The following is a 144,179-nucleotide window of genomic DNA, read 5'->3' on the forward strand; positions in this document are numbered from 1 at the left end:
CAGGGAACCACGGCTGAGCCCTCCAGAGAGGGGCAATCAGAATCAATTCCGCCTGAAAGCGCGTCACGTAGGCCAGAACCCTCGGGAGCATCATAAATGGGGGAAACGCATAACAGAGGGATGTCGGCCACGTCTGAAGGAAAGCATCGGTGGCAAGAGCCTCCGGATCCGGTCGCCAGCTGAAGAACTGGGGAAGTTGGGCGTTGAGCCGGGACGCAAAGAGGTCGATCAGACACGGACCCCAGTTGCGAAGCAGTTGGCGAAACACCCTGGGGTGGAGTCTCCAGTCGCTGAAGTCCCTCAGATGTCTGGAGTTCCAGTCCGCCACTATATTGCGAGACCCGGGAAGGTACTCTGCAATAACAGTGATCTTGTGTTGGAGGCAATAATGCCAGAACTCCTTGGCAATCTCTGCCAACAATCGCGACCGAGTTCCCCCCAGCTTGTTGATGTAACGCACTGCGGAGACATTGTCCATCCGGAGAAGGATGCAACAATGGGATTGAAGAGGCGACAGGCATTTGATCGCAAATGACCCCGCCAGCAACTCCAAACAGTTGATGTGGAGCGAAAGTTCCCGCGGAGACCACCGTCCCCCCGTCGAGACCGGACCGCAACGGGCTCCCCAGCCCCAACGACTGGCATCCGATTCGATCACAATCTCCGGGGAGGAGCCGAAGAGGGCTCTGCCGTTCCAGGCCTCCATGTGATCCAACCACCATTGCATCTCCAGCTTGGCCTCCTCCGAGAGAGGTATCAAATCGGAATACCGGAGGCCCCGCTGCAGATGCTGGATCTTCAGGCGCTGAAGGGCCCGATAATGTAGCGGCGCTGGAAATATTGCTTGCAGAGAAGACGCCAGAAGCCCGACTACTCGTGCTAACAACCTCAATGACACAGTCGGACTCGAGATAATGGAATTCAATTCTTTCTTGATATAGCGAATCTTCTGCTGGGGCAGCAGCAGCTGACAAGTGATGGAGTTGACTCTGAACCCCAAGAAATCGATGACCTGAGAAGGATGAAGCACAGATTTGGGAACATTCACCAGAAATCCGAGGGACTGGAGAAGGTCTATGGTCCAGTCCAGATGAGTCATTAGTCGGACCGGACAATCCGCCAGAAGGAGGATGTCGTCCAAATAAATGATCAAACGAACCCCACGACTGCGGAGCGATTCCACTACAGGACGTAACAGCTTCGTGAAGCACCACGGTGCCGACGAAAGGCCGAAGGGAAGGACTTGGTATTGATACCAAGTCCCCTGCCACTGAAACTGCAGAAAACGGCGATGTGGATGGAAGATCGGGACCGAAAGATAAGCATCTTTGAGGTCCAAACGAACCATCCAATCCCGTTCCCTCAAGAGGTCTCTCAACAGATGGATACCCTCCATCTTGAAGTGTCTGTAAACTACCCCCGCATTGAAGTCCTTCAGATTGAGGACCAACCGAGAACCTCCTCCCTTCTTGTCCACCAGAAAGATCGAGCTGGCAAAGCCCTGCGGATGACGGACTGTCGGCACAATGGCCCCCTTCAATACCAGAGACTTGAGTTCCTCTGTGATGAACTCCTGACTTTCCTTTGAGAAGTGAAGAGGGAAGGGAGGACGAGATTGGTGAATGGGATGATAGAATTCGATTTTGAATCCCTGAACTGTTTCCAGCACCCAAGCATCGCCTGAGATTGCGCGCCAATTGGCTAGAAAATGGCGGATCCTGCCCCCCAGAACAACACTGCATGCAGGAAGAAGCCTCACCTGAAGCGGCGGAATCTTGACGTCCGCCGGAGTAGCCACCTGAACCTCCTTTCTTGAACTGCCCACGTCCTTTTTTGGAAGGGTAGAAGTGAGACCGCTGGGCATAACCGGAATCCTGATGGCCTCCCTTTTGGGACTGGTTCCCACGTTGAGTGGAGTGGTATTGACCACGGCCGGACGAACGTCCCCAGTTTCGTCCGGCCTTGTTAAAAACCGGACGCATGGCCCGTTTTAAAGTGGCCTGTGCCTTGTCAATACTACTAAAAGTGCTGACAAAATGGGTGAGCTCTTTCAAAAAGGATTGACCAAAAAGAAGACCCTGAGCAGCAGCACCTGCCTCAGATGAAGAAAGTTCAGACAATTTCGGGTCCAGTTTCAAAAGAATAGAACGCCGGCGTTCACTTGACAGGGCACAGTTGGCGTTCCCTAAAAAACAGACGGCTCGCTGTGCCCACTGAATGAGCTCGTCAGGGTCGACAGTGGAGGAGGCTTCTTTGGCCCGGAAGCCTAGATCTAACATTTTTGTGATAGGACCTAAGAGGTCCAAAACCTTATCCTGACAAGCGCGCCAGGAACGGTCTAGACCTTTTTTGGGGTCCTTGGAAAATTTGGTCATGTACGTAAGAATGGTAGGGTCGACCTCCGGCGTGTCCGCCAGGTTGTCCGCCAAATCTGGCCGCGGACACTCTGAGCGAAGACGCGCTCGTACATCTTTATCAAAAGGGTGCCTGATATACTGCTGAACATACTCAGCCACAGCCGGGGAAGGAAGCCAGGCGGAAGAATTCGGGTGCACAATATCCTCGGGCTCAAAAGTTAAAACAGGAGGCCGAGAGGAGGCGTCCACAAAATGTTCTTTGCATTTTCGTTTTTTGGGAGGAGGAGGCAAAACCTCCGACGAGGAGGAGGAAGCATCATGGTCGTCGCTCTCCACCAGTACAGGGACAGCCTTGGATGTAGAGGACAATGACCGAGCCAACTTCCGAAAGTCCGAAGAATGGGGGTTACCAGGAGATGAGGACTTTCTGGAGGGAAGCCAACCTTGCTGTTGCGCATATTGCGTCAAATGGCGCTTCAGGGGTGTAATGGCGCGAGCCATTGCCCTATTCATAGAGTTGTACCCCTTTGTCCAGTGCCTCAACCAGGTCCTGCTCAAAAAAGTCAGACCCCTCCTCCTCAAAGTCACCTTCCTCCTCAAAGTGATAGGAGCCACTCATGATACACGGGGAGTGTAGTAAATCAGCCCACCAGGTGACAAGGAATCTGGAATGTCAGTGACACAGTCTGAGGGAGTGAAAAACCTCACGGTCAGCAAGAGAAGCAGAAAAAACTGCGTATAACACAAGAAATAAAGCGTGGAGGGAGGCTTGCCGACCAAAAAATCACCACTCTAGGCAAAGCCTATGCAATTGTACAACCGGGACTCTTTTCCCAAGCTCCGGCGTCGAACGGGACAAGCTGACAGGCAGTGGGCGTATACGTCAACAGACGCGTTCAGGAGCCGGCGCTGTGTTGACAAAACACAGCTGCGCGAGGAAAAGCCCTCAGGGGACAAAGGTCGCGCATGCGCAGACACACGGCTCGCCCGACAGCCAAGGAGTCTGCTCGCGCTGAACGCGCGCGAGGCAGGACAGTCCCTAACTCCCTCCACCGAAATACGGGACAAACGGCAGCAAGTGCCCGACCCCGGGAGGTGACACACGCTCCCACCGACGCGCCGGCCGAGGAAATGATAAACGACCCAGACGGCAGCAAGAGCGCGAAATAAACGCTAAAGCAATAGCACACAGCGCGCACAAAGCGGTAAGAATTTAACCAACAAAACCAGTTAAACAGTAATAGAATAACAAGTTTGCACTTAACTGGCTGCGGAGCAGCAAAGAAAGAGGAAGTGGTTACCTCTGAGACTGTTTATATACTATGGGTGTACTCTATGGTTGCCCTGAGTTCATACGTGACGTATTGTTCTGTTTTTTCTTTACTGTAATGTGATTGGCTGCTATGTGTCAGTAAAGAAATGAGACTAAGCATAATCGGAGCCTCCTGTCCTGAAATAGAATTAGTATTCCCACTCCATAGAAAGGGGGATTGTAAACTCTGCTCAGTAGGAGACTGCTGAATGATGGTGCGTCTGCCTCGTGGGAGCCAATGGCCGCCATTTTGGATTGGGACGTGTGCGCCATTGGCAGTATGTGGAGAATTTTTAGAGGGGAACGTGTGTGTCCTCCTGCAAGGGCTTCGGAATCACAAACCATAAACTAATGGCCGGTGTTTAGAAGAAGAATATAATGCAGTGGTGTCCAGGACATGATTTCTGTATTTTGCGAATACTAAGACCTCTGACCGACACCACTGGTGGCCACCCGCATCTATTTCTGTCTACGACGAGGTATACTGCTGTAAGAACGCAACTCGAGTGGGCACGGAATGCAGAAGTAAAGTGGTCAGGGCCTTCCAAAGAGAAACTACCACTTCGACTTGGGAAGTTGGCGTGGGGGCGCCTTAGGTAGCAGCAGCATTCACCATTGTTTATATCTTAAAATCGCCATGTCTTGGGTCACACTTATATTCAATCCAGCAAACTTTGCTATAGTTGTGTTTTCTTTATTAGAATAGAAGTTGTGCACCTTTTATTTGCACTCAACAGCTCCGAATAATATATATGTTTCCCACGATGGAACCCCAAACTCAGTAGTGGGAAAGGCATTATTTGCTTTTAAATTATTTGCCGCCTTAGTGCTATGCAACAAGGGTTACCTCAATCGGCGCCTTGAAGTCTTTCTTAGGAGCTTGAATTTGAAATATTATTACAGTCATTGTCATGTCTCTTTCTGTAGATTTCTGTAGATTTCGCTTGAACACATTTTCATTCACTAGAGGCGGAAGCAGAGGACTGGTTTTGTTAAAACCAAACCACACTTTTACAAGAAGTTTGTTTTCCAGAACACAAACTTCATTTGAATGAATTATGTTAGTCTTTATAGCGCTTTGATCCCACAGATAGGTGGGCTAGCAGTCTTAGCAAATGACAACAGTCTTCTTCTCTGCAAAAACAAACAAGTATGCTGTATCTATGAGTCGGAAAAGGGAGGAAGGGAAATGGGAAGAGGGAAGTGTTATCAACCAGGTGCTGGAATAAGAGGGCGCACTAGCACTGGGATAGCTCCGATACGGAGCAAGGGCCCTCACACACCCCGAGGGGTGTCACGCTTCATCATAGTACAGCACCTCGTTGGGCTGGTGCTGCAATGCCCAAAGGGCCCCACAGGGGGCCTCTTTGCAGGAGTTCTTTTCTGGTTGCCGGTGTGAAGCTAAGGGTGTTATGAGAGGGCTTATGTGCAGTGAGTAGTACTGGGGTGAAGTGAGTGTAGCTATAAGTCTCCAAAGGTAAGTTTACTCACTGAGTTCTTGTTCGATACGTTAAAATATCGATTGGCGAGTCGTGGACTGAAGGGGGGTTTCCCGCCGATTCTCTCGCCCAAAGTGGGGGTCAGAACCAGTGGGGACAAGTTGCTGAAAGCAGCAAAAGGCTGGGGAAGCTCGCAAAGGCGGCAAGCCTTCGTGGACCCTGCCCATCCTGGGGGAGGAGGCTTGGTACCTCGTCCCAGGATGTGCATTGTTTCAGGCCCCCTGAGAGCAGCAGGCTCTCGACCCAGGGGTCCAGAAACATGTCTGGTGGTGGCAGCTGATAGGTTAGTTTTCAGGGGGTATCTCTAAGATGCCCTCTGAGTGCATTTTTCATTAAATCCCGCACTGGCATCAGTGTGAGTTTAATGTGATGAGAAGTTTGACACCAAACGTCTCACTTTTCAGTGTAGCCATTATGGGGCTGTGGAGTTCATAATGACAAACTCCCAGCACCATATACTCTTAATGGCAGCACGGCGCTTACAATGTCTAAGAATGGACATAGACACTGTAGGGGTACAGGGCTCATGCACCTGTACCCTCACTGCTGGTATAGTGCACCCAGCTAGAGGGGTGACTGCTCTATGCCAGAACAGGGTGGTTGTAGGCATGGCACACAGGGATGTGTGCCATGTTGTCTCTTCACTTTGTTCTGCACCAAGGCATGCAGCCTGAAAAGGCAGTGTTTGCGTGTAAAGGTAAAGGGCCTTGAAGGGTGGCACAATAAGTGCTGCAGCCCTTAAAGGCCTTCTCTGGTCACAGGGCCCTGGGTACCTGTCCAGGGACTGGCCTGTGGCCAGAGATGCCAATTGGGTTTTGTTTTCAATGCAGTTTTAGGGAAAGAACATAGGCCCTGCGTACCTGATTGGCAGGAACCCTGGGCACACTCAGTCAAAGCACATCAGCAGTTCAGGAAAAAGACAAGGCAACCATGCAAGAAAGAGGGCACTTTCTTACAGTCGTCTGCTGACAGAGGGGAGATTATAGGGGAGCAGAAGCCAGTGCGGCACCTGTGGATAGCGTAACCACTCAGTCTCTGGCAGATTATATTGTTGGTGCAATTTGTGAAGGGGGTGATTCCCTTTTCATCAAATATATGGCCTGCTGTGTGGCACGGTGTCCGATGCCAAGCTGTGGCACCTCTCTCTGTAGGCCTGGGGTGAAATCTCCATTCTCAAACAGAGATGTCATGAGAGAAAGGAATGTGGTGAGCCCCCTTCGAGTGGACACATAATCCCACACCTACATAACCGACTTTGTGATGGGAGGCTTTTGGAGGCTTCGGGTCCTATCGGCTCTTTTAAGAAACGGTACTTTCCACAAGGGAAGTTTCGCAATCGCCATGTCCTGAAATAACCAGTGCTTTTCAGATTCCTCTCAACTCCACTCCACTGGATATCTCATCTGTGTCGCTTGAAAGTAACTCTGCAAATTGGGAATTCCTAGTCCCTTCTCGCCTGGAACCAAGTAGCTCAATTCCCTACTCATACGTGGCTGGGCCCCCAACCAAAGAAACTGGTGTATTTCCCTCTGCATTGTGGTAAACATCTCTCTGGGGGGGCAGACCAGTAGCATCTGAAAAACATATAGGATCTTCGGTAGGGTAGACATTTTGATGGCGGCCATGCATCCAAGTAGAGAGAGATGGTGTTGTTTCCAACTACTTAGGTCCTCTTTTATTTGGCGAAGTAGGTTGATATAATTTATCTTGGTGGTTTGTGGGATCGAAGGGGCGAGAAGGATGCCCAAATAGGACAGCACCACTGCCGCCCACTGCACTGGGAAACGATCTTTTAACATGGGTAAGCCCCCACGCATGGTGGACAATGCGAGGGCTGGGATTTGCCGACATTTATTTGAAACCCAGAGGCTAAATCAAATGTGGAGAGCTCCTCAAGGAAAGCTGGCACAGAGGTGCCCGGGCCGTCCAGTAAGGCCAGGACATTGTCTGCATGAATAATAATGATAATACAGCCATTTATAGAGCGTGAACAGCTACCTCCTAAGAGGTGTCCCGGCGCTATAGCAACAGGTGGTGCATGAGGATCACTCATCCGGGCTTTCTTAACTCCCGGGGTGCAAAGCAGTTTCTGAGAATTTGACCTCAATGAGTGAATCTGCTTATCGGCGCCAAATCTCTGTTTCAAGTAGCTTGGACACATTCCATGAATTGAGGGAAAAGCTAGTGTTAAGGCCTTAAACCTAAAGGCCTAAAGGCTAACTGTGTGTCTCTCCCCACCGAAAAAGATGCTGGAGATCTTTGGATTGTCTCCAATCCTTTGGGGCCAGAGGCCCCACATATAAAGTGAAAGGGAAAGGAAACAGGGGGCAATCCTGCCTGGTGCCTCTGCTTTAGGGACGGGAGATGATGAGACGCCGTTCACCCTATCAGTGGCCATGGGGGAGCTATAGCAGCTCGCCACCCAGGCTTTAAAGCGGCCGCCCAATCCAAAATGGGAAAGGGTCCGTTCCATGTACTGCCAATGCCCGGCATGATGGGGCCCAACCTCGTCGCCAGAATGCTCGTAAAGAGTTTAACGTCCACATTTAACAGTGATATGGGGCTATAGAAGCTGCATATGGGCCTATCTTTCCCTGATTTAGGGATGACTGTGATGGATGCTGCCAGGCCCGGACTGGCCATTGCGGGCATCGGGCAATTGCCCGGTGGGCCGCAAGGGTGGGGGCCGGTTTTTTGGCCCCTGTGGGCCGTTTTTGTTACAGGGCCATTTTTGCAGCAAAAACGGCCCTGTAACAAAATCGGCCGAAAACCGGCCCTGGCAAAGTGCGCAGTCGCACCCCCATTCCCCTCTGGGGGTGGGTGGGCCGGCCGAGCACTTTGCCAGGGCTGGTTTTGGTTCCCATTCCGGCCCTGGTTGCCGCTAGCATATTTGGAGGGATTGATTCCGGACCCACAAATGAATTAAACAGTCTACTTAGGACAGGGCCAGGATCTGGCAAAAATGATTTATAGAAGCTTGCTGGGTATCCATCAGGGCATGGGGATTTAAATGGCTTCTGGCGGGAGATTGCTGAGATGACTTCTTCAGCTCTGATGGGAGCGTCTAGGGAGGCTGCCTGGGCTGCAGCGAGACGGGAGGTATTCGCCCCTTCTAAATATGAGGTGATATTCTGAGGTTCCAAATCTTGTCTCATGTACGGCTCCGCATAGAAGTCCCGGAATTCCTGCGGTACCTGTTCGTCATCCTTCAGATCTTTGCCCTCCCCGGGCACCTAAGAGAGTGGACCTTCGTCTGCTGTCTTTGAGCCCTAATAACCGCCCTGGTTTGTAAATGTAAATCCAGTATTTGTAAAGCGCACAGCTACCCGGAGGCATCCCGGCGCTGGGGGCCGTTGGGAAGATTAAGCGAGCTATTGCCCAGAGTCACCCGGTGCTGGGCAGACCCCTGCCGCCGGGGATCGAACCGTGATCCCCAGCGTCCGGTGTCAGTCGCCCAGGCCGCGGCGCCACACCTCTTCCTATTCCCTCCAACATAAAAAGAGTGTTTCAACCTAAGAACAGCGTATTCGGCTCTGTCTAAGTCGAGGCCTGCCAGCCGGGCTCGTGACGCGAGGAGCTGGCGGCAAACTTCTGCGGCCCCCGTGCGGCTATGCACCTGATCAAGTTCCCTGAGCTGTCAGCTTTGTTGTCGGCAGCAGATATTGCTATTAACCCCTTGTATGCTGGTGACGAACCCCAGCCGTCACGCTCTGCGGTGCTCGTGTGCTGATGACGGCTGGGGTTCGTCACGGCCCCGCCCTGTTCGTTTGTTTACCGCACAGCGGCGGAAACGGGCCAGCAGCGAAGGGGTTAATTCCCCTCACTACAGCTTTCAGTGCATCCCAAAGTGTGGAGATAGAGACATCGGAAGAATCATTAAGTAAAGCGCTTTAAAACTTACACAGGACACAGCGCTATGTAAATCACTAAATACATGAATAGGTTTTTTGTTCATTCCCCACATTGGGAAGAGCCAATAATAACAATGTCTGCCCTGATTATAGATCTCCCTCCAGGAACAGTTAGAGGGACCAGAGAGGCGGATCGTGACATGGGTTCTGGATGGTTCGGACGAAATTTGCAGGTAAGGAACCTCAGACGATGAAAGATGGTTGTGTGTCCAACATACATAACATAAACATAAGGTGTATTTATGAAGCACATGTTCATTCAACAGTATCTTGGCACTGGAAAACAGATCTTGTTATTTTATCGACCTCGGAAGGATGAAAGGCTGAATGGACCCCTAGGATTTGAATCTGTGACCATGAGGTCGAACACAGGCCCATATTATGGACACATTAGTCCACTGAGCCACCAGACCTGGCACTCCGGCCTCTCACGCGCCCCCTTTTGGAATAGGTAGGCAGTGCAGTGCTCTGAGATCATTTAATACAGATGTCCGTCTCTGCATCCCAGATTTCATCGAGATGCCACATTTTGGAGTATTTGAGGGTGGACAGCGAGACAAAGTGCAGTCTGTGAACAGCCCCCAGGGTGCCAGGAGTAGGGCAGACTCTTCAAGGCCCTGTGTATTTCTAGCAGAGAGGCCTCTTCCAGGCCCTGGGGTGTGTCTCACCTACTCACATGCAGGGTACCAGCCGACCCGGAGCAGGCACTGCCACCCTTCTAATGCTCTTCCGGACGGAGTGCGCCTGCACCTCAGAGGCGTAAGAGGGGACAAGCCCTCGGGTGGAATTTGAGTAAAGCAGCTTGGAAATGTAAAGGCTATGGCACTGATGACGTCTGACGAGTGGAAATCACATCTGCAATACCACCCCTGGATCTACCAGCACCAAGGTTGCAGTAATTCAGAATTTTAATTCACACTAATCCAGGCCCCAAATGCTATAGGAATGGCTTGGAGGGCAGGAATTAATAATATTTTATGTAGATTAAATTACTAAACAACTATTGTTGTGCTCAAGACTAATTCAGACAAACAGCGCCACCGTGTGGCAGACTATTATAAGTGCCGGTGTTTGCAATTGAGTGCCAGTGCCAGCACCGGAAACCACCGGCTTAAATTAAGCACTGGAATAAACGCACAAATCAGTATTTATGAATCAGTTGTCTAATTTGTGTCCTTGCATACTTCCAGTTTCACAAAGCGCTCCGCTGCCGGTGGTGCGTGGGTGCCTCACGAAAAGTCACAAATGTGTTCAAATCTTCCAATCCACCAGTAATAGCCCCAAAACATCACATTTTTGTTAAAGGTTTGATTATTTAACATAAATGTATAGATTGAACATCCAAAGTTTTCACCGAGGACTCTCCGATCCTCCAACCATCTGCAGAGGTGTTTCCCTGCTCCGCCTTCAGTTGTAGTGTATATTTATCAGGCGCTTGTTAATCCTACTTTGCTGCTAGTTTTTGCTTGCATTTTTCAGTGCTTGCGTTATTACTCTAATATGTTTTTGTAATAAAACTGCAATGCAAAAATATAAAGATTTAACAGAACCAAAAAAAGGCCTCTCCCCCGTATCTGATTTCAAAAGAAAACGCCCAATTCTATTTAATTTTGAATAGTTGTAATCGGGTTCTTATTTTTAGATTTTTTGTAAGTATGAAAGGGCGGGAGATATTTCTATCGGTGACGCCTGAAGTCCGGGATTGGGACTCCGGGTTCTAGGGCCCAGGAAGGAACCGCCAGACACACAGCCTCGTCGCCAAGGCGGTGTCCAGGAAAGGGCCGAGCAGGGACACGTGTGATCCTTCGGAGCTGCTGATGCCAACCCGCACCCAGCGGAGGTCTGACGTCAGCTCCGTGCCAGGGCCCCGGGGACCCTCAGCCGGGGCCCGTCATGTAACTAGAGCCAGGGGTTGCATCAGCCGTAAACAGCGCCCCTCCCCGGGGGGCGCCCGCAGCGCCGCCCACTGCTGAGCGCCCTCGGGCCCTAGCGCCAAGACGCCCGGAGACTGGCGCTAGGGCTCCAGTGCTTTGTGCAGACTGGGGTTTTTAAGAACAATGAAGTTGAAATAAACCTGGAAAGTGCCCTGCTCGTATTCCTTCAAAGTGGAGGGAGGCGCGAGGGTCTTCTCGTGTTGTCTATTTGTGTGGTTACATGTGGCACACCGCTGGCCAAATTCCAGCCCCCCACCCCTCAGACCGGATAAGCGAATCCAGTCCTGGTTTTATTGTTTACATTTTGGTATCTGTTCTTGTTACAAGTGCAGAACCGGCGCAGAATCTGGAACTAAGCGGGGCGCGTGTTCACAGCACTTCTGTCAGGAGAAGCGTAACGCTGGCCCCTGAGGTTCGGGGGAGGGGGAGCGGGGGCATTCCTTCAGGGGCCCCTCAACAGTACTAGGGGGCCCATTAAGTCCAAGGCCAATGTATACTCCGGGACCTCTGACCACATTCCGCAGGGGGTCACATAATAATTCAGGGCTCGAGTCGGGGGTACACGCAGGTACACGGCGTCCCCTCACTTTTTGCACAGGGTGGACGCCGTCCCCTCTTCCAGGAAACTGGGCCCCACAGAAATTTGCTAAACGTGTCCTGGTGTCATTTTCAGACACCGGGACACGTTCAGCACATGACGTCATGAAGTCATTTGCATATTGTCAGTCCCCCCACTTCTTTTTATAGGACTTGTGCCCTGCATAATATGGAGTTTCGCTACTGGGGGCAACTAGAGGTCAGCGCAGACCCCAGAAACCGAGGACCCTCCCCCGGAGAGGAAGGAGAGAGGGACTCACCCTGCAGGAGGGCTGCGGTGAAAACTGACAATTTAGCGCTTCCCATCACATCTTTTTTAAAATTTTATTTAATGCGATTTTATATAGCGCGAACTTTACCCGAAGGTGTCAGAGCGCTTCACATAAGAACCAGTTGCAAAACATAAGGACTAAGGATTACATGAGTTACAGACAAGGAGCTCAGGTGGGGAGCGGACACCAAGGCACACACCTGAGGTGTGGAACTGAGACCAGAGCTCACCACATCACCCCCACATCGTGGTATCTTCCACCCGTAGCACACTCATCTCTCGGCGCGGCCTCGCGCCTGCACCGTGCTGTCAGTCCAGCTCATTTCTGTTCCAGCGGTTTGTGTTGAGATGAGTCATTCCGACCAGGGAGGCATTGGGCGTGTGTTTCATTAGGTAAACAGGTGTTAAAGGGCCCTGGAGGCACTGTTTAGAGGGGGAGGGGGGGGGGGGGGGTTACTCACACGCATGGATGCATTTTAAATTGTGTATAGCAGGAAGTTGTGAACTTACTGTACTGTTCATAGCAGGCAGGTGTGAACTAACTGTCTTGTAATAGGCCGGTGTGAACTAACTGTACTGTGTATAGCAGGCAGGTATGAACAAACAGTACTGTGTATAGCAGGCAGGTGTGAACTAACTGCAGTGTATATAGCAGGCAGGTGAGAAAGAACTTCACTGTATAAAGCAGGCAGGTGTGAAGTAACTGCAGTGTACATAGCAGGCAGGCGAGAAAGAACTTCACTGTATAAAGCAGGCAGGTGTGAAGTAACTGTCCTGTACATAGCAGGCAGATGTGAACTAACTGTTGTGTACATAGCAGGCAGGTGAGAACGAACTGCACTGTATAAAGCAGGGAGGTGTGAACTAACTGTCCTGTACATAGCAGGCAGGTGTGAACTAACTGTCCTGTACACAGCAGGCAGGTGTAAAGTAACTGTCCTGTACAAAGGAGGCATGTGTGAACTAACTGTCCTGTACATAGCAGGCAGGTGTGAACTAACTGTACTGCACATAGCAGGCAGGTGTGATGAACTAACTGTACTGCACATAGCAGGCAGGTGTGAACTAACTATACTGTATATAGCAGGCAGGTGTGAACTTACGTGTAATGTACATAGCAGGCAGGTGTGACTAACTGCACTGTATATAGCAAGCAGGTGTGAACTAACTATACTGTATATAGCAGGCAGGTGTCAACTTACGTGTAATGTACATAGCAGGCAGGTGTGACTAACTGCAGTGTATATAGCAGGCAGGTGTGAAAGAACTGTACAGTACACAGCAGGCAGGAGTGAAAGAACTGTACAGTACACAGCAGGCAGGTGTGAAAGAGCTGTACAGTACACAGCAGGCAGGAGTGAAAGAACTGTACAGTACACAGCAGGCAGGTGTGAAAGAGCTGAACAGTACACAGCAGGCAGGAGTGAAAGAACTGTACAGTACACAGCAGGCAGGTGTGAAAGAGCTGTACAGTACACAGCAGGCAGGAGTGAAAGAACTGTACAGTACACAGCAGGCAGGTGTGAAAGAGCTGTACAGTACACAGCAGGCAGGTGTGAAAGAACTGTACAGTACACAGCAGGCAGGTGTGAACTTACTGTACTGTACACAGCAGGCAGGTGTGAACTTACTGTACTGTACACAGCAGGCAGGTGTGAAAGAGCTGAACAGTACACAGCAGGCAGGAGTGAAAGAACTGTACAGTACACAGCAGGCAGGTGTGAAAGAGCTGTACAGTACACAGCAGGCAGGAGTGAAAGAACTGTACAGTACACAGCAGGCAGGTGTGAAAGAGCTGAACAGTACACAGCAGGCAGGAGTGAAAGAACTGTACAGTACACAGCAGGCAGGTGTGAAAGAGCTGTACAGTACACAGCAGACAGGAGTGAAAGAACTGTACAGTACACAGCAGGCAGGTGTGAAAGAGCTGTACAGTACACAGCAGGCAGGTGTGAAAGAACTGTACAGTACACAGCAGGCAGGTGTGAACTTACTGTACTGTACACAGCAGGCAGGTGTGAACTTACTGTACTGTACACAGCAGGCAGGTGTGAAAGAGCTGAACAGTACACAGCAGGCAGGAGTGAAAGAACTGTACAGTACACAGCAGGCAGGTGTGAAAGAGCTGTACAGTACACAGCAGGCAGGAGTGAAAGAACTGTACAGTACACAGCAGGCAGGTGTGAAAGAGCTGTACAGTACACAGCAGGCAGGTGTGAAAGAACTGTACAGTACACAGCAGGCAGGTGTGAAAGAACTGTACAGTACACAGCAGGCAGGTGTGAACTTACTGTACTGTACACAGCAGGCAGGTGTGAACTTACTGTACTGTACACAGCAGGCAGGTGTGAAAGAACTGTAGTGTGCATCGCAGCAGGTGTTACAGGCCCCGTGAAGCTCTGCTCATGGGCGGTCATTCACACACATTTATTCCTTCTGCACTGCACAGAGAAGGCAGAAGTTTAATGTAGTGTATACAGCAGCAGGCAGGTGCTTGCATGGCCTTCGATGCACTCATCACACTGAATATATGCACATATATTCACTCCTGTACTATATATATATCAGGCTGGCATCCCAGCGTCAGACGCGCCTAAAGCGCGCTGCTCCTCTTTCATCTGCTGGTGGCGGTAAAGAGGTAACACGTGTACAGATGTGATGTAAACATCTGCAGCTGATGAACCTCAGGCATGGGTTCCCGCCCTCTTGCCCTTTCCGTGACTGGCTGGCTCTTCGCCTGATCTCCTGTGCACCTCCGCCTCGAAACAAGTCACATTCATCGCCCGTCCTTTACCGCGCTGTTTTCTTCCAGTTCTATATTCTTTTTAACTTCTTCTAGTCGCCCTTATGTCTTTAAACAACGCGTTCCGTTTGTACTGATTCAGAGCCTGTAGTATCATTTCTTTGCTTCAATAAAAAGAAAATAGAATTTTCCTTTGATATTCTTTAGAATACCAAAGTATTACTACACCTGTTCTAAGTACACCTTGCTGGTAGAAAAATACCCTTCGAGTTCTATTAAAATTATATGCAAAGAGTAAAATTACATTTAAATGTGACTTTTTTAGTGGAAGTATTTTTCTGCGTGTTTATTTTTGTGCCATATTCCTACAATAGAAAATGAAAAATAACAAGCGAAGCATCTTCCCAAGGCAGACCAATTGGCTTTTTCTATTTTTTGCTTAGCATTTAAGACATTACTAATACAACAGTGACACCCAGTGGTAGCATGGTGTACTTGTTAAAGAAGAGGAAAAAAAGGCAAAGCCATATCCCAAATTTCACTTTAACTCTAAGCACAGCGCGTCCTATGAACACACCCACCACAACAGCAGTTTAAAGGCAGCATAGCATGAACGTAGATTCTATGTCAGGACGGAGGCTCCGATTATGCTGTCTCATTTCTTTACTACCAAAAATACAGCAGCCAATCACAATAGTAAAGAAAAAACAATAAACTACTGTTAGAGACCTGGCACCTTGGCGTGAGTCTCCCTTCCACTTTTTGCTGATGTGCCTCCGATGTTTTGCTGGTTTTCCGATACTCAGGGCACTGCGCCACGGCTGACCCGTGCCGCAGTGCAAGTGCTCCCTACTGTAAAACTGTATATACGATTGGTATCCATGATTGGTGCATTGGATTTACTGTCAGTCCCTAGTAAAGCGCACTAGAGAGTGCCGGGGCTTGTAGATGCCAATACTGCTGGTGGGCCTGCAGCGCTGGTTGCGCCACCCACCGAAGCAGCCGTAAAGATGTGTCTGGGAACTGCGACCGCAGAACCCGCGTGCAGTCCCGTACTGTCACGCCAGCTGGGCAAGTGCACCCACTTGCCAGCCTCGACCCTTCCCTTGACTACATATTAGTCACCCCTATGGTAGGCCTACGGGCAGGGTGCATTGTAGGTATAAGGTAGGACAAGCCCTGATGTGTGTGGCATGTCCTAGTAGTGACTTACAACCGAGACCGTATTTCACTATTGAAGGCTACCTGCTCCATTAGGCCAGACTGAGCTGCTGGAATTATTACACCATATAATTCCCGCAGGCTCAAGGAGCATGGTAGCGAGTCATGTTTAGTATGCCTGAACTCAGGATGATAAGATATTTCTTGTAGTCAAGGTTATTTTAGTATCCTGGGTTTGCAAATGCTACTTTTAGAAAGTTAGCATTTGCTTGCTTAACCGTTTCAGCCCGCCTCTGCTGGTATGTGTATCTGACTGTCTGGGATGTGTGAGTGACAGGGCTGGAGGGATGACAGGTGGTGAATGCGCAGATTACACCTTAGTGGGAGGTAGGAGTGCCTCTTGACTCGAACTGTAGCTGTGCTCGGCCACCACAATGCTGGCTCCACCCTCCTGGGGAGCGGCGGATGACTCTGCCGGCACCTGGCCCAGGAAGGGCGAAGCCTCCATCAACAAGGTACTCTGGCCGCCCCTGTCCGCACAATGCTGGCTCCACCCCCTGTGGGGCGTCTGATGCGCCTGCCCCTCACACTGAAAGCAGAAGCCGGAGTACACCCGCCGGGGTACTCAAGGACTGAGAGTGGCTATGCAAAGGCCCCCCTGGTCTGCGAGAACAAAAGAATTGGCCTATAAAAGAAGGAGCCCTGCTCCTTGAAAATTAGATCCGGTTTGGGCCACAGAAGGACTCTGCCCGACGAGAAGGACCGTGAGAGACAAGGAAGGGTGCTGACTCTTGCCTGTGTCTGGTGCCTTGCTGCCGAAGGAGAGGAAGGAGAAAAGACTACGAGAAGACTTTTGCTTTACTTTGTGCCAAACTCTGCTAAAGAGATCTCCAAGGGCTTGCAACTGAACTTGCCCCCTGACCAGCGTCCCAGGACCAGTGGACGCTACCCCCTTGGAAGAAAGCGACTGCGGGTGCTGACCATCGCCGCAGTACCGACAGAGGAATCTCCTCTAAGGCATCGACGTCCTCCCGACCACCGTGACCGGGGCCCAAAGCAACAGCGAGAGCAAAGTAAGGACCAGCCGCCGCTGGCCCGAACACCGTGACCGCAACTGCACCGGGAGCCCGAGAGCAAAGCGAAGGAGGACCCGTCCGGTCCGAGCTCTCGAGGTGACTGCATAACGAGCAGTCACTCACCTGCAAAGACGGACAGTTGCCCTACGAGAATCCGCAAGGTCGGTAGCCTGCCCGACAGCCCAGCTGTGAGCCCACAGCTGCACCGGCATTTGGCTGGGTACGTCCTGCACTTGGGGACCGTACTGCCACTTGTCACCGCCGCACAGCCGCCGCCTCCAGGGTCGGAGCGGACGACGAGGAGAGGACCCTGCCGCCACAGAACACCGCTGCCCCGGATGACCAGTGACCTGCTCGGCTGAAGAGCCGCAACGATCAGCGACCCCGGGAAGGCAACGCGACGTGGGACAGATCCCCTGGAAGCCGCCGGCTCCACAAGAACTTTGGTTAACACCGGCCTACGGGCCTCAAGAGAACTGCATAAGAACTGTGGTAACCTGAACTGAGTAACTTGCAACCGTTATCATAAAGTACGTTGACTGTATTCACAAGCTTGCTTAAAATCTATATAAAGATATATATTTTTACAGAATACAGTCTGGTCTCGTTGTGTGGTGGGTTGGTTGTAAAGGTGTACTATTGCAAGTGTTTAACCTATATGCCCCAAAGATTAGCCTGTGACTGCTTAAGCCACACTACCTAGAGGGTAAGCAGAGGTTGTCTGGAAGGTAACCCTCAGCCCTGACGAGGAAGAGAGAGTCCCTGCTTGTCGCTAGTGTTGCACTGCGCCAACTAGAGACTCCCCCTTCCTACATTGGACGCAGCGGTGAGGATTTTCGAATTTACACTTGCGATATCTATACCTGAGCTTCTAACCACTACACAAGGATTACGGTCCAGTTGCTTAGCCACAGACTTTGCTTTTTGAATTTTGCCGAAAGAAGATTCCGAGTGCAGAAGCCATGCCGGGCACAAAGAGCCTGGATGGAGCAGAGTCCACGACCTCCGAGGTGTTGGAGGTAGAGTGGGACCCCGCCAAAGTGGATAAATATTCCAGGGACGAACTGAAGTTCTTTTGCAAGAAACTCAAGGTCCCGCACGCTGGCTGCAAAAACAAGACGCAGCTCTCCAAGGCCCTGAAAGCCTGGATAGAGTCCCGAAAGACCCCGGAGGAGCAAGACGTCCTCGCCGAGCAGAATGCAACGGAGGAGCAGAATGCACTTGGGGATCTGATCGATCTCGAGAGGCAAGACAGCGAGCACAGCTTTGGTAAAGGCCTGTCGCTAGAGGAGCTGGCGGACAGGAAGGAAACGAGGAATCACGAAAGAAAGTTGGCAGAATTGAAAATCCAGCTGGAGCTTGAAACGAAAAGAATGGCGCTGGAAGAGCGAAAGCACCAGATGGATTATGAAGTAAAAATGAGGGAGATAAGTCTCAAGGAGAGAGACTTGGATCGTCCTCCCTCTGGTGGCAGCACATCGCCAGTGCAGGTAGAGTCAAGAGTGCACATCCCGAAAGACGTAGTTAAGGAGTTCTTTAAGGGGGATGACATAGGACAGTGGTTTAGGGCATACGAGGTAGCCATGTCCTCCCACCGGGTCCCTGACAAGGATTGGGGAGCGGGGTTGTGGGGAAGGTTCCTTAGCGAAGGGAGAGATACCTTGCTAGATTTGCCCGTTGAAAATCAGAGATCCTATTCCCACAAGAAAGAAGCTTTAATGAACAGGTATGGGCTTACCCCTGAAATGTATAGACAGAAGTTTAGGGGATGTACTAAGCGGCCTGGGAATACGTATGTGGAGTATGTGACTTACTTTTGCAGAGCACTGGATGGTTGGGTGAAAGGTAACAAAGTTAATGATTTTCAAGGTCTCTTTGATTTAATTGCATGGGAGCACTTGTCTGATCACTGTTTTCCTGAGTTACGCCAACACCTGATCGATAGCAAGCTGTCCAACCCGAGGAAGCTTGCTGAGGAGGCGGACCGCTGGCTCAGCACCAGGGTCCACAAGGGTCCCGTGGGAGACTCTGCCAAGAGTGGGCAGGGTCCCCAGCAGAAGAGTGGGGGGGACAAGGGGGGAAAACAGAAAGGGTTCCAAAAATGCCCCCAAAGTAGTTCCCAAGGGAGCCCGCAGCAGGGTTCTCAGCCTCCCCCACCACGCGATTCCGGGAGTGAGCTGCAGCCACTCCAATCTTCTGGTAGACGGTTGGCTTTAAAAAACCTGCACTACATTACCGACTAGTGAATGGGAGTAAAATACCACCACATTGTCTCTTCAACTTCGAATTTGGAATAATGTACACAGGATCAACGACCATGGTACAAGTGTGAGGAATTAAAACAGAGTTGTACATAACAGCTGCCAGATTGATTTCTGGACTAGGACCAATTGCCTCGTGGTCACAAGAAATTTACCTGGAAACATTTACCATTCTGATTCATTATACAGGTTCTGGCAACTGTACATAGAATAGGAGCGATCGGACCGCATGAAACAACCCGACTTAAGCAGATAATGACTACTGCTTCACTCACAGAGGTCATCAAGATAACCCTGTGCAGCCCCGTTTAATATGTCCTGATGAAGACTCGCATGGCCCAGGCACAACTAACCGCAAGGCCGCAAGACGAGTCGAAACGTCGACACTCTATCTGATACCAGGACCACTACCTATATCCCCTCTCTTTTTGTGATATAGTGCAGATAACTGTTACATCTTATGTCTGACAAAATGAATAATAAGTCCTCTTGGACTAATTGAAAGTGGTCAGGTACTTTGTGTCCAGCACCTTTTGGCTGGTACCCTTTCGGAATAGAAAAAACTGTTGTTTTATATAGATTTTGTGTGATTTCTTCCTTCTTTTCACCCTATCACTTGCACTCCCTTTGACACCCTTTTTCCTTCTGCACGTTATGTACGGGGCATTTACAATTCATGATTCTACATGTATATAAAATATTATAAAAATTTGTAAATTGCAATATTAGTGCTATATATGACAATAGATTAAAATATTGCATATATTCGTGGACCTCTTTGTTGTTGCCGTTTCTTATGTTTTCCATTGGTTGGTTTGAGCAGTGCCAAATTACTTATGCTCTGAAATCAAATAAGTTTTGATTAATTTCTTCTGTACTAAGTCATAGGTCTCGGACCATTGTTTGTTAATATCAATCCCCCACCTCCGAAGCAGAATGGGGCCCGACAGGTAAACCTGTTCCAAAGGGGCCCTTCAATTGTTTCAAATGTGGCGAGCCTGGGCACATATCCAGTGACCCCAAGTGTCGCCTGTTTGGAAAACCCGCACCCACTGGTGCTCCGCCCCGACAAGTGACTAGCGTTCACCTGGGAGAAGAAATGATGGTCCCGGGGGGTGGAGATCCCGTTCACATGACCCTAGTCTCACTAGGAGACAGCGAGATGATCCCTACGAACTACCTGCCCTCTAACACTAAGAAATATGGGCAGGTGGTGATCATCAATGGCAAGGAAGCTGAGGCTCTTAGAGACACAGGAGCCAGTGTGACTGCAGTGAGGCAGCACCTGGTGTCTCAAGAGCAGGTTGTACCCCATGCCTACTGTAGGGTTATCAACGCTGATAATTCTGAGAGTCAGTGTCCGATGGCTCAAGTTCCCTTCGAGTGGGGGGGGGTCTCTGGTACTCTGCAGGTCTGTGTGAGAAAAACCATGCCTGTTGACTGTTTGCTAGGGAACGACTTGGAGCACTCCCCTTGGGAAAAGGTGGAGAAGACGACTCACCTGCGGATGGTGGGTCTGCCTGACTGGGCGTGCGTGACCACCCGGTCAATGGCAGCCAGTAGGGGTGATCGAGAGGTCCTGGGGCCTGAGGGAGAGGCCCAGGAACCGGCCTTAGGGAGAAGGCGCAGGGGGCGCGGGAAACCGGCTCCTGAAGTTCCCACGGTCCAGGAGGAAGCAGACCTTGAGGGGGATGCCCTGGAGCCTACAGGGGAACAGATCGCCGAACTGGGGGACCTGCCTGAGCTGACCCATTGGCAGCAAGAAGGAGGACCCTCCAGGGAGGAATTCTGCAAGGAGCAGAAAGAATGCCCTTCTCTCATGGGTATGCGGCAGCAGGCTGCAGACCAGGCCAATGGTGTTCAGGCCAAAACACATTACGTGTACTGGGAGAACGACCTCCTGTATTCGGAGCCTAAGGCTGCTGAACCTGGGTCAGCCCGTGTGCTGGTGGTACCCCAGAAGTTCAGAGCCTTCCTACTGGGTCTGGCTCATGATGTGCCTTTAGCAGGGCATTTGGGGATGGACAAGACCTATGACAGGCTTGTCACCCACTTCTACTGGCCCCAAATGCATAAGAGTTCAGATGCTTATTGCAGAACCTGTCCAACTTGCCAGGCAAGTGGGAAGACGGGAGGGAAGAACAAGGCTCCCCTCCAACCCTTCCCTGTGGTCGGTACGCCATTCCAGCGAGTGGGTATTAACATCGTTGGGCCTCTGGACCCCAAGACAGCCATGGGCAACAGGTTCATCCTGGTCTTGGTGGACCATGCCACCCGGTACCCTGAAGCCATCCCTCTGAGGACAGTGACGGCTCCCGTGGTGGGGCGTGCACTGATGGGAATTTTCTCACGAGTAGGATTCCCTCTAGAGGTGGTGAGCGACAGGGGGACCAACTTCATATCGAAGTATATGAAGTCCCTTTGGCAGGAGTGTGGCGTAACGTACAAGTTCACCACGCCCTACCATCCCCAAGGTAACGGGTTGGTTGAAAGATTCAACCGAACCCTAAAAGGCATGATCATGGGCCTGGAAGGTCCGATGAGGCGTAAGTGGGACGTCCTCTTACCATGCCTGCTCTTTGCATATCGCGAGGTGCCACAGAAGTCCCTAGGGTTCAGCCCCTTTGAACTGCTGTACGGTCACCCCGTGAGAGGACCACTGAGTTTGGTAAAGGAAGGCTGGGAGCAATCTCCCAGGAAACCTCCCCAGAATGTATATAGCTACATGCTGGCCTCCAGAAACCAGACCAGACGCTTCAGACAACTTGCTGAGGCAAATCTGGAAGCGAGCCAGGAGGAGATGAAGCGGTGGTACGATCAGAATGCCACTCTGGTCGAGCTTCAGCCTGGACAAGAGGTGTATGTCCTGGCCCCAGTGGAGCCCTGTGCCCTTCAGGATAAGTGGACAGGACCATTTGAGGTTGTGGAGCGCAAGAGCCCCATGACATACTTGGTGGACATGAAGACGCCCAGGAACCCTTTGCGGGTCCTACATGTCAACCGCCTCAAGCCCCACTTGCGAAGGTCCGAAGTGGGCATGTTGTTGGCCACCGATGACGGAATGGAGGAGGAGTCGGAGCCTCTTCCTGACCTCTTGGTGGCCTGTGAGAAGGATGGGTCAGTGGATGGAGTTAACCTCTCACCCACCCTGACCGCCGAACAACAGGAGGACTGCCGCCAGTTGCTGGGGCAGTTTCCCGACCTGTTCTCCCTGGTTCCGAGTGTCACAGATTGGTGCGTCCATGATGTGGACTCTGGAGACTGCTTACCTGTGAAGCATAAGGCTTACAGGGTAACTGACAGGGTCCGGGCCTGCATCAAGGAGGAGGTCTCCAAGATGCTTGCCCTCGGGGTGGTTGAGTCTTCCAGCAGTCCTTGGTCCAGCCCCGTGGTCTTGGTTCCGAAGGCTGCTGCGCCGGGAGCCACACCCGAACTCCGGTTCTGTGTGGACTACAGAGGACTCAATTCAGTCACGAAGACTGACGCGCACCCCATCCCCAGAGCTGACGAGCTCATTGATCGGCTAGGGGCTGCCCGGTTCCTCAGCACGTTTGATTTAACATCTGGGTACTGGCAGATCGCCTTGACCGATGGGGCAAAGGAGAGGTCAGCATTCTCGACACCAGATGGGCATTTCCAGTTCCGGGTTATGCCATTTGGGATGAAGAATGCCCCTGCCACCTTTCAGAGATTGGTCAACCAGGTGTTGGCTGGACTGGACGAGTTCAGTGCCGCCTACCTGGATGACATCGCAGTGTTCAGCGGTACCTGGCCCGAACACCTGCGACACCTCTGGGAAGTGTTGATGGCCCTGCGCAGAGCAGGCCTCACAATCAAGGCAAGCAAGTGCCAGATTGGGCAGGGTTCCGTGGTGTACTTGGGACACCAAGTTGGGAGTGGCAAGGTAGCCCCCTTGCAGCCCAAAATCGAGACCATCCTGGCTTGGGAACCCCCCAAGACCCAGACTGCAGTGAGAGCCTTCCTGGGGCTCACTGGGTATTACAGGAGGTTTGTCAAGGGCTATGGCACGATCGTGACCCCCTTGACAGAGCTGACTTCGAAGAAGCAGCCCAGGAATGTGATTTGGACTGACACCTGTCAGAAGGCTTTTGACACCCTGAAGACTGCCATGTGCACGGCGCCCGTGCTCCTGGCCCCCGATTACTCCAAGGAGTTCATTGTGCAAACAGACGCTTCAGAGCATGGTGTAGGGGCTGTTCTTTCACAGATGACTGAGGAGGGCTTTGACCAACCCGTAGCCTTCATAAGTAGGAGGTTACTTCCACGGGAAAGTAGGTGGAGTGCAATAGAGCGTGAAGCATTTGCTGTGGTCTGGGCGCTGAAGAAGCTAAGACCCTACTTGTTTGGGTCTCACTTCCGAGTTCAGACGGACCACAGGCCCCTCAGATGGTTGATGCAAATGAGGGGTGAGAACCCGAAACTGTTGAGGTGGTCCATTTCTCTACAGAGTATGGACTTTACGGTGGAACACCGCCCTGGCACCGATCACGCCAACGCTGACGGTCTGTCCAGATTTTTCCGCCTTAGTGATGTGGAACTCCCTGGGGAAGGGTAGTTCCCCCCACATTTCAGCTGGAGGGGACACATGTTAGACCTGGCACCTTGGCGTGAGTCTCCCTTCCACTTTTTGCTGATGTGCCTCCGATGTTTTGCTGGTTTTCCGATACTCAGGGCACTGCGCCACGGCTGATCCGTGCCGCAGTGCAAGTGCTCCCTACTGTAAAACTGTATATATACGATTGGTATCCATGATTGGTGCATTGGATTTACTGTCAGTCCCTAGTAAAGCGCACTAGAGAGTGCCGGGGCTTGTAGATGCCAATACTGCTGGTGGGCCTGCAGCGCTGGTTGCGCCACCCACCGAAGCAGCCGTAAAGATGTGTCTGGGAACTGCGACCGCAGAACCCGCGTGCAGTCCCGTACTGTCACGCCAGCTGGGCAAGTGCACCCACTTGCCAGCCTCGACCCTTCCCTTGACTACATATTAGTCACCCCTATGGTAGGCCTACGGTCAGGGTGCATTGTAGGTATAAGGTAGGACAAGCCCTGATGTGTGTGGCATGTCCTAGTAGTGACTTACAACCGAGACCGTATTTCACTATTGAAGGCTACCTGCTCCATTAGGCCAGACTGAGCTGCTGGAATTATTACACCATATAATTCCCGCAGGCTCAAGGAGCATGGTAGCGAGTCATGTTTAGTATGCCTGAACTCAGGATGATAAGATATTTCTTGTAGTCAAGGTTATTTTAGTATCCTGGGTTTGCAAATGCTACTTTTAGAAAGTTAGCATTTGCTTGCTTAACCGTTTCAGCCCGCCTCTGCTGGTATGTGTATCTGACTGTCTGGGATGTGTGAGTGACAGGGCTGGAGGGATGACAGGTGGTGAATGCCCAGATTACACCTTAGTGGGAGGTAGGAGTGCCTCTTGACTCGAACTGTAGCTGTGCTCGGCCACCACAATGCTGGCTCCACCCTCCTGGGGAGCGGCGGATGACTCTGCCGGCACCTGGCCCAGGAAGGGCGAAGCCTCCATCAACAAGGTACTCTGGCCGCCCCTGTCCGCACAATGCTGGCTCCACCCCCTGTGGGGCGTCTGATGCGCCTGCCCCTCACACTGAAAGCAGAAGCCGGAGTACACCCGCCGGGGTACTCAAGGACTGAGAGTGGCTATGCAAAGGCCCCCCTGGTCTGCGAGAACAAAAGAATTGGCCTATAAAAGAAGGAGCCCTGCTCCTTGAAAATTAGATCCGGTTTGGGCCACAGAAGGACTCTGCCCGACGAGAAGGACCGTGAGAGACAAGGAAGGGTGCTGACTCTTGCCTGTGTCTGGTGCCTTGCTGCCGAAGGAGAGGAAGGAGAAAAGACTACGAGAAGACTTTTGCTTTACTTTGTGCCAAACTCTGCTAAAGAGATCTCCAAGGGCTTGCAACTGAACTTGCCCCCTGACCAGCGTCCCAGGACCAGTGGACGCTACCCCCTTGGAAGAAAGCGACTGCGGGTGCTGACCATCGCCGCAGTACCGACAGAGGAATCTCCTCTAAGGCATCGACGTCCTCCCGACCACCGTGACCGGGGCCCAAAGCAACAGCGAGAGCAAAGTAAGGACCAGCCGCCGCTGGCCCGAACACCGTGACCGCAACTGCACCGGGAGCCCGAGAGCAAAGCGAAGGAGGACCCGTCCGGTCCGAGCTCTCGAGGTGACTGCATAACGAGCAGTCACTCACCTGCAAAGACGAACAGTTGCCCTACGAGAATCCGCAAGGTCGGTAGCCTGCCCGACAGCCCAGCTGTGAGCCCACAGCTGCACCGGCATTTGGCTGGGTACGTCCTGCACTTGGGGACCGTACTGCCACTTGTCACCGCCGCACAGCCGCCGCCTCCAGGGTCGGAGCGGACGACGAGGAGAGGACCCTGCCGCCACAGAACACCGCTGCCCCGGATGACCAGTGACCTGCTCGGCTGAAGAGCCGCAACGATCAGCGACCCCGGGAAGGCAACGCGACGTGGGACAGATCCCCTGGAAGCCGCCGGCTCCACAAGAACTTTGGTTAACACCGGCCTACGGGCCTCAAGAGAACTGCATAAGAACTGTGGTAACCTGAACTGAGTAACTTGCAACCGTTATCATAAAGTACGTTGACTGTATTCACAAGCTTGCTTAAAATCTATATAAAGATATATATTTTTACAGAATACAGTCTGGTCTCGTTGTGTGGTGGGTTGGTTGTAAAGGTGTACTATTGCAAGTGTTTAACCCTATGTGCCCCAAAGATTAGCCTACGACTGCTTAAGCCACACTACCTAGAGGGTAAGCAGAGGTTGTCTGGAAGGTAACCCTCAGCCCTGACGAGGAAGAGGAGAGTCCCTGCTTGTCGCTAGTGTTGCACTGCGCCAACTAGAGACTCCCCCTTCCTACAACTACATATGATGCCATAGAGTAGGTGTAGTATATAAAAGGTTAAAAAAAAAACACTACGGTGGGGGAGGACTTCGGGGGAATTTTAGAGACCTAGCTCTGGGTACAGTCCCCAGCAAGCCACACAATTACAACAAGTACCAGAGGGTCTTAAGAAACGAAAAGAGTTCATAGGTAATAGACACCCAACTGACAGTCCACAGACGTTTAACTGACTAGAAGGCAGCGTAGTGTACACAAAACATTTCAAGTGGATGGAGAAAAATACCCATCAGTCACCACTCGGATCCGCCCTTCATCATTTGGGATTTGTCCGGACCACCTGTATGAGAATGTTTGTATTACAGTCAAAGAGAGACCAGGTGGTTGAAAAGTCTCCCTTGCTATACCAACTACAGTGTGGTCTGCCACTCAATATTAAGGAGTGGAGAAATCATGGGACTGGGGTGTGCAGTGCAAATAACAGTGAGTGAAAAACAAAAAAACTTGAAAAGTGTGCTAAAATTGGTTAAGAGAGCACAGAACAACCTTTATTCAATGGATGCTCACTATACCTAGATTAAAAACATGTTCTCTAAGGCAGTCAGGTTAGGTAGACTGTCTAGGGTAAAGTCAGGTCGACATGTTTCAGCAATGTGGGACTGCTACGTCCTTGCTTTCATCAGGACCAAATAAACAAAACGAGTGCTACTGCACGAAAGTGAGTAAATAAAGAAGTGACAACAGAAAATGTGGGTAGAACAAGTGCAAAAAGTCACCTGAGAGTTCCAAATACCATTACAGCTAGTGTTGTTCACTGTGGAATATAGAGAGAAAAAGGATAAATGAGTGTCAGATAAGGCTGTCTGCACCATTTGAACTCTTGTAATCAATAAGTCCATCGTATATGGATCTACAGTAATGTCACAACTAACTGATGTTGACATGCGCTCCATTTATGATAGAGAGTCTGTTGCATTACATTTGGAAATACATCTTACAATCCAAACATTATGAAGATCTTACCTTAATCTGTAAGGTAGGACAGCCTCACCCCACCTGGCAGTGGCTCAGGGAGAGAGTGAAGCATCGCTCTAAAAAACATGTAAAAACATGTTTACATAGTGTGCATACAACTTCCATACACTTTCCCTCACAAGTTGACCGAAGAGGGGCGAATTTTATTCAGATAGGTAACATCCCCGTTTGTAAGCGTTGAGAGACTGAATCTAAAAAAGCGAAGATAGTGCTCTGGCCCCTCTGGAAAAGATTATAACAGTCGGCGTGGAAAGACAAAAGATAAACCGTCTCTAACTCGAAGAAACAAAGCCCCTCTTACCTGTCCGTCGGTACTTCGTAGCCGGCATCTGAACCAACTGGGGAGGTACCGAACGGCAGAAACAGGCATCGTTATCTAGCGTAACCCGATAGGCAGGAGGGTCACGTGGTGTTAGCGGTTCAGTCATGCTGTTGGTTACTCGCGCGCTAGCTATCTTACCGCCTTTCCCATAGGTGCTTCATCTCTTAAACGTGTTCTAATAGGCAGGCTGGTCACATGGTGGTTGAAGTGTCAGTGACGCCGCCTGTCTATTACGCACTGACCATGAATCCACGCTTCCTATTGGTGTTGTCTAGGCTACTGTATGCAAGTACTAGTTTTGTTGACACAAGGTATGGGAACGAGAGCACAGTAACAACTATCGTCCAAACTTTGACCAAGTAACGAGCAACCCATTTAGACACTTCGGTGCTTAAAAACAATGCATATACTTGGTAGAGCACAGAAGTGTTCTCGAGTAGACAAAAACCCACGTAACGCTATGTAGGGGTAGAGTCACCAACTAAGCAGGATGGGCATTTCTAACAGCCGATTGGGGAAAAAACTGTCTATTTGGAAAATCTGTTTGCCACATATCATAGTAAAGGCTCAGCAGCTATACATGGACAGATTTTCTGAGTTGGTGGAAAAAACACAGAATCAAGACTCCTTGAGGGTAAAGACACTTACAAAGTGGACCAAGGGATGTCATCGTTTAGCCCCTAACGATGTGTATTGAGCTTAAGTACCCATTTTTGTTCTTTTATCAATAGGTATTTCGCAACGTCTACTGTGTGTGAAGGGATAAAAGGTTGTTCTAATACAGTCCATTGGAACTCTGTGGAAAGATGTTTGGCTTCCAAAAAATGGGTGGTTAATTTGGTAGCCTGTCTCGCACATCGAATAGTGCTTTTGTGTTCCGATATCCTTAAACAGACTTTCCGTGTGGTCATGCCCACATACTTATAACCACAGGGACAAGTAATCAGGTAGACCAGGCGATCACTGTTGCAATTGGTGAACTTCACTTGCTTCCAAGGTCTCGATGTTCCAATGTCAATCTCAACTGGTTTAGTCGTCTGCGCACAAGCTTGACAGTTACCGCAGGGATGGTGTCCTGTGACCGGAGGAAGATTCCACAGTGACCTGACAGCTCTTGGTTGCTCTTCAAGTGGTCTGGTGTGTACCAGTCTGTCCTTCAGATTAGGCCCTCTTTTGAATGAGAACAAGGGACGTGGAAGGGTTTGATGCCCCGAGTTCAAAATTGACCAGTGTTTCCTGACCATGCTTTGGATTCTGTTGGATAGGGTGCCAAAAGTATGGACAAATGTAGGTTGTTCCAATGGGGCCTTTGGTGTTCTAGGTTCCAAAAGAGCTAGCCGGTTGTTATTCATAGCTCTTTCATGGACTGTTTCACTAGCCTAGGGGGGTACTTACGGGCAACCAACTGTTGACTCAAAATGCTGGAATGTTTTTTATAGGCTGCAGTTGTGGAGCAGTTCCTTTGAACCCGTAAGAACTGTCCGAAGGGAAGGTTTTCCTTCAGTGATTTCGGATGGTGGCTGTCAAACAATAGAAGTGAATTTCTAGAGGTGGGTTTTCTATATAGCTCTGAATTAGAAAACCCACCTCTAGAAATTCACTTCTATTGTTTGACAACCACCATCCGAAATCACTGAAGGAAAACCTTCCCTTCGGACAGTTCTTACGGGTTCAAAGGAACTGCTCCACAACTGCAGCCTATAAAAAACATTCCAGCATTTTGAGTCAACAGTTGGTTGCCCGTAAGTACCCCCCTAGGCTAGTGAAACAGTCCATGAAACGAGCTATGAATAACAACCGGCTAGCTCTTTTGGAACCTAAACCACCAAAGGCCCCATTGGAACAACTTACATTTGTCCATACTTTTGGCACCCTATCCAACAGAATCCAAAGCATGGTCAGGAAACACTGGTCAATTTTGAACTCGGGGCATCTAACCCTTCCACGTCCCTTGTTCTCATTCAAAAGAGGGCCTAATCTGAAGGACAAACTGGTACACACCAGACCACTTGAAGAGCAACCAAGAGCTGTCAGGTCACTGTGGAATCTTCCTCCGGTCACAGGACACCATCCCTGCGGTAACTGTCAAGCTTGTGCGCAGACGACTAAATCAGTTGAGATTGACATTGGAACATCGAGACCTTGGAAGCAAGTGAAGTTCACCAATTGTAACAGTGATCGCCTGGTCTACCTGATTACTTGTCCCTGTGGTTATAAGTATGTGGGCATGACCACACGGAAAGTCTGTTTAAGGATATCGGAACACAAAAGCACTATTCGATGTGCGAGACAGGCTACCAAATTAACCACCCATTTTTTGGAAGCCAAACATCTTTCCACAGAGTTCCAATGGACTGTATTAGAACAACCTTTTATCCCTTCACACACAGTAGACGTTGCGAAATACCTATTGATAAAAGAACAAAAATGGGTACTTAAGCTCAATACACATCGTGAGGGGCTAAACGATGACATCCCTTGGTCCACTTTGTAAGTGTCTTTACCCTCAAGGAGTCTTGATTCTGTGTTTTTTTCCACCAACTCAGAAAATCTGTCCATGTATAGCTGCTGAGCCTTTACTATGATATGTGGCAAACAGATTTTCCAAATAGACAGTTTTTTCCCCAATCGGCTGTTAGAAATGCCCATCCTGCTTAGTTGGTGACTCTACCCCTACATAGCGTTACGTGGGTTTTTGTCTACTCGAGAACACCTCTGTGCTCTACCAAGTATATGCATTGTTTTTAAGCACCGAAGTGTCTAAATGGGTTGCTCGTTACTTGGTCAAAGTTTGGACGATAGTTGTTACTGTGCTCTCGTTCCCATACCTTGTGTCAACAAAACTAGTACTTGCATACAGTAGCCTAGACAACACCAATAGGAAGCGTGGATTCATGGTCAGCGCGTAATAGACAGGCGGCGTCACTGACACTTCAACCACCATGTGACCAGCCTGCCTATTAGAACACGTTTAAGAGATGAAGCACCTATGGGAAAGGCGGTAAGATAGCTAGCGCGCGAGTAACCAACAGCATGACTGAACCGCTAACACCACGTGACCCTCCTGCCTATCGGGTTACGCTAGATAACGATGCCTGTTTCTGCCGTTCGGTACCTCCCCAGTTGGTTCAGATGCCGGCTACGAAGTACCGACGGACAGGTAAGAGGGGCTTTGTTTCTTCGAGTTAGAGACGGTTTATCTTTTGTCTTTCCACGCCGACTGTTATAATCTTTTCCAGAGGGGCCAGAGCACTATCTTCGCTTTTTTAGATTCAGTCTCTCAACGCTTACAAACGGGGATGTTACCTATCTGAATAAAATTCGCCCCTCTTCGGTCAACTTGTGAGGGAAAGTGTATGGAAGTTGTATGCACACTATGTAAACATGTTTTTACATGTTTTTTAGAGCGATGCTTCACTCTCTCCCTGAGCCACTGCCAGGTGGGGTGAGGCTGTCCTACCTTACAGATTAAGGTAAGATCTTCATAATGTTTGGATTGTAAGATGTATTTCCAAATGTAATGCAACAGACTCTCTATCATAAATGGAGCGCATGTCAACATCAGTTAGTTGTGACATTACTGTAGATCCATATACGATGGACTTATTGATTACAAGAGTTCAAATGGTGCAGACAGCCTTATCTGACACTCATTTATCCTTTTTCTCTCTATATTCCACAGTGAACAACACTAGCTGTAATGGTATTTGGAACTCTCAGGTGACTTTTTGCACTTGTTCTACCCACATTTTCTGTTGTCACTTCTTTATTTACTCACTTTCGTGCAGTAGCACTAGTTTTGTTTATTTGGTCCTGATGAAAGCAAGGACGTAGCAGTCCCACATTGCTGAAACATGTCGACCTGACTTTACCCTAGACAGTCTACCTAACCTGACTACCTTAGAGAACATGTTTTTAATCTTGGTATAGTGAGCATCCATTGAATAAAGGTTGTTCTGTGCTCTCTTAACCAATTTTAGCACTCTTTTCAAGTTTTTTTGTTTTTCACTCACTGTTATTTGCACTGCACACCCCAGTCCCATGATTTCTCCACTCCTTAATATTGAGTGGCAGACCACACTGTAGTTGGTATAGCAAGGGAGACTTTTCAACCACCTGGTCTCTCTTTGACTGTAATACAAACATTCTCATACAGGTGGTCCGGACAAATCCCAAATGATGAAGGGCGGATCCGAGTGGTGACTGATGGGTATTTTTCCTCATCCACTTGAAATGTTTTGTGTACACTACGCTGCCTTCTAGTCAGTTAAAGGTCTGTGGACTGTCAGTTGGGTGTCTATTACCTATGAACTCTTTTCGTTTCTTAAGACCCTCTGGTACTTGTTGTAATTGTGTAGTATAAAAGGTATCCAAGAGGACAGTCCTTCCTCTTTCTTTGCTGCTCCGCAGCCAGTTAAGTGTGTTTTTTACTTTATTCCTTGCGCTTTGTGCATTACTCTTTGCGCTTTGGGTAATTTTGGCTAAAGTTATTGCGTGCTTGCTCCGCTTACCTTACTGTATATGTTATAGCCGATTGCTATTGTCGCTTGTGTTGTAGCGATTGCCTTCGCGCTGGTTTTGCCTTGGGGGCGTGTGGTCACCCCCCTTCATGCGGGCTTGCTCTTCTGCGCCTGTTTTTCCAATTGTGGAGTGGGAGTGGGAGCTGAGAGACGCGCGTTCCTCGCACGTCTCTCATTTTCCGCCGGCGTTTGTCTTTCTGTGTCGCGCATGCGCAGTACCTTCGTCTCGCGCTTCAGGCGACCGTCGGTACTGCGCATTTCATGCATTCCTGGCGTTTGAGGGGAGGAATAGCAGCGAGTCTTCGAGCATCTGTCAGAAGACATTGTAATCGGCTTTCTAAGCCTCTGCCCACCTGCCGGCTGTCAGGCTCCAGACGCCTTTTTGTCAGTGAGGACTGAGGGTTGTAAAATTTAAAACAGGCTTTGCCTAGAGTGCTACAAGCCCTCCCTCCACATTCAAATTGTTCATTCAGGTCAGTTTTCTTGCCTGAGGCTTGTTATTGGGGTCGCACTCCCCCTGAATACCCTAAGGGTGTGAATTTTCAGTCCTTTCCTCTGTGGGCTATTTACTATTCTTTGTTTACCAAAGATGGGAGATTATTATGAAGAGGAGGGCTTCTACCGTGGTGAAGAGGAACCTTCTGGTTCCATGGATATGGAGTATGAGGGACAAGTTTTCCATTCCAATCTTGTTCCTTTCCAGTTACACCTCGCAGAATATGCATCTAAGCAGGGGTGGTTGCCGCCTTCTGGGCGTTCCACTAGATCTCCCAAGAATCCGCATGTGGCGGACTTTGTTAAACTGGCGCATTCTCTGGCTACACCCAAATCCTCTAAGAAGGGTAAGCGCTCTAAAAAGTCTTGCAATCCTTCCCCTTCCACTTCTGACTCCTCTGACTCTACATCTTCTGAATCCAAGGCGCCCCCTCCTAAGAAGAAAGCTCGTAAAGAGCACTTTGTTGATGCCCCATCTAAGCCTCCGGTGCTAGATTTTGAGCCCACAGAAATTGTGCATCCTAATTCTTCAGCCTGGTTGCCTTCCCCTGAGGTGGCTGCTTATGTTCAGACTAATAGCAGGCGATCTTTTGACAGTACCGTACGAGCACGTTTAAGATCTGAGTGTCCCCGTCCTGATCTGTCCGACAAGTTGGCGGAGACTCCTGAGGTGAACCCTACAATGGTAACTTATTTACGGAAGTATTCCAAGGATCCTAAAAAGGGTCTCGACAGGTCATGGAGATCCTGTCAGGATAAGATGCTTGATCTTCTTGGCCCTCTCACGAAAATTTTGGATTTGGCATTTCGAGCGAAAGACTCTGACGCCCTGATTGATCCGGAGGAGATGGTAGGATGGGCTCAGCGGGCTATATGCATGCTTGGTAATGCTAACTGCGCCCTAAATAGTGAACGCCGTCGATCAATACTCATGAAGCTTGATCCTAAGCTCACTGATCTGGCTCCTTCGGAGTCTGGGCCTCTAGCTCAAAGTTTTGCTCTTTGGTCAGCCGTTTTTAAAAGAACTCTCCAGTTTTGTGGCCACCTTCAGCGGCTTGGACAGGGCGCAGGCCAACCTGCGTAGAGCTTTCCGTCCGGTTTTCGGTCGGGCTGGACGAAGGGGGCGTTCGTCCGGCCGTGAAACTTCCCAACCTAATCAGAGAGGAGGTCAGTCCCAAAGAGGAGGTGGACAGGAGTCCTACAGTTCTGGAAAATCGAAGTTCTACCCTTCAAGGAAAGGTCGGGGTCAGTACTCCAAAGGTGGATACGGAGGTGCCCAAGGTGGTCGCCCGGATTCCTCAGGTGAGATTAATTCTGTCTTCAGAAGTTATTTTGGGGGGCAGGTTGAGATATTTCCTTCCAAATTGGCAGTTAATCTCCAGCGATGCTTGGGTGTTGGAGACGGTCCAGGGCTACAAACTCGAGTTTTATGCTCACCCTCTCCAACACCATCCTCCTACTCCCCATGTTTTTTCCCTAAGAGATCAGGAATTCATCTCCACAGAGATAGAGTCTCTTCTGGCGAAAGGGGCCATAGTCCTTTCTTCCCCTCATCCAGACGGCTTTGTCAGCAATGTCTTTCTGGTGGAAAAGAAAGGAGGGGGTTCTCGTCTAGTCCTCAACCTCAAGGACTTCAACGGCGGAGTGGTGTACCGTCACTTCAAAATGGAGGGTATTCACCTTCTAAGGGACCTCTTGCGGGAAGGAGACTGGATGGTTCGTCTGGACTTGAAGGATGCGTATCTTTCAGTTCCAATCTATGCTCCACATCGTCGCTTTCTCCAGTTTCAGTGGCTGGGAAAGTGGTACGAGTACACGGTCCTTCCGTTTGGTCTGTCTTCCGCTCTGTGGTGCTTCACGAAGCTATTGCGTCCAGTTGTAGAGTCCTTGCGGGCCCGTGGGGTCAGATTGATTGTTTACCTGGACGATTTTCTTTTGATGGCCCAGTGTCCTCTCCTTTTACAACGACATCTGCATTGGTCCATCGATCTTTTGCAATCTCTGGGATTTCTTGTGAATCCTCAGAAGTCGGACTTTCGTCCTTCTCAAACCATAGATTTTCTGGGGTTCAAAATCGACTCAGTTGCTTGTCAACTTCTGCTCCCGGGACAGAAGATCAGAGCGATCAAACGGGAATTGCATTTGGTTTTGTCCAAACAGATGGTTTCCTTGCGATCAGTAGCTCGAATTGTGGGTCTGTTGTCCTCATCAATTCAAGCAATCTTTCCAGGTCCTCTACACTATCAGGCCCTTCAGCGTCTCAAAATTCGTCATCTTCAGAAGGGCTTGCGATATTCCGATATGGTTCCTCTTTCAGAGGACGCCAAGTAGGAGATGCTGTGGTGGTTAGACCACATGGAGTCCTGGAACGGACGTGCTCTTTTCGGTCAGACTCCAGAGGTTGTGATCGAGTCAGATGCGAGTTTTTGGGGATGGGGAGCTCGGTGCGGCTCTCTGACGACAGGGGGGCGTTGGTCTCCAGAGGAGTTGTCCATCCATATCAATTGCTTAGAGCTTCATGCGGGCTCTTTTGCGATTCGTTGTCTAACCCCCCATGCAACGAACTGTTGCATTCTTCTACGCATGGACAACATTTCGGCTGTGAGGTATGTCAACAAGCTCGGAGGTACGAAGTCCATGCTCCTGGCAGAAATTACCAAGGACTTTTGGCACCTGTGTCTGCAACGTCAGATCACAGTTATTGCCGAATACCTTCCAGGTCGCCAGAATCAAGTGGCGGATTGGAATTCTTGCCATCTGAGGGATGCCAGCGATTGGAGGCTTCACCCTCGGGTGTTTCAGCTCCTGTCCCGAACTTGGGGTCCATGTCATCTGGATCTCTTTGCTTCTCGGCTGAACACGCAGGTTCCTCAATTTTACAGTTGGAGACCGGATCCCGAGGTTCTGGCCACGGATGCGTTCCTTCAGACCTGGCCTCCTCTTCTATGCTATGCCTTCCCTCCCTTCATAATGATTCCGAGGGTTCTGGCCCGCGTGAGGCACTTTCTGTTGGAATTGATTCTGGTCACTCCTCTGTGGAGGGCCCAACCGTGGTTTCCGATTCTTCTGGAGATGAGTTGCTCTCCTCCCATTCTGCTTCCCAACCTACAGAATCTGTTGCTGGACCCTCTGAGAAATCCCCACCCTCTCATTCTGTCGGGTCAGCTTCGGTTAGTGGCATGGCGGATTTCGGGGGATGTTGGCAAGTCCCTGGGCTTTCTTCGGAGGCTGCCCGATTTATCGGGGAAGCTTGGGCTCCCAACACACACAAGCGTTATGCTTCATCTTGGAAACGATGGTGTGATTGGTGTGCACAACGGTCAGTGGATCCCTCTTCTGCAGATGTCACTTTAGTTTCCAATTTCCTGGCTTCTCAGGCTTCTTCGGGTTCGGCCTACAGGACGATTAACAACTTTCGGTCTGCGATTTCAGCTGGTCATGTCCCTGTTGATAGTAAACCTATTGGTGAGCATCCTATTATTTGCAAATTACTCAGAGGTATTCGGATGGTAAAACCTTCTTGCCCAAAGTATGTCGCCTTATGGGAAGTTTCAGTGGTTTTACGTTTCTTGGATTCATGGCCTTCTAATTCTTTGCTCTCTCGCAAACAGTTATCTGCCAAACTGACCATGTTGTTATGTTTGCTTTCTTGCAAACGTGTATCTGATGTTCGTGCCTTAGATCTGGCTGCACATCTTTTCACCCCAGAAGGGGTTTCTTTTACTATTTCTCGCCGTACTAAGTCTAACACTTCTTGTGTCTCATATCCTTCTTTTCCTCACAATCCCAAACTCTGTGTGGTTCAATGCATCAGAGATTATGAGGTGAGTACTGCTCCTTTTCGAAGCAATCTTCAAGGTCAACTGCTTATAGCTTTGCAGAGACCGTTTAAGCCTGTATGTCCTGCCACTTTAGCAAGATGGGTTTGTTGGCTCATGAAGGAGGCGGGCATTGATGTCTCTGTTTTTGGTGCCCACTCGGCTAGAGGAGCTATGGCCTCTAAGGCTTTTTCCTTGGGTGCCGGCCTCCAAAACATCTTGAAGGCTGCTGATTGGTCTTCAGAGTCAGTGTTCAAAACATTTTATTTTAAATCTATTATGCATGTTGCTTCTGTTGTGGTGGATCAGCTTTAAACAAGCATAATCGGAGCCTCCGTCCTGACATAGAATTTAAAATTTGCTAACATTCGTGCCAAGAATTTTCAATTCTATTAAGGACAGGAGGCGAGGATTATCCCACCCTTATTTATATGTATGCATTGTATTTATCATTGCTTTTACACTTGTATTCTATGCATAAGTTGTATTTTTTCCCTCCCTTATCCTTTATCCATGCTTCCTTCATCTGGTAGTTTTTGGATATTACGGATTTGTTTTTTCATTTCAGGTTCTGATCCTAAATGATTGCATTTGGTCGTGTCCCACGGGCCAGTGGTGGCTGTTCTTTGGACGGTTTCTCCAGTTGCAGCATTCTGTTTAGGACGTCCTGGACCCTTGGCCATCCGTCTTTCTTCTGGTTCATTGTTCTGCTCCCCGGAGGATGGGTTTCGTGTTTATCTTCATTTTATCTTGTTGGATTCCTGGAACTTTTACTTGTATGACTTTACTTATGACTGAACTGTTCTACACAAAGAAAGAGGAAGGACTGTCCTCTTGGATACCTTTTATACTACACCTACTCTATGGTATCCTAAGGGTTCATGGGATATGTAGTTTATTGTTTTTTCTTTACTATTGTGATTGGCTGCTGTATTTTTGGTAGTAAAGAAATGAGACAGCATAATCCTCGTCTCCTGTCCTTAATAGAATTGAAAATTCTTGGCACGAATGTTAGCAAATTTTAAATTCACCAAAAGGCATGGGGTAGCGGAAGTGACATCACATGACATGTGACCTTTATACTCGCGCACGCACACACGCTTATACGTACACACACAATCACACAAACTCTCTCTATTACATAAACACACTCACTTGCAAGCAGGAAAACCACAAACATTTAAAAGCATTTTGTACTTCCCTAAGCTGCCGAGGAAGGTCAAACTGCAGCTGATTGTAATCCATTTTTTAATACGCTAATAGTGAATGAACTAATATTACACAACATTGGTGTAATAAAACAAGTGGCAAAAAACAAGGAGAGAGGACCCCCAACCGATGTCCATAAGGATGAGCAGCCCCAGGGTTCCTGGCACTGATTTTGCTGCCTCTGAGGCCAGGGGTCGCACATGCAGTGCAAGGGTATCAAGGAGCTAGCCAGTGGTTCAAGGAGCTAGCCTGTGGTCGCAGCAGCGACCGAGCTTGATCCCTAAATGATGTCCAAGCAGCGAAGCACCCAAGGAACAATGTTGAATGCACCTCATATTAATATTTTTGTCTAAATGTGTTTGCTCTTGCAATGGATTCTAGGTATAGGCTGCTTTGAGTGTAACTGGAGCTCAGTTTTCCAAATTTCTTACCAAAGTTTGCAATTCACTGAGATACAGTTGGCTCCTCCTCTTTGATTCCCAGAGTATTTGTTGCTGGTCTCAGCAGGCACCAATGCAGTTGTAGGCATCAAATGGATCCCTGTAAGTGACCCCCCTCCCCCCCCCGGGCTCCTGCAGACACCGATGCAGCAGTTGGTATAACAGGGGTCACTGTCAGTGACCTTCCGGAGCTCCTGCAGACACAGATGTAGTTGTAGGTATAACACGGGTCACTGTCAGGGACCTCACTGGGCTCCTGCAGGTATTGATGCAGCTGAGGGAATAACACAGGTCACTATCAGGGGCCACCCGGAGATCCTGGAGGCACCAATGCAGCTGTAGGTATAACACAGGTCACTATCAGGGGCCACCCGGAGCTCCTGCGGGCACCGATGCAGCTGTAGGTATAACACAGGTCACTATCAGGGGCCACCCGGAGCTCCTGCGGGCACCGATGCAGCTGAGGGAATAACACAGGTCACTATCAGGGGCCACCCGGAGATCCTGGAGGCACCAATGCAGCTGTAGGTATAACACAGGTCACTATCAGGGGCCACCCGTAGCTCCTGCGGGCACCGATGCAGCTGTAGGTATAACACGGGTCACTGTCAGGGACCTCCTGGAGCTCCTACGGGCATCAATGCAGCTGTAGGTATAACACAGGTCACTGTCACAGGCCTCCCGGAGCTCCTGCAGGCACCGATGCAGCTGTAGGTATAACACGGGTCACTATCTGGGGCCTCCCGGAGCTCCTGCTGGCACCGATGCAGCTGTAGGTATAACACGGGTCACTATCTGGGGCCTCCCGGAGCTCTTGCTGGCACCGATGCAGCTGTAGGTATAACACGGGTCACTATCTGGGGCCTCCCGGAGCTCCTGCTGGCACCGATGCAGCTGTAGATACAACACAGGTCACTGTCAGGGACCTTGCTGGGCTCCTGCGAGCACCGATGCAGCAGTTGGTATAACACGGGTCACTGTCAGGCACCTCACCGGGCTCCTGCAGGCATCGATGCAGCTGTAGGTATAACACGGGTCACTGTCAGGGACCTCTCTGAGCTCCTGCAGGCACCAATGCAGCTGTAGGTATAACACGGGTCACTGTCAGGGACCTCCGGGAGCTCCTATGGGCATCGATGCAGCTGTAGGTATAACACAGGTCACTGTCAGGGGCCTCCCGGAGCTCCTGTAGGCACCGATGCAGCTGAGGGGATAACATGGATCACTGTCAGGAGCCTCCCGGAGCTCGTGCAGGCATCGATGGAGTTGTAGGTTTAACACGGGCCACTGTCAGGCACCTCGCCGGGCTCCTGCAGGCACTATGCACAGCGGCTGATGACCCTACACTGAGCTTGACCCTGCACTGAGCTTGACCCTGCACTGAGCTCCTGCTGGCACCCTACATAGGTCACATGCTCTTGTAGGTACAGTTTAACTTTGGCAAATAACTGGTGTTAATGAACTGGAATTTGAAGGATTGATAACAGAAAGGATTCAAGATGGCGGCTAGCACGAACAGAGATACGTCATAAGTGGCGATAACGGAAACGCTTATAACAAAGTTACTTTTATTTTGATTAAAAGATAGAACCTAACAACGGACAGGGAGCCCAAAAGGCATGAGTTTAAAGAACAAATGTCGGATACCTTGAAAATGTGAATGTTACAGAATTATGAATACAAGTAAAATCTAATAAAAGCCCAGGTGTTTAATGAGCTAAGAAATATTTGAATAAATTAGAAACAAAATGTTTATAAAAAAAAAAAGAGTGCAGTTCTGACGCAGGGACTTCCTGGGGGAGTTGATTCCCATGTGCATGTCTTTGATTCGTGGAACAACAATGCACACCTTCAATTTGAAATAACAAGGATTAATAGTGTTTTTAGTCAGGCACCTCCTCCCCCTTCGTGCCACTGGTGGCCGCACACCTGGGACCACCGCTGGTTCCAGCGGATGCAGCAACAAATCTTGGCATCAAGTGGGAAATGGATCTATCTTTCACGGCACAAGTATGGCAGATTTCTTCAGCGTGTTTCGGGTAGCTTAGAATCATAAGGAAATTCCTCCATTTGCTCCCGAGGAGAGCCGCAGGATCAAAGTGCATGCGCTAGTGACCTCACCATTGGATTACGCCAACAGTTTATACCTGGGGCTACTAGCCTACCTGATTCATAGACTACAGATGGTTCAGAATGCTGCGGCAAGGCTAATTCCCCGGGTCCCCTTCCGTCTTCATATCTCCCCCATCTGAGACAGTTACATTGGCTCCCAGTGGCGAAGAGGATAGAATTTAAGGTGTTGACCTTTGCCTTCTGAGCCATGGGTGACATGGGCCCAGGCTATTTTAAGGAATGTATGATCTAATCCAGCAGCCTTTTTCTCCGCGGGGAATCACAACGCAGTCGTTATCACGACCGCGTTGTGATTCTGCATTCCTTTACTCCACAAGTCGGAACAACGACTTGCGGAGGGGGGTGGGGCGCTGGAATTTGGAATAGTATAATTTACTATTCCAACTCCAGTCTATGCGGACACTAGGGAAGGTGTTGGATTTTAAATTCAACAACCCCCCCCCTCCTCCGCAAGTCATTGTTCCGATTTGCAGAGTAATGGTATGAGGAATCACAACGCGGTCATGATAACGACCGCGTACTGATTCCCCGCGGAGATACGTTTCGGTATAAACGTTGTTTACCATCTTAAGCTAAGGCTCAGCCCATATCAGAAGGAACGGACTGTAAGATCGAACTGCCAGCATCTGATCTGCTTCCCTCGATATGCCAAGACCCGACAAGGGGGCAGGTCCTTTTCGGTCAGGACCGCAAGATTGTGGAACTCTCTGCCATCTCATTTGCGCCAATTAGAATCGGAACATTAGTGTAGGAAGAACATATAAACCTGACACTTTAGGCAGGGATAGTTTCTGTCTGTTGGTTGTTTTGCTGCTGTAGTCTGCGTAGCATCAGGACACCCCTGTCTGAGGTAGCTGTGCGCTTTATAAATGCCTATTGTATTGTATTGTAAGAGGATAAAATAAAATGTGAGTGTATATTTAATAGCATGAAAATAATCTCCATTCTGCTTCGTGCCTCTTTTGGCAATGAACCTACACTTCCGTCCATTACCTCTATCAATCAGTCAATCAATCAATCAATCAATCAGTACATTTGTAGAGCGTGCTACTCACCCGCGAGGGTCTCAAGGCGCTGAAGGGAGAGGGAGGGGCCGCTACTGCTCGAATAGCCAGGTCTTGAAGTGTTTCCTGAAGGTGAGATGGTCCTGGGTCAGTCGTAGGTGAGCGGGGAGGGAGTTCCATGTCTTGGCGGCGAGGTAGGAGAACGATCGTCCTCCGGTGGTGGCTCTGCGGATCCGTGGGACGGTTGCGAGGACGAGGCTGGCAGAGCGGAGCTGGCGGGTAGGAGAGTAGAACGATAGGCGGTTGTTGAGGTATTCGGGGCCCATGTCGTGAAGTGCTTTGTGTGCGTGGGTGAGGAGCCTGAACATGATCCTCTTGCTGACGGGGAGCCAGTGCAGGTTTTTCAAGTGGGCCGATATGTGGCTGTGGCGAGGGATGTCGAGGATGAGTCGTGCGGAGGCGTTCTGTATGCGCTGCAGTCGTTTCTGAAGTTTGGCTGTGGTTCCTGCATAAAGGGCGTTCCCGTAGTCCAGACAGCTGGTGACGAGGGCCTGCGTAACCGTTTTTCTGGATTCTGTGGGGATCCACCGGAAGATCTTTCGGAGCATGCACAGGGTGTTGAAGCAGGAGGATGAGATGGCGTTGACTTGTTTGGTCATCGTGGGCGAGGAGTCCAGGACGAATCCCAGGTTGCGTGCGTGATCCGTGGTGATGGTGCTGAGCCCAGTGCAGTGGTCCACCAGGAGTCGTCCCAGGTGGATGGGGATTGTCCGAGAATGAGGACCTCCGTTTTGTCTGATTTCAGTTTCAGCCGACTGAGCTTCATCCATTCCACGACGTCCTTCATTCCTTCCTGGAGGTTGGTTTTGGCGGTGGTTGGGTCTTTGGTGAGGGAGAGTATCAGCTGGGTGTCGTCGGCATAGGAGATTATGTTGAGGTTGTGTTTGCGTGATCATGATCAGTAGCACATAGTTCCCTTTCCATACTTGGGGGCACTCAAGCGCAATGCACTGAACTCACAGAGCTGTGTTTGTTCTGGGGAAAGAAAATCTGGTGGTGGTGGACTCAGAATGTTGGTGCATCTTGGTGAAAGGGTTGCATCTCTGAAGGAGGCATTATGTTTAGGGACCTGACAGAAATTTTGCAAAACTACATTTCCCATGAAGACACAGATGATTGGAAATGGAAGTAGCCATTTTGAAAACACTGATTTCAAGTTTCCTTGTGGACCGGAGAATTGTTGCTAGGCAGTCAATATACTTTGTTGCTGTACACAAGAAATGTTCTTTCCATACGTAAGCAAAACCTTGTAGGTTTTTTTGTTTCGGTTGCATCTTTGAAGTCAAAGCTGAATTCAGCGAAGTATTTTAAGGAATGTTATTGCATTTTGGAAATAAACTTATAAAGTACTTGCGCATTCCAACAGACAAGGGCAGTACTGGCAGCCTGCAGAAAATACTGCACTCACAACTATTAGAGCATGACAGTGCTTACTGTGAGCACTTCACAGCAATAACAATAACAGCTGACCATGCCAATACCAGCTTCCATCAGACTATGGCAGTGGTTAATTTGAGACTGTGGTTTCCGGTCCTCAGCACTGGCACTTAATTGTTGACACTAGCACTTATGACAGTCTGCCACATGGTGGCGCTGGTTGTCTAATTTAGAGATGAGCACAACAACAGTTGTTTATTAAATTGAAAATACATAACAAATTGCTAATACCTGCACCCCAAGCCTTTCCCATAGCTTTGGAATCTGAAATAGTTGATAATGTCACACTAGTGCAAGTGTGATGATTACTAGTTGTGCTAGTACCGTCATTGGAGGAGGTCGGAGAGGCACTGGATGGTGCCAGCTGCAGTACCTTCTTCACAAGGGCCCTGGCACCTCTTTTTTTTAATGCAAATTAAGTACTGGACTATAGCGCTGGCAGTTACCCCTCCCAGCCTTCTACGATGGTACTCCTGCCAGTGCACCACAGCTCTCCGTGCTGCCGGGACACTACTCTAATACACAACTGCTGTGACTAGAGACTCGAACATTTCAGTTGAGTCTCAATTCACACATACCTTGTCTCACACATTTAATTGGAGCCTCACTGATTCCCTAGTTCCTAGACTCGCACATGTTTATCCAAACTCAGTTAGCCTCACATCCATGCCCTCACACGTCAGATGCCATCCCAAGGCACAGTCAACATATAATGCTCCCCCCTTTTTCTGCCCTCACACATCCTCAGGTAGTCACATGCATTTCCCATTAGCCTGATAATCACACATTCGATTGGTCCCTCACCTGCTCCTTTTATGCTGCCCCTTTCTGTTGCGGGGTCTTCTTTCTAACATTACTCTGCCCTCTTGCACCTCTGGAGCCTCCCTGTTGCTGCAACCCCTTGCCCCTCATCTCCTCACAGAGTCCACACAGCTGGACATGACCGTCTGTCCATCAGCCATGATATTGTGTGATCTTTCAGTAGGCGACTGAAGGAAATTAGGATCCGCTTTCATGGTCACCCCCGCGTTTTGTTTGATGTCAGTGTGTTTTTGACTGACTGTGATCCTGCTCACCAGGACCCCACTCTCTGTGCTTTCTCCCTAAATTGACCATGGTAAGTACTTGTGTACATCCACAATTTGCTACTGGTGTACCCTTATAAGTCCCTAGTACATGGTACCGAGGTACCCAGGGCATAGGTACCCCAGGGGTTTCTCATGGGCTGCAGCATTCATTATGCCACCCATGAGAGACCACTCAAACTGTGACTACAGGCCTGCCACTGCAGCCTGTGTAAGTTGGTGCTAGCATCCCTTACAACACGTATGTTTCCTATATCTAGGGTCACTGCACTTAAAACCTATAAGCTACCCCTCTAGTAGGCCTTTCAATCCTGAAGGCAGGGTGCTAGGTTATCAGTGTGAGGGTGCCCCTACATGAGCAGGACACCCCTACAAACCCCGGAGTTGAGTCTCCAGACTTTGTAAGTGCGGTCAGCCCTTTTGAAACATATAGTGGCCATCAGTCATTATGAGATGTCTAACTATATAGTGGCTGCACCGAACCCGGTCACAATTGGTATCAAAGATGTTGTAATGATACCACAACATTTATTCCAGTGTTGGAAGTATGATCCCATATACTGGGGGCGTCCCTTGGGTTACCCCCCTGTACTCCTGGTTACAGCCTTTCAGGATCTGACAGCAAGCTAGTGCTTCTGCCAACCCCAGACACAATGCTGCCCTCCTGCTGCTGAGCTGAACCCGAGCGGGGGAAGGTAAAACACTAGGTTTCCTGTCACAAGGAGGTGTGACCACCTCCCCGACAGGATTTAGTGTATTGGGCTGGGGGAGGGGTATTTGCCAGTGCACAGTTGTTGCCCTCCTTGCATACTCCAGTTGGAACCAGTTCAGGGAGCCCTGGCACGAAACTGGACCAAGCACACTGCATGGGAGTATCCTCCCTCTGTCCAGCCCCAGGGGCCCCGAGTCGTTCTAACCCTTTCCATAGGGTACTTAAGGGCTTACCTGTGGGTGGCTCTTCAGATTTGTCGGGGACAAGACTCAACCCTGAAACCACATCACTCTTCGACCGTATGGACATCTGGACTTCGCCTGGAACCGAGACTGCATCAAGGAATACTCCTGCTGCTCCTGGTCTCGCTGTTCTGCAAGTCGTCTTCGTCGTCTGTGTCTGAGCTTCTTCCAGGATCTTCATCAGACCTGTGGGCATGAAGGACTCCTGAACTAATCTCCTTTGGAGTGAAGGAGTCACTGTCCTGCATCTGCAGGCACCGCAACGAAGCTGACTGGTCTGCTGCTCCTGGCATCCTACAGACTTCAAAAGGCTCCGCAACACAGGTGGTGGTTCTGCAACTTCCTCTCTGCAATTTTGAGGCCAGTATACCCAATCGGAACTGCTGGAACTAACCCCTTTACATGACGTCAACCTGCTGTTTCAAAGGCTTGTTGGCTATGCACTCCAGAGATCTTCATCTACAAGAGGCTCCAGCCTCCTGCATCACTTCCCTCCAAGCTCAGCGTCCTCTCCAATCCTCTGCACCGTGGGCCTTCGTTCTTGGGGAGCTGCTCGAGGTCCTCTTGTGACCCCTATGCCTTCAGCCTGTGGGTCCTCCTGAGGGCCTTCTCCTGCTTCAGTGGGCTCCTCCGCTTGCTCAGATCCTGCTCAGACTCTCTTGCTGTTGACGAGTCCCTTGGACCTTGCTGGTCCCCACGTTGCTCCTTCTTTGTTCTCCATGCCAGTTGCAGCTACCAAGGCTTGTTGGTGCTCCCACCAATACCCCGACCACCTAGTTACCAACATCCAACGTGGGACAGCTCATGCACAGCTCCTGGTCTTCCTGATGTGTTGCCTGGTCGTCACAGCCGCAGCGGCAAGGATATTGTCACCTCTTCTGAAGCGTCCGACATCAGTGGGCATTGCTCTTCCGTGCCTTCTGGTCACTCCTGAGTGGCATAGACTCTTCCCCCTCTGCTTGCAGGTTCTTCACTTCCGTAATCTACCTTTAGATTCCACCAAACTTCGTTACCTCCTTCTCCAGAGGCACTTTTCTCCAAAGCTTTTATTGTCGTCTATGGAGGTTTCTGATGTCTCTTCACCCCTATGCACCTGGCTTACCTGGTGTAGGTAACCTGGTCTCCGGGTTATCCACAGGTGGGGGGCTCTCCAACCTTCTGTCCTCCAAGGGAATTCTTCAGGTCCTCTGGGAAGGGTCCTCCATCAGCAAAACTGCAACCGCGACTTCTCCTTGGATTTGCATTTTACACTCTGCTTTGCTCCCACTCTGCACAGAGACTCCGTGGGGTTCCTGGGTAAGTCCATTCACCGCTATTTTAGCGGGCCGGACCCTCGCGCTCACAAATTGGTGGGCGCCATCTTGGGTGGGTGCTAGGGAAGCGCTGATACTCGCCGCGCTCTAGCAGTCAGGTGGACTCGCTAGAGCCCTATATAAACCAGTGCCTATGGCGCGCAGCGTGTGCGCGCAGCGTGTCTGCCGCAGCCATGCCGGAGTCACGCCAGAGTCCAGCCCGTCTGCGCCCGTCCGCGCTGAGGCCGGGCTGGACAGCTGGACGTCTGGTCATGATATCTCTGACCCCCCAAAAGTTAGATATACCCTTCAGACTCTGCTCGAGCTTAAACCCTCGAGACGCACATGCTCACATACCTGTTCCCCCGACGATCTGTTACGCCCTCTTCTATGTGGCTGCGGAACATCCAATACGGTAAGCCCCACCCCACTACCACCTAGGTATAGGCCTAAACAACACACCGTTCCTGGAACCTGGGCAGGGAAGGAAGGTGGTATTCTCCTTAATGCTCGCTCACTCGTTAAAAAAATATTATGTTCAGGGAATTCATATCTGATAGGAAGCCTTCCCTGGTTTTCGTTACAGAAACCTGGGCAAAGGACTCTTCCGGTCCTGATCTCATTGAAGCAATCCCGGAAGTATATTGCTTGGCCCGTCATGATAGACTTGGCTGGGTGGGAGGAGGGCTTGCAATTCTATATAGGGACCATTTCTACTGTCACACTGTTGCTATTACTGACCCTAAGGACAGCTTTCAAGCTCTCTCATTTTCTATAAAAAGTGGCCATAGAGCCCTCCTAAATGGAATTTTGGTATACCGCCCTCCTGGCCTACGAACTGATTTCGGGCAACGGCTGCTCCAAGTCCTAGAACCCTTCTTTGGCCAAAAAGATTTTACGATTGTAGGAGATTTTAATTTCCATTTAGAAAGGCATGACAACAAGGATACCATCTCCCTGTTGGATATCATGTCAGCCTGCGGCTTTAACCAGCTGGTTAAAGGGGCTACTCACCGAACTGGGCATACGCTCGATGGAATTTTTTCCAATGATGAGAGGTTGTCGATTAAGGACTCTATCCCTCTGTCATGGTCTGACCATCTGGCCGTTCCATTTCAGCTTAGCTGTCCGCGCATATTTGCGCCCGCAAACATACCCAGCAAACAAGAACTTCGTAGGAACTATAAGGATATCTCAAACAGTTCCTTCTCCCCGTGGGCATCCAACTTGTGTTCATCTCAGGAAGAAAGTGTCTCCACAGCTGCTACGCAGTTTGAAAGAACCATGACTGAGGCTCTAGATGAATTAGCCCCGTTTCAACCCGGCCGTCGTGCCAGGAAAAGGCCCTCAGCCCCTTGGTTCTCAGAACACCTTCGACTCCTGAGACAGGAGGTAAGGAGACAGGAGCGCCTTTGGCACACTGGATGGGACCAAAAAGATAAGGAAGCTCACAAGATCCTGCTGAGGAAATATAAGGCTGAAATTATAAAAGCCAAACAAGAGCACTTCACGACCTTGACAACTTCATTGTCCTCCCCAAGAGAGCTCTTGAGGGTTGTAGATTCACTTATAACCCTTCAAACCCCAGATCCTGTAGTGGCGTCCCAAGAGCTTTGTAATAACATCGCCTCTTTCTTCCAGGCAAAAATATCAGACATCTACTCTGCCTTGGAGCTACAAAAATCTCTTATGAGTGGGCCCCCCTGCTTTAGGGGCAATGGATCTCGCCCTGGTTGAAAAGTCTCCCTTGGGAACTCTAGATTCCTTTCCCCCTCTCACTGTGGAGACTCTGGACAGCCTCCTTAACAAAACTAAATCAGGCTCTCCTTTGGATGTGTGCCCCCTTAGGATTCTTAAACAGTGCAGGGAAACTCTCCTGCCTCCTTTGGTGGATATTATGAACAGAGCCATGAGAGACGGCTTCTTTCCCACCCAATGGAAAAGTGCAGTGGTAAAACCTCTTTTAAAAAAGCCCTCCCTGGATCCATCGGTCTTAAAAAACCTCCGGCCTATTTCATTACTCCCAGCTCCAGCAAAGATGCTAGAGGCGCATCTCAATGCGCACCTTGCCGCTTTTGTTGAGAGCTCGGAATGTCTTGATTCCTCTCAACATGGCTTCAGGAGGGAACACAGCACTGAGTCTGCCCTCACCATAGTGTTGGATAATATCCGCACTCGCGTTGATGAGGGCCAGACTACCCTCCTGATCCTTCTAGATCTGACGGCGGCCTTTGATACCCTTTCTCCCTCAGTATTAACATCTCGGCTGAGGGAGATTGGGGTGCGAGGTGCAGCTCTGGATCTACTCACTTCTTTCCTCAACCACCAAGTGCAAAGAGTGAAGTTGGGGGAGTACCTATCTCCATCCCTTCCTGTGCAATGTTGGGTCCCCCAGGGGTCGTCCACTTGGATCTCGCCCTGGTTGAAAAGTCTCCCTTGGGAACTCTAGATTCCTTTCCCCCTCTCTCTGTGGAGACTCTGGACAGCCTCCTTAACAAAACTAAATCAGGCTCTCCTTTGGATGTGTGCCCCCTTAGGATTCTTAAACAGTGCAGGGAAACTCTCCTGCCTCCTTTGGTGGATATTATGAACAGAGCCATGAGAGACGGCTTCTTTCCCACCCAATGGAAAAGTGCGGTGGTAAAACCTCTTTTAGAAAAGCCCTCCCTGGATCCATCGGTCTTAAAAAAACCTCCGGCCTATTTCATTACTCCCAGCCCCAGCAAAGATGCTAGAGGCGCATCTCAATGCGCACCTTGCCGCTTTTGTTGAGAGCTCGGAATGTCTTGATTCCTCTCAACATGGCTTCAGGAGGGAACACAGCACTGAGTCTGCCCTCACCATAGTGTTGGATAATATCCGCACTTGCGTTGATGAGGGCCAGACTACCCTCCTGATCCTTCTAGATCTGACGGAGGCCTTTGATACCCTTTCTCCCTCAGTATTAACATCTCGGCTGAGGGAGATTGGGGTGCGAGGTGCAGCTCTGGATCTACTCACTTCTTTCCTCAACCACCGAGTGCAAAGAGTGAAGTTGGGGGAGTACCTATCTCCATCCCTTCCTGTGCAATGTGGGGTCCCCCAGGGGTCGTCCCTTAGTCCGACCCTATTTAACATCTACGTGACCCCACTTGCCAGGCTTATCAGATCTTATGGGATGGAGATAGTTTCCTATGCGGGCGACACCCAGATCCTTGTCTCTCTCTCCCAGGCTAGCGCTCCGACTGCCTCCAATTTTAGATCTTGTATGGAGGCAGTCGGTCAATGGATGATCCTTAACTCGCTTAAATTAAGCGGAGAGAAGACGGAGGTGATGGTGTTCAGAGGGAAAGATGACGTATGGTCATCCTGCTGGTGGCCAGACTCATTAGGAGCCTGTCCCACCCATACCTCCTCCGCAAAAAACCTGGGGGTTATGATTGACCCTGCCCTTGACATGGGTAAGCAGATCAGCAGAACCATCTCCACCTGCCGGGGCATTATCTATGTCTTGAGGAGGATCAGGCATTACTTATCCTTACAGGCAAGAAACAGCTTACTATGCCCTTATCGGCTCCACGATGGACTACTGTAATGCGCTGTATGCGGGCATGAATAAGAGCCTACTGCAGCGCTTACAGGTAGTCCAGAATGCCGCTGCTAGGTTTGTTTTGGATCTTCCCAGGCGCACCTCAGCCACAGCGGCCAGAAAGCTGTTACATTGGCTTCCTGTCGAGGCCCGCATTCACTTTAAGACCCTATGTATGACATATAGGGCTTTGGCCAGAAATAGTCTCACTGGTGTAGGATCTATCTTGTCCCGCTACACTCCCGCTAGGGATCTGCGGTCCTCTGGCAGACTCCTGCTATCTGCCCCCTGTTTCAGGAGAGTGAAATGGGGTAGCAGGGCCTTCTCCACTCTGGTGCCCAAGTGGTGGAATGCTCTCCCTCTGGAAATAAGATCCCTACCTACTCTTCAGGCATTCAGAAGGGCTTTAAAAACACACCTTTTTGTGCAAGCGTATCTGCAGTGATGTAGCGATTTCTCCTTTGATCCGTTTTGTTAGGCGCCTTGATGCCTTCGGGTTATTGTTTGCGCGTTATAAATTTTATTCAATCAATCAATCAATCAAGTACCTTGGGTGGTTCCTTGTGTATCCGGCTCCTCTGGGTCCATCTGGTCCAAGTCCTGTTCTCTTTTGCAGTTCGCATTTGACTTTCTTATTATGTGGTTTGGTCCCCCCCTGACACCACTGTATTTGTGCTACTTACCTTATTGGAATTGGAGTATTCTTGTGCATTGTGTTGATATCTCCAGGTAGTAGATGTACTAATGTGTTTGTGGGTGTTCTGTTATAAATAGCAGTATTTTTATAACTACACTGTGTGGTTCTCTTTCATTTAACTTACATCCAAAGGTTAAATTGGTAAAACAAGCTGCTTAACACTCATTCAAGATAGGCCTGAAGGCTGCTGGCATGGCTACCTCTTTGAGAACTTTCTATGGTTATCAAATACCACGAAAATCACCATATGGGTTGCCTGGATTAGTGCAAGGTGCATCATTTAAATAAGTGTGCACCATATACTAAGCCACCCTCATACAGCAACCAATATCAAGACTCATGGAACTTGTAGAGTTGAGCCTTTCAACTCCCTTCACACAGTGCAAGACCCCCACCGCCTCGTGAAGCTGTAAGAACTTGGCATACCCAGAGCTATCTTAGACTGAACCGGCTCTTACTCGTTCAACAGATCTTTCAGCTCAACATTGACCTATTTCCAGGCTCAGTCTTCTCCCCATCCCTCTTCGATCCCTATACACCCTCCTACCAGATCCCATCAACTACTTCAATTAAACCTGCTGAAGGAATTTAGACACCACGCAGAGTTATTGTTATTGTTATTGTTATTTTTGATTTGTAACGCGCCCAATCACCTGCAGGTCTCTAGGCGCTCGGAAATCGATGGTACGAACAATAACTTAGCAATACAGTAAAGGCATCCACTAGCCTATATAGCACTCATGGACCTTCTAAACAGCAATGTTTTTAGCACCTTTCTAAAGCGTAGGAGATTCCCTTCCCTGCGCAGCGTCTCGGGTAGCGTGTTCCATAGCTGAGGAACTAACACAGAGAAGGCTCTTCCTCCCTTGGTTACAAGTTTGTACCGGGGACAGACCAATAATTGAGAATCTGAAGATCTAAGAGTTCTCAATGGACTGTACACCACCAAGCGATCTTTGATGTAGGCGGGTGCCAGGCCGTAGATTGCCTTATGAGCTGTACACAGATTCTTAAATTCCACTCGCTCTTTGATAGGGAGCCAGTGCAGGCTCTGTAACAGGGGAGATGCTTTGGATCGTCTTGGTAGCCTAAAGATGAGACGTGCAGCATAGTTCATGACAACCTGTAACCTATTTGTCAGGGTTTTCGGCAGGCCGAGGTAGAGGGCATTTCCGTAATCTATCCTCGAGATCACGGTGGCTGCGACGATAGAGCGCATCATGGATTGGGAAAGAACGGGGACTAGCTTCCGTAGCTGTCGGATTCTTCCTTAGGCTGGAAATCCTGGCAGAACTGGACACGCCATGACCCGTCCACTGCCTCCGAGCCACCGACCAACGAATACTGAGGAACCACCTGAAACGTAATTCTTCGTAAGTGAAGAAATGAACCGACAGAGAATCCAAGAACCATCAATAAAGACCATCTGGCCTTTGAAACCGAGAGTGATGACGGACTCCAGCCTCCCACCGATCTTCCAAGTGCACCAGGTCACAAGAAGTGCTCTCTGCACCAGGCAAACCATTCTCTGCATCTTTCCACATCTTGGTTTGGTGCAGAAACAACAGGTCACTTTCGTCCTGGTGCTGTCTCATCTGTACTACGCTATGCACTCTGTCTTGGGCACCCACTTCCCACTACTACCCCGACTTGACGGCATCATCTGGACCCCCCCAAGCATTTCACTGGCTCCTCCCCAACAGGTGGGCATAAATGGCACAGAACCCTACGACCAGAATCTAATCTCCCAGGTGTAGCGACGGGCACAATGCTGTGCACGCTAACTCTTGTTTGGCTTTGCCGGGTCTCATCTTCCACATGGCCAGCCTAGGAGTACCACCTCATTACAGTCGTTGGGAAATTTTCCACTCACTCATGCCTTGACCATGAGCTGTAAGTAGTGCATGCACTTGGCTATTGCATGCTTTCATGTTTCTTTCTCTGCCATCATATCTTCCTGTCCCTTCCTCCAGGGTGGTTCAAGACTCCTGCTGCACTGCACACACTATTCCTCATGTCTTCCTGTTGCTTTTGTGTTTTTTCACAGTTTCAGTGAACATTTTCCCTTTTTTACTCCTCCCCTTTCCATTTTTGTGGCACGAACCTTACACATAGTTCCTTTTCTTTTCTATTACAGTGCACATGGGAACTTGAGGAAGTGGGCAGCACACACCCCTTTCATTCTTCATATCTGTATGTTACTTCTATCTTGGATTATGATTCCCTTCTCTGCCCTTTTACAGCGTTCTCTCGAGCTCCATATCTAACCGTGTCCTGATGATGACCTGTATTTAAAATAGGATCGAAACATTGTCGAGTTGCACACAACTCCATGCTATTGTATATTATATTTATTATAATTCACAGCCTGTGGTCTTCTATACTGCTTTGATACACGTGATAAAGATGATCAAAATGCGTTTCACAAGAACACTGAGCACGTTTTTCACTACCACCCACTCTGTCGTTAATTACATATTTGTCTTTTGCTTTTTTGCTTTTTGCCTTTTGCTTTTTTGCATATTATTTGTGGATCAAATCAACCATTTGGTTCTGATTAAAGTTTGCATTAACTACTCTACTAAGGGCCATTGTTCATGCAGTACCCTAGCTTTGCATTGCACGGATATATGTAACTCCATGTTTGCTCGGCGTCCACGACGTCAACACCCTAACATCCTCTACACAACCCACATCCTCTCAACCACGCACAACTACAGCTTAGAATTTTAAGCACCCTGTTTCTATAATAACATATCGTTATTATCATTTTATTTTCTCTCTTGCAGTCAGTGTTGGGGCGGGGCAGGGGAGGAGCGGTTTGCACTCCCAAGTGTTTGGCCCTCCTGGGCCGACCAAGCAGTTTTTGCGCACTTTGCATGTTCCTAACAGGCTGCATTACACAGCCTGGTGAGGAACATGCACAGGCTCCCCGTTCCAGTCTGAGCGCCGATCCACGGCGCTCAGACCAATCACAACCCTGCATTGCAGCGTTATGATTGGCTCAGATGAGCCTGTCTACCCTGGTGCTTCGTGTTGCCGCTGGCCAGAACAGGAAGATTACCAGGTCGAGGACGGAGAAGAGGCGGTGGCCGGCTGTTCAAGTTAAGTCCTTTTATAGGTCGAGCCTAGAGCAGCGCATGCGCTGCTCTAGGAGACGACTTTTTGGAGTCGGTCAGCTCTTTTCAAGCACTTGTGCTTGTGCTGGCATCCACCTTGCGGAAGCGAGCAACAAGGGCCATCTGTTTGTAATTAGCGCGGCCATGCGGCAGCGCTTGTTTAGGTCCCGCGAGCAACACTAGAGCTTCCACTTACCCGCAGGTTCCCCTCAGCCGGGCCCTCCGATGAATGAGAATTTTCCACAGCCTCCTTGTTTTTTGTGCAGAGGGTTACAGTATTATAAAGTAACAGGGATCCTTGATTAAGCAAAATAAACAAAAAGACTGATAGATTATAGACATGATTCTGTTCTATAATGAAGAAGGTGTCCAGCCGGACACTGACTTAATTAATTGCAGAGCTGATACGAAAAATAAGAACAACAGTTATACAGTGGGATACAATCCTGTATCCAGTACATACGACACAAGGGACAAAGACCAAACAGTAAGGGAAGGATTTAACAGGCAATTGAGTACAGAGCCGCTAGTGAAAAATAAAACATTAGCCTAGCTAAACTCATGTAGATAACACAGTTGTGTAGCACAATGGAAACTTAGTGTGTCACTACATAAACAGTCGACGGCGTTTCGATCCTACACAAAATAAAGGATCATCATCAGGACTACAGATAACATTGCCTGAGTTGCAAGCCTATTGAGCTATCGCTGGAGGGCACAAGCAAAAGCACTGCATTGCTGTTCGCTGTGTAGAAGGAGTGGAGCCGTCTCCGCAGTAAAGTAGGACCGTGCTTCTTCTAGGAGGGAGGCAGAAGTCCTTTTATAGGTCGAGCCTAGAGCAGCGCATGCGCTGCTCCAGGAGATGACTTTTTGGAACCGGTCAGCTCTTTTCAAGCACTCGTGCTTGTGCTGGCATCCACCTTGCGGAAGCGAGCAGCAGGGGCCATCTGTTTGTAATTAGCGCGGCCACGCGGCAGCGCTTGTTTAGCTCCCGCGAGCAACACTGGAGCTTCCACTTACCCACAGGTTCCCCTCAGCCGGGCCCTCCGATGAATGAGATTTTCCACAGCCTCCTTGTTTTTTGTGTAGAGGGTTACAGTATGGCATTTTCTCCATCCGAATCTTATTGTTCTTTTTATTCCCCCAAGACTAATAATATTAGTCTTCGACGGTGTTCTTTATATGAGCCCAGCGCTGTTTTTTGTGACTCTTTTCCCTGATTTTGTGCCTTTTAATTTATTGCTGCTGTTGACTTTGGTTTCCCTGTGCGTGGGCGCTTGTGTGTATGCAGCTGACTCGAGTGAAGCCCTCCCCTGGGCACTGTGTCCATTCTGGGTGCTGCATCGTGGCACACCACCTTTAGGGGCTGTGCAGCGCGCTGGTGTGTGTCCTCCTCTCATATTTCTTACTGGGAAAGACGAGTTTCTGCGGAGGGGGAGATTTTCGCAAGAAAACGGGTGTGGTTTCAAACTAGAGAGATAAATGCCTAAGAATGACCAATTTTGAACAGGCCATAAGAGGGCCTAGATGCAGCGCCTTGCCGCGTTGTCCTTTAGCCAAAGCGCTGTGCTGCGCATAACAAACTATTGCAGTCTTTTTCCTGCGTCACAGAATTCTTATTTTCTTTTTTAAGCTCTAGGTGCCACTGCGCAGGTTTGTGCCCCTCACCGACATCCCACGCCGTTGCTGTTACGGGTTTTATCTTTACTGGAGGGGACCAGGATGAAGCATGCTCAGATCACTGAGAGCCGGCGGCATATTATATACGGGATATCTTTTGCACCACAGGTACGCATAAATTGAGAAATCCCAGCGTATTAGCATTACGATATGAGGTCCCTTAACAACGTAGTAACGGAGTTTTTTTCACCTAACAGACGAACTACACGGGTGAAGATAAGGTAAGGACCAACTGGTCCAATGTTTGTATATTCGCTTCTTGTGTAGGAGTATACTTTGATCTGATAGAGATTATTTCCTGTCTCTACAGAGAATTCTGATCATCACGTCCAGGTATGTTTTCAAAAGACCTTTAGATTCCTTTCCATAGTATACATTAAGTTAAACACCTATAACCAACATAGGCTATCTATCTTTCATCATTTCTAGAGACCTTCTTTGAGTCACAGTCATTGAGGCGAATATAAGTACACATCAGCTAACACAGCTACCAGGTATGACAGCGCCACATTATTGAGTAATGCACCCCCATGAACTCCCTCATAAGAATCTCACACAATCTCTTACATGTTTGTCATTTCAGAACTGCCCCTGATGAAGGCACCATAGAGGCGCCGAAATGCATTGGGCTCATTGATAACTCATGTGGATTGTATATATATGTAAAGTCAAAAGATTGAAAATGTAAATATGTATCAAGTATAATGTCAGTAAAATTGAACCAATGAATTATATGCTTGTGTTATGAAAAAAGTAAATAACATACAAGTTGATTCATAAGATTGAAAACCTGAAAATATGAATAAAAATAATCTGAATCGCTAACGCAAATGAGTGCGATAAATAATTAAAGCGCGGAGCGCTAAGTGAACAGTGCATGATTAGGTGGGTTCGATAACCTATCATAACGACTAGTTCTTCAAACAGGGGTGACTACCCTGATTAATCGTTGCACCATTGGATAATATTGAACAGTTTGCAAAAACAACGGAGTGCTCCTCACGCCCTTCCATTCACTGCTGTACCCTGCAAAGGCATGTCATCCAGATGCTGACATAATCTCTGGGCTAATACCCAGTTGCCTGTTTACTTCTATATTCATTTGTATTTAAAAAATCATCTGCTGTGAGCTCATGGGAGCGAACTAGACCAGTCTCACAAACCAACTCACACATTGTTGTTTCCCGCAAACCACCATGTCATGGGTTTTTGCAGTGACACACCACTATTGAAAGACGCCTTCCTATCCAAAACCGCCACATATTTTAAAATAAAAACCCACACCTGCTTGAGTTCAGCGGTGAAATATTTGATGGTCCCTAAGAAACGTATGTTTGATGGAGTAGCATTCGGCTCTGCAGCATGTTTGTGTGGCTAGTAGAATCGGAGGGTTCAAGCTGTTACCAGGCATCAAAATAAGACTTGGAGAAAACCCGCCTGTTTTGGGGAGCACATTTATTCCAAGCACCTCTGGTATATATTTGGTCATTGTTGACTCCATATGTGTAATTAAAAAAAAAAACAGTGCAGACAGATTTGTCTCAACAACAGGGACGTCTTTCTGGTCAGAAAAAGCCAACCCAAACTGGGTGGGTCACAACCATGCAGATTACCAGCCCATTAAGGGTTGACATTTTTAATTAGGGTGCAGTTGTGGAAAGTATTGAGGTCCTGCAAACTTGGGGATGCAGTTTGTAACTAAAAAAGAACAGGGTGAGTCATGGATATAACAGGGAAAAGTGGCGCAGGTTGGAGCGGGAGCTAAGGGACGCAGTTGGGCAAGGGGATGTGCTAGAAGTAGTGGTTTCGTAGAAGTTTCTGGTGGTAGCTGGAGGGAAGTGTTTTGTGTTAGGTGGTGTGACAGAGACAGGTCTCGATTTTGGGACCTTATAAGTTTTTAGTTATCCAGCACAATACTGACAGAATATGTTCCCCCTTGACCTCTAAAACTTTAGCGGTATGTATCCAATACTTTAATTCTATTATTTTCATACATAAGGGCAAACAACAAGGAAGGGTTTTTTTTATAACTTTGTCATTTTATTATTTTTTTCCTTTTTAGTTATATTTCTTAGTACAAAGATTTTTTTCATTTGTCGTTTTATCACATCAGTTAATATATTTTATCAAAAAGCACATAGTATAAAACACATCATTTTCTAATATCATCAGTAAAAAACTATTTACTGCAGGGGAAACGATATACAAAACAATCAACACTCTCACAAGTACATACATCCCTTACTTATCATACATACTACATTCATTCTTGATTCTGCGTCTGAGGGATCGCAGGTGGAAATGCAAATTAATACGCAAGGTCGACGCGTTTCGGCAGTGTGGACCGCCTTCCTCAGGACCTGTCTTGCAGAATACTCAAACACAAACAATAGTTTTATGGCCCCTGCATAGTTGAATATCTGTAACGATAAATGACATACATTGTTTTATTTGTTCTAATACTTTTTTCATTATTCTCAGTTTACGTTGCCCTATGTACAACCAAAAAGACACAATTCATTTACATATTAAAATTACTTTGACTCTCTTGTGGTTGGACCTGAACTGAGCAGTAGGATAACATCCACGCGACTCTCATGTACGACACAGAACCCCAAACCTAGTGAGTTTTCCTAGGGTTAAGTTTGCCTGAAAACTCTAGTACTGATGTTAGAGAAAACTTGTCAGAAAAGGATTCACTATCATGTCCACAATTTATGTTCAAATGACAGTATTTTTCACTCAAGATCTAAGATGATGTCAATAGATAGGTATAATTGTATCCCTCTGCAAAAGTAATTTTAATATGTAAATGAATTATGTCTTTTTGGTTGTACATAGGGCAACGTAAACTGAGAATAATGAAAAAAGTATTAGAACAAATAAAACAATGTATGTCATTTATCGTTACAGATATTCAACTATGCAGGGGCCATAAAACTATTGTTTGTGTTTGAGTATTCTGCAAGACAGGTCCTGAGGAAGGCGGTCCACACTGCCGAAACGCGTCGACCTTGCGTATTAATTTGCATTTCCACCTGCGATCCCTCAGACGCAGAATCAAGAATGAATGTAGTATGTATGATAAGTAAGGGATGTATGTACTTGTGAGAGTGTTGATTGTTTTGTATATCGTTTCCCCTGCAGTAAATAGTTTTTTACTGATGATATTAGAAAATGATGTGTTTTATACTATGTGCTTTTTGATAAAATATATTAACTGATGTGATAAAACGACAAATGAAAAAAATCTTTGTACTAAGAAATATAACTAAAAAGGAAAAAAATAATAAAATGACAAAGTTATAAAAAAAACCCTTCCTTGTTGTTTGCCCTTATGTATGAAAATAATAGAATTAAAGTATTGGATACATACCGCTAAAGTTTTAGAGGTCAAGGGGGAACATATTCTGTCAGTGCTTTGCTTTTCCCCTCTTTCCCTGACCTTGAAGTAATAAATAGAGGGGGTCCCATTCTCATGTTAACACATTCACGGTTGTTGAACTGTGGGATTCAGTTGTTGATCAACTGACATACGTAGAATATACTCTTGTGTTTTGTACATGCTCTGAGCAGGGGGACATCTTGCTGCTTTCTATTAGATACGCAACTATATACCTAACAAAAATAGAGATCCTTTTCTGACTTTCTGTAAAAACAATTGTTAAAAGGTAAAAGTGACTGCCATCTTGGATTGATAATTAAGCCTTATTTGTAGAAACTAAAAATATGGAAACCTTTGGGTTTTCGGAAGACGATTTTAATTCACTATTAGGCCATGTGGTAGATAAAAACAACACCACCAGCAACACTCCAAGTGATAACAGTGAATGGCAGAACCTTCTTAATCTCAGAAAAAGAGCTAAACGCATTGAATCCCATGCATACTACATGCGTCAATACCTAATAGCAGGAGTCATTCCAACCGGGCTCCGTGTTAGGAATGCTCCAGCATTATTCATCGAGATACGAAAATTTTTAGAAAGATGGTCCTTGATATCCAATCGTTGTTCCAGAGATTGGATGCTACTTATTATAGAGACAGCTAGAGACATCCTTATTACACTTAATGAAGAAATTGGAAAATTAGAGGAGAAACTGAAAGAGTCAGATGCAGTTGAAGAAGCAAAAGACAAATTGGAAAAAATACAAACTGAAATGAAAGACTTTGATATATACTTAACAAATAAGAAAACAGAGAAACTGAAGAATGACGTAAGGTGGTTCTCTAAAGAGAAAATCTATCCCTTTTTAAATCCAGGCTACTACCAAAGTAACCCTAATGAGTTTCCATCAACCTACCCACCTAGAAGAAATTACACGAATTTTTCAGATACTGGTTCATCAGGATCTGATAGTGAGAACTTTGGTAACCCCGGCCCCAGTGGGGGGGGAGTGGGATACAATCCTGGACCCTTCCAAGGAAGACAAGGACAACGTAACTTCCATAACAGGGGTTTTTTATCGAGGGGCCCCTACAGGGGCAGACAAGTACACTGGCAACAACACAGAGGAAATGCACAGACCTCGACCCCACAACCTCAACAACAACGGTATGTAAAAACCAGGAACCAGCAATATTGGTGGTAGAGAACACTCAAAAAGATGGGCCAACGACGAGTACTTTGCCTATTTATAACCTGTCATCTAGCCAACTAAAAGACGAGGAGTCGTCAGTTTTGAGTAAAGGTCTTTCGTTTGTTCCGTTTACTGCGTTGAACAAATTTAAATTACATGTTGACCTTCATGCCTTCTTTCGAAAGGTAAGGTTAAAAAAAATTTTTCAGGAGAGAGAACTAAGTGATGCAGAGGAAAATCTTTCTAATTGTAAACCCCCTTCCATTTTTTCGCCCACATTGGACATGGTTGGCCCAGAAGTTCAGATTTTTGAAAGACAGGTCCTGGCAGATGTAAACAGATTGTTAACTAAACCAGAGAAATATAAATATAATCTAACAAAACAAGAAAATTTGGCAATAAAGGAACTTGGGAACAATACCAATTTGGTTATAAAACCCTGTGATAAGGGGGGTGGTATCTTAGTATTTGATAAAGTGGACTACAACAATAGAATGAGAGAAATGCTATCCAACACAGACCACTATAGACCAGCAACTGCCAGAGAACTAAACAGACTAAGTGGGTCAATCCATGAAATGACACAAGTAGCTTTTACCAACGGTTACATCTGTGAGAAGGAATTGCAATTCCTGAACAAAACCTGCCCCATCACACCTACCATGTATGGTCTCCCAAAGACTCACAAAAATGAAATCAACCCACCCCTACGTCCTATTATATCAACTATTGGTTCTAACACCGAACCATTATCAAAATACGTAGATACCTTCTTGTGCCCCCTAACTCAGAAATATGAGTCTTTTGTGAAAGATACAGGAGATATGATAAACAAAATCGAGGGCCTAGCATTTGATCCTAACTTGGACTTTCTCGTAACGCTTGACATTGAGGCGTTGTATACCAACATACCTCAATGTCAAGCGTTACAGGCAGTCTCCGACCTGCTGCAGAGATACCCCCAGAACAGACCAGATGTATTCATCATACAGTGCTTAGAAATCCTACTTATGAACAACTATTTTGAATTTGAGGGAACCCTCTTTAAGCAAGTAAAGGGTACAAGTATGGGTGCTTCTTGTGCCCCTTCGGTGGCAAACACCTACATGGGTGAGTGGGAGATAAAAAATATCTTCAATTCAAATGCACCTTTTTTCGAGAACGTCTCCATTTGGAGACGTTTCATCGATGACATTTTTTTTGTATGGCATGGTGAACTCACACAATTACAAGAGTTCATTCTCTGGCTTAATGCCAGTGATACAAACCTTAAATTCACCTCTAACCATAGCCAAAAAAAAGTTGAATATTTGGACATCACGATTGAAGGGAAGGATGGCACACTAAAGGTAAGCCTATTTCGAAAGCCAACGGCAAAGAACACCATTTTGCAATTTGAAAGTTTTCACCCGCACTGCCAGAAGGACTCTATCCCTTTCGGGGAGTTTCTTCGCATTCGGCGAAACTGCACCTCCCTCACAGACTATGATCACCATAGTAGACATCTAAGTGAAAGACTAACGGAAAGAGGGTATCCTCATCGTTTAGTTCGCCAAGCTTTCAAGAGGGCGAGATTTTATGATCGAGACGCCCTCTTAAAAAACAAGAGAAACAAGAGCCAAGACAAAATTGTATGTGTTATAAATCACTCCACACTCAACTACAAAATTAAAAACATAATCAACAAAAATTGGAGGATACTGGAAGTTGAAGGTGAAACAAACCTAGAAAAACCGTTGGTGACATACCGACGTAACCAAAATCTGAGCGATCGTTTGGTCCATACCAGAAGCAAAATGGTCACAACAGAGAAACAAACGACATTAACAAATGGAGATACTATCCGAGGTAATCACAAATGTGGTAATTGTCATGCGTGTGATGCTGCAATCATAGGCAATAGTCTATCTCACAATGACAAAATGATTACTCTAAGATCCTTCACAAACTGTCGCAGCAAAAACATCGTCTATTATATTGTATGCCCTTGTGGATTGCCATACATAGGCGAGACTGGACGCGAATTTAGGCTAAGATTTAGCGAACACAAATCTTCAGTGCGAACTAATAAATTAACATCACCCCTGACCCAACACTGTACGGATCATAACCACCATGAGTCAGAGTTGAAGTGGTGTATATTGGAAAAAATCCAGTGCAGGAAAGGAGAATCACCAGAGATAACCAGGAAAAAACGGGAATGTTTTTGGATTTTTTACTTTGACAGTGTCAAAAGAGGCCTAAATGAGAATATCTCGTGGTATGTGACACAATAAATTTTGTAAGTAAAATCTATACATAAATCCCATTCCGATTGAGAATACAAAGATGTATCATATACTGTGCAATAGGGTAACTTCAGTACCACTCAGCTATGGCCGCCGTGTCTTTTCATTCATATGAACATACACACAGATATCAAAATCTCAATCCCATTGCTAAGTTCTATCACATACTGTGAAATGGGGCAACTATAGTACCACTCAGCAATGGCCGCCGTGTTCCTTCATGCATGTGACCATATTTGTAGGCACACCTAATGATTAAATACACCCGATAGCAGAGTGGAGTTATTATCTCCTTTTACATCTTCGAATATTGGCAATAAATCTGTTAAGAAATCGAATATACAGATGCCATAATTTAAATCCACCACGTAAATAGTGAAATAAGACTTTGTTTATTTCACGCAAAAAGATATTCATATCCCCACTTAGAAATGGCCGCCGCGGTACTCTAATCACGTGACCGCATTCGTGGCGTTCCCGTTTAGGGACGCAAACCCGACTACCGGAAAGTTTAAACATCATTGGGTATTAGTTCTGACCATGTGATCAGTTACATGGCGCGTAAATGACGCATATAAGAAACAGAAAACACACCCTTATGTTAGGCTTCCTGCGAGTACGAGTGAAAACGTTTGGACCGGACAAAAGAAGAATTCAAGTAAGTACAGCACAGCGTAGACGTTAACTTATAGTACAGTTTAGACGGCAACTTATTACCCATTATAGCACTTGATAAAAACCGAGCGAGTGCTAGAAATTAGTCCTGACGAGGATGCTTTTTTCTATTTTCCTCTAGAGCAGCTAAAGTAATGTTTCTTTGAACTATGCAAGGAGGAGCTCAGCCTTAAATCGCCTGTACGCTCTGCAGCCAGAGATCGGGTTTCAAGAGAGACGCGTCAGACCTATAGATAAGGTAAAATCCGACATACCCACTATACTCTTAAAACCTCTACAACGAAAAAACGAGTAAGATTAAATCTATGTTTTTGTTAACTCCTCTGCAGACATATATCGGTCTCAAGTATAACAACTCAGCGGCTATTTATGTTCATAATCACGAAGAGAGTGATTTCATGTTCCAAGTCCCAGTTACTGTGACATTTAGGTCAGTAACATAGGGACTGCATTAATAATCAATACATTTCCAACTACACCAAACACGAGAAAGTAAGGGGTTGTTCTTTTGTTTATTTTTTTGGTCCCTGCAGTTCAACACCGGATCCATAAAAAACAAGCCTTTGCACCAACAATTAGAAGGAAAGAAAAGAAAAAAGATAATATCTGATAAAATAGGTAAGTTATTGCCCAATATTTACCTGATAAACTTTTCCTTTATAAAGATAAGATCACAGAACAATGACAGTTTCTGTTCCTAATCTTATACAGGAAGTACTACTAAAATAAATCCTGAAGTCAATACTTGCAACTTGACAGGAATCCTTTCCCAGAATAAAAGGTACATAGTATGAGATCTGTCATATTACAAAAAGTATCTCTAATGCGAACAAGTCTTAAAACAGTTAAAACATGCAGAGGGATACAATTATACCTATCTATTGACATCATCTTAGATCTTGAGTGAAAAATACTGTCATTTGAACATAAATTGTGGACATGATAGTGAATCCTTTTCTGACAAGTTTTCTCTAACATCAGTACTAGAGTTTTCAGGCAAACTTAACCCTAGGAAAACTCACTAGGTTTGGGGTTCTGTGTCGTACATGAGAGTCGCGTGGATGTTATCCTACTGCTCAGTTCAGGTCCAACCACAAGAGAGTCAAAGTAATTTTAATATGTAAATGAATTGTGTCTTTTTGGTTGTACATAGGGCAACGTAAACTGAGAATAATGAAAAAAGTATTAGAACAAATAAAACAATGTATGTCATTTATCGTTACAGATATTCAACTATGCAGGGGCCATAAAACTATTGTTTGTGTTTGAGTATTCTGCAAGACAGGTCCTGAGGAAGGCGGTCCACACTGCCGAAACGCGTCGACCTTGCGTATTAATTTGCATTTCCACCTGCGATCCCTCAGACGCAGAATCAAGAATGAATGTAGTATGCATGTTAAATAAGGGATGTATGTACTTGTGAGAGTGTTGATTGTTTTGTATATCGTTTCCCCTGCAGTAAATAGTTTTTTACTGATGATATTAGAAAATGATGTGTTTTATACTATGTGCTTTTTGATAAAATATATTAACTGATGTGATAAAACGACAAATGAAAAAAATCTTTGTACTAAGAAATATAACTAAAAAGGAAAAAAATAATAAAATGACAAAGTTATAAAAAAAAACCTTCCTTGTTGTTTGCCCTTATGTATGAAAATAATAGAATTAAAGTATTGGATACATACCGCTAAAGTTTTAGAGGTCAAGGGGGAACATATTCTGTCAGTGCTTTGCTTTTCCCCTCTTTCCCTGACCTTGAAGTAATAAATAGAGGGGGTCCCATTCTCATGTTAACTTATCCAGCACAATATCCTTGGTGCAACAACATCACCTGTTGCATGGCTAAACGCTTATAATGTCCCAAAGGCAACACCTATTGGCTATGCCAATGCTTGTTTGTATTGTATTCCTCCCCACTCCCTGCCCCGCCCCCACCCCATCCGGTAGCAGCCGCTACTGGTGAACCATGCCGCATAGTTTAGACTTAAGATTCGATTACTAATCCAGTACAATTGTTTATTTAAAATAATTTGTGTATGTGCGGTTTTTTCCATTTTGGAAGCACCACTAACGATCTCCTGTGTTCCTGCCGCATAGTTTGGTCCTCTCTGCCTCATAATTCCAGTGGGCCTGCTCTAAGCCCACTGTAAGCTGGCAGTGGGTCTTTTCACCAGTAGACTGCTTGCTCTGTCCAGAAGCCGAGACATAAAAATTGGTAACAATAGGTCTACATACAGCTGCACTGTTAAGCCAGACCTAAAAATCAGGAAGCACCGAAGCAGGCCTTCGTTATTTATTGACTGAGGGTCTGGAACGACATCTCTGTGTCCATCAGGACCACTACAACCCTGCACCACTTTAGGAAAGACACACACACCTCTTAAAGAAACCTACAACACCGGGGAAAAGGCCCCACTCCATTCGGAGTGTGCACCTGGTCCCTGTCTCAGCTCTGACCCTGCGCAGCGGTCCACTGCCTCTTGGATAGGGTCACTCTGTGCAAATAACTTTCAGACATACGCACATTTAGATGTGTCATTTCACGTCACGTGTTGGTAAGCCATTTTCTGCTACACGCAGTGCTTTAAATGGGCCGGTACTGTCTGGTACGGAGTACCGGCACTTTTTTTTTTTTTGATGGAGAGTACCGGCACTTCTCAAGAGTGACGTAATACTTTAAATTGGAGAGTACCTGCACTTCTCAAGAGTGACGTAATACTTTACATTGGAGAGTACCGGCACTTCCAAAGAGTGACGTAATACTTTACATTGGAGAGTACGGGCACTTTTGCGTTTCAAGGACTGACTTCCCTCTCGGATGTTCCAGCTTGCTACGCTATACTTTACGTTGTACCTCGTGTGTTCATTTATTGCATATGCTATACGTCATACACATTATACCACGGCAATTTGTACATTAGGTTACTCGTTATGTGTATGTATGTAGCGCTAAGCCGCCGCCAGGATTTCAAGGCGCACGCTCAGTTGACATTCCTTCTGGTGCGCGTGAGTTCCCCTCTGAAGTCGTGTTTATATTATTAATATTCGTCTAAAATCACTTATTTGCGAGTCTATTTTTGGGCGCTTCCGAATCTACGGATATATATGTATATATTTATAAATGTCTGGGGGTGGCCCCGCCCCTGGGAACGGGACCTCTCGGAAGTAGCCAAGAGCACACGGTGCTGTGTGCAAGGGAGGGACCTTTGAGCCCCAGGGCCTTGGACGGGGCGGGGCTGGAGATGCAAATCCTGCGGTGTGGGCGGGGCCAGGGGCAGGGCTGGGTGATGCCCTCGCTTCCTCAGCATCTTCTGTGACTCTGGCACCGGCGGCGCTCCCAGGACTGCCCCCGTCTCTAAGAGTTCACGATATATTCATTCACGGACACCTGGAGATATTAGATCACTTTATAAACAACACTATTTCAAGGCGACGAACACAGCAGCAGTTTCGTGGGAGTTATTGTCGGTGTCTTCAATCCGTGCCAGTCTGCAGGGAGCGCCCGGGTGGCACCGCCGGGGGTGGAAACGCGTCCGGGCATCTGGGTGTGTGCAAGAGCCTGGACAAGCCGTGGGACCAGGAGGCGCGCTTGGGGGCGCTCTGGAGCGCAGCAGGTGAGTAGCACCCCCCCCCCTCCCCCCCCAAAAAAAACCCATGTGCGTGCCCCGCCCTGGGCGTGTGCCAGGAGGGACGACATACATAGGCATGTCTAGGTGCGTGGCCTGACCCAAGCGTACGTGTGGATATCTATTGTGTGTATGTGCGTATACTTGCTTGTGCGTGCATACCTGTCTGCCTGGGTGTGTTGTGAACACCGGCCAGTTTCTGCACGTGTGTTTATGCGATGTGTCATGATGTGCGTGCGCCTGTGAGAATATTGGCGTGTATGTTTTAGCGTGTGTGCCAATCTTTTTGTGTGATATGGGTGTGTTGTGAGTACTACCTGTGTGCTATTGCACGTGACTGCACGAGTTTGTTCACAACGTGTGTGCAAATGTGTGTGCGTGCTTGTTAGAATATCGGTGTGTGTGTGTTAGTGTGTGCTCAGTGTGTGAATGCCGTGTACCTGATGGACAGGGTCGTTCAGAGGTAAAGAGAGGCCCTTTCGCCTCAAAACTTTGAAAAGTCAGACCCGGGGGTGGGGTGGGGGACTCTATGGGCCTCTGATCGTGTGGGCACGCTGTGCGTGTGTCCAGCGGTGCGTGTGTGCGTGCAGCGTGCGTGCAGCAGAAACCCTGCCTGTCGAGAGTGCAGCGTGCGTGCGTGCAGCAGAAACCCTGCCTGTCGAGTGTATCTGCTGCAGAGGGCTGTGTAGCGAAGAGTGCACGTGCGCACGGAGTACGTGCAGCTGCGTGTCTGTAAAGCGTGAGTGCGTGTCTGTGCGTGTGACTGAAGAACCAAGCCCTGCCGCTTGCACGGGTGCCGGACCCGTGCCCTACACACAGACCTCTACAGCAGGTGCATTCACCCACTTAGCTATGTGAACGAGATTAATATGTGTGTGACGTGCGCTGCACGTGAGGCATGGAAGAGCCTCCAATAGTGTCCTGTCCCAGGGGTCAGCTGGGCTCCCTTCCCAGCCTCAGCCATCTCAGGGCCAAACCACCCTCTGCAGAAACAGGTTGCCTGTTTAGAAGAACATACACAGTGCGCTGCTGCAGAAGAGAAAAGGCATGGGAACGGCGTTCCCAATAGTTCCTTCCCACTTCGACCTCTGCTGTGCGGCAGTGATGGTGCAGCAAAACGTGTGTGTTGTGGGTCGAGTCTAGTCTGCTTATTTCTGGTCCAGAGAGGGCCTGGCAGTGCAGGCCAAACAGGTCCCATGAGGCACAGGGTCAAGACTGATTTGTATATGGCTGGGTCCAAACGGGAATGGCGTGGTGAGCAAAAGAACTATGGGGCTTATTTACAAAACCCTTGCACCACTTTTGTGCCATTTTTAACATGGGAAAAGTGACGTACGGGTGGCGCAAGGAGCTTGTAAATACGCCCCTATGGATTTAGGCCCAGATCTGTGACTGGAGGAGAGTTTGACATTATTCAGTGTTCAGTCCATCATATGTTCTTCTTGCATGTGCTGAGTGCTTGTGCAGCCGTCTGAGAGACATGTGCTGCAGAATGTGTGTGTGTGTGCGCTCACAGTGGGACGTGGACACCGTGCTGCAATCTGTTTTAGTGCATGCAATGCTTTTTCTCGGAACAGTTACACCCGGCTCCGGCACAGTTATTCCAGTTTCTACAAAAAATCGATTATTTTGAACATAAACTCACAAATTAACCTCTTCGATGCTCATGACGGCTCCTGGCCGTCATGAGTCACGGTGGGCGTGTGCTGATGACGTCCAGGAGCCGTCATGCCCGCGATTGGAATGCTCAGCACTGTGGTGGAATACGCGCCGCAGTGATGAGGTTATCATGTTTAGTTGTGGCACAGACGCTTTAGGAAAGCCTGGCCTAGCGTGATATGCGGTAGAGTCCATGTGCACAGAAGCAGGGGGTTCTTCTAAAGACACTGCACGATTGATAGAATGAGAGCCAGGGGTCTCCATCGCTAACGCGGCAAAGTACCCTGTCCGCCAAACTGATTGTCCGCCCGCTCAATTCAGAATGGGGCAGACCACCATGTTGCAAACATCAGCATATCCGTTGGTTCCGCCCGTGCAAGCCTTACACTAATGGTCCGGTGCCGCTCTGGCCTTCGGTGTAAATACATAGTGCCTTCCACCCTACTTAGAGCGGATGGTCTGGTGTTCATTTATGTTTTTCAGTTTGGCACCCCCAGGAAATAAGAAACAGTCCGGGCAAGACTGGCCTTAGCAGGCACTGGGCCTTTCCCTGGTGGGCCCCCAGGGTGGGGGCCAGTTTTGGGCCCCTGGCGAGCCGTTTTTGTTACAGGGCCGTTTTTGCAACATAGCTCCTATATAGGACCCTGTAACAAAATCGTCCATAGCCGGTCCTGGCAAATAGCTTGGCTGCATCCCCAAGCCCCGGGGGGGGGGGGGGGGGGGGGGGCAGCGGCAGAGCACTTTTCCAGGGCCGGTTTTGGTTCCCAATCTGGTCCTGGTAACAGTGACCCTACAGGGAAACATCTCATCTTGTTGAGGTCATTCGTTTTTTATTTTTCAAAGACAAACTTCCTCGGCAGCGCTGCAACCTGAAGCTAGCAGGGCTGGCGGAGGTCTCAAAATCTGGTGGGGAAGTAGCCCGGCCAGGATCCCCCACCCTGAAGGATGCCGTGCCGCTCGCCACACTCTCACGGAGGCCACACTATTTACCGGGATACAGTACATGAGCGGCCCATCTTGTGTGCCGACGCGAGTCGTGTGTGCCCAACAATCATCCGCAAGGATTCGCGAACAAAGCTAGTTATTTATTTAATTTTCCCTCGTGGTCGTCTGTCGAATCCCCTCCAACCCTGCCCCACCCCTCTTATCTGCACGGGCCGCAGCTGCATTATTGTATGATAGTGTATGGTATGTTATGTCTTATGTTAAGCCGCGCTATGCTGTGTCATTTTACAAGAAAACAATATGTTACAAAATGGCCCTGCATGGTATTTTATGCTGCTGTCCTATGCTATGTTGCGTTTTATTACGTGGAATTCTATTAGGGTGTAGAATACTGTGGTTCGGTTTGTGCCGCTTTGTTACTGGATCCGCTGAACTAAGTCCTGTTACATTTACTCAATCAACCAGGAGTTTGTAGAGCGCGACTACTCACCCGCGAGGGTCACATGACACAGTTTTATGTTACATGCTGATATGATGTGCCGAGGGTGGTCATGTGTACTAATGCATGGCATGATATGTTACGTTTTCCGTTACGCTCTCATATCCTGTGGAATATTACTTTACGTCATCAGCTTCTGTCACCCTTACATTAGGGTACTGGATGGTATGGAACGGTGTGCTGCTATGTTATATCATGTTCTACGCTGCATATTACGTTACATTACGGCACGGTATGTTCATATGTTACATGTTATCCTTCACGCAGTCCTGTTGTGTTATATTCAATTGGGCTGTTTTGGGGAGTTTTATATAGCACAAACATCACCCAAAGGCTTCAGAGCGCTTTACACGTAGAAAGTACAAAGATATTGACATTGGTAAGCACGTAATATATTACATGTTACTCAGAGTGCTTGAACCCGGCTGTGGTGTGCCTCACCGCCTCATGGCGCGCAGACCTCCAAGGTACTATATTTGAATAAACACTACACTTGCATTACAAGCCTGCTTTTGAGTTGCAAGTGCAGAAGGGACTACAGACGTGTGACTCACAGACTTTATGTTCCATCCTTGAATATCTCAACAAGAACCAGCGCTGCGAGGCCACACCAAAGGCAGCGCCTGCTAAACAAATGTAAAGTGGTATATTGTGAAGTAATACACCATGCCATACCCAAAACAAGGCAACATACCATGGCACGCCACATCAAAATACGACGCGACAGAGCGCAAACAAAACACTTATGACATGTGAATGACTTATCTCTACAAATGGAAGTGTGTACACTTTTAAAGTAAAATAAATACACAGCACCAGTTCTGTACATTATGGTACCCCAATACATTTTCAGGGTTCAGGCGACCTTTGTAAACCACACCCTCTTGAGTCGTACGGTTTATCACCAAGTTTTGTGTGCCACGTCGTGTGTCACCGGTTGTGGTATACGACAGTGATACACAGTGAACTACAGAATACTTGTGATTTCACATGTGATGTCATCAGTATAATTTGAAGTTGTGTTGCGCATGTGATGTCATGTGAGGTCATGAGCTTTGCTTTAGTGGGCTTAGGGTTGCACTTAACGCCGGAACACTCTTGAGTAGCCGTGCGCTATATAAAAACCCAATAACATAACAGGGGTAACTTTGCTTACAATTTCCTTCTTTTTAAGGTTGTATTTAGATACAACCCCTCTTAAAGTGCAGCTTATTTTACTGAATTTGTCAAGACTAAAATATATATATATATATATATTATTTTTTTTTGTCTGTCTTTGAAATGAGCCATGAAATTGTGAAACTCTCGTGGTGATTCATGAAGAGACTAAAATGAACACCGCGATTCCAAGGCACCACTAACCTAGGCGCCACAAAATGTAAATATGCAACATAAGTTACGGTGAAAAGTATAAAAACGTAATTATTGGATACAATCATGTTATGATACGCACCAAAATCACTGTTTTTTGATAAATATAAGGGCTTCTGATGCATTACAAAAGAAATTGTTATTAGCACATGAGTCGTTATAAGATGGCTGCCGTGAAAGTAATGATGAAATTACAAAGTATGTGCCTTCTTTTATGTTTGTGTTTACTGTGTTGACAACACGCGACATATGGTTTAAATAATGTTAGAATCAAACGTCAGCTTACACTGACGAAGGCGGCAACGCCGAAACGCGTTTGTAAACTGACTTGCTGAAAGGTTCTGTGAATAAATACCTGGCGAACCTACGCTACATTGGCTGAGAGTGCTCTTATTCTGAAGTAATCCCGAGGATTGGGGGATTTTGTGTTGTTTAATACATCACGCATACCACCGTGCGGCAAGAGGCACCCGTGGATGAGTGGAGCGGCGGTGGGTGGAACCTGTGTGCCATAAAATTTGAATACCGCTGGCCCCGCCGGAAAGGAGTGCGAGGAGCACAACCTTGAAAAAACGAGCGGCATATCGTGACGCAAACCGGGAAAGGACGACCGATCGCGAGGGAACTCGGCGATTGGAAATCCAGAACGGGTGAGTGGACGACGCTGGTATCTCTTTGTTTACAACCCGGCAACCACGTACAGCCTGAGCGAAAGTCAAAGCCGAGTACAAAACGATTAGACCTTCGGCAAACAGGAAATGTTCACTGATAGTGAGAGGGAGAAAGCGGCAGACACACTGTTTATACCCCAAACAGGGGCAAGGAAAAAAGACATTCCATCGCAGAGAGCAGAGGCACCCGACACGCTCACAAAACTTTTCTCCACACTTGAAAAAACATATGAGCGAGAAATTCGCAAGTGGTGGGAGGCCACCAGTTTGCAAAAGTATTTGGAGGTCGGGCAAGTCCCAAGGGGACTAAGGATCCTTCTAGTCCCATCATATGAAAAACCCAACAATGAATTATTGCGAGAATGGGCAGAATTCATGAATGATGTCATGCAAGGGATGCTAAAACTGCTGGTAAAACATGCATGGAATGACCGAACTAAATTGCAAGAAGAAATCAAGGGCATAGAAGATAAGATTAGCGGCGACAAAGACACGAAGAAGTGCGAGGAGTTGCGCGAATCAATGAAGAAAAGGCTGATTGACTACGAAAACACCATTAAATTGAGGAAACAATCTAAGTTCATCCGTGATGAAAAAGACTATGCAAATGGGAGAATCTTAACATTTGCTAAAAAGTACGATGCTCCTAGGAAAACTCTCCAACAAGAGAAATTAAAAAATAGAACTCCGGTCAGCACTGAGGAGTCGGAAATTTCTGAGGACGAATCGACTAGGGCTAAGAACACAGGAGAATCCAGAGGTGCAGAGGGTGGCAACGACCACCCAGTAGCAGAAGCAGCTACCCCAGAGTCCGATCCTTTTTTCGAGGAATACGAGGTAATCAGAGGACTCAGACAGCGACCTGCGGCGACCACACATCCACCAAAAACCCCAAAAGGAAAACGAGGAGGGGCAGGCGGGGTCGCACAAGGAAGGTCCACTCCGGTAGTGACAAGGAGCACCCGAGGGAAAAATTGGAAATGAATACGATAATGCCGGTAGAAAACACCATAATTAATCTATCGGATAGAGAATTGACATCGAAGGAAGAATAATTACTAAAACTTGGATTGACCTTTTGCCCAACTCCGGCATTCGATTACACGCATACACGGATAGATCTTTTCAGATTTATCAGGAAAATGAAATTACAGAAGATACACACTCTGTACCCGAAAGTGGATGATGGAACTAGAATGGAAGAGACTGATCCACTAGCAATGATAACTGGCAAAGATTTACAAGCAATTGCGGTGGCACAGACTATGATTGGAACAAGCCATTCGCAGGATTGGGACATACAACCCACACAAACACTGGAGGACTGTGGAATCCCACAGCAGGGTTGTAAAAGTGGAATGACTATTAAATCCAAAACAAATCCGAGGACACCACATGATGGAATTGACACATTTCAGGAAATCGTCATTGAAGAACTGAAAGGCCTACAAGCGGAGAAATTCAAATACAACAGGAAAAATTTGAGTAAGGAAGAATGGGCTGTCATTCAGAATCTGAAACAGGATGAGGATATCATTATTAAACCCAGCGATAAAGGGGGAAATATTGTCATCCTAAAATGAAGCCAATATGAAGATGAGGCGCTTTCTCAACTGAACAATAGAGAACATTATGTTGAGATACAGAGGGCAAAATATACAGAAAGCATCAAGGCCTTCAATGACTTAATTGAGAAATGGAAGGACAAAGGGATCTTGGACTTCCAAGATTGGAAGAACCTGAAGTGTGAATTCCCCCAAATTGCAACGTTCTATCACCTACCAAAGGTTCACAAGAGTAAAATATGGCCACCTGGAAGACCTATCGTGTCTGCAAAAGACAGTTTATTGGAAAAAACTTCGAGCTATATCGATAGCTTCATTGCCCCGTTCGTGAAAGATCTCAGTTCGTACCTGAAGGATACGAAGGACTTTTTGAGGATCATACAGGATGTCAAATGGGAAGAGGACATGATCCTAATAACATTGGACATTGCCAGCTTATATACGTCTATTAGACATGATGACGGTCTTCTGGCAATGAAAAACTTCCTAGAGAACAGACCTATCAAATATCGAAGCCATAACGCCATGTTGTTAGAGCTTACAGACTTCTGTTTAAGAAATAACATCTTTTTGTTTGCAGGAAAACTGTACCTACAACTACAGGGGACCGCGATGGGCACGTGCTTTGCCCCCAGCTATGCGAACCTTTTCGTGGGCTGGTGGGAGAAGCACGTGGCCTGGGCGGGGGACAATGACAGATGGATGAATAATATCATCCTGTGGACCCGTTACATCAATGACTTGTTCTTGGTGTGGCGGGGACCACAGAATGAGGCTGAGGATTATATTGCTGAATTAAACAGAAATGACTTGAACCTCAGCTTCACAAGCAACATTAGCAAAAGTGAGGTATTCTACTTGGACCTTCGGGTCTATGTGGAAAATGACATCATACAAACCGCAGTTTATAGAAAACCTACTGCGGGCAATACAATATTGCACTCACGTAGTTATCATCCCCGTAGTGTCATAAACAACATCCCCCTGGGAGAGTTTTTGCGAATCAAACGCAACTACTCAACCATACAGGAGTTCGAAAAAGCGAAGGAACAGTCTAAAAGAAGATTCTCACAGAGAGGGTATGGGAGAGGAATCTTGGATTGAGCAGAAACTAGAAGTAATCTAGTGGATAGAAAAGACCTGCTAATTGATAAACCTAGCTCCCCAGATTCTAAGATCAGACTAATCACCGATTACTCAGAAAAGTCTCCTGAAGTTTTTAATATAATGCGGAAAAACTGGAAGATCTTGAAATCAGACCCGGTAATCGGAAAATCAATATCTGATTATTCTCTCATCACATATAGAAAGGGAAATTCTTTTAAAGACCATCTAGTGAACAGTCACTATGAGAAGAAAAGAAAGAGAAAACCCACTGTTTCAGGCTTCTTTCCTTGCATGAAGTGCAAGGCCTGTAAAAACTCCAAGAAAGTCAAGGAATATCAAATCCCAGGCAAGAAAGCAAAAAGCAAAATCACGAAACTAGTAAACTGTAATTCTGACTACACGGTTTACTGCTTGTTATGTCCCTGTGGGAAGAAAAATGTTGGAAGTACAGTAAAACCACCAAATTAAGGGTCCTTGAACATATGAGGGCAATTACCTCAAAGGATCCAAGCTACCCAGTAGCTCGTCACTTCGAGCAGGCACATAACAGCAACAGTAATCTTTTGAGCTATTTTATTCTGGACCAACTAGTCAGGACAGAAAGAGGGGGCAACTGGGTGAAGAAACTAAGAACCTTAGAATCAAGATTTATCATCCAGCTACAGACAAAAACCCCGGGAGGGATGAATAATGAGGAAGAGATGTGGACTCACATCTAAGTGATTTCATCTAGCTCTTAATTTTGTTTTGTTTTCTTACAAAACCGGAAAAATAGATAAATACACTGCCTTCTGTAAATATGTATTGTCTGTCCCACTACCTAACACCTTTTAAAAAGAATTCTTTATTCGTGGCAAATGACATTGACAACTTCAAATAGTGTTCTGTGTAAATAGGTAATATGCCCATTCAGGGCTTGATTGTACTAAATGTCAAGAATGAAAGTCTGTCTTTGAAATGAGCCATGAAATTGTGAAACTCTCGTGGTGATTCATGAAGAGACTAAAATGAACACCGCGATTCCAAGGCACCACTAACCTAGGCGCCACAAAATGTAAATATGCAACATAAGTTACGGTGAAAAGTATAAAAACGTAATTATTGGATACAATCATGTTACGATACGCACCAAAATCACTGTTTTTTGATAAATATAAGGGCTTCTGATGCATTACAAAAGAAATTGTCATTAGCACATGAGTCGTTATAAGATGGCTGCCGTGAAAGTAATGATGAAATTACAAAGTATGTGCCTTCTTTTATGTTTGTGTTTACTGTGTTGACAACACGTGACATATGGTTTAAATAATGTTAGAAACAAACGTCAGCTTACACTGACGAAGGCGGCAACGCCGAAACGCGTTTGTAAACTGACTTGCTGAAAGGTTCTGTGAATAAATACCTGGCGAACCTACGCTACATTGGCTGAGAGTGCTCTTATTCTGAAGTAATCCCGAGGATATATATATATATAATATATATATATCACATTATGGCAGTGTTATAAGGGCACATTGGGAGAGATGGTGCCCCAATAGAGGTGACGTGAAAACTTTAAATGTGATTGTGATGTTCCTGGCTCCCAGGCACTTTGCTTTAGTGGTGGATGGATATTCAAGGATACAACATGATCAGCTAACATTTCCGCATTTGGAAACCAAGGCCTGATTGGAGGGCCCAAGCGCCTCCCCCCTTTCCGATCTGAAGCCACCAAGATCATCTGCAGTGTACCCCAAGGATCATCCCTCGGACTAACATTGTTCAATGTCTACATGGCACCGCTTGCCCATGTCGCCCGACTTCACAACCTCAACATCATCTTTTATGCCGACGACACCCAGCTGATCCTCTCCCTCACCAAGGGACCCCCTCACTGCCAAAACAAACCTCCACGATGGAATGAATGAAGAACAGCCGTCTGAAGCTGAACTCGGGCAAGACGGAAGTCCTCATCCACGGCTCTACCCCGTCGGCCTGGGACGAATCCTAGTGGCCGACCACACTGGGAGCAGCACCGACACCCACGGACCAGGCACGCAACCTGGGGTTCATCCTCGACTCCACACTCTCCATAACCAAGCAAGTCAACACCTTCTCGTCCTCCTGTTTCAACGTCCTCTGCATGCTCCGCAAGATCTACAGGTGGATCCCCACCGAAACCAGAAGCAGGGTCACCCAGGTCCTCGTCAGCAGCAGGCTGGACTACCGAAATGCCCTCTATGCTAGAGCCTCGGCCAAACTCCTGAAACGACTACAACGCATACAGAATGCCTTTGCAAGCCTGATCCTCGACATCCCTCGCCACAACCACATCACACCCCACCTGAGAGACCTGCACTGGCTTCCCGTCAACAAGAGGATCACCTTCAAGCTCCTCACCCACGCACACAAGGCACTCCACAACACCGGACCAGCATACTTCAACGGACGACTCACCTTCTACACCCCCAACCACCAGCTCCGCTCCACCAACCTCGCCACCGCCCCCCGCTTCCGAAGAGCTAACTCCGGCGGCAGATCGTTCTCCCACCTCGCTACCAAGACCTGGAACACCCTCCCCAAACCTCCTATGGCAGACACAGGACCTGCTAACCTTCGGAAGACTACTCTAGACCTGGCTATTCGAGCAGTAGCAGCACCCCTCCCCCACCCCCCAGCTCCTTGAGACCCTCACGGGTAAGTAGTGCGCTTTATAAATGTTCTGATTGATTGATTAAGCCATTCTGCGGTCACAAGCCCTGTGGTTCGCAAAACTAGAGGCTTTGCGACTTCTAGGTGGCTTTTTGGTGTTCAGTAAACCTATTCTGTGATTCTGTTTAGGATTACCAAAGTGCATATTGGTTTAGAAATGGATACCGAATCACACTTTAGAAGAGGCTTGTTTACGGATTCTCCGCAAAAATTGCATTTTGCTGTCAGATGTAGCAATGGATCACAACGGAAATTCTGAAACCAACTTAAAAGTTACTGACACCTCAAAGGAGGGAGAACTCATTCACGAAAAAGGGCGCACTTGGAATCTTTCCACTTTCTAAATGTTAAAATGTTTGTTCGGGAGTATGCAGAAGTCCACAGGACCACCACAAACTCTTAAAAAGCGTTCCATTTAGGTCTATGTAGAAAAACAAAAAAGTAATGGATGGAATGTGTGAATCAATTTAAACCACTGGTTAGACTCGGAGCAGCCGCAATCCAGTCAATCATTTTGAACACTGGAACCACTCCGGCAAAAAATCGTATGTATCTAAAACGAATGCTTTATTAGTTGCAGCGTTCTACTTAACATAATAAATGTATTACTATTTTTCCTATTAAGGTTAATACAGGAGTGGCGAACACTGGGCTGGTCCCTGTGTGGTCCTGAGGAAGAGCTAGGGGGTAGCACGAAACATGTCGACCACACACTGAATCCCTTCTCATTAAAGATAGGTACACAGTGTCAACCCCGTTTTAAACCATACCTACCTAGGAGCAGGAATAACATTCTTTAGGCCCATTAGCGCAGTATTTTTAGATTACTATTCACCCAATCCACCACCCATGCACCACACATAGTCTTCCACTAAAAAAGTGCTCCTACGTAATTCCGCAAGTAGCAGCACGCCCCAGTTCGTAGAGAGCTGGGATGGCCCCAATGATGAAGCATGTCACCGTGGGGAAACCCTGGTGAGTGAGGGGACTCAAGAAATACATTTTTCTTTCTTGTAGGCATTTTCTGACCATAGTGGCCAGGAGCCACAGCCATGAGCTAGGTCTCAGAACCCAATACTCTGGGTTTACTTTGTGTATCCGTCTGTAACGCAACTGCTGCTCATGTAAAGCGCTCTGATACCTTCAGGTCTAGTTCACGCTATATAAAACTCCGCCCAAAAAAGACCAGTCAACCACTTTTCTCCAACCTGCCAGTGAGACATAACTGGACTTTTATTCAACTTTTTTTGAACTTTGACTTGACAATTCAGATTTTGACTTTTCTCCAGGGTACCTCACAGACATCTCTATGCTGTCCACGGTGGCGGGCTCTCCTACAAAATAATGGTGGCCCATCGCTTCCTGTGAGATGCGTTCCACCAGACAGAACATCGAAAGGTACCATCCCAAACGAGACCACGAACAGCGGAAGATGCTCTCCGCTGATGTATGCAAATATCCTAATAGGGAAGTAAATGACGCATGCATATTGCTAACTTGTGCATGGGGGGCTTGATGTTCATGCATTTCCGAAATCATATATGAGGCCCTTTGGGCAGCAAAAAGACATAAACTTCCATGGCGTTTAAGAATCTAGGGGTACCGACCTGGGGGTGTTAATGGACAGGCAGCTGATCATTGCCTGGAGCAAGTGACCAGCCAGTGTCCCGTCTCAACCAGATCACTTTTGAGGGTTGAACGGGCTTCCCACACATAGGTTGGTTGAAATCCCATACCCCTCTTAGTTTTAATAAAGTAGGCAGCTACAGGAATAAAATACCCAGAGTAGACTACACTAACTTTTTTTAGAATCACCACACGTCACGCTCACTACTTCACTATTAGGGCCCCTCACACCCACTCAAACATCGGCCTTGGAATAAAAGATCTCCAACAAAGTGTAGCACTAAGTGCTACCCGTCAGGCATTGCAGTGCCGGCTTGACGCAGGAGCAGGAAGCCGATGATGACACAAAGCAATCGGTTGGGAATGTGACAGTAGCCATAGAACCAACCTGTTGTGTGAGGTTTCCCTAAATTCCGAAAAGGGACAATCAGCCCCTGACTTCCAGATACAACCTCCCTTTCTGCGAGAGGAAGATAGTCTACTCTTTATTACATAGATACCACCCCCAGGGGAACTTTGTGCAATCGGTTGGGATAAAGAAATAGACGGCGGCATCGAGAAAAAGGTGCAGTTTAAGAATCCTGAGTATCGAAAAGCGCTTAGCAGCAAAGAACCAGATTGTCAAAGCGCCTTCAACTCACAGAGACTAGTGGGCGGCCTGGATTGCAATGAACTCCATCATTTCTATAGCGCTTTCCCACCACTCGCCGAGGCTCAAGGAGCTTTAGTAAAGACGGACACTGTGTAAGGCCTTGCAGTGGTTCGCCGACCAGTAAAATGCCAGGGATTTGTGCTGTGGGGCTCTTTTTCATGGCCTTTTTTAGGAGTCTGTGTGATTCCAAGATCCTTGTCACCTCTCACGCTGTTCACTTCAGCAAGAAGAGAGGCAGAGGCATCTTAAAGTGCACCCACTTTACTTCCAATAAATGCACCCCAATCAATCAAAGGGGAGGGAATACACTGTGATGAGCCGCGTCTACACGTTTGCGTCCTCTTGTTCTCCGTTAGTGGCATGCTTCATCGTCGAGTCCACCCCCAGATGCACCTAGGTACCTAGGTGGGCTCAACCCTGAAAGATTCAAGCGAGCTCTTCATTGGACTTTTTATGGGATCTAATGTTAAAATGTCTCACACTGTACCTTACTCGGGCCCTAACCTCTAACATATCCTGAACTTTGTTGTAAACTTCTCCCTATCCACGCCCCTAACGCAAGCATTTGTTTTTCACTAAATTTCTTTTAATTTAGTCCTTTTTACATTTCTACTTTTTTGTCTCTGCTTTTTTGATACTCTAACGATTGCGTTTTTTTTAATTGTGAACTCCTGGAAGACGAAAATGAACCCTGGGTTACTTTCTACTAAGTATGGGTGGAAAATCCGTTCCGTTTGCGGATTTTCGGTAAATTTGCAATCCGCGAGATTCGTGAATTTCCCGCAAAATCCGCAAATCCGCGAGCAGCGGATTTTATGGCTTGCTCGCACTGTTCGCGTGAGTTCGCGGCTTCCCAGTTCAACTTCGCGCCCCGCGAATAAGTGCTAAATTGCAGAAATACGATCTTAGCAAAACTGAAACTACTTACCAGGTTCAAAAGTTCAAGCTCATCATTAGTAGCCATTTCCTGTAGTGCTTCCTGAGGGGCCCCTCCAGAGTTCAGTTGCCTACTTGCAACTATTATGTGACCCTGCTCTGACCCTCAGAATAGTTACACATATGCCACAAAGGTCCTGAATTACAGCTAAGGGAGACAAGCAGGAGCCAGGCTGGAAGTTCAAATCCAGTGACACATTAATCAGCCCCTAATTCATTATTGTCAGTTGGGGCAGGGCAGGTGTTGTAACTAATTTTGCAACAATGAAAGCACTTAGCAAGTGCAAAAGATCACTAATCAGGAAGCACTAAGGAAGCAGGTGCCAGCTAAAAAAATATTCTGTGACACATTAATCAGCCCCAAATTAATTCAGGTCACTTGAGGCAGGGAAGGTGTGCTTTGCTTTGCCACAATAATGTACACTGGACAACCAGAGGGTGCTGTGATGAAACAGAGGGTGGCATGGGTGGGCCAGAGGGTGGCATGAGTAGTCAGAGAGTGGCAGTGGTGACAGAGAGTGGCAGTGATGAAGAAGAGTGTCCCAAACAGGCTGGACACGTAGAAACAACAAGTTCGCAAAACTTGCGACCCGACAGGTAAGTTCGCGTTTGCGAAATTGCACAAAACCCTCGCGAACTGGCAGAAACCCGCGCGAACACACAAAAAAAAATCGCGGATTTTGCGGATTGCGAGTTCGCAAATCCGCAAAATTTGTGAACGCGAGATTCGCAAAATTCGCCCATGCTTACTTTCTACCTTTGATCCAGTGGGTTTTTATATATCTTTTAAGACCAGGTTTAATGCAAATAATCTTAACTCCAATTCTGGCAAATAAGGCTTCCCATCAATAGGGAGACGTGATTCGCTCAGGATCAAACACGTTTGTGAAACTGGGATGCCAATATTATAACTTGGGACTCTCAGATTCACAGTTTAGGAACCACACCATCCACAGCTTATGTTTAATGGCATATTCAGGTAGCGCCATTTGAGAGCGATTGTGGCTTCTTTGATTGTAGTTTCTACAAGACAGTAGGGGTTGGCGTAACTCGCATAATTCAGTGCAGCGTAATCACCTAAAAATACCACGAGATTAGGAATAATTCCGCAAGAATAGTAATTCTGCATTTAGTGCTGTTTCTTAATACAAAAATGCCCCCTCGCGTCGAAAGTGGGTGCACAAATGCATTTTGAGCTAAGAAACAATGCTAAATGCAACAGAACGCGAATAGCAAGTGAGAGCAGCCGGTAGTGCGCGCTAAATGTGCGCTTGGGGTAAGATTTTCCCCCAACATTACCCTACATTTGTTGCTATTTTCATATCGCAAAATGCCCCTCTTGCATAGAAAATGGACGCAAGAAGACATTTTGAGCTAAGAAAATGAGCTAAATGTGGTACTGAGGTAGAATTTTCCCCCAACGTACTTGCGGGATCTAGCCAGGGCCGGACTGGGAACCACAACTGGCCCTGGCAAAGTGTACGGCGCCCCCCCCCCTATCTCGTAGGAGGGGGGTGGCCAAGCACTTTGTCGGGGCCGGTTTTCGGCTGATTTTGTTACAGGGCTGATTTTGCAGCTATGCTGCAAAAACGGCCCTGTAACAAAACGGCCCCCAGGGGCCCAAAACCGGCACCCACCCGTGCGGCGTACCGGGGTATTGCCCAGTGCCCGCTATGGCCAGTCCGGGCCAGCATCTAGAGCTATTATTTTAGCACAAAATACACCCTTGCGAGGATGCATTTTGCATTAAGAAATAACGCTAAATGCAGCAGAACACAAATAGCGAGTGGCCTCACATGGTCGCTATATGTGCTCTCACGGTATGATTGTTTTCCCCTATATGACTTTTAGTAATGAGAGCAGGCGTAATTGTGTTATTATCAGTAATTCTGCATCAAAGAGTAATGCGGATTTACCTAAATTACTCGTTACCGGTGCTTTAAATGGACCTGTACTGTCCAGTACGGAGCACCAGCACTTTTTTATTTGGACAGGGAGAGTACCGGCACTTCTCAAGAGAAATGCTATACTTTTATTTGGAGAGTACAGGCACTTCTCAGAAACAAGCAGGTACTCTGGTACAGAGTACCTGCACTTCGATTTGTCCATTTCAGGCGCTGCTCGTTACCCTCGCGTCATTAAATTACACCCGGGTTCAGATGACGGTGTATGTTGGTGAAGTAAATGTGCCACTTCATTCGGAATTTCAACTATGAGTTCTAAATTTGGGAATTTCCAAATACATGTATTATTCGCCTGTGCCCACCCTCCCAAGAAAACAAGCACTGCTACCTATCGAGATGGCGGACATTAAAGGCTGATGTGAAGATAGCAGGGGCCACCCCATGTCAATCTTTGCAATATGACTGACTCAGCCCCAGACCAATCAAGCTTTCACGGAGTCGCCCACCAGAAGGCTCCCTAGTCTGGTCTGGACCTACTGAGATACTGAACAGGGGCGCCCCTCCCCCTCCCCCACATAATCTGTCCTCTTTCAGGAACATTTAGAACATCAAAATCTATAAAAAGCCAGGTCCCAGACTGCCCCCCCCCCCTCGCCTTCCCTCCCCCACACCACAATATTTGCAAACTTTGGCTCGAGCCCTGTTTCCCTGAACTCAGATGGAGAAGTTGGTTCTTTGCAGGGGGGAGGGGGGGTTGTAGACGTGATGGCCGCCCCAGGGGAAGGCCTGGCCAGCGACATCATCCCGCCAGGGGACAACCGAGAGGGGCTCAGCGGAAAAGTGGCTAAAAATAGAATGAATGGTGTGACCTCAGCAAGCCTGCCCCATCCCGAGAAGCCAAGATCACACATTGAGGCCGCGGCGCTTCGAAAAGGATCACAAGACGTCAAAGTGATCTCTGAGGTTTACAGCACCCCCCAGAACAGACCGATGGTAGCTGTGGGAGCCAACCTCCACCAAGACTGATCAACTGGGATCAACTACTGAGTGTGAAGCACTCGCAAGGGCTGCTCACTCCTGTCTGGGGTAACCAGTGTCTACCAGCAGCTGTCTGCAGGGCTCAGTGACTAGATCTATGGCATTCACTACTACATATTATTTGTGTCAATAGTGCCCTTAGCCAAGTCAATAGTGGTCTGTAGGGTTCGGTGACTGGATCTGTGACATTCACCACTACATATTATTTGCATCACTAGGGCCCAACCCCAGTCAATAGTAACCTTTAGGTTTAAGTGACTAGATCTGTGATATTCACCAGTACATATTATTTGTATCAATAGTGCACAACCTCAGTCAATAGTAATCTGTATATTTTAGTTAATGGGCCTATGATATTCACCAGTACATATTTAGGGGCCACCCTCGGCCAGCAGTAATCTGTAGGGTTCAGCGACTGGAACTGTGGCACTTAGGGCTCAATTCACAGAGGTAAACAGACAGGAATGTTCTATTTTTTTGTGTGATGAGACTCCGCAGTCGTAAAGATACTACTTGTAAAATACCTTTGTGAATAGCAAAGCATCGTACACTTACACAAAAGTGTAAGTTTACCTTTGTGAATCAGGTCTTATAATCTAGTACATAGTATTAGTATCACTGTTGCCCAACTCTAGTCAGTAGTGATCTGTAGGGCTCAGTGACCGGTCCTATGATATTCACCAGTACAAATAATAGGTATGGACAGTGCTGGACTACAGCCACTAGTGATCTGTGAGACTCTCTGCTTCAGCACCTTCGGGCTGAGGCGAGCTCAGCGTGACGGATGGACGTGAAGAGATGAAGTGCACGTTTGCACTCACAGGCTGTGAGTTCAGATGATAGTATGATGGAAACAAGAACACTACTGCAGATGCTTAACATGTTTTGAGTAACAGCGTGTCACTGCATTTCCTCAAACTACTCCTCTTAATAGCGTCCGTGCACGTCTTTGTTATTATACTCACAGTGACCAGTCACTGTCTTTCAGTTTAGCTCTAGTTGTTGAAGTTGGAACTAGCTAGTATGGAGCAGCTACAGTAGGGCACTAAAAGAACACTTAACTCTACTACCATTGGTGCGATGGAGAGCTGAGTTGTGGTTCTTTCATATCCTAGGTGACCCTATGCACAAGTGTTGGCCAGTATCAAACCACTCACTAGTGACCTATAAATGACCATCGGCTGGATTTACAACACTCACCAGTGCTGACAGATATTACTAATAATATTGAACCTGCATCCAAAGTAATTATATATTCTGATTGTACCACCTGCTCCATTGCTGATCACTAGTATCAAACAGCTGTCAACAGTATTTTTTAGATCATCAACTACTGGTTTTACAACATTCACCATGGCTGATCACTAGTATCGAACGACTATCAATAGCGATCTATAAATGATCGCCTGCTGGTTTTACAACATTCACCATGGCTGATCACTAGTATCGAACGACTATCAATAGCGATCTATAAATGATCGCCTGCTGGTTTTACAACATTCACCATGGCTGATCACTAGTATCGAACCACTATCAATAACGATCTATAAATGATCTCCTGCTGGTTTTAAAACATTCACCATGGCTGATCACTAGTATCGAACCACTATCAATGGCGATCTATAAATGATCTCCTGATGGTTTTACAACATTCACCATGGCTGATCACTAGTATCGAACCACTATCAATAGCGATCTATAAATGATTTCCTGCTGGTTTTACAACATTCGCCATGGCTGATCACTAGTATCGAACCACTATCAATAGCGATCTATAAATGATCTCCTGCTGGTTTTAAAACATTCGCCATGGCTGATCACTAGTATCGAACCACTATCAATAGCGATCTAAAAATGATCTCCTGCTGGTTTTACAACATTCCCCATGGCTGATCACTAGTATCGAACCACTATCAATAGCGATCTAAAAATGATCTCCTGCTGGTTTTACAACATTCCCCATGGCTGATCACTAGTATCGAACCACTATCAATAGCGATCTAAAAATGATCTCCTGCTGGTTTTACAACATTCACCATGGCTGTTCACTAGTATCAAACCACTATCAGTAGCAAACTATAAATAATCATCTGCTATGCATCAAGTCCTCACCTCACTGCTAGGCCCCCAACCTCACCATCAAACCCTCTTTTCACACCCAGGCCCTCATCTCAACACAAGCCCTCATTTTATTCTCAGGCCCTCACCTCACCACAAGCCCTCGTTTTAATCTCAGGCTCTCACCTCACCATCAAGCCCTCATTTTAATCTCAGGCCCTCCCCTCACCATCAAGCCCTAATTTTAATCTCAGGCCCTCCCCTCACCATCAAGCCCTAATTTTAATCTCAGGCCCTCCCCTCACAATCAAGCCCTCGTTTTAATCTCAGGCCCTCACCTCACCATCAAGCCCTCGTTTTATTCTCAGGCCCTCCCCTCACAATCAAGCTCTCATTTCTCTCTTATGCCCTCGTCTCACTATTGAGCTCTCTTTTCACTGCCATCGCCTAACCTCACCATCAAGCCCTCATTTCACTCTCAGGCGCTTGCATCATTTTCTGTGACTCTGCATGCCCGCAGTTGTGACCCATTCACCACCCCTCCACTCTTCCTCTCTCGGGGCATCCTTCTGCTCTACCACTTCTTCTTTTCACTTTTGCACGCAAAATGCACAAGGTCTCTGGCACCTTTCGAGTCTATCTGAACAGCTGCCAAAGACATCATCCTTCTACTTTTACTTCAAATGTTGTTCAGTAAAAAATATTTGGCTAAAAAATGAGACCTACAACCTAGTTGTGGAAACCTATATTGTGCCCGTTGAATTGGTATTACACAGAATATATGTGTATCCCCATTAGACCTGTCGTCCTTAAGGTGATATTTTTCCCAACTTTTTGGCTTATGCCGACACTTTTTGCTGTATCTTTTTGTTGAATTTCGGACTCTGAGCACTTTACCACTGCTAACCAGTGCTAAACTGCATGTGCTTCTCTCCTAAACATGTTGACATTGGTGTATACCTGATTGAAATATTTAGTTTACCTGTACGTCCCTCGCTTCCTTAAAGATCAACTAAAACCCTACAATCCAGTCAGAACACTCCGCTCCTCTACACTCAATCAACTAATCACTCCACGCAGTAGAACAGCTACTTGGGGCGACCGTCGCTTTCCTGCTGCAGCTTCTAAGATCTGGAATTCCCTACCTTACTACATCAAATCCAGCTCATCACTCCTACAGTTCAGGAAACAACTAAAAACGTGGTTATTTGACCAGTAACTCACATCCTCAGCCCACCGTATCTACTTCTCAGGATAGACATTACTGCAGTCTAGCGCCGAGACACCCACGGGTATTTGGTTGCGCTCTAAAAATGCCAGTAAATAAATAAATAAATAAGTATACCATATACCCACCATATACCCAGGGCCTGTAATCTAAATACTACTGGTGGGCCTGCAGCACTGAGTGTGCCACCCGCACTAATAGCCTTTCAAACCTGTCTCAGGCAAGCCATTGCAGGCCCTCTGTGTGCAGTTTACTACCTGTGAGGGATCTGTCGCCGCGACCCAACCCAAGATGGCCGCCGGGCTGGACCAAACCGGAAGTAGGGTTGGTGTTGTAGAAGTCCGGGAACCACCAGGCAGAACGTCATCCGGTTCACGGACACAAATGGCCGGGTATGCAGAGAAGGATGGTGGTGAGAAGGAGCCGGAGACCATTGAGCGTGAGGAGATCAGCGAGGACACCACGAGGAGGATCGACCGAGAGGAAGAAGACGCCCCCCTGACGGAACCAGAGGAGGCGGGATCTCACGATACCACAGTCACGGAGGACCGTGGCAACAGGCAAGTGACGGGGGAGACTGGGTATTCTTTTAAGGGGTGGACGGGCCACCTGAGCACCTCACTGCACCGCTAGCACAATATTCCCTCACGTAGGCACCCCAATGCTAGGGACCGGTTTATGGCGTGCACAATTCCCCTACCCTAATGTACATAGTGAACACAGAAACCCTGATGCCTGCCTTGTGTTTTTCTTTCCCCCCCCCCCCCCCCCCCCCCTCCTTGTTCTGGAGGCCGGTTCACATCTTCAACCCCGCGAAGCTGCGCCTAGATTGAAGAAGGGACCCAGAGCCAAGACCGTTACCTTGGTTGAAACCCCTTTAAGGAAACCTGACACCCCGTTTACTCAACAGACTATTTGTTTATTTTGTTTTGTTTAAGAACCTAACCAGTGACTATACAACTGGACCCTTTATGCTCATCTGGGGGTTGTTGCACTCTTCATGCACAAACCCGAGCACGTGAAACAGAAAAGAACTAATAAAGCCTGTAAACCCTACCCACAGACTCGCTCCTATCTCCATTCTACTAGGGACCGGGACAAACTCCCCGACACTACCACTTAGACGTGGCACTTAAAACCACTTGCCAAGCTTTAAAACTCCCCTTTTAGAATACAAAAGTCACCCATAAGTTAGGCCCTAAGTGACCCTATGGACAAGGTGCTGTGTAACTAAAAGGCAAGACATATACTTTCTGGTCCACTCCAGACGCCGTTTCCACTCACCACGTGGGGTGCCTTTGCCAAGGCCTGTTGAACCCGAATCCGGAGACGACACGGCCGACAGCGAGAGCCTGCGTGGGACAGCTCGTGCCTCCATCCTGGTCGTCAAAGACACCGCCTGGTCCACGTGGCTGCTGAGACAAGCGTCCACCTTCACCTGATCGTGACGACGACACCTGGTTCCACTCCAGTCACTGGCTAGTGACTTTGAACATTGTCCCCTCTGCTTTCAGGTTCCTCTCTTCACCAATCCACCCTTGGATTGCACCGGACAACTTCCTCCTGGTCGCCTGCAGCATCTTTCTTCAAGGCTCCATAGACTTCGACGCGGAAACCCGACACGACTTCGAACCTATGCACCCGCAAAAATGTGTATCTCTTGATCTACTAATTGGATTTTTGTCATTTTAGTCTTATTTTATACAGATAAATATTCACTATTTTTCTAAACCTGTGTGGAGTTTTTTTGTGGTGCATTCATTGTTTTGAAGTGTGTGTGTGTGTGTTGCACAAATACTTTATACATTGCCTCTTATGATAAGCATCCCTGCTCTGCGCCGAGCTACCACAGCGTGAGCCCAGGTTGACCTAGGTCTGTATTTAGAGTGGTGAGTTCTGCCTGGCTTAGGTGCACGCCCTTGCCAACCAGAAACTCCATTTCTAATAATCTCTATGTGTGCATAGATATATGCATCCCTCTCCAGCTGCTGTGTTCCAAGCTAACATTACCTTGCAGTCCTGACCTCGCTAAATAATCCCTGGCCCATCCAAAAGACACTGGAAACTGATTATTGACCTTCAACCGGATCTACATCAGCAATACCCTAGCAAAAGGAACCCCATACCAACTACCAAGTTAGTAGCTTTAATTTTCGATTACCCTTCCTCTGGAAGATTCTCAAGGTCCCTAGTAAGGGTCTGGCTGGTTTACTATAATATGATCTTCACTGGACTACCCCCAACACACTTTATGGACAAGTTGCAACCCTATAAAACCAACAAGTCAAACTCTGCTTCAGATTCTGAAAATACAACATCTAAAGCCTGGCCTCCAAGCCCTGCCTCCTTCCAGTGTACTCAGGATTACATTTAAAATTCTCTGTACCACCTACAAGGCCTTCAGGTAGGCTCCACATTACATTACGAGCAAGAAACTGCGATCACGTGTTCTGTGCCTCAGCCAATAAGACACATTTAATGACAGACCCTCAGAGGCAGACCCCTGGGTGTCCAGAATGCCAAACTTTGGAATTTTAGCCAGAGAGAGGAGTCAACTTCTGTTCAGGCAACGTCTCAAGACCTAAAGTTTCAGACAGGTACCCCGCTGAGGTGCGGACAAGAGCAACATTGGAGAACACCGAAGAGGGGTGCTTACCCAGGCTTCGGATGGGCTCCGCCCTCTGCTTCCTACACCACCTCAGGCTCGTGATATTCCTCAGAACTCCCTAGAAGCAGCAAAAATTGCCACTATCAAAATACTATGGTCATGTCTAAGTGTGAGCGCAAAATCCATTCCCCTCGCGGATTTCGCGGATTTTCGGTAAATCCGCAATCCGCGAACTCCCGCGAATTTACCCAAAATCCGCGAATCCGCGAGCGGCGGATTCGGGGGGCAAAAGTTCAAGCCATCAAACTTGAAGTTGTTGTAACTATTTTAGGATGGCGCCGGCAAGCTGCCAGCGCCATCCTAAAATAGTTACTAAGTTAGCTTCAACAGGAAGCACAGGAAGCACTAATAGATAAAATAAAGCAGGTGCTCGAGCACCTGCTTTATTTGATCTATTAGTGAAGCTAATTTAGTAACTATTTTAGGATGGCGCTGGCAGCTTGCCGGCGCCATCCTAAAATAGTTACAGGAAGATGATGGATGGACAGCTCACTCAAGGGAGCATCGTCGTGGCTGGGCAGGTGTGCCTTCTTCCCAAATCTACCGTTGAAAATCAGCTGTGATGCTGGATAGAGGCCTTTGCATCCCTGACTTTCACGAGCGCAATCCTCGTGCTGTTCCTGTGACCAGGAGCTTCTTTCTCTTGATCTGCTGATCTGATCGGTCTCTGACCTTTTATACACACAAGAGGTATGTGAACTCGCATGGAAGCCCCGCCCGTTTGGCCCCGCTCACACACTCGCGGTGTGCACCGTCTTCCCGCCATTTACCCACTATGATGGACAGGTCACTCAAGGGACCCCTGCGCCCTTCGGGGCGATTGCATAGTAACACACACATGGTCGCTGGAACTAGTTGAAGCTCAAATTCAGTGACTCATTCATCAGCCCAAAAACAATTGTGAGCGTCGTCGAGGCCGCACAGAAGACCCCCCCATTAAGAAAATCCGCAAGATCCGGGAATCCGCAAATCGTGGATCCGCGAAATCCGCCCATGCTTAGTCATGTCGTGTAATGCCATGACGCTTTGTCAGGGGTAGTAAGAGCTATATAAATGCAATTACGATACAATGCAATATATATTAACACCATCGCTGCTCATGACGAGCTCAGCTCGTCATGAGGCATGGTGCTCGTGTGCTCATGACCAGCTGAGCTCGTCATGAGCCGCGGAACGCTCACACGCGGGGCTAATTCCCCCGCTGTGCTGAACGTTCTTAAACACGGGCGCGGTCATGACGAGTTCAGCTTGTCATGAGCACAGCGCCACTGTGCTGCGTGACGAGCTGAGCTCGTCACGAGCATCGGGGCGCTGTGCGCGCCCCCCCAGCACAGCAGGGGAATTACCCCCGCTGTGAAGGGGTTATATTATATGGGACATTAGTGCACTGTGCATTGTGCCACTGGTACACACTCGGTGCACGTTCAGGAATCAGAGCTGCAGATGAAGGCATTTGGTGGAATGAAATAACGGGGGTTTTCTCAAATGGGTTGGCAGATGTATCGATGTAAAGGGGTGTGGCTTAAAAAGTAAGCTCAAAATTAGTGCTTGGCATAGTGTGCCCTCATCTGGTGTTTTGCTGCTTCTGTCATTGCACCCAGATATATAATACAAGTAACATTACACGTACAACAAGCCATGGCTATTGGCTTTGCTAAGGGTTGTTAATTGAATAAGATAAATAAGCAACAGCTATGCTTTGTTGTATTTAATACTGAAAATGCATCAGTTCTGGAATGAGGAGACTGTGAAAGAACTAGAACGAGTCTCTTCGAAGTTACAAAGGCAGCGAAGGGTGGCACCGCTGCAGAGTTAAGTTGTTTTTTTCATCCTGAGAGCGAGAGAAAACTTGGAGAGCCCCATAACGACCAGCCTCAGCACCTGCTTTTTAGTATTCCGGGCCTGGGTACCGGCAGGACCCGGTCCACTTAAAGCCCTTGTGCAGATGGTTCTGTGTCATGCCGGAGTCAGGTTCGGCCTATGATGACGTGGCATAGTAAGCGTTGTGTCCTGGTTCTGTTCTCGGTCAGTCACTCATCTGTGTGTGATTTTGGTGTCTATGGCTAAGGCCCGAGGGCTTTGCCAATGGCAAGGGTGTTTTTAAGGGACCTGCGATCATGTGTTAGTCCCTGGGAGCACCGGGTTCCCCCAGCACTCTGCAATTAAAACGTCAAGTTGAAAACGTGTCACTACGTGAAGGGGAGGGACGTCTGTACTGCGCGCAGTGCCTATTGCTGCCGTGTGTCTGCGCCAATGGGAGGGTGATAAGCGGAATTTCTCACACTCTTGGCCGTGTGCAAAAGACCTGTACCTAGTGCTTAATTTGTACCAAAAAAAAATATGTGCCAGAGCTATCATCAGGAGGCCACTGCAGTTTGCTCAGCCATTGCTGTTGCAAGTGATAGCACCAACACAGCTAATAACCCTCTCACTCCTACAAGTGTGACAATGCAGACTATTCTAGGCCCCCAAAACTGAACGAATGGCTTGGGTGACAGGTATAAGTTGTTTTTAATGTATATTGTATAATGTATATTAAATTAATAAACCAGTGATGTTCTTCTCATCTGTAAATTACACAAGCAGCGCCATCAAGTGGTAGCTTTATAAGTGCCAGTGTTGACAATTAAGTGCTGGACACCACTGGCTCAAATTAAGCACTGCTACCACTATTTGTCAAAGATAGAGGAGCCCTGGAAACAGCATGTGAGGAACTTTCAGCGAAGGCTGACCCCAGGGGGTCGTATGCGGTGCTGAGCTGAAGCCGGTGCAGGGTCAGTGCTGGTGTTCAGTGCCAGGTGCCAGCGAAGGCCCAGGGGTGGTGTAAGGTGTTCACTGCCAAGGGAGGTGTAGGGTGTCCATATCCAATATACGCCCCTAGGGTGGTATAAGGTGTTTTCAGTCAGTGCAGGCCCCAAGGGCAGTGTAAGGGGGCCACAGGCAGTCAAGGCCTGAGGGTGGGGTACTGTCAAAAATGGCCCAGCCTGCTACCCTCTAATGCTCCCTAGTTGTCCCTGGTGGGACTCCATAGCACATATTCCATATTCATCCGTCTCCAGCAAGAAGATAGCATCACTAGAGGACTATGGCAAACTCAACGTAGAGCCCCAATCCAAAATGGAGGAAGTTTCTCAGTGGGGACTGTCCGAAGCTACGCAGGCATCATGGCTGCTGCAGCGCATCAAGAACCACCAGCAACTCAACCGTACTCTGTACTAGGGCATTCGATTAGTAATGTCTAGATTACATTGGGTAATCTTAATTACAACCTCTCCTCTTCCTCTGTGCGCTCATGGGGATGAGGGGGTCAGATGCTATTTGTTAATGGTTGGCGTGCTGGATCAATGCTGTGTAATGTACAGCTATATTACCTACTGGCGGTCGCCAGTAGGTATATATAGTTAGGATTTTTTCTCTATGGGATTTTTGAAAATTCTATGTCTAATAACTCTGGCGTTTGTGGACGGAATTGGCTGAAATTTTCAGGAAAATGGAACATTTTGTTTCTGAGCAGCCCCTGACAATTTGGGGGGGTTTCATCAAGGGGGGGCCGAGAATAAAGGGGGGTCCCAAAACGCGTTTTTCCCATGTTAATTTCCATAGGGCGGTTGGCCTCACTTTTAGCTCGAACGGCTGAATGGATTTGCACGAAACTTGGCAAAATTGTAGGGACTGTTAGCCCGATGTGCCTTTGCTAGGTCTCAATATATGTGCTCCAGTGGATTTTGAGTAATTTAGGTTAAAAAAAAGATATATATCTGGGCGGAGCCTAACCACACATCTGATCTGATTGGCTGTCAGCACTTCATCCAAGAAGTGTTGGCAGCCATCTTGGGACCAATATACATGATAGCACCTCATTAAAAAGCATTGTAGTTAATAGAGGGTTTTAGGACTTTAGTTACATTATAAATCATTTGTTGATGGTACCATACTCGTTTTAGGAATTGTGGTGGGTTCTAAGGTGATTTTACCATGTGAAAAAACCTTCTGCTGTGATATCATGAATATTGTTTGAAAGAAAACTAATATCTCATGATTTTCCCACAGTGGTTTGGAAGGGGATCTATAAGCTAAACTGAAAGCATATTTTCTGTAAATTCACATTATCTTTCTCAGTCATGTGAACATGAAGTCTGACATTCTTAGTAAAACATGTACATCCAACAAGGACAGAGACTGTCAGTTGATTCCTTTGTGTTCTACTGCAGCCTCCTAGAGTGTTCCAAAGAACAACTAGAGCGCTAACAGTCCTACTTATTACAAAGGTATGGCACACCTGAAGCCATCTTGATTGGAATAAAGTGGTAACTCTTAAAACATTTAATTTAAAAAGAAACAACATGAGGGGGTATATTTTGCCATAGAAAGTATGATTAGTGCTGCAGAATGAAAAATTAGGGCACATTTTGAGTGACTTCTCAAATCCTTTTCTATTTCATTAAAACATTCTGACATGCAGTCTCCCAAAATGGCCACCAGAGACAAAAGAGCCCAAATGTAGCCCAAATATCACCCAGATGTAGCCCAAGTATAGCCCAATGACAGAATGTCCCAGAGTGTTCTAAAGAACAACTAGAGCGCTAACAGTCCTACTTATTACAAAGGTATGGCACACCTGAAGCCATCTTGATTGGAATAAAGTGGTAACTCTTAAAACATTTAATTTAAAAAGAAACAACATGAGGGGGTATATTTTGCCATAGAAAGTATGATTAGTGCTGCAGAATGAAAAATTAGGGCACATTTTGAGTGACTTCTCAAATCCTTTTCTATTTCATTAAAACATTCTGACATGCAGTCTCCCAAAATGGCCACCAGAGACAAAAGAGCCCAAATGTAGCCCAAATATCACCCAGATGTAGCCCAAGTATAGCCCAATGACAGAATGTCCCAGAGTGTTCTAAAGAACAACTAGAGCGCTAACAGTCCTACTTATTACAAAGGTATAGCACACCTGGAGCCATCGTGATGGGAATAAAGTGGTAACTCTTAAAACATTTAATTTGAAAAGGAACAAAATGAGGGGGTATATTATGCAATAGAAGGTATTATTAGTGCTGCAGAAAGAAAAATTAGGGCACATTTTGAGTGACTTTTCAAATCCTCTTCTATTTCATTAAAAAATTCTGACATACAGTCTCCCAAAATGGCCACCAGAGACAAAAGAGCCCAAATGTAGCCCAAATATCACCCAGATGTAGCCCAAGTATAGCCCAATGACAGAATGTCCCAGAGTGATCTAAAGAACAACTAGAGCGCTAACAGTCCTACTTATTACAAAGGTATGGCACACCTGAAGCCATCTTGATTGGAATAAAGTGGTAACTCTTAAAACATTTAATTTAAAAAGGAACAAAATGAGGGGGTATATTTTGCCATATGAATTATGATTAGTGCTGCAGAAAGAAAAATTAGGGCACATTTTGAGTGACTTCTCAAACCCTCTTCAATTTCATAAAAAAATTCTGACATACAGTCTCCCAAGATGGCCACCAGAGACAAAAGAGCCTAAATGTAGCCCAAATATCACCCAGATGTACCCCAAGTATAGCCCAATGACAGAATGTCCCAGAGTGTTCTAAAGAACAACTAGAGCGCTAGCAGTCTTACTTATGACAAAAGTATGGCACACCAGAAGCCATCTTGATTGGAATGAAGTGGTAAGTCTGAAAACACTCAATTTAAAAAGGAACAACATGAGGGGGTTAATTTTGCCATAGAAAGTATGATTAGTGCTTCAGAAAGAAAAATTAGGGATCATTTTGAGTGACTTCTCAAATCCTCTTCTATTTCATTAAAACAATTCTGACATGCAGACTGAAACATGCACTTTGAATACCAGCAGCAGACGTCCCTGGTGAGCAGTAGCTTTACTACAGTGATCTAATGTGCAACTAGAGTGCTAACATTCAGAATTTATGGCAAATGTGTGACACATCTGAATGCCTTCTTGATGGAACCAAAGTAAACAAGTATTGAAAATGCAATAGATCTCGCCCTCGTTTAAGTTAAAGCCATTCTGTTTGTAATGAGGTGGCATTTTAGCTTTGCTTTTTTTAGTGTTTTTTCAACTTTCATGTAAATAACATGCATCTGTATGCATATAAGTATATGTATGCATGCATTTATGTTTGTATTTATATAGATATACAGATGATATATGTTTATATATGTATGTATATATATATATTCACTGAAAAAAACATAGGCTATATACCATATATAGTTAGGAATTAGCATTTACAAAACCTTGAAAATTCACTGAAAAAACCATAGGTTATAGACCATATATAGTTAGGAATTAGCATTTACAAAACCTTGAAAATTCACTGAAAAAACCATAGGTTATAGACCATATATAGTTAGGAATTCGCATTTACAAAACCTTATTTTACTCACACAAAACCATTGAAATTCCATATATAGTTAGTTGCACTAACTATATATCGCGCACCCGCAATCCACTGCTGATGATGTCACATATTACATCATTCATGACATGGTCAGTGACATCACTGATGACATCACTGATGACATCTCAAATGACATCACTGATGACATCTCAAATGACATCACTGATGACATCACTGATGACATCTCATTTGACATTACTGATCACATCACTGATGATATCATTCATGTGAAAATACGATGAACCTCTTCAGACTCTAATATAACCTTAGATACAATCAGTGTAAACAGACACTCACAGACTGTCACTCATCCATGGAGTTACTCACACACCTAGTCAGTCATGCAAAGAATCAATCACACCTCCATTTCCTCAACTATACAGTTATACAAACTTTACTTATTCAAACATATACTAACACATATTTACTCTCTTATACAATCCCTGATACAAGTTCACAATGATCCATACAGCCACTCACACATTCACTGGCTCTTATGCACAGTTATTTATATATGTCAACTCTCACATGTACTGTGTTTTACATATGTACTTACTTTGACATGTAGCACTGAGATATCCATTAACTCACCAATACACTCATGCACACAGTCAACCGCCCATACAGCTGTTTCCACATGCACTTTTGAAACCATACATGTAGTGAATCAACTGCTCACACATCTATGCACAGAGTCATACACCTCCCAGCCACCCACACACACACTCAGTCTCCCATACAAATACTTGGGCAACCAATCAATAACCCATATAGTTACTCATATAGCTACTTATCAACACATGCAACAGTTTACAGAACAACAGACATAATGATGCACAAATTAAGACAGTTTAGTCACTAACCCATGCACTCAGTGAGACACATTTAATCACTCACTCATACAGTCAGTCATGCACCTACTAAATCCTTCATCCAGACACTTATACATCCACTCATTCTTCAATATGTAAGACATATTTTAACTTTACAGAAACATACAGTCACTGGATGTTGTCATCAGTGATGTCATCAGTGATGTCATCAGTGATGTCACTGACCATGTCATGAATGATGTAATATGTGACATCATCAGCAGTGGATTGCGGGTGCGCGATATATAGTTAGTGCAACTAACTATATATGGAATTTCAATGGTTTTGTGTGAGTAAAATAAGGTTTTGTAAATGTGAATTCCTAACTATATATGGTCTATAACCTATGGTTTTTTCATATATATATATAGCAATCCAGAGATTCCGCAGAGAAGGAATTCAGGCGAGCCCACAGCAGTTGCAGCAAGTAAGTTTATTTTCGAGAGAAAAGACAACGCGTTTCGACCACGTCCGTGGTCTTGGTCACATATATATATATATACCAACTTTAAAATGTCCCTCTGTGCAAGGGCTCTATGGACTTCATCTCAAGGGCTTCCATTCTTTTCATTTTCGTGTAGCCTCTCGCTCCTTCCTGTGCAAGTGTTTATCACAAGCCTTGTTCCTGTTTTTGCGTGCTCTTTGTGGTGACTTTGAGACGAGGCCCTGAAGGTGTTTGTGGTCTCAGAAGTTCTCAGGGAGGAATCTTTGCGTGGAGTGGACCTCAGAGCACCGTCTCTTGTAAGATGTCAGGTTGCTATGAATAAGGTTGCTTCGGCCGGGCCATGTTAAATGGTTGAGCTGGCAGTGGGGTTATGTTAGGGGAATTGTTGGAGGCCTTTCAAGTGATTTACTAACCACCAGTCAGTCTCCGGACAGATGAACAAAGCCCATTTTTGGGGTCGCAAACCCTGAATTTCCAAATCACAGGGTTTACAACCGCAAGGGCTTAATACGTTGTACTAAACCCCTTTTAAAGAGAATGGCATTAAAGACCAATAAAAGGGGCACTGTGAGAAGCTGGCTTGGTATATGGTGTACACTTATGTAAGTGGGCACCCTGCACCAATCCAGACAACCCTTATAGTGATTTTAGTGTCTTAGACAACCGTAGAAAGCTCTGTAAGTGGTAGCTGTGGAGAGCAGCCTTCAGGCTTAGTCCAGAAGGAGAGAAAAGCAGCTGGTTTTACCAGATCTTAATCCTATAGGTATAGATTAACTGAAAAAGAACCACACAGTGTATTTATAAAAATATGTATTTATTATAAGACACTCACTAACACACACAGATCTCTCCTAGCCGGAGAAATACACAATACTCACAATACTCTTCAGTAGAAAACAGGTGAGTAGCACTAAATACACAGTGGTCACCAGGGGGACACCAAACCATACACTAAAATAGTGTCATGTGAACCACGACTCAAGTCAAGACTATACCCAGAAGACGTAGAAGTGGAGGGGACCCAAGGAACCACCCGAGGTAAGTACCCAGAAATCCCACAGAGGCCGTGTGCAGAGTGGGAACACGCCTGCGAGCTTCAATGCAAGTCAACGGGTAAGTTGCTGTTGCAATTTTAAAGAAGGAAGGAAGGAGGTTGGAGAATAACCCCAGCTGTGGATACCCCAGGAACCAGGAGACCTGCACCAGGGAAGCCGGGTGCATAGGTGTGAAGTGGCATCGGAAACTGGAGTCGAACCCAATGGAGGACTTCAGGAAGATGCCTCGGCTGGAGAAGGTGAAAGTGTCGGGCGGAACCCAAAAGTGGATTCAAGATGTGAAGAACTTGCAAGTAGAGGGGACAGAGTCTATGCCACTCTGCAGTGACCAGGAGGCACAGAAGACGAATGCCCACCGATGTCAGGTGTTGCAGGGGAGCTGACAGTGACCTTAGAACTGCAGCTGTGTGGACCAGGAGAGGCTGTGGAAGACCAGGAGCCATACACAAGCTGTCCCACGTTGGATGTCGAGAGTTGAGGGGTCGGTGCCCAGCGGGAGCACCAACAAGCCTTGGCAACTGCAACCAACGTGGAAGTGTAGAAATGTGCAGTGTCTGGACCATCAAGGTCCGGGAGACTCGCCTCAAGCATGGGAGTCAGGGCAGACCCCGAGCAATCAGGGGAGCCCAAAGAATATGAAGATGACCCTCAGGAGGACCCACAGGCCGGAGGTACTGGTTTCACAAGAGGACCTCGAGCAGCTCACCAAAGATGCAAGAGGATGTGGTGAGGGTGAAGATCTCGGACCCTGGAGATGCTGGAGGTAGGGCTACTTAGAGCCCGAAGATCTTGGTGGAAGGAAGCCAACAAGCCTTTGCAATTGCAAGTCAGCGCAGTGCATGGGGGTTCAGTTCATGCAGCTCCGACGAGGGATACTGGCCTCAAACTTGTTGAGAGGACAGGGCAGGCCTTGAGGGATGAGAAGAACCACCACCCATGTTGCTGAGCCTTTCGGAGTCCATGGGATCCCAGGATCAGCAGACCGGTCGACTTAGTTGCGGTGCCTGCAGATGCAGAGAATTGACTCCTTCACTTCAAGAGAGATTCCTTCAGGTGTCTTGGATGTCCACAGGCCTTGGAAGGTTCCTGTATGGAGCACAGGCACGAACATTGCAGCAGACGAGCAGGGCGACGAGACCAGGAGCAGAAGGAGACTTCCTAGTTGCAGCCTTGATGCCCAGTGCGAAGTCCAGCGAGGTCTAAAGTTCCCAGACGGTCGAAGAAAACGTGGTTTCGGATTTGAATCTTGTACCCTGACGAATCTAGGGACCCACCCACAGGTAAGCCCTTAAGTACCTTAAGGAAAGGGTTGGGACGATTCAGGGGTCCCTCCCTAAGGAGGGGCTGGACATGGGGGAGGATACTCCCATGTCCTTTGTCCAGGTTCGCGCCAGAGCTGGAGCCATTGGCTCCCTGAACTGGTTTGAACTGGACTATGCCAGGAGGGCCCCAAATGTCCTCCTCAAGTAGACTCAGTGACACTGGAAAGCACCCCACCCAGCCCCAATACACTAAACCCCGTCTGGGAGGTGGTCACACCTCCCTGCGACAGGAAACCTATTGTTCTACCTTCCCCTGCTCGAGCTTGGCTCAGCAGGAGTGCAGAACTGTGTCACTGGCCGGCAGCAGCCATAGCTTGCTGTCCTGGTCTGGAAGACTGATACTGGGAGCACTGAAGGCCTCCCAAAGGAGCTTTACGGTGCTTGGAATCATACCTCCCACACCGCTGATGGTGTGGGAGGTATGATTCCAACATGTTTGATACCAAACAGGATAGGATTCGTTACAGCAGTTTTGAGATGGTCCTCGCGTAACGACGCGGCCCCCCTCTATATATCATATGGCTGCTTCACAGACAACCCGGGACAATGGACTCCGTAGGCTGTAGGGGTGTCCTGCTCATGCCGGGGGGCCATCACACTTTGAACCAAGCACCCTGCCTTCAGGATAGAAAAGGCCTGCTAGAGGGGTGACTTATAGGTTTTAATTGCAGTGACCTCATATATAGGGAAACCTATATATTTTGTAAGTGGTGCTAGCCCCGGCTCACACGGGCTGCTATGGCAGGCCTGTAAAGATAGTTTAAATGGTCTACCATAGGTGGCATAATAGATGCTTCAGCAATGGGGGACCTCTGGGGTGCCTATGCCCTAGGTACCTTAGTACCATATACTAGGGACTTATAAGGGTACCCCAGTATCCAATCTGGGATGTACTGAGTACTTACCATAACAATTTAGGGGAGAAAGTAGAGACTGGGGTCCTGATTAGCAGGATCCAAGTGAGAGTAGTCAGAAACTATCACAGCACCAGGCAAAAAGAGGGGGCAACCATACCTTTCTACAGCCCCCCCCCCTCCTCTTTCTGGGTTGCAATGCCATTGATCCATGGTTTGTGGGAAGTTTGCTACAGTGATGGTCCCGGCAGCAGATCAAGCGGCGGCCCCCGATTACCAGAGGGGTCTGCCTCACCCCACTATGAGGGCTCTTGTCAGCAGCATTCATGGTCTGATTGTTTACACACGAGGTTCTTTCTGAGCAAGAAAATGTGCCAGTTAATGCCTCTGACTACAGCATTAACTTGTGGGGTGAATAATAGCGCCTTGAGCTCCTCATGGGTGAGTTGCCGCGCTATATAAACCCCTGATTGATTGATAGATCCAAAATGCAACTTGTTGCCAAGTGTTTAACTTTCAGAAGCGTGGTTGGTGGAGACCCAGGCTCTTGGGCCAATCACAGGGAAGTTTATCCCTGTCTGGACCACCTTGTCCCAGGATCTCTGCTTTGGTTCCAGTCAAAGAAAGAGAATGTTCTTTCATCCAATGGAATGTGTGCTCTAAACCTGGCCACCTGCTCTATCCAATAAGAAGTGGGAGTCTAGCATTGTGACAGTTCCTGTGGAACAACTTGGGATTGGACAATGACACACGGGGGATGGGCGCCATGATCCAATGAGCTCCGGGGACAGCCCCAGTGCTGGGAGCCTTTTCATTCTGCTTCGTTGCTCCCCTCGGAAGGCTGAAGCCGGAAGTAGCAGCAGTGGAAAGTGCTGAGTAGGCAGGGCTGTGAAGTGCACTTCTGCTTTCATTCTTAGAATCCCTGCAGCTGCGAGTCTGTGCGGTTTCACCCCAGGCCCCTTCCTGGCAGAGGCAGAGCTGCAGCTCTGGTGAGGGGCTCCTTGCAGAGAGATGCCCCCTCGTCCCCTGCCAGGCGTGGGCCGTTCATAGTGTCATGATATCTGTTTTATTCTTTGCAGCTCATTGCTTGCCATTTCACTTAATCTAGTCCTGCAGGGGCCCGAATGAAAGAATAAAAGAGGGCGGTGTGCATTAGTCATGTCTGACTTGGGGTAATTTGAGTTTTTTGTAGGGGTGGGAGGTGGCAGGAACTCAGCGAGGAGGATCTGAGATGTTCTATGAAATCATTACGCCGTCCAAACCACCTCTACTCCTGCCCCCTGCCAGTGCTTACTTTGTAAAACAATATGTGCCTGGGCTCGTTAGGAGGCCTCGGCAACTGGCACCACACATTGCTCCTCCAGCGTTGTCAATAATAGTAACAACACAGCTACTATCCATCAGACTTCAACAAGTGTGACATTTTGGGCGATTCCAGGCTCCAAAGCTGTAAGAATGGCTTGGACGACAGGCATTAGTAATTTGTAATGTATATTGAATTAATAATGCACTGCTGCTGTGATCATCTCTAAATTAGCCAGACAGTGCCATCTTGTGGCAGACTTTCACAAGCACCGGTCTTGACAATTAAGTGGCAGTGATGAGCACAGGAAACCACCCACTCAAATTAAGTACTGCCCCTGCCGCCTACACCCAATTGCATTTGCCAAAGTGTGGCCCGAGGAAGCTTTCTACAAAGTAACAATCTTTTTCCACAATGGCTAAATATGAGTAAAAAACAGAGAATTTGTGCCCATTCCAGCTAGGCACTTTCTATTAAGACACCCCACAAGATGCATAGTATTAACAGAGTAAAGCTATGCTGACCCGGAGAGAGGCTTGACCACCACCCCATAAAACATCACCATTTCAGCTCCATCAGCCAGCCTGGTATTAGTGTCCGCTGCTTGTAGACGTTGTGTGGCTTCTCCATGTCAGATGTACAGTGTTTTACTACCTTTAACCCCTCCCATGCGCCCGCGATTTTGCGGAAGTGCGGCACCTCCGCAAAATGGGCGGGGCCGCGTCGGCCATTGGCCGACGGCAGCACCAGCGAGGTAGCGTTGCCGACGGCAGCATAGAAGGGGTTAAGAGTAGGTAGTCTTGTTCTACCGAGCTGCAATAATTGTGCAGTTACATATAGAAAATCGATTACATTTGTGATAGAGTTCCCTTCCGCCAAACTCTTAATCAGATCCAAATAAGGAACACACTTCATGGACTGGACATAGAAGTAAACAAAATGGCAGAGCCCGGCTGGAGGTACGCAGACACCTTTGAGATGGTGGTGAAGGTTCCAGCAGTATTAGCTAGCCAGCAGCGACGGTGCGTCCATTGGGGCGTTAGGGCGTTGCCCTCCCAATGCGCACTGCCGCCATCCCGGGACCGCCACACTCTGTGCTCAGCACAAATTCAGCATGTAGTTTCTGGCCGACCGGTCACCGGGCCGGACCAGAAACTATCGGGAACAGGGGGGGTGGGTGGGCACTGTGCAGACGCGCGGCGCAAGTGCGCCTAGAGGACAGCCCATTTTCCTGCCCAGCTGGATCATGCGCACTAGCCCTCCCCCTTGGGAAACCGGGGGTTGCCTCATGCCTAATGGGGCGGGGAATTTGGCTGCTCCAGCCAATCCTGAGCTGGAGTAAGTCAGTCCGACCTGCCTGCCTGATGACGTCTGGCATGACGTGGGCCATGTGACGTCACTTCCTTAGTCACTCTCACCCCGGACCCCGCACCCGCAGCCATTGCCACACACAGTGAGTGCTGGCTGTCCGCTTCAAACGTCGTGGTCCGTGTTCGTGTCCTGATGGGTGTGCCGTGGTCTGGTGGTAACTCTTCTGAAACCCGCCTCGTCGTGGAGCTGACTACGACCGTTACCTTACTGCAACTGGGGACATCGACGAGAACTACTGAGGTGATGAGGTGAGCAGTGATGGTGATCACAATGGCGATTACCGCCCTTTTGCATTGTTTTTCAAACTCCAACCACCCGACCCGTTACGTTTTACCCATCCCCCACATGCAAGACTTGTTTAGATAGGTGACAGTGTCGTTGCTTGTACTCCTCTTGCTCTTGGACTTGTCACTCCGCCCTGCCGCTCCCTGCCTCCACCATTCATTAGGAAAATGAACATTCAACATCTCACGTGCACAAGCCGCCTTGTGCTTCGGCACCAACAGCAGCTTGTCCATATTTCGCACCAATCCATCATGCACTCTCATCTCTCCCCGTATGCCTCCAATCTGTATGCCGAGCTCCCATCTACCTCATCTATCAATTCTGTAAAATGAATGGCCTCATTGAAATCGCTACCGGCAACATTACCTCATCGTCTCCATTTCTTTGCGTTATTGACCATCATGCAGCATCACAGCCATTCGCATTCGCACCTGTTTTAAACCACATTCACATCTACATGTGCCCAATCACTCTACGTGCTCCCAACTCCGTGACTCATTACCCCGCTGCTATACCTCGGTAGCCCATTTTCAAACCTGGTGATTATTGCAGGGTCCGTGACCCTCCTCGCATGGGGATAAAATGGTGGGCACAGCAGGCAAAATGTGTGTGGCAAGATTGTACACCTTGAATACCACAAGATATTTCGAGCTTTTAAAAGTCTGATTACAATAGCTGCCATCTTGTGAGGACTGCATTTCAACAATAGTGATTTTACTGCCTGTCCTTTTAAATCAGCACAAACCATCGGAGACGTGGAACCCCTGAGCAATGTTCCTTTCATTTAGAGGAGAAGGCGAGAAGCGGGGACATTTGGTGGAATGAATACTAAAACGTTACAGTAGAGCAATGAAATACCAGTTAACCATCATAGGCTTTCAGTCTGCAAAGGTGAGGCGACTTGAGCCTCATTTAAAAACAGCACATGAATGCACGAGGTGATGAAGCTTGTATCTTTATTTTGAGAAGGTCTTCTCCAAGAACGTTAGGGACATTAATCATATGAAGTGCTGTTTGAGGAGGACCCTCTCTCAGGCCAATGCCTTGTGCAGGTTTTACAAAATGTATGGGAGACGTCATTTTGGGCATATCTTGTCGGTTTATAGGGCCAAAATCCCCTCTCCCACTGTTATGTGTGCAAAGTGTTAGGTATGTGTTACTGGCACTGTTTTGAAGGGATGGAAGGTCACATTTTTCGTCAGATGTGAAACTTGAATGCACTTGCAACATCTCATGCTTTGTAACAGGAGTTTGGCTTCTTATTCCTTTTACCTGGCTGCTGGTTCAAGGTGGGGAAACTCACTCCTATGTGGAGAGGAGGGGACATTATGACCAGTGCATTATCTGGTCATGTTTCTTAGACATACAATCCTGGTATATGTTGTGTATGCATGCTGCTATTCTTGAAGGTGGCATTTGTAAGAATGTACTATGCATTATTTGCACTTAGCATACTGCATTTTACACACTTCAGTTTATAAAGGCCTGATAATGAATTTATTGAAAAAGCTCTTTATATATATATATTTGCCTTCCTTATTTCTTTTGGTGTTCATTACCTCTGTTGTGATGTTGGTTATAAGTGAGTCGCTTAGGTTGGCCTAGTGTATCAAGTGCTTTTAGGGGTTGTATATTGTTATGTGATGTTTCTAAGTTTTTTTATTGCGCTGTGCATGATGAAAGTAATTTTTTCATTTTTAGAGGTTGCACATGCATCCTAGTAGTAAATAATCATAATAATGATTGATGAGACGTACATCACAAATTTAAATTATGTAAGCTTTCAGATAATGTGCGGTGCCATCACCCTGCTCAGTAGCACTCGTATTATTAGCATTGGGCGGATGAAATGCGGAGTCAGCAGAAGAGCAGCAGAAGAAGAGTCACATTTCTGGAGATCAAAGTGTGCAAGCCTCGAGGCTAGGCTGCAGTAGGCGTGGGCGGAAAATCCGTTCCGCTCGCGGATTTTGCGGATTTTCGGGAAATCCGCAATCCGCGAGATTTGCGAATTTCCCGCAAAATCCGCAAATCCGCGAGCAGCGGATTTTGCTCGCACTGCTCGCACTGTTCGCGTGAGTTCGCGCCCCGCGAATAAGTGCAAAATTGCAGAAATACGATCTTAGCAAAACTGAAAGTAACTACTTACCAGGTTCAAAAGTTCAGGCTCATCATTAGTAGCCATTTCCTGGAGTGCTTCCTGAGGGGCCCCTCCAGAGTTCAGTTGCCAGTTGAAACTATTATGTGACCCTGCTCTGAACCTCAGAATAGTTACACATATGCCACAAAGGTCCTGAATTACAGCTAAGGGAGACAAGCAGGAGCCAGGCTGGAAGTTAAAATCCATTAATCAGCCCCTAATTCATTATTGTCAGTTGGGGCAGGGCAGGTGTTGTAACTAATTTTGCAACAATGAAAGCACTTAGCAAGTGCAAAAGATCACTAATCAGGGCGCACTAAGGAAGCAGGTGCCAGCTAAAAAAATATTCTGTGACACATGAATCAGCCCCAAATTAATTCAGGTCACTTGAGGCAGGGAAGGTGTGCTTTGCTTTGCCGAAAATAATGTACACTGGACAACCAGAGGGTGTGGTGATGAAACAGAGGGTGGCATGGGTGGGCCAGAGGGTGGCATGAGTAGTCAGAGAGTGGCAGTGGTGACAGAGAGTGGCAGTGATGAAGAAGAGTGTCCCAAACAGGCTGGACACGTAGAAACAACAAGTTCGCGAAACTTGCGACCCGACAGGTAAGTTCGCAATTTGCGAAAGTGTACAAAACCCTCGCGAACTGGCAGAAACACGGGCGAACACAAAAAAAAAAAAAATCCGCAAATTCGCGGGAATTCGCGGATTTTGCGGATTGCGAATCCGCAAATCCGCAAAATTCGCGAACGCGAGATCCGCAAAATTCGCTCATGCTTAGGCTGCAGCCCTAAATGGAGCTGAAAACAGGGAGGTAGTCAGAAGTGCATTGTATCTCAAAGTCTGTTATGAAGCCACATATTGAATAAGCAGGTAGCTACCTATGTTGTATGACATCTCTTTATTACTGTCATAACTACACTTTCACAATTACTTTATTAACCTTCCTTCCTTCTCAAAATTGCTTGCAAATGCACCATTTTTCCACTCGATTTTCACATTTTTCTCGGGGGGCGGGGGGTAGGCCGGGGGTGTTCGGGCAAGCGCGCCGCGCTCGCGAGCTACAGTGCGGAAATCATTTTCCGCCACACCAGGTTCAAATGTCACCAGCCGCCACTGCTAGCCGGTGGTGGCAAACTGCTGGCCCTGTATGAGGTGGAGGACACTGGGACACAAACAGGAAGAACTGCCAGAAACAGTCAAAAGAGGCACTGCTTCTGCTGACACTTGAACTTTTTCAAGCAAGACAATTTTCAATCCCCAGTTGAAACAGACAAACTCAGGTTTCTGAAGATGGTTTCCAATTGGAGCTGCTTCCTCAGGAAAGTCTCTAGAAATATTTAAATGTGATAAAGTGAATTATGAAAGGAACGAAATACACCTGAAAAGAAGATTTGTTTTCATTTTGTGAGAAAATACCTTTTTTAATTTGGGAAAGGAGCCAAGAACTAAGAACAGCACACTTGTAACCCAGTAGGGAAAGTTGTCATCCACAGAACAAGGGTATACATAGTTGATATTTTCAAGACTGGGGCATTATGGTTCCAGGCCACTTGCAGTGCTACAGAACCCAGACTGCCTTGGTCAAATGTCCTAGGGCTGAAGGATAAAAAACTCCGTACGCTGCAATGCAGGTAGAATATACATCCATTAATGTATTTTGTGATAAAATGAGAAGCCCCACTTACAGAGATTCCCCTGGCAGTTTGCAAAACTGGAACGTCCAGAGACCCGGATTGTTGTAAATTCAAACACCGTATAGTGAGCGCACCTGGGAAAGAAAAGGTTTCAGGTAGGAAAACGGGACAGAAACTGCTCTTCCCAAAGCGGTGTTGGGCTGAAAACTTTGGGCCTGAATTAAATCCCAGAGTACGGTTTGTACTCCATCAGGACGACATATTAAAATACTCCGTTGCCCTGGCAGAGTACCCATTCTCCGCATTTAGGGGTGTCCTCCGGCCTTACGCGCATCTCTGGTCATTGGCAGGAACCTCGTCATGGCGGCTCCGGTCAATGCGTTAAAAGTTTTTGCTTTTCAAAAATAAAAATCCCAATGCGGGATTTTATTTGTAAAAAGCAAAAACGAATGAACCCCTCTGCATAAGAGTTAAAAACATTTTTTTTTTTAGTTTTATATAGCGTGAACTAGACCCGAGACATCAGGTATCAGAGCGCTTTACATGAGCACCAGTTTCGTTACAGATGAGCACATTCATTTTTGTTAGGCACTGGGAGATTAAGTGATTTGCCCAGAATCACAGGATGTTGAGCGTCGTTGCTGAGACTCGAACCCGCTTCCCGAGCTTCGAGGTCGACGGCTCTTGCCATAAGGCTACATCCTCTCCCCATGAGTTGTGTCCCATGGTATGGGAGGTGGGAGGTATTTTTTTTTTTTTTACTGTCCCTTACTGTCAGGTTTTACCTGGTGGTGGCAAATAGTAAAAAACATGAGTAAAAATACCCACTCTAAATCGAGTGGACGGTGTTCTATATCCACATCCGACGGTCTGTACTCCGTTGGGCCATCAGAGGAGCATGTCCGTGCAGGACCGGAAGTAGGCTCCGTTGCCGACATACGTAGGCCCACCCAACTGTAAATCAAGCTGGCGAACCGAGAGACCTTTAAATCAGGCCTTTTACCAATTGCTTTCCCACAGCCTTCTATTCAGCAGCGCACACCTCTCCACAAGCGCTCACTTACATGTGCCAAGTTTAGTCCTTTCTCTCTTTTGCCCACAGTCACCATTTGCAGCAGCCATGATGAGCAAAGCTATTTTCTCTGACAGCTAATCCCCCATGCCCCTCAACACTCCTGCCTCAGACTACAGGGCGTCCAGGTCCCGCAATCCACCCAAGTGCTGAATCCACCCAAGTGCTGAATCCACTCAAGTGCTGAATCCACCAAAGTGCTGAATCCACTCAAGTGCTGAGTTCACCCAAGTGCTGAATCCACCAAAGTGCTGAATCCACTCAAGTGCTGAATCCACCCAAGTGCTGAATCCACCCAAGTGCTGAATCCACTCAAGTGCTGAATCCACCAAAGTGCTGAATCCACTCAAATGCTGAATTCACCCAAGTGCTGAATCCACCCAAGTGCTGAATCCACTCAAGTGCTGAATCCACTCAAATGCTGAATTCACCCAAGTGCTGAATCCACCCAAGTGCTGAATCCACCCAAGTGCTGAATCCACTCATGTCTGAATCCACCCAAGTACAGCAGTTATCTCTGTGCCTTCGAAGGAAATGACATCAGCGTGGTTCCAATGGTATCGCAAAGTTACTCAGCTGCCATCTTTAAGGTGGCTGCAGTCAAACATTTTTGATTTTCTAACACAAATGCCGAAGGCGGGAGTTTGATAATGAAAACCAAAAAAAACATTTTTACCAGGGAGTGGGGGTAAATTTTCAATTTTTTTATGTCCAGAACCGACAGATTTTAACTGCTGCGACAGGCAGAATAATCAACTTCAGCCCATCCTCTCTAAATAGGGCAGGAGGTCTGAAGTCCCTTCTTCGATGCCCCGACTCCATCAGGCCATTGCATTAAGCTTTGCTACGGAGGCGCTATCAGGGTTACCGTCATCAGAACAGCGTCGTCCCGCCCGGCTCTGCAGAGGGGACCCCACCATGTGTGTGACAGAGTACTTTGTCCGCCAAACTCTTAATCTGGCCTTAGTTACAGAATGTCATTTTATGTAGTTTCCAAGTTAGTAAAGTAATGCAGCATAGTCACACTGCAGAGTGAAGGGACAGAGTACACTGGGGCCACCTGAGTTCAAGTTGCTAAATTGTAGGCAGCCATCTGGCAGGGATGTTTGTGAAGGTAAGCAAAATACTATCCAAGGAAGCGGGGGCAGGTTGGGGTGCAGTGGTGTCCACGTCACGCTGTTGTGTAAGAACTGCCCTATGCAATGGCAGCCTTTCCCACACCTCCTGCTCTTTTGCATGGGAGTCTCACGCCCCTCCCCCTTCTCTCCACACCCCTCTAATTGCTGCAGTCTCAGGTGATGGCCTGTTGTCTGTAAGTAACGAACAGAGCCCTCCCAGGGAATGCACAAATGATGTCTCCAAGGCACCCCAGAAAGTGGAATACTCTGCTACAACCACTGCTCAGTGTGAGGGGAGGAGACAAGCAAACAAAGGTGTTGAAAGAGGGGGAAAGGGGCAGAGTGCAGGACTGCCTGACCTTGCCTGACCTGTGTCATTGACCTTCAACACCAAGAGACAAATAACCATCCCCAACAGATCAGTTGTAAGATGCAGACACACTGTGTGCACATTCTACACTGGTACCTTCTACTCAAGGTCTCAGGAGACACCCACCCCCTCTGGTAGACACCTACCCCCTCTGGTAGACACCTACCCCCTCTGGTAGACACCTACCTCCTCTGGTAGACAACTACCCCCTCTGGTAGACACCTACCCCTCTGGTAGACACCTACCCCCTCTGGTAGACACCTACCCCCTCTGGTAGACACCTACCCTCTCTGGCAGACACTGACCACCTCTGGTAGCCACCTACCCCCTCTGGTAGACACCTACCCCCTCTGGTAGACACCGACCAGCTCTGGTAGACACCTACCCCCTCTGGCAGACCCCCCCCCCCCTTCTGATAGACACCCACCTCCTCTGGTAGACACCTACCCACTCTGGTAGACACATACCCCCTCTGGCAGACACCGATTACCTCTGGTAGACATCTACGCCTTCTGGTAGACACCTACCCACTCTGGCAGACACCGACCACCTCTGGTAGACACAGACCCCCTCTGGTAGACACCTACCCACTCTGGTAGACACCTACCCCCTCTGGCAGACACCCCCCCCCCTCTGATAGACATCCACCCCCTCTGGAAAACCCCCCCTCTGTTAGACCCCTACCCCCTCTTGCACACCTACCCCTTCTGGTAGACACCCACCCCCTTTGGTAGATACCTACCCCATCTGGTATACACACACACCCTCATATAGACACCCACTCCCTCTGGCAGACAACCCCCCCTTCTGATCATATATTTGACCTATCAACTTCCACCCAACCAGATGCCTTGTTTCTTACGGAAACCTGGCTTCATGCCAGTTCTGGGCCAGATGTGGCCAGTGCCCTGCTGCCTGGCTATGTTATAGTCAGGCAAGACAGAGCCACTGGGAAAGGGGGTGGGATAGCAATTATCTTTAAGGATATCTACTCTTGTTTTCTGGAAGCTATTCTACTCTCAGACTGTGATGTCTCCTGATGTTCTTTCAGTTATTCAAGAGCTTTAGAACACCTCACTGCGGGAATTCATTGTCCCGGACTAATGGAAAAGAGCTTTGGTGGTTCCGCTTTTAAAAAAACCTGGCGGAGATCCCAAGACGCTTGCCAACTTCCGGCCCATCTCCCTGCTGCCCATGCTCTCAAAGATCTTGGAGAGGCATGTCAACATACATCTCACTTCTCATGTGGAGACTACAGGATTTCTACACCCGTCCCAATCAGGGTTCCGCTCCCACTTTTCAACCGAAACAACCCTCTTGGGGGTCACTGAGAACCTACGCACTCGCCTTGATCATGGTGAGACCTCGGCGCTTATTCTTTTAGACTTAAGCGCCGCATTTGACACGGTCTCACACTCCATTCTTTTGGGAGCATTGAAAGCGGCCGGGGTGACTGGCTCTGCTCTTGCTTGGCTGGCCTTTTTTTAAGCCACCGGACATTTCAGGTTGTTTCTTCTGGTTTCTCCTCCTCTATTCGTTCATCTGCGTATGGGGTGCCGCAGGGGTCCTCTCTGAGCCCTATGCTCTTTAATATCTACGTGAGGCCCCTAGCAACCATCGTGGAAGACGCAGGTCTTTCCCTTTACTCATATGCAGACGACACCCAGATTCTCTTCTCCCTCACCTCGGCTGAAGCAAATAATCCATCTGCTCTCAAACTAGGACTTAGCCGAGTAGCAGAGTGGATGCAGGCAAACCTCCTGAAACTGAACGGAGATAAGACGGAGGTGGTCATTCTGAGCAAGCACAAGCACCTTTGGAGCCCCGCTCATTGGCCGTCAGAAATGGGTCCTCCACCCCTTCCAGTGACGCAGGTCCGCAACCTTGGCTTCGTTCTGGATGATTCACTCTCCATGCGTCACCAAGTGGTCAAGGTGGCAGCCACCTGTTTTTCCATCCTGGGGTGGCTCCGGAAGATCTTATGGATGCTCCCAGTCTCAACAAGGCTTTCGGTGGTCCAGGCTCTGATTACCTCTCGCCTGGACTACGGCAATGTGCTTTACCTGGGAGTCACCTTGGAGATTCAGAGGAGACTTCAGCTTGTCCAACACTCGGCAGCCCGTCTCCTTTGCAAGGTCCTGTGGAAATCTTTTATCTCCCACTTTCTCAATCCTCACTGGCTGTTCTTCCTTGTCTCTGTTCTAGAGTAAGTTCTCCGGGGGAGGAGAGATTTAAACTACCTAAAAAACCACAAGAAAAACACATTCCATCAAGAAACGGCTCTCAAACTTTCATCAGGAAATAAAACTCATCAAGGCAACCACTTCCAGGACCTCCTGCAACTGTAGTGCCTGGAAGCGAGTCTGTGGCGCTACACTGGTCTAGGAACGCAGGTCCTGTATGCTAAGCGACCCCTCCCCCCCCTCAAACTAGGGGTGCAGAACTGGGGAGGTCCTGGTGGCGGCCAATGCCGGGTTACTGTTCATAGCTCCGCATTTCAACTGCTTGCCTTCAGGTTGCAAAGATCTGGAGCCAGTAGAGTAACTCTCTACCTACCTCTATGTACACCTGCTTTCGTGATATCTTTGTAGTCAGTGTTTGACCTGCTCCCGGAAACAGTACCTATCTGACGGGGCATAATTACAGACCCAGTAATCACCTGATGGTCAACAATTACAGCCATAATCATTACTTAACGAGCTGCGGCAATTAGCAAGCAATCGTATGCATGATTACACGTACCTCTGTGATGGGGGCATGATTACTTACATACAACTACCCGACAGGCACAGTAACAGGCACAATAAAGGCCTGAGCCGCGAGTAATACAAAAACAAAGTGTGCATGACCAGCAACCCACTAAAATTATGTGGCAAAGGAGCTTCACGATTTGCCACAACGAAATGTTTCTTAAGAAAGAGAAGTGCACGCTTTCACCGCATCCTTTTTGAACAATGTCATTCACCGCACATGATTGTGCCGTGCACAGGGTGACATTAACACCACGGTATTAACACTGCCCTTTCAAACTCGTAGAGTGAAGCAGTTTGTAAACAACATACAATCAGTGCTTAATTTGTAACACAATAAGCACCAGGGCCCTCATCAGGAGGGTACCACAGCTCTCGCTACCTGTTGCCCCGGTCAGTGCTGCCAATGACAGGACCAACACAACTTCTAGCAATCACACTCCTACAAGTGTGACATTTAAGACTTTCCCAGACCCCAAAGCTAAAAAACAGCTTGGACGGCAGGTATTAGTCACTTGTAATGTATTTTAAATTCATAAACAACTGTTGCTGTTCTCATCTTTAAATCAGGCAAACAGCGCCATCATGTGACAGCCAGCCGTAAGTGCCAGTAATGACAATTAAGTGCCAGCACTGGGCACCCGAAACCACCAGCACCAATTAAGCACTGCATACAGTGTTGCACTCAGCCAAATAGTAGCCTACGTGTGTGTGTATATATCTTGTAATAAAGGATGTGCATTTGTCTCTGTGTCTCCCCGTTATGTTTTGGAACTGGTCTTCAGTTTCGCGTTTACTCTGTGTCCACACGTTAGACCTCTGGAAACCCTTCTTTTGATTAAGAAACTGCCGAGCAGAACAGGACTGAAAATTACATTGTAAGACACAAGATATTACACCATAAAAAGAGAATTAAAACGAATGGCCAGTTTTCATATCCGAACTGTCCTCTTGAAATAACTGCTGTTTTGAGAAAAGTCTCTATTGTGTAACATGAATTTACATAAATAAGGAAGCAAATATTTTTTATATAAAGATAAAAATGTTAATGTTAATGTTAAGAATGGTTTGTAAAGCACACGTACACCGATTGGTTTCATGGCGCTATAGTAGGCTTTGTGCATCACTCGTGGAGGAGTCAGTTGTAGGCTTGTATAAATAACCATGCTTTGAGGGTCCTCCTGATCTTCAGAAGGTCAGTGCGTGAGTGCATCTCCAGGGGGAGGGAGTTCCATAATCTAGGGGCGAGGATTGCAAATCTGCAGCTTCCCTGATGTTTCCGCTTGAGCGTGGGGGTGGAAAGGAGCCAGAGGTGAGCTGATCGCAAGTTGCGAGAGGGGGTGTACCTGAGTATCAGGTTGTTTATGAATTTGGGATTGTGACCGTGCAGGGATTTGAAGATCAAGCCGCCAGTTTTAAACGTGCAACGTTGAGGGATGGGGAGCCAATGCAGTTTACTCATTAGAGGAGATGCCGAGTGCCACCCGGGTTGTCGAAGAATCATTCTGGCTGCGTGATTCTGGACTATCTGGAGCCGTTTGAGCAAGTATAGTGGCATGCCCAGATAGACAGAGTATGCATAGTCCAGGTGCAACAGAACAGTAGCTATTACAACCTGAGTCAGGGCTTCCTGTGTGAGCAGGCAGTGAATCTTCCTGATCTTTCGCAGTTGAAAGAAGCATTTGGAGATTACCGACCCTTCCTGCAATTTTAGTGAAAGATCGCTGTTTAAGGTGACACCGAGTGTTTTTGACAAATGGCCAATAGTGTGGGCCCCAGAACTTCCGGCTATATCCTGTGAGGATTAGCTCCGTCTTGCCAGGATTTAGCTTGAGGTGGTTGTGGTCCATCCAATGTTGAATATGCAACATGGTGGCCTGAAATTTAGTGACTGAGCTGTGCAAATTGTCGACCGTGAAGACCAATTGCAGGTCGTCCACGTAATTGAAGACAGTCACCATCCTGTCTTTAAGGGACTGGATCAAATGGAAGATGTAAAGATTAAACAGGTGAGGGGAGAGAGAGAAGCTTTGGGGGACGCCACACGTAATTCTACGTTAAGAGGGCGTTAAGTGGCCTGAGCGAACTGCCTGGGATCGATCTTTAGGAAGGAACTTAAGGCTAGATGTAGGTAAATCTTATTTACCGATTCATAAATATTGAATTTTACCGATTCAGTATTTATGAATCGGTAAATAAGATGTAGGTAAAAATTCGGTAATTTTTACCGAACCGGTAAGATTCGTTATTTACCGATTCGGTAATTTTACCGATTGGTAATTTTACCGATTCAGTAAAAATACCGAATCTGTATGTTTTTGCTACCCCTACATATCAATGTCCAATTACCGGTCGGAAACGGACGAAAATCTGTATTTTCGGCCGTTTCCGACCGGAATTTGGACACCTACATCTGGCCCCTAGCCATTTAGCGGCTGTGCCCTGGATGCCAGCTTGCCTGACATGGTCTACCAGAATGGTGTGGTCGCCCGTGTCAAAGGCGGCGAAAGGTCCCGCAGTAATAGTGCCTGAGGGGAGCCTCTGTCAGCGTGTCGCGGAGAGTATCCAGGACAGCTAAGATCACTGTTTCTGTGGATTGTGAAGTGCGGAAGCTCGTCTGGTGGGGGTCGAGGTATGTTGATTCTTCCAAGAAGTTGAACAAGCTTCTAGCGACATGAGCCTCTGGTACCTTCGCCAAAAAAGGGAGCAGGGAGATAGGGCGGTAGTTAGACAGACTCATAGGGTCAGTTTCAGGATTTTTCAGGAGAGGGACCACAATGGCCTCTTTAAAGGCTGTTCAGCCGCGACCAGGGGAAAGGGACTTGTTCAGGAGGGCGAGATCAGGGCCCGGGAATGTTGAGAGGGAGTCTTTATGTGAGGTGGGCAGCAGTCCGTAGGGGATCCTGATTTGACCCTAGCCAGGAGGTCCTGAAAGGTCTCGGTGCTGATGGTTGGGAAACAGCTTAACATGCAGTTGTTACTGCGTGTAACGGAGGAGGTCGAGTTGGGGGGTGTTTAGGAATTCTAGCTTTAATGGTAGTAATTTTTTCTATAAAGTAGTTGTTCAGTGAGTCGCAGAGTGCTTGGGTGGGGATAGCCTTGGGGAGGATTCTGTCTGGGTTGGTCAGCTCGTTCATGATTGTAAACATTTCTTTGGAACTTTTGTTAGAGTTAAGAATACGTGAGGAGAAGTGGGCAGCTTTGGCCACGAGAATGGCCTTCATATATTCTTTCCGTGCTGTAGTGTACAGGAGTTTCTTGTCGGAAGAATGATTCTGTCGCCACTGCCTCTCTAGTTGGCGCAGGGCCAGTTTTGGGGATTTAAGTTAGAGAGAGAACCATCTCTGGGCGTCAGTGCGGCTGGCCAGTTTAACTTTTTTGAGGGGTGCGTGCATATCGCTAGCCGCGAGTAGCCAGCCTGACAGACTTGTTTCCGCAATGTTGATATCGGGATCAGTTGTCGGGCTGTGTTGACCAAAGTGTCAAGAAATCCTTTTTGTCGATGGAGTTCCATTTCCTGGCCAACCAATGTTAACAGGCAGTTCGTCCAGACTTGGTCCAGAATGTGCCTTTTGAGATGAGCGGGTGAGGAGACCTGTCGGGTAAAATTCAGGTTGGTGAGGAGATCGGTTAGCTCGGTGGACTGTGGTCCTTCGTGAGGGTCATTATAACAATAGTTAAAATGGAGGATTTTGGCATGATCGATGACAAGGTTAGCGATCGGTTCGCTTAGTGATAAGGGAAATAGGGGCATCTGGTAAGGGGGCCTATAAACTAACACACAGACGAAGGAGTCGGAGGCGGATTCCAATTTGATTACTATGTTCTCCGCCTCTGGAAGTCAAAGACAGGTCAAGGCGCTGAATTTGAGTTTGGTGTGGATGATGGCTGCAAACCCCCCCCCCCCCCTGGTTTACCAGGCGGGCGGTTGGCGTGGATGATGTAATAGTCAGGAGGTAATGGTGCCAGCATGTCAGTGGAGGAGTCGGGAGTTAGCCAGGTTTCTGTCAGCAAAAGAATGTCAGGTTTATGAGTGGCCAGGAGGAGGAAGATGTCAATCTGATGCTTGACAAGGGAGCGTGTATTAAGCTAGTAAATTGATGGAGGCGACGGCCTAAGTTCGTAAGGGTTCTGTGGGAGTTGAATTGAGTGGAGGGGGTAGATTTCTGAATTTCCTGGCACGAACTACATTCTATGAAGATTTCCTTCTCAATCATTTTGGTGATAGTTTCAGGGGAGAGGACAAGCTGGGTGGCGTACATCATTTTTAGTATTTCTGGAGGGTATGTAATGGAACGGGCATAGTGCCTGGGCCCGGATGGGTGCGGACTGGCACAGACAGGCTTGCCTTTGGCACGCTGCTGGAGTACCCGCTGCGCGCGTCCGCTGCGCTCCGGCCTGCATATGACCCTGGTCATTTGCGGACCTGCTTGAGTCATATTTAATTAAATGAGATTCAAACAGGTTGGAGATAATGATTATCATCATTTTACTAATTTTGCAGACAAATGTCCTTCACATATCAATCAGCTGGGGACATTTACACTGTCTGGGCAAGAGGTTCACCTCACGTTTTATATTATATTATTAGAGAGTAGTATGACACTGTGCGGCCATTGGCATGGGCCTCACTGAGCTGTTGAGCTTCCACTCTGAATTCAAGGTCTCGCTTAGGCAGCGCTTGTGCTGTCTCTTCAAGACATGCTGCATTCAGGATATGAAGCAAAAGACACACAATTGATGGACGTACTGCAGAACAAATCAAAACATTCACCCCCAGTCAAGTGATCTGGGTTAAATCCATCATTCTTTTGCTCACTTCGCCACCCAAATTTAGACCTGGCCATATGCAAATCAGTCTTGACCCTGTGCCTCATTGGAACAGTCCAGCTCGAACTGCCAAGCTAGGCCCACCCTGGACCGGAAACAAGCATCCTAGGACCGGTTTCGTGGTTTCACCCCTCTTCAGCAAGGATAGCTTGAATCCAGTGGCACAGTGAGCCCAGGACCCAAGTCTGGGCATATCTTGCACACTTAGGGCGAGGAAGCAAAAGACACACAATTGATGGACGGAATTGCATATGGCTGGGTCCAAACTGGGGTGGAGTGGTGAGCTAAAGAACAATGGATTAAACCCAGATCTTTGTGACTGGGGGTGAATTTTTGTATTGTTCAGCATTCCATCCATCATTAGTTCCTTTTGTATTCAGGATATGGGCATTAAGCAACACCCATCTTTCTAATTGGCTCCTTTTACTGTCCTTTCTAAATGGCTGCTTTTCATTGGTTAATATGTACACTAGATCCTCTTTTTTTAACTTTTTTAACCTCCCATGAGGACTGCCTCTCTTACATGTGTTGTTACTTGTCGTGGTATGTATTAGTGTCTGAGCACTCTTTTTTTTGGTTACCTCACGCTCACCCTCCTACCTACGGCTGCTTTGGATATTTTGCATTTTCAGCCGATTTATAGTTACATAGAGAGTGACACAACATTGCGTTTTAACTTAAAATATGGTGGCAGCACCTCTTGTGTGGCCTCTCTATATATACAAAAAGCGTTTGCCATAACTTCGCACTTTAAATATTATATTGTGTGTACAATAAAAAACACTGCGCTTCAAATTTAACAAGGCGGATGCGCACATTTCTTTTATGTTGCGCGGCTTGCCTACATAAAGTTTTACAACTTTCTTTTTATCTAACACCGCACCATGCTACTCTTTAACTTTAATAATGGTGCTTCATCTTCAAACACTATAACTAAGCGCACCACAAACAAAGCATGCCTGCTTCCGGCCGCCATCTTTCTCCTCCAGTGTCACCAGAGCCAGGTCGCACAAATAGCTTACAGCCGGCAGTAACATCGATTCTCATCAACTATCTGCGCCTATCAACTGCAGAACACATCATTGAAACATTTTTCTTTTTTTTCTTTTACAACAGCGAGCCATGCTGTGCTTTAACTTTAATAATAGCGCTTCATCTTGAACAATTTTAAAGATGACGGTCGCACACATTTCTTTAGTTATGTTTGGTGCGCTTTAAGGCATTGCAGTTTCCTGCCGCCATCTTTCTTCTCCAGCGTCTCCTTAGCCAGGTCGGGAATAGAAACATTATTATTTGCAACAACAATAGCTCTAACTTTTACTAATACGAGACCTATTGCATTGCAAATGCTGGTTTATACCAAGTTAACACCTCCAGTACAAGTACCTAGCTGTAACTGAAAGATGCTTGGTTAACCATCACAAAGTTTCTGCCATTGCGCTGATCCACGTGGGGCATACATTTTAAGTAAACCTTGATCCATTTGAGTTAGTAACATGTTTTTGCAGAGATCTGCAAATTATGCATCAGAGGTTGGCATACATGTCATGTGTAGTAAATCTCCAATTAAAAGGAAAATGTAGGAAGCCTTCATTTTCCCAGTGGGCTTGGTTATAGCAAAAGCAGCAATTCTTTGGACGCATGACTAGTGTACACCTGTGCTATGGGCTTGGTGTTCTAGACTTTGCAACTAACATGTGATTCTTGCACCGCTGACTGGAGGTGCATGCGGAGAGGTGGGTTTACCGCCACAGGGATTCACAGACCCGCTCTCCTCTCCTAGTCCTCCAGTGCTCTCAAGGAGAGATTGAGAGCCTTCTAGAGCCTTGGGCTAGCACTAGGTAGGACTGGCCTCTCTTCGTAGCTGGGGTCTGTGTTGTGGAGTTGTCTAAGGGTAGGGGTCCTAGGTCCTGGTAGGAGTGCAGGACTTCAATGAGAGCCAATGGAGTGCCTTGAAAGAAGATTTGATGTTCTCTTGTTTTGCTATAAGTCACAGCCTGGTTGTTTGGTGATGTATTTGTTGTAACTTTGTTGGATTTTCTTTGTGTTTTTTGTAAACATAATGTAAACTGTAATCCGGGTGTCTCACACATGGAACCGGATATGATCTCCTTTTGGGTCTGATATTTTGAGGACTCGGAAAATCTTCTGACTCAAACTGCTGAAAGCTCCAACCCTCAAACACTAATTCTAGTTGTAGATAAAGTTCAGTCCATGCAGTACCTCTACTGTTCGGTTCGGACCAGACGTATTGGTGCGTCCAAGTGACCATCATCTCCTCCATGCCACTCTTTCTGGAACCTCAGTTGTGCAGGCTTTACACCAGGAGTAGTTTTCCTTTATCAGTAGGTAGTGACCAGATCTTCAGAATGAAAAAACAGAACAGGCACAGACATTGAAATAGGACTAAATGAAGGCCCTATTAGATCTCAGGGAATATTATATACAAATATATATATATATATATATATATATATATATATATATATATATATATATATATATATATATATATATATATATATATATATATATATATATATATAAAATGAAGTATATTGGGAGCACCATTAATGCAGCTAAGAAACGGGTGCTTGAACATATGCGGGCAATAGCGAAGAGAGACAAAGCCTATCCAGTGGCACGCCACTATAAAGAATGCCATCACAGTAACCAAGACCTTTTATCTTTCTATTGTTTAGACCAATTGCAAAAAAATGAAAGAGGAGGGGACAGGGTAAGGAAACTACGTGCCCTAGAATCCCGATACATTATTGAATTAAACACCATGTCACCTCAGGGTCTCAACAATGATGAGGAATTGTGGTCACATTTAGAGTAACAATGCCAAGAAAGACTGAAACGCATAGGTAGATGCTTTTAACCTTTGGATTAAAACACCTGAAGTCATTAGAGTTCATTTATAGATACATTTTTAGAAACCCAAGGAACTGTTTGTTTTTGTTGTTTTTCTTGTTTTTCTCGTTGTTTTTCTCTTTGTTTTTCCTCTTATTTATTTATCTAAATAGAGGGATTCTGTACATTTTATGTAATCTTTTTGAAGATGCTGCTTACGCTATACGTTCCCGGAGAAATAGAAAAAAAAAATATGTTGTATGAAAACATTTCCTCGTGTGCCCATTTAGGGCATAATAAGAATAATTTTCTTAAACCCGTGTTTTCTCAGAAAATATACATATGAGCCAGAATTATGCATTGTTATTTAAAAATGTGAACATTCTCATTTTTAATTTTCTTGAGAACATATAGAGGCTTGGCATAATGGAAAGTTTTTATTCATCTTTAATTATAATTTGAAATTTATAACTTTCCTTGCCACTCCACGGGTTCTTGCATAATATTTATGCATCAGATATGGTTCCACAACAGTCAATGTGTTACATGTTAAGATGGCCGACTCAGTAATCATGTATTGGGACATTCAGTAGCCTTCTTTTATGTTCACTAGGATTTTTAAAATTGCACGTGCACTTTATAATGGTGAAACTTTAATAAAAGTCATTGATATTGACAAAGCCAGAGAGGCGAAACACGTTGGTCAAATGCTGGAAGGGGGATTTTCATTTATGGAATAAACACATTGAAAACGGATTTACAGCGTGCTCCTGTTTGTTAGCTGACTTGATTTCAGCGGACTGTGTTTTCAATATATATATAGGGTGCAACTAATCAGCGGTGAGGAGGACTTATGAAAGGGAGAAGGGACTTGCCTCCTGGTAATTACTCACCTGGCACTGAAGAAGGCAAAACTTGCCGAAATGCATTTGCAGAGGGTGTTCCAATAAAGTTGTCTCCGACCTGATCCCCTGCAGTGGCTTCTCTCTTTTCACGGAAGGAGGTGTTCCAGTATTGTTACTACGTGGTTGCCTGTGCCACGTTTCAGAAGCCCCCGCATTTTTAAGAGGCTCCATTTCCACTGGCGTGGGCGGCTGCAGCTGCTCCTCTGTTTGTTTCCGAGTTATCGGAAGGCTGGAGTCCACCTGTCATCCAGGAAGCAAGAAACGGGATGCTGAGGAAACTTTTCTTCACATCGGGGACGGTGCACTGCCACACGGACCCTCGTGCAATTGATTCCTGGTGGCACAGTTTATGCGGTGTGGGGACCCAAGGAGGCCTTTGGTGAACAATATTCAGGACAGTGGCTGTATTTCCAAATCTCCCTAATGTCCGGATACCTTGCCTGATGTGCACCTGTTTCCAGCTTAGCCCAGTGCCATCCAGGGGCATGCTGGGACTTGTGGTCTGCTGCAACACAGTGGGCCGACCTAACAAGGACACACCCACTCACTTGAGACTACGGTGCTAGGGTGCAACTAATCAGCGGTGAGGAGGACTTATGAAAGGGAGAAGGGACTTGCCTCCTGGTAATTAATCACCTGGCACTGAAGAAGGCAAAACTTGCCGAAATGCATTTGCCGAGGGTGTTCCAATAAAGTTGTCTCCGACCTGATCCCCTGCAGTGGCTTCTCTCTTTTCACGGAAGGAGGTGTTCCAGTATTGTTACTACGTGGTTGCCTGTGCCACGTTTCAGAAGCCCCCGCATTTTTAAGAGGCTCCATTTCCACTGGCGTGGGCGGCTGCAGCTGCTCCTCTGTTTGTTTCCGAGTTATCAGAAGGCTGGAGTCCACCTGTCATCCAGGAAGCAAGAAACGGGATGCTGAGGAAACTTTTCTTCACATCGGGGACGGTGCACTGCCACACGGACCCTCGTGCAATTGATTCCTGGTGGCACAGTTTATGCGGTGTGGGGACCCAAGGAGGCCTTTGGTGAACAATATTCAGGACAGTGGCTGTATTTCCAAATCTCCCTAATGTCCGGATACCTTGCCTGATGTGCACCTGTTTCCAGCTTAGCCCAGCGCCATCCAGGGGCATGCTGGGACTTGTGGTCTGCTGCAACACAGTGGGCCGACCTAACAAGGACACACCCACTCACTTGAGACTACGGTGCTAGGGTGCAACTAATCAGCAGTGAGGAGGACTTATGAAAGGGAGAAGGGACTTGCCTCCTGGTAATTACTCACCTGGCACTGAAGAAGGCAAAACTTGCCGAAATGCATTTGCCGAGGGTGTTCCAATAAAGTTGTCTCCGACCTGATCCCCTGCAGTGGCTTCTCTCTTTTCACGGAAGGAGGTGTTCCAGTATATATATATATATATATATATATATATATATATATATATATATATATATATATATATATATAACATATATTACCATAAAAACGTTGCTCCTTCTGGAAATCCTTCGCCTTGGGTGGGGTGGCTCGCAAGCGGCGGAGCAGCAGGTAATGAATACGCAAAGAAAATGGAGTTGTTATTTTGGCTTAAGGAACCTGGTACCCTGTGTTATTTACGTGAACCTAGTGCTCGGCGGCACTCCATTTTCTTTGTATGTATATATATATATAGGCACTGACCTTCAATAATTGTGAAACCTTGTGTTTGCATTTACAATATGAAAATATACACTTGCACTTTAATTAATGAATTGTTCATCCGAGTGAAATTATTGAGTTTTGTTCACATTTATTCCAGGGATTTTAACATTTGTTTACGTGTGTATCAGCTTTAAAGCAAATTAACAAATGTTTTTAATTGCCAAATACCCATTACCTATGTATTTGCAAATGTTAAAATGGCCGCCGTATTTACAAACAACTGTATTTGTTACTGTGAGTCCTTTTACTGTTTTTACTACTTCTTCCATGCATTAAAGGAGGGTTTCTTGACAACACAAAAATATTGTGATCAAGGGAGCTTGACTCCCGAAACGCGTTGATGACATTGCTGTAACTATAATAAAAGAAGCCTAAGAAAAACGATATTCGTGAGTGCCTGGATGATTTCCATAGGAGCGTATCTGGAGTTGGAATCTTATATATATATATATATATATATATATATATATATATATATATATATATATATATATATATATATATATATATATATATATGCTTCCTTCTCACGGCTCTTTTGCGGTGGAACCTCCCACAGTCCGGTGGCGCGTTCACGGCTGGCAGAGCCCCGCCAGTCAATTATTTCCCATAAAATTCCAAGTTAGACGCGCACTCAGAGGTAAAGTGGTACACAGTGTCGCTTTATTTGCTGTTACGCGTTTCGGAAGCCAAAACTCCCTTGCTCACACAGCAAGCCATTTGCTTTCCACCAGTTACATACACACAGCGTTATAGCCATAGAAACAGGACTGTACACATTTCATTTTGGCTGACATCTTTGAGTGTACTTTCTGTAAAATTCTTATACACACAGTGTCTCTTATTTACACAACCACTTATTTATAAAAGTGATTAAGTACATTTTATCATTACTTTTTATCTCACATTTCATTCGCCACAGTGGCTAATTGTGCAGTGACTGTTTCTAAACCCCTCTTCTTTCGCCTAGTGGCTTAATAAGGGTTCAATGTCTCTGGTTAAAGCTTTATCTTTAAAAACAAAGAAAAAAGTGCAAAAAACGTGAACTATAGGTGAAGAAATTTCTACTTAGTGAAGAAGTCTTCTACTCTATTTTCGTGAATCTTCTGGGTGACAGGCTCATTTTTCGTGAAGTGCACGTGATCCCTAATATCTCATCTTGATTCCGCCTGTTAGAGTAAAACAAAAATTAAAATTACAATCTTATTCTCATTAAAACATATTTCCAGCTTAGATATTTAAACCAACATTCCTTCATTGTGACAACTTTATATACATTTCATAGGTACAGGATTCTTATTTGATTTCTTCATGAATCATGTAGATGAACTACCAATTCCTCATGGTCATTGTGCCCATTCGGTTGTCTTGTCTCTAGTTCTAAAATCCATTTAGACTCTTTTTTCCTCAACTGCATCTCTCTGTTACCCCCTCTGTGATTATGTCTCACCTGTTTGATTGCAAAGTATGTTAACAGATTGCAATTCGATCTATGATATTGCGCAAAGTGTCTCGCGACTGGGTATTGAGGGTCCTGATTTGTGATTGCCCTAAGATGTTGCATCACCCTATTCTTAGCCATTACTGTTGTGCTGCCCACATATCTTTTTTTACACGGACATTCGAGCACGTATACCACATGTGTAGTGCTGCACGTGAGGAATTGAGTTATCTTTCTTTTAGTCTTGCCATGAGGGAGATCGATGTCTTTCCTCATAGGGCTATGCTTACAGGCTTTACAGTGCCCACACGGAAAGAAACCTGCCAGATTATGTTGGTTCCTATCCCTGTAGTCTGTGATGTCTCCCTTCGTGAGTATGTCCCTCAGGCTATGACTTTTTCTGTAGGTAATGGCTGGTCTAACGCTTAACTCAGGGCCAATGATAGGGTCGCTTTTAAGGATGTTCCAATTTTTTGCAATTATTTTTCTTACTTTGTGAGACCCTCTGTTGAATGTTAGAATTACCCTAGTGGTGTCGTTTTCTTGCGCTTCCTTCTCTTTGGTTATTAGGGTGCTTTCCCTTGTCACATTTTCCATCTTTGTCAGGGCTCTATCTAGAACCCATTTGGGGTAACCCCTCTCTTTGAATCTCTGAATCATTATTCCGCTTTCTTGTTTGTACTCCTCTGTGCTAGAACAATTTCTCCTTGCTCTCAGCAGTTCCCCATAGGGAATGCTCCATTTTAAGGTATCAGGGTGGCTGCTCAGAGCATGGAGGACACTATTGCCTGCAGTCTCTTTCCTGAACAGCTTTGTTCTTAACCGGTCACCTTCTGCTCTTACTTCTACGTCTAAGTATTCAACCTTATGTTTATTCTTTTGATGAGTAAGTTTTATGTTATACTCATTGGTATTCAAAAGTTTCACAAATTCATCAGCCTCTGCATCATTCCCACTCCACACTACAAAGAGGTCATCTATGTACCTAAGCCATACTATGACTCTTTCGAATGCCTGTCTGTACTGGGGGTCATTTTTTATCTCCTCTTCCCATTTGCCCAAGAACAAATTCGCAAAGCTCGGCGCAAAGCTCGTACCCATGCAAGTTCCAGTTGTTTGCTTGTACAGTTCACCATTAAACATAAATACATTATTTTCCAAACATATTCTTATCATTTCCTTTAGCATCCTTGTGTGCTCTAGGTACATTATGTTCCGTTTTTTCAGATAATGCATGCATGCCTCTATACCATGTTCATGTTCAATGATTGTGTATAATGAATTTACATCCATAGTTATTAACATGTACTCAGCTTTCCAATTTATGGTGTCAATCTTTTTCAGAAAGTCTTGGGTATCCTTCACATAGGAAGGTAGCTCTTTCACGTGTTCCTGGAGGAAGAATTCTACATATTTAGACACATTTTCATACACGCTACCTATAGATGACACTATGGGTCTCCCTGGTGGTATAAGTGGGTTCTTATGTATTTTGGGAAGAAAATAGATTATTGGTAATTTGGGATAGTCTTTCTTCAGGAAAGTAAACTCCTCCCAAGACAGGAGACCTTCCTCCTGCCACTTGCTCAGGTTAGACCACATGGTTAGGATGTTATTTTTGTATATGCTACCGTTACTTTTACAGTAATAGTTATCATTATTTAGTTGTCTTGCTGCCTCAGCTATGTATGCCTCCCGATCTTGTATCACCACATTACCCCCTTTATCTGCTGGGCGTATTATTATGGAGGAATCATTAGCTAGGGATTCAATGGCTTTCTTTTGTTTTGCATTTAAATTGAAACCTCCTCCCTTTCCTCTAGGGCAGTGCTTGTATTCTATGAGCGCCTTGGTAGTTACATCATGAAAAGTGTCTACATTATCGTGTGGGAGATTGGGGAAAAACACAGACTTTGGTTTAAAACTAGTCATGGCGGCTCTGTCTGTAGTTAAATTTAATGATTCTGCGCCAGCCTCCCGGGTGTATGTTCCTGTATTGTCTCCTTCATGTAGTAGGTCCTGCGCTATTTGGATGGCATTAGCGTCTCCTACCTCTAATAAGGGCTGGCTTGGGGGTATGATTTCCTGTGTGTTCCAATTACTAATGTTGTTCTTGAGAGCATGCCATTTTCTAAGTTTTAATTTTCTTATGAACCGGAACATGTCAATTCTGGTCTCACTATAGTTGAATATTTCTGTCGGACAGAATGAGAGACCCAAACTCAAGGTTTTCTTTTCAACATCCGTTAATTCTCTACTCGATAAATTTACTATAGTTTTGTTTACCATTGCGTTGTTCTCCATTATTGATTGCGTTTCTTGTAGCCCCCACGCCTGGTTCCCATTGGCTCGCGTTCCACTTCTTTTCCTCTTCCTTTGTTTCCTTCTTTTCCTGCGTTGTTTACTTCGTCCGACCCTCTTCCGGCTCCTCTTGCTTTCCCCCGGGGTCTCCCTCTTGTGCCTCTTCCTCTTTGCACTGGAGGGGGTGAGAATACTCCCGACTGCCGCCCCCTCTTCAGCGCTCGGAATTCGTCTAAATACGTCGGTTTTGATGTGATTATGTCCATCTCAGCGATGGTACTTGTGCTGTGCATAGAGCCCTCCGTATCTGATCCATCTGCGGTGCCTATGTCTGGTCCCGCTCCTTGGCTTTGGGGAGATTTGTTGGACGATGTAGGTTGTTGCATGTCATACATGTGGTCATACTTTTTGCTGTATGTTAGGATACGCCCGGAGTCATAGTCATTGCAATCTCTATGCAGTTTTCTTAGTTTTATGTCTTCTTCATACTGGACTAGTCTGGCTTTCATTTCCTCCTTGTATTTCTTTATACTTGTCTGGTCGCTTTCAGACAAGTATAAAGGAGGGAGGCTAAGTGGCACAGATACGCTTTAAAGATAAGATCTATAAAGACTGTAAAACGTGAGCACACGATCACGAAGCTAGGTGATAACAACCCTAGCGTCGGATCACGTTATTTTCCAGCCCAATGAACCAAAGTTGTGACAAACTTTAAAAACACTCGTGATAGAACAAAGAATGGACGAGGACGCGCAACGCAGACGCGTGGCCCAGACACTATTGGCTAGAGCAAAAACAACAAGTGATGGACCGAATGTGGATCAATGTCACACATTCCCCCAGTCAAAAGATCTGGGCCCAAATCCATGTTTTTTTTGCACTCCACACCACCCTGGGTTAGACAATGGCGATATGCAAATCAGCTCTGACCCTGTTGCCCCATGGGAACAGTCCAGTCCGAACTACAAAAGCCATGTCCTTCCCAGAACGGAATCAAGCATCCGAGGACCGGACCGGTTTCGAGGTAACACCTCTCATCAGCCCGGCTAGCTTGACTCCAAGTGGTGTGGAGTGCCTGGGACCCACGTCTGGGCATCCCCAGCGCACTTAGGGCGGAATATGCAAAAACAACAGCTGATGGACCGAATGTGGATCATTGTCTAACCCAGGGTGGTGTGGAGTGCAAAAAAACGATGGATTTGGGCCCAGATCTTTTGACTGGGATGAATGTGTGACATTGATCCACATTCGGTCCATCACCTGTTTTGTTTACTATTGGCTAGAGCACCAGGTAAAGGGCAACAAGTGGGTGCCCAGAAGCAAGTGGAAACCTCATTAATAGGTAAACTAAGAAAATATGAAAAACTTAAGAAAAACGAAACGTCCAAATGGTGGGAGGCAGTGTCTCTACAAGATTATGTAGACAAAAACATGATTCCAAGAGGATTAAGAATATACATAACACCTTCTCATGAGTCTCCCAACCCACGCATGCTGGAAGAGTGGTTTGAAAACTCAACAAGCAGTTCCAAAACAATGTTGTGCATACTGGTGAAATACGCCTGGGAGGATAGAGATCGAATTCTCAAAGAAATACTGGAGCTAGAGGAAGAACTTAGTAATGAAAGCGACCAGACAAGTATAAAGAAATACAAGGAGGAAATGAAAGCCAGACTAGTCCAGTATGAAGAAGACATAAAACTAAGAAAACAAAGAAAACTGCATAGAGATTGCAATGACTATGACTCCGGGCGTATCCTAACATACAGCAAAAAGTATGACCACATGTATGACATGCAACAACCTACATCGTCCAACAAATCTCCCCAAAGCCAAGGAGCGGGACCAGACATAGGCACCGCAGATGGATCAGATACGGAGGGCTCTATGCACAGCACAAGTACCATCGCTGAGATGGACATAATCACATCAAAACCGACGTATTTAGACGAATTCCGAGCGCTGAAGAGGGGGCGGCAGTCGGGAGTATTCTCACCCCCTCCAGTGCAAAGAGGAAGAGGCACGAGAGGGAGACCCCGGGGGAAAGCAAGAGGAGCCGGAAGAGGGTCGGACGAAGTAAACAACGCAGGAAAAGAAGGAAACAAAGGAAGAGGAAAAGAAGTGGAACGCGAGCCAATGGGAACCAGGCGTGGGGGCTACAAGAAACGCAATCAATAATGGAGAACAACGCAATGGTAAACAAAACTATAGTAAATTTATCGAGTAGAGAATTAACGGATGTTGAAAAGAAAACCTTGAGTTTGGGTCTCTCATTCTGTCCGACAGAAATATTCAACTATAGTGAGACCAGAATTGACATGTTCCGGTTCATAAGAAAATTAAAACTTAGAAAATGGCATGCTCTCAAGAACAACATTAGTAATTGGAACACACAGGAAATCATACCCCCAAGCCAGCCCTTATTAGAGGTAGGAGACGCTAATGCCATCCAAATAGCGCAGGACCTACTACATGAAGGAGACAATACAGGAACATACACCCGGGCGGCTGGCGCAGAATCATTAAATTTAACTACAGACAGAGCCGCCATGACTAGTTTTAAACCAAAGTCTGTGTTTTTCCCCAATCTCCCACACGATAATGTAGACACTTTTCATGATGTAACTACCAAGGCGCTCATAGAATACAAGCACTGCCCTAGAGGAAAGGGAGGAGGTTTCAATTTAAATGCAAAACAAAAGAAAGCCATTGAATCCCTAGCTAATGATTCCTCCATAATAATACGCCCAGCAGATAAAGGGGGTAATGTGGTGATACAAGATCGGGAGGCATACATAGCTGAGGCAGCAAGACAACTAAATAATGATAACTATTACTGTAAAAGTAACGGTAGCATATACAAAAATAACATCCTAACCATGTGGTCTAACCTGAGCAAGTGGCAGGAGGAAGGTCTCCTGTCTTGGGAGGAGTTTACTTTCCTGAAGAAAGACTATCCCAAATTACCAATAATCTATTTTCTTCCCAAAATACATAAGAACCCACTTATACCACCAGGGAGACCCATAGTGTCATCTATAGGTAGCGTGTATGAAAATGTGTCTAAATATGTAGAATTCTTCCTCCAGGAACACGTGAAAGAGCTACCTTCCTATGTGAAGGATACCCAAGACTTTCTGAAAAAGATTGACACCATAAATTGGAAAGCTGAGTACATGTTAATAACTATGGATGTAAATTCATTATACACAATCATTGAACATGAACATGGTATAGAGGCATGCATGCATTATCTGAAAAAACGGAACATAATGTACCTAGAGCACACAAGGATGCTAAAGGAAATGATAAGAATATGTTTGGAAAATAATGTATTTATGTTTAATGGTGAACTGTACAAGCAAACAACTGGAACTTGCATGGGTACGAGCTTTGCGCCGAGCTTTGCGAATTTGTTCTTGGGCAAATGGGAAGAGGAGATAAAAAATGACCCCCAGTACAGACAGGCATTCGAAAGAGTCATAGTATGGCTTAGGTACATAGATGACCTCTTTGTAGTGTGGAGTGGGAATGATGCAGAGGCTGATGAATTTGTGAAACTTTTGAATACCAATGAGTATAACATAAAACTTACTCATCAAAAGAATAAACATAAGGTTGAATACTTAGACGTAGAAGTAAGAGCAGAAGGTGACCGGTTAAGAACAAAGCTGTTCAGGAAAGAGACTGCAGGCAATAGTGTCCTCCATGCTCTGAGCAGCCACCCTGATACCTTAAAATGGAGCATTCCCTATGGGGAACTGCTGAGAGCAAGGAGAAATTGTTCTAGCACAGAGGAGTACAAACAAGAAAGCGGAATAATGATTCAGAGATTCAAAGAGAGGGGTTACCCCAAATGGGTTCTAGATAGAGCCCTGACAAAGATGGAAAATGTGACAAGGGAAAGCACCCTAATAACCAAAGAGAAGGAAGCGCAAGAAAACGACACCACTAGGGTAATTCTAACATTCAACAGAGGGTCTCACAAAGTAAGAAAAATAATTGCAAAAAATTGGAACATCCTTAAAAGCGACCCTATCATTGGCCCTGAGTTAAGCGTTAGACCAGCCATTACCTACAGAAAAAGTCATAGCCTGAGGGACATACTCACGAAGGGAGACATCACAGACTACAGGGATAGGAACCAACATAATCTGGCAGGTTTCTTTCCGTGTGGGCACTGTAAAGCCTGTAAGCATAGCCCTATGAGGAAAGACATCGATCTCCCTCATGGCAAGACTAAAAGAAAGATAACTCAATTCCTCACGTGCAGCACTACACATGTGGTATACGTGCTCGAATGTCCGTGTAAAAAAAGATATGTGGGCAGCACAACAGTAATGGCTAAGAATAGGGTGATGCAACATCTTAGGGCAATCACAAATCAGGACCCTCAATACCCAGTCGCGAGACACTTTGCGCAATATCATAGATCGAATTGCAATCTGTTAACATACTTTGCAATCAAACAGGTGAGACATAATCACAGAGGGGGTAACAGAGAGATGCAGTTGAGGAAAAAAGAGTCTAAATGGATTTTAGAACTAGAGACAAGACAACCGAATGGGCACAATGACCATGAGGAATTGGTAGTTCATCTACATGATTCATGAAGAAATCAAATAAGAATCCTGTACCTATGAAATGTATATAAAGTTGTCACAATGAAGGAATGTTGGTTTAAATATCTAAGCTGGAAATATGTTTTAATGAGAATAAGATTGTAATTTTAATTTTTGTTTTACTCTAACAGGCGGAATCAAGATGAGATATTAGGGATCACGTGCACTTCACGAAAAATGAGCCTGTCACCCAGAAGATTCACGAAAATAGAGTAGAAGACTTCTTCACTAAGTAGAAATTTCTTCACCTATAGTTCACGTTTTTTGCACTTTTTTCTTTGTTTTTAAAGATAAAGCTTTAACCAGAGACATTGAACCCTTATTAAGCCACTAGGCGAAAGAAGAGGGGTTTAGAAACAGTCACTGCACAATTAGCCACTGTGGCGAATGAAATGTGAGATAAAAAGTAATGATAAAATGTACTTATTCACTTTTATAAATAAGTGGTTGTGTAAATAAGAGACACTGTGTGTATAAGAATTTTACAGAAAGTACACTCAAAGATGTCAGCCAAAATGAAATGTGTACAGTCCTGTTTCTATGGCTATAACGCTGTGTGTATGTAACTGGTGGAAAGCAAATGGCTTGCTGTGTGAGCAAGGGAGTTTTGGCTTCCGAAACGCGTAACAGCAAATAAAGCGACACTGTGTACCACTTTACCTCTGAGTGCGCGTCTAACTTGGAATTTTATGGGATATATATATATATATATATATATATATATATATATATATATATATATATATATATATATATATATATATATATCTGCTCCAAGTTTCCCAACCGGTAGAAGAGCACTCAAACTGCAGTTAAACAACAACATTTTATTAGGTTTGAATTCGCCACGCCTGCCGAATCCATTCACAAGTGACCTTCATTAATACGCCTGACGCGTTTCGAAGTAACCTTCTCTTCAGAGGCGATGTCGGTCTGTAGTGCGTGACCTGACACTCACCAGGATGTAAAATAGTCCATTATTTTGTCACGCCCCCTGTATGGAGGTGAAAACTTCGTGAGGCATCCTGGGTGATGTAGTGGCAGGTGAGTTACCTTCCCTCTATGGGTGCACTGTTTGTTTAATTCAAACCTAATATAATGTTGTTGTTTAACTGCAGTTTGAGTGCTCTTCTACCGGTTGGGAAACTTGGAGCAGATATTAAGGCGGCACCCCTGCTGCCGAGGAGCACCACCCTTGAAACAAAGGAGGCCACGGAGCCCATATCACCGCAGCTCTAACAGTGGATATTGCAGGTCACAGGATGTGAACAAGCCCCGCTTGCCGAGGCCCATTTGAGGGCTTTGAACTTTTGCCTACACTTTTAAACAAACAGTGCACCCATAGAGGGAAGGTAACTCACCTGCCACTACATCACCCAGGATGCCTCACGAAGTTTTCACTTCCATACAGGGGGCGTGACAAAATAATGGACTATTTTACATCCTGGTGAGTGTCAGGTCACGCACTACAGACCGACATCGCCTCTGAAGAGAAGGTTACTTCGAAACGCGTCAGGCGTATTAATGAAGGTCACTTGTGAATGGATTCGGCAGGCGTGGCGAATTCAAACCTAATATAATGTTGTTGTTTAACTGCAGTTTGAGTGCTCTTCTACCGGTTGGGAAACTTGGAGCAGATATATATATATATATATATATTACCTACTGGCGGTGATGTCACTGACCATGTCATGAATGATGTAATATGTGACATCATCAGCAGTGGATTGCGGGTGCGCGATATATAGTTATTGCAACTAACTATATATGCGAATTTCTATGGTTTTGTGCGAGTAAATTAAGGTTTTGAAAATGCTAATCCCGAACCATATATGGTCTATAACCAATGGTTTTTTCAGTGAATTTTCAAGGTTTTGTAAATGCAAATTCCTAACTATATATGGTCTATAACCAATGGTTTTTTCAGTGAATTTTCAAGGTTTTGTAAATGCAAATTCCTAACTATATATGGTCTATAACCTATGGTTTTTTCAGTGAATATATATATATATATACACACACATATATATATATTTACACACTAGAAGATGAAGGATCACAAGAAAACAACAGATATATATAGATATATGGTGTGAATAAATCTGCTGAAAACGATTTCCTGGAGTGCGACATCCTTCTTTGTTTATTGAAATTGACCACAGGCTTGATACCACCTGTATTGCCTGCATCGGCTGAGTTCGCATTGGGTGTGCTGGAATCGATGTTTGCACCATGTCCAAGTAGGAACCCTCACTCTAGTCAGGGTAAGGGGATTACACAGCTGAGATAACCCCTGCTGACCCCCTTGGTAGCTTGGCACAAGCAGTCAGGCAATTTGTAAAGCATCTGTACATACACACACAGTAACAGAGTGAAAATACTACATAATGAGTCCACACCACTTTAGAAAACTAGCCTGTATTTATATGAATAAAACAAGACTAAAGCGACAAAACTCCAACATAAACAGATAAAGATATCACTTTTGTAAGTTTCAATAAGTCCTAATCCATAGAAATCAATGGAGATGGGTGTTTTAGCAGAAAGTACCTGAGATGCTTCAAAATCAAAGATGATGTGGGCCGCAGGGGAGGTGAGGTGCTGGAAAACACAGTGATGCATCGGTTCCTTAATACGCAGGGGAGGTGAAGCGGCGTGTCCTTACTACACAGAGGAGGTGATGCATTGGTTCCTTACTGCGAGGCAAGGGGAGGTGATGCGTTGATTCCTTGCTGACAGGGGAAGTGATGTGTTGATTCCTTGCTGACAGGGGAAGTGATGCATTGATTCCTTGCTGACAGGGGAGGTGATACATTGATTCCTTAGTGGTTGGGGATGTGTCGGGGTCAGACACACAGCCTCAGTTCATTACTGGAGTGTGGGGTCGATGAAGAATCGGCGCCCAGGTACGATGCGTCAAAAATCCAGATTCACTGCATCGGTGCGGAAGCGATGCAAGCACAGCTTTGTTCCCACAGCTGCAAACAGGAGAGGAGTTGGAGTCGGAGCGGGTGACACTGGGCTCAGGACTCACCATGCAGCAATTTTTCTGCCGCACTGTGATGGCAAGCTGGGGCCTGTGGTGAAGCAGTGGGTAATGCACCAATCAGGAACCACACTTTGGGGCAGGCAGCGGCAATCCTGGGCCACGGTGCGTCGATAAAACAGGACCTGGGAGCCGATGCGTGGATTTTCTTCGTAGATCATCAGATTCTACTTCCAAGGGCCCAGGAACTGGATTTGGCACCACTTTGCAAGTCAAATTCTAATTCGAAATAAGCTTTATTCGATTTAAACAAGTAAATCCTGAAAGCGCAGTACATTAAATAAGCATCATGTCAAACACCGTTAACATGCTAAATCTAAAAATGCAATCCTATGTAATTAAAACTTAAAAAATTATATTGATTTCCTAATTCTGATCACGCTCTTCATATATGTGGTCAAATGGCTGGTGAATACTTCATGTTCTAAAAGTTGTAGTTTACAAAAAGCAGGGCAACATTGTCCCAAGCCTAGCTCCTTTAAAATAGGCAAAATCCATCTGTTTCGTAGTAAAGTATAACATTTACAAAAGAACAGAATGTGTATAGCGGACTGGGTCGATGTGTCATCACATGGACAAGACACAAAATTCAAGACCAGTCATTCCTGATTGGGAACTATGTCAATCTATAAAAGTTGCCAAGGCGAAAACGGGTCATCAACATCCTATCAAAGCCACCCTTTACGAATGCTAGATAAGGTTGCACCCCTGGCTGTATTATTAACGATTGGTTCTCTCTAACAGAAGGTTTCGTAATATCATTCCTAGGAGAAATATTCTGGGCAACCCAGGTCCGCCAAGAAGTTTTTAACGTATTGGAGCCATGGGATGCAAGCCACCCATTGCAGCTTAAGGCAATCCTTTAATACATAACGATTAAAACTGGTGAAGGTACTAGACCATATCTTGTGCCATAGTAGGACCGGCTGTATTCTGATTAGGTCTCATACATACGGCAATCCAAACTCAGCATGGCAAATATATGTAGCTGTACTATTGGGGACCGCTAGTAGATATCTCAAGAAAACATTTTTGACTAGCTGTATTGATTGTACATCAGTGAAGCCCCAGATTTCGGCTCCATACATGGGCGTTGAGACGCATTTGGCTTTATGAATTTTTATCCATTCAATGATAGGTCGTTTCCCCAATTTTTTTGCAAAATTCACCAGTGATGCCGTAGCTTTTGGAAACAACAATTGTCTTGATGTTATGGCATTTGCCCAATAGCACTTTTTTCAAAGATGAATCCCAAATATGAAAAACAGTTGGCATAATCGACGTTTTTGTTGTTAATGAAAATATCTGTGCATTTTACTCTGTTGTTTCCACATTTCATGACATATGTTTTAGACATGTTCACCTGAAGATCTAAATTCGTCATGAAGGTAACAAAGCTAGAAACAACATGCTGCAGTCGTGTACGAGATAATAGCACAGCGTCATCCGCGTATAATAATGCTGGAATTGGTTGGTTGCCAATAAGTGGGAAATCCTGATAATCCCTAGTCAATGCTGTGACTAAACCATTTATGTACGTAAACAAAAACAGAGAGGTCAGGTCAGTCTCAGGACTGCCACAAGTACGGAGCAAGGTGGAGAAGAGTCACACACTCACTCTGGGTGAGTTGGAAGGCCCTCACACACCGACCTAGTCAGTGTCATGCTTCATCACTGGGCCCCACCAAAGAGGCCGAGTGCCTCTTTGGTGTGCTGCGACGCCAGAAAGACTGCGGAGCTGGTTGTGTGTAAAGGGCGTGACGTGAGGGTAACTACAATTAAAAGTGCCTAAGAGGGTATCGGTAAAAAATTATTTTAATGAGTGATCCCTAAGACACAAGTGAAGAGTATTTATGTGTCTGAATTTACATGCCAAGGTTTTAGGATTGGTTAAATTCAGAGAAATACAATAAGTCAGTCAACATGTTTCTGCCATACGGGTGGTTTCAGTTACCCAAGGCATTCGTCAGGACTATACCCCGGCGGTATGGACTCTCTAATCGTCCACCCTGACCTGGGGGCGTGAAAGTGAAAATAAAAATAGTGAAAAAAGTGCTTTGAAAAATTAGAAGAGCGGGTCGCTCATTCTAAAATAAGGGCTCCAAATTCTGGAGTATCTCAGCACCTGTAAAGTGGAAATACACATACAAACACAAAGAGACATACATACAATTAATATACGCCATTGCGATTGATCATAGTGCTCCATAGTTTGTGGCAAACAATGGCTACTTGGATGGTGCTAAAAATAGCGTCTACTTTGGGTACACCATTGTTTGCCACAAACTATGGAGCACTATGAAGGCACTCTTGAAGCGCCCGCCATGCGCCCGCATCTGATCTAATAGCCTCCGTACAAAGTTTAAGTGCATTTCTATATGCCTTTCTTCTGGCAAGTCAAGTGTAGGAAGGTGGCTGACTATGGTTACCCCAGATTTCTTGCCTGGTGTTTAGCTGGTTTTCGACTTAGTTGGCCTGGTTCCCTGCTAATCAGGGCTCCAGGCTATCTGCTCTCTCTGTAAAATGGATTCCATGTACCCTAGGTGCATAACTAGATTGGCTTGGGTCACCTTATCAGCCCCTGTACAGAGCACTATAGGTGCCCAGGGCATATGTGCATCCAAGGCCTACCAGGGGCTGCAGCATATCTTTTGCCACCCCTGGCTGGCTATCTAAAATTGACACAACTGGCTGATCACTCAGCTGGGGCAAGGTGGTGTAATCACCCCTTGCTTAGATGTAGTATACCTATATCTAAACCTAACTGGACACATATAAACCTATAAGCCACTCCTATGGCAGGCCTTAACAATCCTGGAGGCAGAGTGCGTGGTTTAATGTGAGATGGAGCTCTGGCATGAGCTGAGCTTGTCTGCAGCTGTTGGGAACAACTCCCTAAGCTGTTCCGGGATAATGCCATACCATATACTATTAAGTGCCTTATAATCCTCGCGGTTATATAGCAACTTTGGTTTGGCTTTATCAAAACATGTCGTGTAAGGTGTCATACGAATTGAAATACTACCCCTTCACCAGTTCTGGTGATGGGGGTAGCAGTCCACCCCTCTAGAGGGAGAAGACATGTTACTTTGCTTAAACGCGGTTGATTAAAAGAGCCTCAGATCCACAAAATGGATGCCTCTGCCACAGACACGGGTCTGGCCTCCTGCTGCTGACCGAAACTCAGCAGATGGTGGCCTGGACAAAGGGTTTCCTGTCGCAGGGCGGTGTCACACCACCCCAGACAGGAGATAGTGGATTGTAGCAGGGAGGTTTGAAAGAAACCAGACACTGCCTGGGGAGCACAAGGCTGCCCCTTGCATAATCCGGCCAAACCGGTTCTGGGGCCTCCCAGCCCCTGTCCCAGCGCGGCCTGGATCAAAGGAAAGGGGTGTATCCACCTCCTTCCTGGGTCCCACTCATAGGAGGGGACCTAGCAGGTAATCCAGCCCACCAGATTCAAATAGGAGTGGGAGCAGTGCCAATGCAGCTCAGATTATCCTGAAGAAACATAAGAAATGAAACTCTGGACCCTTCGACATCCTACTCAACGTAGAAGACTGAAGAATCTCCCTTGTGGTCAAGGAGTGACCACCCTGTGCAAACAGGCACCATCCAGCCCTCGACTCTTGCTTTGTTGCAGTTCCCGCCGGAACTCGAGCGACAGAGATCAACGAGATTAAGCTTGCCTGCGTTCCTCTAGCCCGATCCACAGTCCCTGCAGAGCTGTGACCCGTGGAGGCGACCGGAAGCGTGGGGCACGCCATCTTAAAATGGCCACGAGACGCTGACTGCACAGCCCACGAGTGACCCTCGATGCTGTGCACCGGGGTTTGAAAAGCCCCAACCCTGAGCTACTCTTGCACCGAAGCTACCCCCTCCACACTCGACGAGTGCTGCGTGGGGCCCTTCTGCCTGTGTTGGCTCAATGCATTGGCCCGGTCACTTGCCAGCTGGCTTGTGGCCCCTGTGCCAACGAAAACCTTAAACCGACTTGCTTTTCTGGTTGCTCCAGATTTGCACCAGCTCCTGTGAAAAGGAGCACCCGCTCTGACCCTCCTGGTCTGAGTGAGAAGCAATCTCCCGGTTCCGCGTGGATTGCTTTTGCCAAGTGCTGTTTGCTCCAATCTTGAAGCCGACAGCGCTGACGGCGAGAACCTGCGTGGGACAGATCGTGACCTGCTCCTGGACGTCGCAGATGCCCCAGAGCCCACATGACAGCGGAGAGAAGCTCCTCGACAACCATCTGATTGCGCCCGACATTGCCTGGTTCCGTCCTGGTTCCACCCTGGTCACTGCTGAGTGACCCAGACTCTGTCCCCTCTGCTTTCAGATACTTTTTGACTTCGATCCACCCTTGGATCACACCGGACACTTCTGCTTCCCATCGCCTGCAGCATCTTCAGCTCCAAGCACCAAGAGCCTGCGTGTCAAAACCCGACGCCACTTCGACCCTGTGCACCCGCTTCCTGTGGGTGAGGTAACATTGCAACGCCGGTGTTCCTACACTGGTACACACCTCTAGGGTCTGTGTCTTAAGTTTTGTTCCTCTAGGTTCAGCGGAAGTATCCTTAAACTAACTTTGTGTAACTTTTACGCACCATTGACATTGCATTGGTGCAAGCCGCACTTTACGTGCTGCACCCGAATCCCGCGGGCTTTTCCCGACTTCAGCATTGCTAGTCCAGACTGCTCCCAGCGATTCCCTAGGCCCTAGGCCTAACCACTGTTCGATTGGTATCTCTTATACCACTTTTTTAGTATATGGTTTGAGTGGCCACCCGCCCTCATCCATAATTGTGCAACTTTGTATGTTATACTGTGCTTTTGATTTAACGCTTGTGCCCCTCTGCTCATAAAGAGTACTGGGGATTATTTTAGAAATAAACACATATATTTTTATAATACATATTTGTGTGGTGTCCTTTCATTTGATATTACAGGATTGTATGTGGTAAAACAGCTCGCTTAACACGACCTCTTAAGTTAAGCCTTTAAGGCTGCTTAGTCCATGCTACCCCTAGGATAGCTTGTCTAACAAGGTTGACTTACAACCAGACACCATAAGGGATTGTTTGGACTGATACAAGGTGGTTCCAGAATTGGAAACATCATATATCAGGCCAACTTCTCACATCAAGACTCTCAGCAGAAGAGCCTAGGCTCTGGCAGTGAAGTTGTTGATGGCCTTGAAACTTCTTAACAGGAGGTAAGCACACACAAGCCCTTAGAAAACCTTGGAAAGCAGGATAGAGAAAGCAAAGTCCAGTCCTTTCACACCCAGGACAGGAGCAGCAAACCAACACAGCAAAGCAAAGAGCAAGGTGGCAGTCCTTCCTGTCAGCTTCTCCAACTCCTTCTTGGCAGAATGTCCTCAGTCCAGAAGTGTTCAGGAGTTATGGTGTCACAGCTCCAGTACTTATACCAGTTTCTGCCTATTAAGTAGGAACATTTCAAAGGAAATTCTTTATAGTGCACAAGACCCTGCCTTCCCATGACCTAGCTCCAGCCACAATACAGGGGGTGGAGACAGCTCTGTGTGAGGGCAGGCACGGCCCTTTTCAGGGGTCTGAGACAACTCCTCCCACCACTCTAGCTCATGAAGGCCCATCAGCATGGTGATGGCCCAGCAGGATATGCAGATCACACCTCAGCTCCCTTTGTGTGACTGTCTAGAGTAAATGCAGAAGAGCCCAACTGTCAGCCCACCCAGACATGTATTCTACTGACAGGCAGAGTCACAGAATGGTTAGGAAAGAAAATGCCAACTTTCTAAAAGTGGCATTTTCAAACACACAATTTAAAAACTAACTTCACTAAAAGATGCATTTTTAAATTGTGAGTTCAAGACACCAAAATCCAAATCTCTAACTGCTCCAAATGGGAAATTACACTTAAAAGATATTTTGGGCAATCCCAGTGTTACCCTATGGGAGAGATAGTCCTTTCAATAGTAAAAAAACAAAATTATCAGTATTTCACTATCAGGACTTGTAAAACACAACAGCACGTCCTACCTTTTAAATACACTGCATCCGACCCATGTGGCTGCCTTGAGCCTGCCTTAAGGGTGACTTACATGTAGTAAAAGGGACAGTTTGGGCCTGACAAGTGGGTGCGCTTGACAGGTCGAAATGGCAGTTTAAAACTGCACACACAGACACTGCAGGAAGAGCTGAGACATGTTTGCAGGGCTACTCATGAGGGTGGAACAATCAGTCCTAGGCCCACTAGTAGCCTTTGATTTACAGGCCCTGGACACATCTAGTGCACTTCACTAGGGTCTTACCAGTAAATCAAAAATTGCCAATCATGGGTAACCCAATCACCAATACGATTTACACAGGGAGCACTTGCACTTTAGCACTGGTCATGAGCGTCACTTCATGAGTAGACGCAGGAGAAGTGTGTCATAAGCAGACACTCTCTCCTCTGTTAACCGGGGAATATGCTGAGGAGTAAATAAAGAAACATTCAGTGTTGAAATTTCATGATCTTAAAAAATTATGAATTTCACCAATTTCATCGGAATTCAAAGTTTTCCCACTTTTGGCAAATATTCAGTAGGACTTTAATCCCTGCGTGGACATCCTTAATCGTGGTCTAACTATGCCCTTTTTAAAGGTTTGGGAATAAAGCCCTTATCAAGGGAACAGCTGATTCCAGTAACGTTTGCTGGGAATTGGTTTTTAGGGGCAAATTAGAGCAGCTTTCCAGGAATGGTTATTACAAAGAGCTTAGGTTCTGAGGGAACTCACTTGAAATTTTGTGTTGTTCTTCCGTCAAGTTCAAAGTATCAAACGACCACAAGCGGTCAGGTGGAAACCAGTCTTTGAAGGTATTTCTCTGAGATTGTTAGGTGATATTTAGTTCATTTAAATACAAATTATTGACTTAAATGTGTGAGGGAGTAGTTGTTGACATGGAATTGTGCTGTCCACCCTTTGATATGCCTCAAATTTCTAAAGTCATGTCAGCTCTTTTAGAGTTGGCATGTTGCCATATTAACCGATTCGCCGCAGCGGACATTCCGCCAGGGTGCGGCCGAATCTGACGCGTTCGCAGATCAGACGTCCCCTGGCCGTCCTCTGCATATGCCCACTGTGACGTCGGATGACCGGGGGCTGTTCGACGCATGGAAAAGGTTAACAGGTCCTGGTTGCCTGTTTGGTAACAGTGTGATGTCACTTTTACCTGGTGAGTTGTGCCACAGGCAGACACACAACCTGTCCTGGGGCACACGTTGAGCTGGTGGCAGCCCAGGGATCCAGTGTAAATTCTGAATTTGCAATCTCTCCGCCCTGATCCTACCTACGTGATATGGTCGCGAGGGCCTCCTTTAGCTCGTTAGGAATGGACCAGGCGGCTGGTTCCCTGTGGGAAGGCAGACAGCTGTGTGTGTCCCCAGGGAGCCAGGCCTTTGAGCCTGTGACGACTAGCCAAGGTGAGACCCTTCTGCAAGATGCTCCGTTCCTCCGCTTCCGGGGCTTGTAATGAGCTGCCCTGGGAGGACGCGTACCTGGCGGCTGATGCAAGCCGCGCGCTTCTTGCATGGGCCAACTCTGAGGGGGTAGACAGGCTTCTGTACGAACTCTGGTCAGGGCCTGGGCTCAGCGAACTGCAGGGAAGGGGGCTTTACCTGGACAGACAGGGGCTGCGGTGAGACTGGTGCGGTAGGGGGGGGATATACAATTCCCCTATAAGAGTCATCGCCTGTAGGGATTCCACCTATTTATTTTTACGCTACCGCACAGGATAGGTCAGACGTAATATTTGTTCAGTGAACATCCCCCTGCCCAGATTAAAAATAATTCTAGTTATTTAAATATATTCGGTTATTGGGATGTTTCAAACTTTGTCAACAATGTTTTATGAAACAGTGTCCATAAAGTTCTGAGAAATTTCACAATGTATTGTAGAGCATGAGCCAAATCATAAAATATTTCTCAAGAAGGGAAAAATCAGGATCTATCATGTAGAATCAATTCTTTACAGTGCCTAGTAAATGCCTACATTTAAAGAAAATCAGGTGTATTTTGAAGTGAAAGAATCTAAACATAAAAAAAGAAGCTTTCTAAACAAAGAACAATAAAAAGCTACTATGACTAGGTATTTAAAAGGTTCCTGGTTGATATGGTAAAGGGGGGGGGGACCATTCACTTATGAAGAAAGCATCATTGTGCTTACCTCATGTTCGTGAAGCGACAATTGGCAAAGAAAATGGAAAATCATATTGATAGCTAGGATGTTTTTATGATAAATGTTTTATCTGTATTTTACGGAAATAACCTAAAAGGTGACTATTAATATATAGTAGTCGAAGTCAGAGTTGGAAATCCTCCACTTGCCACTGGTGGATTATTCCGAAGACGGCGGCTCGCCCCGCACCCAGAGCAAGGAATGTAGCGGTGTTCAAAAAGTTGTGACTTACCAATGAGGGTGGCATGATTGCAGAAACCCTCTCCATAACCAGGAGATCTGGGCATCTACACCGGCCACCCATTACTGCAGACACCGTTTTTAGGTCTGGCTTTAGAATATCTTCAATGACAAAAGAAAAGGTTAAAGTGATGTTATGGTTAGTTTTTGTAATAGCACATAACTTTTTTTAAAAAAACAGAGAAATTGACCTGAAAAAATCCACAGTTTTTTTTTTTAAAGAGTTTTATATAGCGCAAACTTGACCAGAAGGTATCGGGTATCAGAGCACTTTAAATGAGCACCACTTGCGTTACAGAAGGGCATATTCATTTTTTTTTTTTGTTAGGCACGGGGAGATAAAGGGCCAGATGTAGGTAAATACTATTTACCTATTCTTAAATACCGAATTTTACCGATTCGGTATTAAAGAATAGGTAAATAGTATGTAGGTAATTTTTCCGTAAATTTTACTGAATCTGTAAAATTCTGTATTTACCGAATCAGTATTTACTGATTCGGTAATTGCCATTCATTCCTATGGGCCTCGAGGCCCATAGGAATGAATGGCAATTACTGAATCGGTAAATACCGGGAATGAATGGCAATTACTAAATCGGTAAATACCGGGAATGAATGGCAATTACTGAATCGGTAAATACCGGGAATGAATGGCAATTACCGAATCGGTAAAAGGGGGAAAACATTGAAGGGTGGCAGGGTGTCACTTTGACACCCTGTTGCACCCCTCAATTGTGTATGGGTGCACGTGTTGTAGACATACATGCCCTAAGGGCATGTATGTCTGCAACATGGCACTGAAGCAATTTGCATAAAATTGCATTTTTTTTTCTCGTTATTTACCACCAACTTGTAGTTGGTGGTAAATAACGAATCCTAACATGGGATAGGCACTCATTTAAGTGCTCCCTACATTAGGAATTCTGTAATTTACCGAATCGGTATTTAAGAAATCGGTAATTTACCGATTCCTTTAATTACCGGTTCGGTAGATTACCGAATCCTTAATTTCGGCCCCTACATCAGAAAAGCCTATTACCGGTCGGTAATGGCCGAAATTTGTTAATTTCGGCAGTAACCGACCGGTAATAGCCTTCCTACATCGGGCCCTAAGTGATTTGTCCAGAATCACAGGATGTTGCGCGTCATTGCCGAGACTCAAACCTGGTTCCCCAGATTCGAGGTCGACCGCCCTAGACGTAAGGCCAACTCCTCTCCCCAGTTACAGTGATGGTTCCGAATTAAAACTTTTAAAAAAATGAATTTATGGTTAGGAGCACAATCCATCACTTACACGAGATGCAATGTTCACGCCCGCACCCTTAATGAAACAGATGCAATTACAAAGGTGTAAATCACCTTGCAAATGAGTTTACGTATCGCATTGCCCGTACCACTATGACAGAGACGACTATGAATGTAATAGCATTAATTAGTTTGATTATGTGCTCTTTAATTACATTTCACTTTTAGGCTGTTGTTATTTATTGGTATAAATATTGTGAGGTCATAAGCAGTGCATTTACATTGCTGCTGCTCTGAGAGTAATGATTATATCCTGCCGGAAAGGGTTAATTAGCATCTAAGGATGAAGAAGCCAGGCAGCTCTTGAGGTGGGGGGGCAGGAGGGGAGGGGTACCTGCAGCCCCCAGGAGCCCGGCGGACCCACCTGCTCCCCTCCTCCAGGCACCTGTAATTGCCTGCCTTGTGTATTTGCTGACGTCAGGAGGCAGTCAGCAGCCCAGGTCTCCATGAGGCATTGTGGTTAGTACAAGGATGCTAGGTGTGCCCCTCCCTCTGCTCTTACTCAGTTTGCAAACATACCTGCTGTTGTTTTCACACTCTTTACCCCCTGGGACCCAAGGAGATGGAACATCCGCTCACCTTCAATTGTCCGCGAGGAGGAGAGAATAGAGTATTTTGCATCTACGTTGAGGTGGGAATCGGAAGCTTTAGCGATAGGCTACATCAGGCTCCGCCAACTTACTCCGTATGTGTCATCAGCATTAAAGATACTAGGGTACCTCACGCGCCACTGCCCGGGCTCCTCACTCCTGACCTAAGCATCTGATGCTATTGACACCACCCAAAATGATGTACCTTCATCCAACTGGAAGACCGCCCATTCATCCACCAGACATTCCCGTTCAAGCACTCAACCACATCAACACTCAACCTCAAGAGCCATCCACAAAAAGTAGACACAACACCACATCTGCAGACAACCTTGAGGTTAGAACACCACTCAGCCAGAAAAATCCACCGCAACAGCACACACCATCCAAAAGGCAAACTCATACCTCTCCAGTCAACCTACCCCTTCCACCAAA

The sequence above is a fragment of the Lissotriton vulgaris genome, chromosome 12 (assembly GCF_964263255.1).
Source record: "Lissotriton vulgaris chromosome 12, aLisVul1.2, whole genome shotgun sequence".
Taxonomy (NCBI): domain Eukaryota; kingdom Metazoa; phylum Chordata; class Amphibia; order Caudata; family Salamandridae; genus Lissotriton; species Lissotriton vulgaris.